This window comes from Moschus berezovskii, chromosome 14 (assembly GCF_049115385.1).
Source record: "Moschus berezovskii isolate FMDL1 chromosome 14, NW_MosBer_1.0, whole genome shotgun sequence".
In the NCBI taxonomy this organism is placed as follows: Eukaryota; Metazoa; Chordata; class Mammalia; order Artiodactyla; family Moschidae; genus Moschus; species Moschus berezovskii.
In genome coordinates, this window is record NC_142473.1 from 33425493 (window position 1) to 33567248 (window position 141756).

The following is a 141756-nucleotide window of genomic DNA, read 5'->3' on the forward strand; positions in this document are numbered from 1 at the left end:
CAAATGCTTTCAACAGGCTAAAATGGATTTCATACTTTTGCTTTCTGTAAGATTTTTTTAAGGAAGCATGATGGTTTTTTTAAAAAACTCAAACTATAAGCAAATGTATTCATTACCTAGAAGGAAAAAGGTTCACCCACACCACAGCCTCAAGAAAATGACTATCACACCTGGCTAAGCTTTCTAGTACAGCATTTTCCTTCCTTCAGTTCAGTTCAGTCGCTCAGTCGTGTCCAACTCTTAGCGACCCCATGAAACACAGCACACCAGGCCTCCCTGTCCATCACCAACTCCCGGAGTTCACTCAAACTCATGTCCATCGAGTCGGTGATGCCATCCAGCCACCTCATTCTCTGTCGTCCCCATCTCCTCCTACCCCCAATCGCTCCCAGCATCAGATTCTTTTCCAGTGAGTCAACTCATCGCATGAGGTGGCCAAAGTATTGGAGTTTCAGCTTTAGCATAAGTCCTTCCAATGAACACCCAGGATTGATCTCCTCTAGAATGGACTGGTTGTATCTCCTTGCAGTCCAAGGGACTCTCAAGAGTCTTCTCCAGCACCACAGTTCAAAAGCATCAATTCTTCGGTGCTCAGCTTTCTTCACAGTCCAACTCTCATATCCATACATGACCATGGGAAAAACCATAGCCTTGACTATACGGACCTTGGTTGGCAAAGTAATGTCTCTGCTTGTTAATATGCTATCTAGGCTGGTCATAACTTTCCTTCCAAGGAGTAAGCGTCTTTTAATTTCATGGCTGCAATCAGCATCCGCAGTGATTTTGGAGCCCAAAAAATTAAAGTCTGACACGGTTTCCACTGTTTCCCCATCTATTTCCCATGAAGTGATGGGACCAGATGCCATGATCTTCGTTTTCTGGATGTTGAGCTTCAAGCCAACCTTTTCACTCTCCTCTTTCACTTTCAGCAAGAGGCCTTTGAGTTCCTCTTCACTTTCTGCCATAAGGGTGGTGTCATCTGCATATCCGAGGTTATTGATATTTCTCCCAGCAATCTTGATTCCAGCTTGTGCTTCTTCTAGCCCAGCGTTCCTCATGATGTACTCTGCAAATAAGTTAAATAAACATGGTGACAATATACAACCTTGACATACTCCTTTTCCTATTTGGAACCAGTCTGTTGTTCCATGTCCAGTTCTAACTGTTGCTTCCTGACCTGCATACAGGTTTCTCAAGAGGCAGGTCAGGTGGTCTGGGATCCCCATCTCTTTCAGAATGTTCCACAGTTTATTGTGATCCACACAGTCAAAGGCTTTGGCATAGTCAATGAAGCAGAAATAGATGTTTTCCTGGAACTCTCTTGCTTTCTCCATGATCCAGCGGATGTTGGCAACTTGATCTCTGGTGCCTCTGCCTTTTCTAAAACCTGCTTGAACATCTGGAAGTTCACGGTTCACATATTGCTGAAGCCTGGCTTGGAGAATTTTGAGCATGACTTTACTAGCGTGTGAGATGAGTGCAATTGTGCGGTAGTTTGAGCATTCTTTGGCATTGCCTTTCTTTGGGATTGGAATGAAGACTGACCTTTTCCAGTCCTGTGGCCACTGCTGAGTTTTCCAAATTTGCTGGCATATTGAGTGTAGCACTTTCACAGCATCATCTTTCAGGATTTGAAACAGCTCAACTGGAATTCCATCACCTCCACTAGCTTTGTTCATAGTGATGCTTCCTAAGGCCCACTTGACTTCACATTCCAAGATGTCTGGTTCCAGGTGAGTGATCACGCCATCGTGATTATCTTTGTCGTGAAGATCTTTTTTGTACAGTTCTTTTGTGTATTCTTGCCACCTCTTCTTAGTATCTTCTGCTTCTGTTAGGTCCATACCATTTCTGTCCTTTATCGAGCCCATCTTTGCATGAAATGTTCCCTTGATATCTCTAATTTTCTTGAAAAGATCTCTTGTCTTTGCCATTCTGTTGTTTCCTCTATTTCTTTGCATTGATCGCTGAGGGATTGCTGAGGAAGGCTTTCTTATCTCTCCTAGCTATTCTTTGGAACTCTGCATTCAGATGCTTATATCTTTCCTTTTCTCCTTTGCTTTTCGCTTCTCTTCTTTTCACAGCTATTTGTAAGGCCTCCTCAGACAGCCATTTTGCTTTTTTGCATTTCTTTTCCATGGGGATGGTCTTGGTCCCTGTCTCCTGTACAATGTCACGAACCTCCGTCCAGAGTTCATCAGGCACTCTTATCTATCAGATCTAGTCCCTTAAATCTATTTCTTACTTCCACTGTATAATCATAAGGGATTTGATTTAGGTCATATCTGAATGGTCTAGTGGTTTGCCCTACTTTCTTCAATTTAAATCTGAATTTGGCAATAAGGAGTTCATGATCTGAGCCACAGTCAGCTCCCGGTCTTGTTTTTGCTAACTGTATACAGCTTCTCCATCTTTGGTTGCAAAGAATATAATCAATCTGATTTCAGTGTTGACCATCTGGTGATGTCCATGTGTAGAGTCTTCTCTTGTGTTGTTGGAAGAGAATCAAAGATGTTCCAGAGATACTTCATTAACTCTCCACCTCCCACAACAGACTTCTGTTGATTCTGTCTTGGAGGATAAAGTATCACATTTCCCATCTCTAGACTCTCTCAACTGTCACATCTTTGTTGTTTTCGCTATTTAGTTGCTCAGTTGCATCCTACTCTCTTGCGACCCCAGGGACTGTAGCCCACCAGGCTCCTCTGTCCATGGGATTCCCCAGGCAAGAATACTGGAGTGGGGTGCCATCTCCTCCTCTAGGGAATCTTCCTGATCCAGAGATTGAACCTGCCTCTCTTGCATTGTTAGGTGAGTTCTTTACCACTAAGTCACCAGGGACACCCCCGCCTTCACATCTATCCCTTTTAAAATAAAATATACCAATGGTAACCGCCTTCATTTTTTAAAAAAATTTATTTATTCACCTGCACTGTGTCTTAGTTGCAGCATGTGGGATCTAGTTCCCTGATCAGGGATCAAACCCAGGCGCCCTGCTTTGGGAGCACAATCTTAAGCTCTGGACCATGGTTCTTCTTCACTTGCACCTGAATTCCTGTCCAGGTTTTTCTTGATTCTAAACAACAAACAAAAATAGTCTTCCTTACTTCCATTGCCTGAGTGAGAGGAGGGAGGAGCTAGCATTTACCTCAGGACTGACACTGTGCTAGGTGACATCATCCAGTTATGAAAGCCAACCTTTTCTTGCTCTGGGTATCACTTCCATCTCTCTTCTTCCATTATTACTGCCACTGTCCCAGTCCAGGAGTTTTTCCTCTTGCTTGGTTTATTTCGATAGCTACCTGGCTTTCTTGCTTTAACCTCTCTCCCTTGCTAACCCACCTTCTACACTAGCACCAGGGTGATTTTCCAGTCATATCAGTGTTCTGTTCAAGTCTCTTTAATGATTCTCCATTACCTACAGAATAAAATTGAAATCCCCTCCTTTCTTTTCACACTAAGTAGGGAGCCTCTAGAACCTCCTCACTCTAAACCTCATGAATGTGAGGCTGGTCCTACTGACCTTCAGATCACTGCTGAGGTTGGACTCTACTTGAGATTTTTTTTTTTTCTTTCAGTTTCTCGATTCGTCTCATCATTCAAGTTTCAGCTTAAATGTTATTGCCTCTGAGATGTGTTCCCACTGAACATGACTCTTTTTTTGGTCTGTGCCATGAGGCTTAGAGGATTTTAGTTTCCTGCCCAGGGTTAGAACCCAGGCCCTTGGCAATGCAAGCACAGAGCCCTAAGCACTGGAACGACAGGAAATTCCACTGACCGTGCTTTTTTAAGTAGTCTGCTTCCCCACCCTGGCTTTCCTGGTGACTCAGTGGTAAAGAATCTGCCTGCCAATGCAAGAGACACGGGTTCGATCCCTGGGCCAAGAAGATGCCCTGGAGAAGGAAATGGCAACCCATTCTAGGATTCTTGCCTGGGAAATCCCAAGGACAGAGGAGCTTGGTGGGCTACAGTCCATGGGGTCACAAAAGAGTCGAGCACGACTCAGTGACTAAGCAACAACTTACCCCCTCACTCTTTACCACATTAAGCTGCCTAAAATTATTTTGTTTGCCTGTTTATTGCCTATGCCCTCCCAAGCAGCAAGCCCAACTGAGCCCATTTCTGGTTTCATTGATTCATCCCAATTGCTCTTTTGTGCTGGCCACCACTTCAAGCTCTTTCCCTGCTGTGATAATACAACCTGGATTGTTCAGAGTAGTCTGTGTTTAATGCCTGGATTGCTCCATAGTAACTATTAATAGTGTTTCTGTTTCTTCTCAAAAGTATTCAGATTTGGACAATAAATTATACAACCACTGTTATTTGTAGCCTGGTATCATAGCCATTTGTGCGTGTGTGCTGTCACTTCAGTTGCGTCTGGCTCTTTGTGATGCTACGGACTGTAGCCCACCAGTCTCCTCTGTCCATGGGATTCTCCAGGCTAGAATATTGGAGTAGGTTGCCGTGCCCTCCAGGGCATCTTCCCAACCCAGGAATAGAACCTGTAGCTCCTGCATTGCAGGTGGATTCTTTACAGCTGAGCCACAGGGAAAGCCTTCATAGCCATTTGTACATATGTCTTATTTCTAAGCTCACTGAGGACAGGAAGCAAGTCATGTTCCTATGTCTTTCATCAATAGTACATAGTATTTTGTATAAATATAGTAGAAAGCTCAGAAACTGTTAAATAAGACTGGCTGATACATTAAAATATCACATATTTGGAGAGTCTAACAAAATATCTAACACATGCTAAGCGTGTTAGGTTAAAAAAAAAAAAAGATCAATATATGTTGCTTTCCTTTGTCTCAGTTGCCTCCAAATGTCATGTCTCCCAAGCTCTTTGTTGATAGGCTGTGCCACATAATTTAGTATCCAATTACACACTAGCTAGTGGAACATTCTGAAAGAGATGGGAATCCCAGACCACCTGACCTGCCTCTTGAGAAACCTGTATGCAGGTCAGGAAGCAACAGTTAGAACTGGACATGGAACAACAGACTGGTTCCAAATAGGAAAGGGTGTACATCAAGGTTGTATATTGTCACCTTGCTTATTTAACTTATATGCAGAGTACATCATGAGGAACGCTGGGCTGGAAGAAGCACGAGCTGGAATCAAGATTGCTGGGAGAGATATCAATAACCTCAGATATGCAGATGACACCACCCTTATGGCAGAAAGTGAAGAAGAACTAAAAAGCCTCTTGCTGAAAGTGAAAGAGGAGAGTGAAAAGGTTGGCTTGAAGCTCAACATTCAGAAAACAAAGATCATGGCATCTGGTCCCATCACTTCATGGGAAATAGATGGAAAAACAGTGGAAACAGTGTCAGACTTTATTTTTTGGGGCTCCAAAATCACTGCGGATGCTGATTGCAGCCATGAAATTAAAAGACGCTTGCTCCTTGGAAGGAAAGTTATGACCAACCTTGATAGTATATTAAAAAGCAGGGACATTACTTTGCCAACCAAGGTCCGTCTAGTCAAGGCAATGGTTTTTCCCGTGGTCATGTATGGATGTGAGAGCTGGACTGTGAAGAAAGCTGATCGCCGAAGAATCGATGCTTTTGAACTGTGGTGTGGGAGAAGACTCTTGAGAGTCCCTTATACTGCAAGGAGATCCAACCAGTCCATTCTAAAGGAGATCAATCCTGGATGTTCATTGAAGGGACTGATGCTAAAGCTGAAACTGCAATACTTTGGCCACCTCATGCGACGAGTTGACTCACTGGAAAAGACTCTGATGCTGGGAAAGGTTGGGGGCGGGAGGAGAAGGGGACGACAGAGAATGAGATGGCTGGATGGCATCACCGACTCGATGGACATGAGTTTGAGTGAACTCTGGGAGTTGGTGATGGACAGGGAGGCCTGGCGTGCTGTGATTCATGGGGTCACGGAGAGTCGGACACGACTGAGCGACTGAACTGAACTGAACTGAGTTTGCTTTTATTGCGTTTTTTTTGTGTGTGTGATCCTATTTCTTCTACTAGATTGGAAACTGTTTGAACGAAGCATCATTGTCTTATAATTCTCTATTCCACATAGCAAAACTAGTTCATGTTTATAAACCTGTTGATCACTGACGTTCTCCACACTCATTGGCTGGTAATTTGTAGGAAAGAGTGAAGTGATGACCATGGTAGGAGGTATCAGTTTAGGTGCCCACGATCAGAGGCACCAGGGTTGAAGCTCACCTTCCCTCTTTGTAGATGATGCCTCTTGTGTTCTTCCAACCAAAAAAAGTAGGAGCTTAGGAGTAGGAAATCCTACTCCTAAGGATTTCAGTAACATTTTCAGAGTATGGGTTCAAAAGATCAGGTAATAGTTATGAAAAAGCATAGTTGTCTTTTGGAAGTAGGGGAAGAATGAAAACTATGCATAGTGTTGAGGCCTGACTTCAGAGTAAGAGCTGGGCTTGAATTCCTCAGCTATTTAACCTCCCTAAACCTGTTTCTCATCTGGAAAATCAGGATGATACCTCTGCCTCTGGGGTGGTTGTGAGAAGAATACATGAGAAATAACACATAGAATGCTTAGTGGAGGGCCTAACGTATTGCAAGCCTCAGTAAACAATAGCTATTTTTATAGTGGGTGATCTAGGTAGCTAAAGGTTTCGATGCTAAAGGTGGGGTAGCTAAAAATATAATTGCTATCGAATTTTTAGTTAAATCTTGTTTCTAGTGTCAGTGACAGCTGTAATTCTTTACCTGTTTATTCACTCCACCATTTATTCTTTTGTTCATTTATTCATTGTTCATTCATTTATTCTATGCCAGATACACAATAAATGTTTATTAAATATTGTTGAATAACGGTGATGGGAAGAAAGAAATAGGTGAGGAAGATTAAGAGGTACAAACTTCCAGTTACAAAATAAAAGAGTTGTGGGTGTGAAACGTTCAGTGTGGGGAATATAATCAATAACTATGTTCTTTGTAAGGTGACATATGGTAACTAAACTTTTTGTGATCATTTTGAAATGTGTAGAAATACCAAATAACTATGCTCTGTAATAGAATGAACATAGTCTTGTAGATCAATTAACAGACAAACAATTAGGATTGACATATGTACACTACTATCTATAAAACAGATAACTAATGAGAACCTTTTATATAGCACAAACAACTTTACTTGGTACTTTGTAGTGACCTAAATGGGAAAGAACTCCAAAATAGAGGGGATATATGTATACATGGAGCTGATTCACTTTGCTCTCCAGCAGAAATTGACACAGTGATGCAAAGCAACTATAGTCGAATAAAAAACAAATAAACCCATAGTGAAAAAAGATCAGATTTGTGGTTACCAGAGAGGCAAGTTGGGGCAGGAGGAAAATTTGATGAAGGCAATCAAAAGGTATAGACTTCCATGCATAACATAAATAATTACTAGGAATGTAGTGTACAATATGATCAACACAGCTGTATAGTGTATAAGAAAATGGTTAAGAGAGAAAAGCCTAAGAGTTCTCATCAAAAGAAAAAATTTTGTTTCCATTTCTTTTATTTTATATCTGTATGCAATGATGGATGGTCACTAAACATTTCATGATGTATGTAAGTCAAATCATTATTCGGTATCCCTCAAACCTATTCAGTGCTGGATGTCAATTATAAATAATTATAAATAAAGCTGGAAGGAAAACATTCAGTTACAGTTTAAAATGTTGACTTACTTGTTGCCTTACAAATAGCTGAGAAAAGAAGAGAAGCTAACAACAAAGGCGAAAAGGAAAGATATACCCATCTGCAGACAGAGTTCTAAAGAATAGCAAGGAGAAATAAGAAAGCCTTGTTAATCAAACAATGCAAAAAAAAAAGAAGAAGAAGAAAATAACAGAATGGGAAAGACTAGAGATCTCTTCAAGAAAATTAGAGATACCAAGGGAACATTTCATGCAAAGATGGGCTCGATAAAGGACAGAAATGGTATGAACCTAACAGAAGCAGAAGATATTAAGAAGAGGTGGCAAGAATACACAGAAGAACTGTACAAAAAAGATCTTCATGACCCAGATAACCACGATGGTGTAATCACTCACCTAGAGCCAGACATCCTGGAGTGCAAAGTCAAGCGGGCCTTAGGACACATCACTACGAACAAAGCTAGTTCAAATCCTAAAAGATGATGCTGTTAAAGTGCTGCACTCTATATGCCAGCATATTTTGCAAAACACAGCAGAGGCCAGAAGACTGAGAAAGGTCAGATTTCATTCCAATTCCAAAGAAAGGCAATGTCAAAGAATGTTCCAACTACCACACAATTGTACTCATCTAACATGCTTAGCAAGGTCATGCTCAAAATTCTCCAAACTAGGTTTCAACTGTACATGAACCAAGAACTTCCAGATGTTCAAGCTGGATTTAGAAAAGTCAGAAGAACCAGAGATCAAATTGCTAACATTCATTGGATCATAGAAAAAGAATTCCAGAAAAACGTCTGCTTCATTGACTAGGCTAAAGCCTTTGACTGTATGGATCCCAACAAACTGTGGAAACTTCTTAAAGAGATGGGAATACCAGATCACTTTACCTTCTTCTTGAGAAATCTGTATGCAGGTCAAGGAGTAACAGTTAGAACTGGACATTGAACAACAAACTGGTTCAAAATTAGGAAAGGAGTATGTCAAGGCTATATATTGTCACTCTACTATTTAACTTATATGCAAAGTACATCATGCAAAATCCCAGACTGGATCAAGCACAGACTGGAATCAAGATTGCCAAGAGAAATATCAATAACCTCAGATACGCAGATGACACCACCCTTATGGTAGTAAGCAAAGAGGAACAAAAGAGCCCCTTGATGAAAGTGAAAGAGGAGCGTGAAAAAGCTGGCTTAAAACTCAACATTCAGAAAACTAAGATCATGGCATCTGGTCCCATCACTTCATGGCAAATAGATGGGGAAACAGTGGAAACAGTGATAGTCTTTATTTTTTTGGGCTCCAAAATCACTGCAGATGGTGACTGCAGCCTTGAAGACCCAGGTTCGAGGAAGATCCCCTGGAGAAGGAAAGGGCAACCCACTCCAGTACTCTTGCCTAGAAAATTCCATGGATGGAGGAACCTGGTGGTCTACAGTCCATGGGGTCTCAAAGAATCAGACACGACTGAGCGACTTCACTTTCACTTTCTCCTCCTACCTTCAATCTTTTCCAGCATCAGACTCTTTTCTAATGAGTCAGCTCTTCACATCAGGTGGCCAAAATACTGGAGCTTCAGCTTCATCATCAGTCCTTCCAATAAATATTCAGGGTTGGTTTCCTTTAGGATTAACTGGTTTGATCTCCTTGCAGTCCAAGGGACTCTCAAGAGTCTTCTCCAACACCACAGTTCGAAAGCATCAATTCTTCAGCATTCAGCCTTCTTAATGGTCCAACTCTCACATCCAGACACGACTACAGGAAAAACCATAGCTTTGACTATACAGAATTTTTTCAGCAAAGTAATATCTCTGCTTTTTAATACGTTGTCTAGGTTGGTCATAGCTTTTCTTCCAAGGAGCAAGCATCTTTTAATTTCAAGGCTGCAGTCTGAGCTACCAAGGAGCTGACTAGGAAGAGAAGGGGACGGCAGAGGATGGTTGGATGGCATCACTGACTCAATTGATATGAGTTTAAGCTAGCTCTGGGAGATAATGAAGGACAGGGAAGCCTGGCATGTTGCAGTCCGTGGGGTCACAAAGAGTTGGACACGACTGAGCAACTGAACAACGACAACAACAAATGTTGAAAAATAATAGAGTAATAAGTAACGTGAGGAGATGATGACATTTTTGGAGATATGCTCTCAGTGTTATCTCTCAGGTTGCTGGTTGCTGAAAGTGCAAAACCAGTGACTTCACCTACAGAGAACACAAACAAAATATGTAACATTCCTTCAAGTCTTCTAACCCATTACTGACTGGCAGCAGATCACTGCTTCCTGTGTGCGTGCCTGCTCAGTGGCTTCAGTTTTGTCCTTTGTGACCCTGTGGAGTGTAACCTACAAGGTTCCTCTGTCCATAGGATTCTCCAGCAAGAATACTGGAGTGGGTTGCCATGCCTTTCTCCAGAGGATCTTCCCAACCCAGGTTTCAAACTTGGATTTTGTACATTGCAGGTGGATTCTTTACTGCTGGGCCACTGGAGCAGCCTGACTGCTTGCTACCTTGCGCAAAAACTCAAGATTGCAGAGCTCAGTCCTCAATTTCCCTTCTCTACCCCTAGACTCATCTTCCACAGACTCTAGCCTTACAGCTTCCCTGACATCCCTTCCTTCTAATGCTCCAGGCAGAGTGAAGCACTCCCACTTTGGTGCCACCATTGTGCAAATTTCTATTACTGTGCACATCTCTTGGTATCAGAGATAACTCGGTTGTAGGATCTATCTATGCCTCATTCTTTGTATGTCCAACACCTGACATAAGGCCTGACATTTGATAGGTGCTCAGTAAATGTTTACTGAATGGGCTCTTGAGCAAACTAAACTGTACATTCCCTTCAGTCTCCTTTTCAAAAATAATCCTTCCAAAGGAATTGCATATTATCTCAATTTCTACTTCCTCATTCTAGATCTTTTCCTGATGTCTTATATCCAATGCATTGCCAAGTCCTATTAGTTCAATCTCTAAAATATTTCCTGAATCTGTCTGCTCCTTATTAATCCATTGCCTCCAGTATCAACCAGACAGAATTGTTTTCCGCTGGCCTGTTTCCTGCTGTTGTGTCCTAAACTGGGCTCCCTACTTGCCCCTTCTTGTCTTATTCCAGTCGATTCTCCACACAGCCTCAGTGATATTTTTCATGTAAATGACAGCATCAGCACCTTGCATTGTCAATAGCTTCCCAACATGCTGAGAATATGCTCCCATTTCCCTTCCCTGGTCTGCAAGGGCCTGTATTATCCAAGTCCTACCTATCCTTCCTATTTCAGCTCCTGTGACTCTTCTTGTTGCTCATTCCGCTCCAGCCACAGTGGCCCTTGGAAGTTCTTAACGTCAGCAAACTCTTTCCCACCTCAAGACCTACTGTTTTCTCTAACAGAAGCACTTCTCCTCTCTCCTTACAGAGCTGGCTTCTTGTTGTTCTTCAAGCAAATGTCATTCCTCAAAGACCCTCCTGAATACACATACACCCTGTCCTCTATTACAGGATCTTGTTTATTTTCTTCGTAATTCTTATCAGAGTTCTCATTATTGTATGTCTTCATGATGACTTGGTTTGGGGAGGTGTTTGTTTGTTTGTTTCTGGCTGCATGGCATGTGAGATCTTACTTTCCTGACCGTGGATCGAACCCTTGCCCCCAGCAGTGGAAACACAAAGTCTTAACCAATGGACTGCCAGGGAAGTCCACCATGATTACTTGTTTACTGTTTGTCTTCCCTATTAGAATATAGGTAAGCAGGGAACACAATGTATATTTTATTCCCCGCTGTATCCCAAGTGCTTAGTACAGTCCCTGGAGCAAAGAATATACCAAACATGTACAAGTGAATACATGAATGAGTGCCCTCACTATTTTAAGTGCAAACTGTCTAGCTTTTCTTTTAACTTGCAAATAGGTATAAGACTGCTCAGACTAAAGGCTAAAGATTTACCCTTGACTTTCTCTTCCCCTTGCAGCTGCAGCCCTGTTGCTTCTTCCCTTACTTGACCAAAGAGTGGATTGTCTGTCTAGACCTCATCCACTCCCACTCTGTGAAACAGTGCTCACTAGTAACATGAATGACCTCTTTGTTTTTAAATCCACGGACATATGCTCCACTTCTCAGCCTACTTGACCTTTCTACAGCCACACTTCCTCAATTTGGTTCCACAGAACACTGGTCCCTTGAGTGGCTCTAATGAAAAAGTGTGTTCCTCTTCCTCCTATTAAACACCTTTACAGCATCCTGTGCTTCAGCTCTGTAGCATTTAGCTCACTTGCAGTTAATTTGTTTAATTAGTTAATATCTGACTTTTCTGAGAAATGCATGTTCTTGAGGGCAGGGACCCTTATCTGATTTTTACTGAATAGTCCCATATTCTAGCATGTAAAAGATGTCTGTGGAATAAAATGAACGAGTGAATATGTTGCCCTCGGGGGAAATCACAATGTGAATATATTAAATGTAAAATCCTACACAGAAGAAATTTGTTCAGGTTTATTTAGATCAGGATTTTCCAAACTCAATTGCCCATAGCTCTCTTTGTTCTCTCACGCTCCCAGCAGAATGCCAGCAAACATCCTGGGGGAATTTATAAAACACACATGGGAACATGTTCCTCTCCAGTGTACATATTGTTGAATAATCACTGTTTCTCCATATCTTCCTCACCTGACTCCTAAGGACTCCACTTTTCCTGATTCTCTTTTTTCCCTTCGCAGATGATCTCACCCATCATGAGGTCACCAGGCATTTAGTGTGTTGTTAACCACCAATTGTATAACCCCCAGGCTTGTGTCCCATCGAGTGACTAGATACATCTATCCTGGCTGCCTCACTAGCCTTTCCTCCTGTGTCTAACCCCTGCAGCCTCCCTGGCCTTCTTGTATTGTATATCTTGGTTAATGGTATCTTCATTCATCTAAGGCAGAAACCTAGAGGTCTAAGTTAAATTAATCAACTTTATTTCAAAAATACTGTTTATAACTTGGGCTTCTCTGGTGGCTCAGGTGGTAAAGAATCTGCCTGCAATGCAGGAGATCCAGGTTCGATCACTGGGTAGGGAAGATCCTGTGGAGAAGGAAATGGCAACCCACTCCAATATTCTTGCTGGGAAACCCCATGGACAGAGGAGCCTGTTGAGCTACAGTACAAGGGATCTCGAAGAGTCGGAGGCAACTGAGCAATTGAGCACACATGCCTGGTAGCTCAGCTGGTAAAGATTCTGCTCACAATGTGGGAGACCTGGGTTTGATCCCTGGGTTGGAAAGATCCCCTGGAGGAGGAAACAGCAACCCACTCCAGTATTCTTGCCTGGAGAATCCCCAAGGACAGAGGAGCCTGGCAGACTACAGTCCATGGGGTCCCAAAGAGTTGGACATGACTGAGTGACTAAGCACAGAACAGCCTATGTGGAAATACTGAGACACATTCTGGGGAAAGAACAATAAAACAATAAATAGGTAATTATAGTTATGTGTGATAAGTGCTATTATAGAGGAAGTAGACAGAGTTCCCTGCAAGAGTCAGCAGGAGGGGGCACATAACTGGCAGGGTTTTCCAAAAGAAATTAAGTCTAAACTGAGACAGAGGTATGAGTCAGAATTAGCCAGATGAATGTGGAGGGGAGAATGAGAAGTGCACACACAAAGCCTGGAGTCAAGACGCAGTTTGGCACATTTGAAATAATAGTTCCAGTTGGCAAGAGAGCAGAGCTATGGGGAAAGATGAGGCTGGAGAGAGGTGGGCAGGGCCAGATCATGCAGGTCTTGTAGGTCAGATAGAGTTTGTAGTTTACCTGAGGACAATGGAGAAATCATTTAAGCAGGGAATCAGAAGCTCAAATGCCTTCAGGGGAAGGCAGGTGGCCTAAATCAATGTCCTAGAGGAAGCAACGGGGCCCACAAAGACTGCCAGAGTGCACACTCCCCTGAAAGCATTCAACTTTGAATTTTAAAACTGTGACCTGGGCAAGAGCCACAGTCACACTTTTTTAATTATTTATTTGGTTGTGCCAAGTTTTAGTTGTGGCATGTGGGATCTGTAGTTGCAGTATATGGGCTCTTAGTTGTGACATGTGAAATCTACTTCCCTGACCAGGGATAGAATCTGAGTCCCCCGCATTGGGAGGGCGGAGTCTTAGCCAGTGGACCACCAGGGAAGTCCCCGCATTTGTCTTTTACAAAAAGAAATTAGATGCATGGAATGAAGCTAAGCAAGAGGCAGGAGGATCAGAAGGCAGTCCAGGTGAAAATGAAGGTTTGAGTGGGAATCAAGTGTGGAGGGAGAGAAGTGGTAAATTCTAGAGATATTTAGGAAGAAGAATCACCAGGCCTTGGGGATAAATTTGATCTGTGGCTAAGAGATGATGAATTTTATAATTTTATGTCATGACAAGAAAAATTTAACCAAAATTTTTGTTTGCCCATTTGAGCTTCCTCCTTTCCCTTTGGTGTGTATTGTGTATCTGCATTAACTAGCTCTCCTTGCTGCTGCTGCTAAGTCGCTTCAGTTGTGTTCGACTCTGTGTGACCCCATAGACAGCAGCCCACCAGGTTCTGCCATCCCTGGGATTCTCCAGGCAAGAACACTGGAATGGGTTGCTATTTCTTTCTTCAATGCATGAAAATGAAAAGTGAAAGGGAAATCACCCAGTTGTGTCCGACTCTTTGCGACCCCATGGACTGCAGCCTACCAGGCTCCTCCGTCCGTGGGATTTTCCAGGCAAGAGAACTAGAGTGGGTTGCCATTGCCTTCTCCAAGATCTCCTTAGGAAATAACATCTTTCTTGATCTCATCAAGGGTCACAATTCCTCAGGAGATATCCTTCCTTCTTACTTAAATATTATAGCCACAATGACCCATAATCTGGATTGTGTAAACTGCCAATAATACATCACTTAATATAATAGAGCCCTCTGTCTCAAAAACTGATATAACTGTGTTTTGACCTTTAATGGGCTGAACTGTTCTCAGCACTTTCCAAGAGGCTGTTCCCAAGTTATACTCTTCAGTTTGACTCAATTAATTATTCATCAACCGGGAGAAATCGAGATTTGTTTATTACTGTTATTGTTGCTATTTCAATGAGGATTCTATAGGACAGTGAAAGAGATGCAACAGGACAATGGTAAGAATAGCCAAATGGAAAGAAATACAAAGAACTAAAAAGATGAGGGGTTAAAAGAAGATGCAATTTAAAAAAACTGTATTTGGGCTTTTGACCTCGATACTGAGTCATGAAGGCAAATTAAAAGCCTGAAAGTTCAAACTGGAGTTCCAGTAAGCAACGCCAGATTAAGCACGCATTTAATTCCACTTCCTTTCGAAACCCTACTAAAATGACAGAAAGCGACTGAAAAAAACAAAACAAAACACTGCTTAAGAACAAAGAGAGCAAGAGAGGAGAGGAACGGTGACCGAGTTAGCAGGACCAGGGAAGTGGCTTCCTACACTGACAGAGAAAGCCAAGGGGCAACTTGGATTTCCACCCCACAACTTGCAAAGGCTCAGGAACCGATGACATTGGTACCTCTTGACGTTGTGGAGAGGAGGGACTATGAGCAGGAGATGAACTGAGAGTCTGGTTAAAATGCTGTTAGACATCCAGAATCGCTCACTGACCCCAAGTGGCTGGGCAACTTCTCCTCTCTCTTCCCTCATTCCAACAGAGAGCTGGAGGTCTAGTTTCTGGAGCAGGTAAAAGAGACAAAAACCTAAAGATACAGTCTTTAGCTGTTCCTCAAAGAAATAGACCTGCAAGGTCAGTAAAGTACCCAGATGGTAAGCAAACACTCCCCTCCCCCCACCCACCCCCACATAGGCAACCAGGAATCACTAGGTATCTGAGAATGTCCTCTTATATGAAGATGAGACCAGAACAAACAGAAAAAAAACTACTTACCGAAAACAGACCAGGTAAAAACCTGCCTCCTGTCTTCCTCTCTTCTATTCCCCTTCACTAATTTAGTCCCAAAGCCATGGGTATGAGCAGATAGATATCTATGAGGGGTTGGGAGAGGTGATATTAAAGCAGGGTGAGCAGGACTTCTGTGCGGTGGAGACAGTGGTGGTAACACTGACAGCCAGATATAGGCTGTTGAAGTCTAAGTAGAGTAACAAGGAATCCACTTAGGTATTGAGCCCAAGTCGGGTAAAGAGTATTTGCAGAGGGAGTGGAAGTGGCAGCAGCAGCCGCCTGCCAGGGTATTAGAGGCCAGATGAGTCAGGCCATGAAGCATTGAGGCTGCTGCTGCTGCTGCTAAGTCATGTCCAACTCTTTGAGACCCCAGAGACTGCAGCCCGCCAGGTTCTTCCTCTGTCCATGGGATTTCCTAGGGAAGAATACTGGAGTGGGTTGCCATTTCCTCCTCCAGGGGATCTTCCCGACCTAGGGATCAAACCCAAGTCTCTTGTATCTCCTGTACTGGCCGGCAGATTCTTTACCAACTGCACCAGTTGGGAAGCCCAAAGCATTGAGGAGTAGGAGGCAATAGCCCCAAGCTTGGTGTCAGAGCCTGGACAGGGCAAGGAGAGTATTTGTCCGGGGGAGGTAGGGGCAGCCATACAGTTTGGCAGATCAGAGTTTGAGCACAGTAAGGAGCTATGTCCATAGCCAGTGTGATATGTTAGCGCCAAAAGGGAGGGAAGATAGCATCTGAATGGTGTGGGGGCTGGATGTGACAGTGGCCCCAAACAGGTTATGGGTATCTAAGCAGAATAAGAATGACTAAGATCCGGGGAAGGCAAGTGTCTGCAAGTGGAGTTCTGGATACGCATATTTTCTATCTTTATCAACTGAGAGCTTGGAAACAACAATGCATGTGTGCGTGCATGCTAAATCACTTCAGTAGTGTCCGACTCTTTGGCTGGCAACCCTATGGACTGTAGCCCATCAGGCTCCTCTGTCCATAGGATTCTCCAGGCAAGAATACTGGAGGGAGTTGCCGTGCCCTCCTCCAGGGGATCTTCCTGACCCAGGGATCGAACCCGTGGTTCTTATGTCTGCAGCACTGGCAGGCAGGTTCTTTACCACTAGCACCACCTGGGAAGCCCGGAAACAACAATACTCTAATGGCAATTAACACCTCTACTGCCCAAATCCTGGTGTTTAAATACCATCCTCCACTAAAAGAAACCTGGGGCCCTTGGGGAAATGATTGATTCCGGAGTTGAGATAGGGAAAGTACAAGATAAACCTGGACTGTCTTTCTGTGTCAGAAATAAAGAGATGCTTAAAGAATAATGCAGACAAAGCAAAAGAACACAAAAGGTGCTTAATGGGGACTCTCATTAACAAAATCTGAGCATCAAATAAATAATGACAGTCAAAGGTTATACTACATTGAATAAAATAGGAATCTATATGTCCAAACTGATATAAAAATGAATAAATAAGTGAATGGGTAGAAGAGAAAAATTTTCCTTACTTTTAGAATGACAACTAATAAATTAAAATGAATAATAAATTGAAAAATCACCGTTTGGAACCATCATAGTAAAAATTCATTAAGCCAAAGAAATTAACAAGTAAAAGTTTGAAGCGGAACAGGATATGTACACAGTCTCAAAGTACCTCTGCACAAAATTTTTACTGAATTACACGGGCAAAAGAGTAACTTCACATGGAGAAACCTAGCAGATACCACTTTAATCAGATGATCAAAACAATCTCAATAATGGGACACATTGAAACCAGTTATTACCTGGGTCTTAACTGATATGTGTATGTGTATGTGGTTATTTGTGTCCAATTCTTTGAGACCCCATGGCCTGCAGCCTGCCAGGCTCCTCTGTCCATGAGATTTTTCCCAGCAAGAATACTGGACAGGGTTGCCATTTCCTCCTCCAGTATTGGTCTACAGGAGAAGGAAATGGCAACCCACTCCAGTATCCTAACCTGGAAAAATCCCACGGACAGAGGAGCCTGGCAGGCTGCAGTCCATGGGGTCTCAAAGAATTGGACACAACTAAGCACATATGTGCAGGTGCAGGCCTCCAGTATTACCTGATAAGAGGCAATAAGGACACATCATCACTTCATGATGTTCTCGCTCCCAAAAAGCATAACTTGAATTCAGTCATGAGGAAACTCCAGCTGACGGACATTCTACAAAATAAGTGACCTGTAAAAAAATTGTCGAGATCATGAAAGCAAAAGAAACAGTGAAATAATTGTTTTAGACTGAAAGAAACTAAAGAGACATGACAATAAACACAGTGTATGGTCCTGGATTGGATCCTCTGTTATTAAAGGCAGCGTTAGGACAACTGGAGAAATTTAACTGGGGTCTGTGGATTAGATGGCAGTCATGTATCAGTATTAATGTGTTCATTCTAATGATATTATTAGGTAGATGTTGTTTGAGGAAATACTCTTAAGTACTGGGAATGAAGCACTCTCAAATGATTTAAGAAAAATTTTCTTTAAACTATTCTTGAGGGGACTTCCCTCGTGGTCCAGTTGTTAGGACACCATGCTTCCACTTAGGGGTCATGGATGGGTTTGATTCCTGGTTGGGGAACTAAGATTCCACATGCTGCATGACACAACCAAAAAGCAAAACAAAACAACCCTTTCTTGTCTTTTTTTTTTTGAAAATTTAGACTTCTCTTACAATAAAAAGAGAAATTAAATTAAAAATACGTCACCAATATTCTCAGAGAAATGAGTAGCTATCAAGTTAATGAAACAAGAACAGATGCTATGAAAAGAAACACTCAAACAAGAAAGAACTCTTGCAAATTAAAAATATGGGTGCCCCGGCACACTTCCGGGCGCCAAGACTCTGTCATTGGGCCCAGCCCGGGGTCTTTAATCGTGAGTGAGGCGGCATGTTGAGGTGCAGCTTGGAAAACCAGAACGCTCAAACCTGACAACTGCAAGATGCTGTCACACAAGTGGGGAAACATTTTGGAGAGCTGTGCCAAATCTTTGCTGCTTATGTGCAGAAAACTGCCAGACTGCGAGAGAAAGCGGACCTCCTGGTGAATGAAATCAACGTATATGCCTCTACTGAGACCCCGCGTTTAAAGCAGGGCCTGAAAAACCTTGCTGACGAGTTTGCCAAACTTCAGGATTATTGACAAACTAAGGTTGAAAGACTTGAAGCCGAAGTAACTGAACCTTTGAAAGCTTATGTAACCATTGTAAAAATGAAGTGAGATGATCTCAAAGCAACATTAACAGCAAGGAATCGAGAAGTTAAACTGTTAACTCAGTTAGAAAGAACACGTCAGAGAAACCCATCTGATCGACATGTTATTTCACAGGCAGAAACTGAATTACGAAGAGCTACAATGGGTGTGACCCGAACAACTGCCATCTGGAGGAAATTACTGACAATTTTGAAAAGCAGAAAATAAAGCATATAAAGACTGTATTTTCAGAATTTATCACTATCGAAATGTTACTTCACAGAAAAGCTTTAAAGGTCTACACTGCTGCTTACCAAAATATACAAAAGATTATTGAAGAAGATTTAGAGGCTTCCTGACATTCTCTATTATCTACATTATTCATCCCATTTAGACATTGTAAGAGCAAATTCAAAGTTACCTCTTCGGAGATCATTGTCAGCTAAGTGTGTATCTGGAACAGGACAGGTATTGACCTGTCCACTAAGAAAGGATCAACAAACAGAAGATGATGAAGAGGATGAAGATTTAGATGTTATAGAAGATGAAAATTAAATTTCTTAAGTAAACTTTGCATTTCTATTTTCATCTTAAATGACCTGGAATTCAGAATTACTAAAATTGTAAAGCATAATACTGGCTTAATACGTTAAACCTCAAAATTAAATCCTATTGGAAATTTCGAAATTATTAAAGGAAATTTATGCCAACCAAAAAAAAAGAATATGATGGCAGAACTTTTTTGTCTACTTACAAACTGTCACGATAGTAAGATATTGCACATTTATTGACTACATTCCCCACACTGCACATGTCATGACTGTGACTCATTTGTTTTACAACTGGAAGTTTGTACCTTCTAATCTCCCTCAGCAATTTCTTTCCTCCCCCCAACCCTCTTCAACTCTGGCAACTACCTGTTTATTCTGTGATTGTTTCTAGTTTGTTATGTTTATCCATTTGTTTTGCTTTTTAGATTCCACATATAAGTAAAATCATACAGTATTTGTCTTTGTCTGATAACAGAAATTTAAAAAAAAAATACATGACAGAAAGCTTGCAAGAAAAATTTGAGGAAATCTTACAGAAGAAATTATAAAGATAGATAATAAAGGGGCTAAAAAGCAAAAACAAAACAAGGACCATAATAATTGGGTTAGACTAGGGGAAACAACATCTGAATGATAGGTACTCAATAAAGAGAACAGAGAAATCAGAGAGGAGGAAGTTATCAGATGAACAGTTAAAGAATTGAAAGACATTACTTTCCACATTGAAATGTCCCACCTAGAGCCAGCACAGTGAGTGAAAACAGACCCACAATGAGAAACATTACGTCTTCAAGGTACATCAGAAAATCTGGCATGAAGAGAAGAACAGATCTGAGAAAGTAAACAAAACTAATTAAAAATAGAGACAGACTTAGGAATCCAAATGATTTGAGACCTATTAGCAGCCACATTAGAACTAGAAGGCAGTGAAGAGACATCTTTAAGATTCTGGGGGAAAATTACTTACAGCCTGCCGCTGCTGCTGCTGCTAAGTCGCTTCAGTCGTGTCCAACTCTGTGCGACCCCATAGATGGCAGCCGAGCAGGCTCCGCCGTCCCTGGGATTCTCCAGGCAAGAACACTGGAGTGTGTTGCCATTTCCTTCTCCAATGTGTGAAAGTAAAAGTGAAAGTGAAGTCGCTCAGTCGTGTCCGACTAGTAGCGACCCCATGGACTGCAGCCCACCAGGCTCCTCCGTCCATGCGATTTTCTAGGCAAGAGTACTGGAGTGGCTTGCCATTGCCTTCTCCAACTTAGAGCCTAGAACCTCCCAATATAGCCCAGCTATCCATGATGTAGGAAAGCAAAGACATTTTCAAGCGTGCAAAGTCTTCAAAAATTAATTTCCCAACTACAGGAAATGGTGGCTGTATTCAGGAAGTTATTGAGGGATGTACTTCACCAAAATGAAGAAATAAACCAAGCAGGAAAACATGGACTGAAAAGACACAGCTCAGAGAAAAGTGAAGGGAATCTGAGGATGATAGTGAAAAGAAGTCCTGGGCAGACACTGTGCACTTGAGGCCACAACAACCAGTCCAGACTGGAGTGGGTCCAGTGACTCCCAGAGAGACGTTGCCAAAACGAAAGCACTAGAACATCCAGAGCACTTAATGCATTGAGTGAGGATTGCTTAGTTGGGGGGATGTTTGGGGGTTGAATTAATATGTACCTAGAAAACTAAGCATTCGAACAAATAAAGTAAAAATATAATTATTAACTTCCAGGAAGCAAAAAGTTTTGCAAGAAAGGAACACTAATATGACATTATATGACTCATTTATGAGCAGTATTTACAAAGCCTTAATGACTTAATAAGGCTTCCCATGTGACTCAGTGGTAAAGAATCCGCCTGCAATGCTGGAGAGGTGCGTTCAATCCCTGGGCCAGGAAGATCACCTGGAGAAGGAAATTTGACAACACATTTCAGTATTCTTGCCTGGAAAATCCCATGGACAGAGGAGCCTGGTAGGCTGCAGTCCATGGGGTCGCACGACTTAGCAACTAAACAGCAATGACAATGACTTCATAATCTTCAGTTCAGTCGCTCAGTCGTGTCCGACTCTTTGAGACTCCGTGAACCGCAGCACGCCAGGCCTCCCTGTCCATCACCAACTCCCGGAGTTCACTCAAACTCATGTCCACAGAGTCGGTGATGCCATCCAGCTGTCTCATTCTCTGTCGTCCCCTTCTCCTCCTGCCCCCAATTCCTCCCAGCATCAGAGTCTTTTCCAGTGAGTCAACTCTTAGACTATTGGAGTTTCAGCTTCAGCATCAGTCCTTCCAATGAACACCCAGGACTGATCTCCTTTAGGATGGACTGGTTGGATCTCCTTGCAGTCCAAGGGACTCTCAAGAGTCTTCTCCAGCACCACAGTTCAAAAGCATCAATTCTTCAGCGATCAGCTTTCTTCACAGTCCAACTCTCACATCCATACATGACCACTGGAAAAACCATAGCCTTGACTAGACGGACCTTGGTTGGCAAAGTAATGTCTCTGCTTTTTAATATGCTATCTAGGTTGGTCATAACTTATAAAGTCTAAATAACCAAAATTATGATATAATTATATTAGGGAATGAGGAATGGGACATATAAACCAGTGGTAATGGTGGTGGTATGTAAGTGTAAAAGAGAGATAAATCTTCATTTTTCATAAAAAGGAAGCCAGTAGAAAACATGTAGAACAGAAAAATCAGTAAGTAGCAGCATAACCATGTTATTAAAAATATGCTGGAAATACAAAGGAGTCAGTTAAAAGAGTAAAAAGTGAGGCAAGAAAATGGGTTGGAGGCAGCAAGAGAATGCTATGTTTGTTTCTTGTAATAAATCTTGCAAAATTTTTAAACATAGAAAGAAAACCAAAAAAATAGAAAGGGAAATGTCTGGCAGTCTGGTGTTTCGGACTCGGTGCTTTCATTGCTGTGGGCCCAGGTTTGAGCCCTAGTGGGGAACTAAGATCCCACAAGTGTGCATGGCTGGGAAGAAAATAAAGAAGGAAGGAAGGGATAGAGAGAGAGAAAGAGGAGGGAGAAAGAAAGGAAAAAGAGGGAAGGAAAGAAAGAAAGGGAAGGGAAGGAAGGGAGGGAGGAAGTAAAAAGAGACTATCCACTGGGGGAAAATGCTCAAAGTGAAACTATTGAAAACTTGTTTTGAGAGTCTTAATTTGTTTTGTTTTGTTTTGTTTTGGGCTTTATTTTTATTTTTTTATTTTTGGTTGTGCTGGGTCTGTGTTGCTGCTCTCAGCCTTTCTCTAGTTGGGAAGCGTGGGGGGCCACTTTCTAGTTGTGGCCCACAGACTTAATTGTCCCTCAGCATGTGGGATCTTCCCAGACAAGGGGTTGAACCTGTGTCCCCTGCATTGACGAGCAGATTCTTAACCACTGGACAGCCAGGGAAGTCCTTGAGAGTCTTTGCTTTTGAAAATCTGTCCCCCAGGCAGTCCTGGAGCTCCTACTGACTGGATTCTTTCACTGAATGGTGGAAGTTTCTGAGCTGTGAGTTGCAGAGGATGGAGTCAGGCCACAGCAAATCTGCCCAGAAGCATCGAATGATGTCTTACCTGAGGGCTCTGTCTCAGAGCATACTTGCCCTTGTTTTATATGCAATTTTAACACATTTGGTTACTAGGAATTTAATATAACCAAAAAAAATAAAGAACTCTAGATTAAGAAATGTGACACCTGGTTTGAAGTTCTCTTTCTAGTTACGATGACGTGTATTCATTTGTGAGTTAAATCATTAGTTTATCAATCTGTAAAACCAATGATAATATTCCTATTATCTCAAAGTGTTGATGGGGAGTTTGTATTTGTCAGAACTCTTTTGGTTACAAATGACAGAAACTCAGAAGTCCAACTCAAGCCAGTCTAAACACAACAAAGATAAATGAAAAATGGATATGTATGGTGGAGTGAGCTCATGCAAGCTCAAAAGTCTAGGATTCAGATGTTCAGACGATATTGTTGTCAGGTCTATGTCCCTCCATCTCCCAGCTATTTTTCTGTATGTTAGGATCTTGGCAGTAAGATAGATGGGCAGCTCCAGGTTTACCCGATTTTATAGCATTAAGATAATCTTCAGAAATACTGTTTCCCTGACCAATCTGACAAAAATCCTAGGACAGATTCGATAGGCTCAGTTTGAGTCATGTGTTCATCCTTGAACCAGTCTTTGGTGAGGGAGATGGAATATTCTGATTGGTCAGGCCCGACCCTAGCGCTATTGACAGACAATGATGTCAGCTGCAAAGGTCCCATAAGCATTTTGCAACTGCTAAGGTGTAGGGCAAATGTAAGTAGCATTTATCATCTGCTGATAGTAGATTAGAAACTGTATTAGAAGGGAAGATAGTCTGTCTTAAATAAACTGTACCCTAAGAGCAAAAAGAAGTGGGAGCCAATAGTAGGGAAACCGATAAGAAAAACGATTAAAATCCTACATGAAAACTTAAGACATGCAGCATTCTGAGACATTTGGTGTAAAAATTGCTTTATAATCTTTACCCTATTGTTATCAATTTAGCAAATTTTTGTGTATGTTGAAAAATTAGTGCTTGCCTATGTGTTTAACTTGTCCATCTACAGTGACTTTTCTTGAAGTTTCCAGATAGTTGGTGATTGTTTAACAGGGACTCTGTCCTAGAGAAAAGTTAATCTCATGGGGACGATTGTATAGATTTATTACATGGCAGTGCAGAATGAGAACTAAATCAGTCTTTTACACAATAAACTCTACACAAAAATGAAATTTTCACTTCCACTCTCAAAGACAGAATATCGAATTGGGTGGGTCTATTGAAATAGGACAATACTCATATTTTCACGTTAAGCTTGCTTGGCCAGATCTGCTGAGCTAAAAATATACCCACTTTACCTACGTATAGTATGTAAATACATCTCTCTCTGGAGATCTGGGTTTAATCTTTTGAGTTCTCTTTTGCAGTTTCCTTTTTAGCAGAGTGTATGTTGGTGGGACCTGCCCCTGGCAGCACAAAGCACAAGAAGGTTTTTCTTGGATTTTCATATCAACAGTGCTTTGACGTTTCACCCTTTCTCCCATATCACACACAGCTCTGACATTAGATTCACCTACAGGACATTAGATTGCTACAGGACACGCTAGGAGCTTCTGTTCAGTCGGATCTCCTCCCCATCTGATCTATATCTCAACCCATTAGGAATATCAGTATGCATCATGTAATGTCTGTGATCACAGCTTGTCCCAAGTTATGACTTTATTAGGAAGAAGAAGAAGGAGAATGAGGAGAAGGAAGGAGAAAGAATGGTTAATACATTGTTCATTTATGAACTTTCCAGATTTTCATCGCTCCCCTCAATCCATTTCCTCTAATTCTTTTTTTAAAATTGGAGTATAGTTGCTTTACAATGTTGTGTTGGTTTCTGCTGTAGAGCAAAGTGAATCAGCCACATGTATACATATATCCCCTCTTCCTTGGATTTCCTTCCCGTTTAGGTTAACACAGGGCAATGAGTAGAGTTCCCTGTGCTGTAGTCTGTTCTCATTAGTTACCTATTTTATACATAGTAGTGTATATACATCAATCCCAATCTGCCAATGCATCCCTCTCACCCACCCCATTTCCTCTAATTCTTAATTTTATCTAGGTCATTCATTGTTTTGGATCACTATTTCATACCAATTTGTATGTGCCGTGCCATGCTCAGTAGCTCAGTTATGTCCTACTCTTTGCAGCCCCATGAACTGTAGCCCACCAGGCTCCTCTGCCTGTGGAAGTTTCCGGGTAAGAATAATGGAGTGGGTTGCCATTTCCTACTCCAGTGGATCTTCCCAACTCAGAGATCAAACCAGCATCTCCCGCATTGGCAGGCAGATTCTTTACCACTGGGAAGCCCACCAATTTGTATACATATCACTAATTCCTTGAAGCTCTGTGCTATTCATCTTATAAAAACAGATTACTATTTACTTACACAGCTTCAATAGAAAGCAAAGTGTATTCATAATTCTAATCTATTTAGCGCCACAAAAAAATGGAAGTCTTTGCAGGAGGCAATCCCATTGGTAAGAGGTTAGTTTCCACAAAGAATGTATAACTTGGGAGGCAAATAGTTATCACACACTCAAGAGTGCTATCACACCAGGAGAGGGAGATTAGGAGAGAAATTTAAGGGGGCAAAGAGAAGGGGGATAGGTTGGTTGGCAGAAAAAGGTGATGGTTAATTGCAGAGTTATGGGAAGTGGCCATGAGGGAGAAAGCAGAGGGACAGAGCTCAGGGTGGAATTCAGCAGTCCAACTAGGGGAAAATACTTATGTTTGTTTATGTTTCCATAGCAACCAAAGTACCTTAGAAACAGGAAATAGGCCAGGTGGAGAAATAAAGAGAAGTGCAAATCCCCAAATCACAACATCCTTAATTGGTTGCAGATTTTCTTTGTGTTAGCTTTATAGAGATCACTTGTTTTTAGATTACATATTTAATTTTTTTCCTGCAAGATACCTATTTGTTTGGGGGAAGTTAAGAACTACCTCTGAAGAAAGGGGCCTGTATACTGATTTCATTTCCATTCAGTCCTGGAATTTTAAAAAATAGATATTATTCAAAATGGAGATGACCGGAACACTCTTCTTCATATTTTTAGCTTCCTTCTTGTAACAGGTCAGGAAAAGTCCTCTAAAAAGTCTCTCCAGATCAGAGAAAAGTTGGTCATGGACATGTGACTGCTGACATGTTAACATAAATATTTCTTGTCAATTCAGAGTTAAACTGTAATCTCCTAGTGCTGCGATCAGTAGCTCAGTCATGGCCAACTCTTGGAAACCCCCTGGAATGTATAGCCCAACAGTCTCCTCTGTCCATGGAATTTTCCAGGCAAGAATGATGGATTGGGTTGCCATTTCCTTCTCCAGGGGATCTTCCTGACCCAGGGATCAAAACTGCATCTCCTGCACTGTGCCACCTGGGAACCCCTATCTCCTAGTAAGGGACTATATATTTACAGGTGGCCTACACTCTTTCCATGCTAATTCGTCCTTCATACTGACACTGGAATTATCTTACATATACTGTTTAATGGCCTTCCTTTGCCTGCAGAATATAGGACTAAACTCTTTAAATGCATTCGAAATCCTTCTCAATCTCCTTGATAATCTCATCTCGGATTATCTTCTTCATCCTTCTTCTCCATCAACTTATTTTCCAAGTCTCAGTTCAAAGCCACTACCTCCATGAAGGGGCTTCCCTCGTAGGTCAGTCGGTAAAAATCCTCTTGCCATGCAGGAGATCTGGGTATGATTCCTGAGTTGGGAAGACTCCCTGGAGAAGGAAATGGCAACCCACTTCAGTATTATTGCCTGGAGAATTCCATGGACAGAGGAACCTGACAGGCTACAGTCCATGGGGTCATAAGAGTCAGACAGGACTTAGCAACTATACCACCACTAAAAATAAATGTTTCATTATTTTCATGTCTGTTTCTTCCTTTAGCATGGAAGTTCCCTGAAGGCTGCTTCCAATCTTTTTTTTTTTTTAATAAATCCTTATTTATTTATTTTTGGTTGCACTGGGTCTTCGTTGCTGCATGTGAGCTTTCTTTAATTGTGGCAAGGTGGGGCTACTCTTTGTTGCAGTGTGTGGGCTTCTCATTGCAGTAGCTTCTCTTTTGTGGAGCATAAGCTCTAGGGCTTGTGGTTTTAGTAGTTGTGGCCCACGGATCTAGTTGCCTTGAGATATGTGGGATCTTCCTAGAGTAGGGATCGAACCTGTGTCCTCTGGATTGGCAGGCAGGTTCTTTACCACAGGGAAGCCCACAATTTTAGAATCTATTAATATCATTCTTCAATCTTTTCTCCATACCTATCATTCATTTATTTAATCAACAAATATTTATTGATCACCTAATCTGTGCCAAAGAGTGTGAATGAGTAGTTCTCCTTTTATAATAATAATGGCAATAGTTAAGAAAAGAATGATGGTTAATGCTCACCAAGCACTTACGATTGTATCATGTGCTGTGAGAAGTTTTACACTTGGTATTTTGAAATAATTATAGACTCACAGAAAGCTGAAGCAGCAGAATATAGAGTACTATTTGCTCTTCGTTCAGCTTCCCCTGTGGTAATATCTCATAGAATTGTAGCACAATATGAAAACCAGGAAATTGACATGGAACAATATTTTTAACTAGACTCTGGATCTTATTCAGCTTTTGCCATTTTTTAGTACGCATCCTTTCACATGTTTGTAGTTCTATGCAATTTTTAAACCACGTAGATTCATGGAACCACCACCGCAGTCCAGATAAAGAACAGTTCTATCGCCACAACAGACGCGCTCTTACTTCATACTTGTGAGCAGCACACATATCATCCCTGCCCCAACAACCATCAATCATCTCTCGTTCTCTACAGTTTTGTCATTTCGAGAATGTCATTATCAATGGAATCATATAGTGATGGACTTTTTTCATATTTTATATTTTTTAATTGTTTAATGAAATATAGTTGATTTGCAATGCTGTGTTAGCTTCAGGTGTACAGCAAAATGATTCAGATGGGTAGATAGATTTCTTTTTTTAATTTAACTTTTTAAATTAATTTATTTATTTTAATTGGAGGATAATTACTTTACAATATTGTGGTGGTTTTTGCCATACATCGACATGAATCAGTCACAGGTGCATTGTGTTCCCCCATCCCGAACTCCCCTCCCACCTCCCTACCCACCCCATCCCTCTGGGTTGTCCCAGCCCACCAGCTTTGAGTGCCCTGCTTCATGCATCGAACTTGGCACTGGTCACCTATTTTACATATGGTAATATACATGTTTCAATACTCTTCTCTATAATTATCCCACCCTCGCCTTCTCCCACATAGTCCAAAAGTCTGTTCTTTATATCTGTGTCTCTTTTGCTGCCTTGTGTATAGGGTTGTCATTACCATCTTTCTAAATTTCGTATATATGTGTTAATATACTGTATTAGCGTTTCTCTTTCTGACTTATTTCGCTCTGTATAATAGTCTCCGGTTTCATCCACCTCATTAGAACTGACTCAAATGTGTTATTTTTTATAGCTGAGTGATATTACATTGTATATATGTACCACAACTTCCTTATCCATTTGCCTGCTGATGGACATCTAGGTTGCTTCAATGTCCTAGCTATTGTAAATGGTGCTGCAATGTACATTGGGGTGCATGTGCCTCTTTCAATTCTGGTTTCCTCAGTGTGTATGCCCAGCAGTGGGATTGCTGGGCCCTAATGCTGTAGATAGATTCCTGTGCTGCACAGGGTCCTTGTTGGTATCCACTTTATACATTGTCGTGTTCTGCTCAGCCAGTGAATCAGGTCTGACTCTTTGTGACCCCATGGACTGTAGCCCATCAGGCTCCTCTGTCCATGGAATTTCCCAGGCAAGAATATTGGAGTATGTTGCCATTTCCTTCTCCAGGGGATCTTCCTGACTCAGGAGTCAAACCTGCATCTCCTGCATTGACAGGCAGATTCTTTTCCACTGAGCCACCTAGGAAGCCCATCAGTTCAGTTCAGTTCTGTCGCTCAGTCGTGTCTGACTCTTTGCAACCCCATGAATCACAGCACGCCAGGCCTCCCTGTCCGTCACCAACTCCCGGAGTTCACTCAGACTCATGTCCATTGAGCTGGTGATGCCATCCAGCCATCTCATTTTCTGTCGTCCCCGTCTCCTCCCGCCCCCAATCCCTCCCAGCATCAGAGTCTTTTCCAGTGAGTCAACTCGTCGCATATATCTGTTAATCCCAAACTCCTAATTTTTCCCTCCTCCCCTCCACTTTCCCCTTTGGTAAATGTAAGTTCACTTGCTAAGTCTTTGAATCTGTTTCTGTTTGTAAATAAGTTCATTTCCATCATTTTTTAAAGAATCCATATGTAAGTGATACATTTGTCTTTGTCTGACTTAGCATCATAATCTCTAGGGCCATCCATGCTGTTGCAAATGGCATGATTTCATTCTTTTTTATGGCTGAGTAGCACATTCCTGTATATTTCACATCGTCTTTATCCACTTGTTTGTTGATGGACACTTAGGTTACTTGCATGTCTTGGCTATTGTAAACTGTGCTGCTATGAACTTTGGGGTACTTGTATCTTTCTTCTTTTTTTGGCTGCTGCTGGCTCTAGTTGCAGCATGTGAACTTTTAGTTGTGGTATGTGGGATCTAGTTCCCTGGCCAGGGATCCATCCCACGTCCCCTGCACTGAGAGTTCAGAGTCTTAGCTGCTGGGCCATCAGGGAAGTCCCCATGTATCTTTTCTAATTAGTGTTTTTTTCTTTTCCAGATATCATATTTACACTTAAATTCATGATCAATTTTGAATTAACTTTTGCATAAGATATGACATTTAGGTCAAGGTTCTTCTTTTTCTTTCTTTTTCCTATGGATATTCAATTTCTCCAGCACCACTTATTGAAGAGGGTATTCTTTCTCTATTGAATTGTTTTGTCCCTTTGTGAAAATTCAGTTGGGCATAGTTGTGTGGGTCTATTCCTGGGTCTTCTGGTCTGTTCCATTTATCTATGTGTCCATAAGCCTTAACATAAAATGGTGATTCCTCCCACTTTACTCTTTCAAAATTGTTTTAACTATTCTAGCTTCTTGGACTCCTCATATAAATTTTATTTTATTTATTTGTTTTAGAGAAACATTGTGTTTAATGTTAAAGTTTACCTCTCTCCAGCACCAGGCATGGAGTTGTAGAAGCAGGGGTGGGTAGATAATCTCCATGGAGCCTCACATGTCAAAGAGGATGAGGAGGGTTTTTCAAACAGAAAAACCCCATAACCTCAGTCAGGGCAAAGCCCAGAATGGCATAACAGAAGAGCTGCTGCTTCAGAAACAAGTTTCTGGCATAGCCAATGATCAAGCTGCCAAACACTGTTCCAAAGCTGGCCCCTGAACCAGCTGCACCAATTATGGCAGCCACACCACCAGTAAACTTGGCTGCTGTGTCAATGTCTTGTCTAGCCAACTTCCACTTGTCCACCTGGGTTGGGACACTGCTGTAGGAAGGCTGTTCAAATGGGACCTCTGGCCTCCTCAGGAAGAAGTCAGACACAGGACTAATTAGACCTGGTACAAGAGCGGATCAGAGCAGGAGGAATAAGTTGTGCCCTGGTGGTCTGCATTTTTTCAGTCTCTTAGCTTTAACTCTGGCTTTCTTGGTGGCTCAGATGATAAAGAGTCTGCCTGCATCGCGGGAGACCTGGGTTCAGTCCCTGGGTTGGGAAGATTCCCTGGAGAAGGAAATGGCAGCCCACTCCAGTATTCTTGCCTGGGGAATTCCATGGACAGAGGAGCCTGGTGGGCTACAGTTCATGGAGTCGCAAAGTCAGACACAACTGAGCAACTTCAGCTTTAGCTCTAGGACTCCATATAAATTTTAGGTTAAACTTGTCTGTAACTACGAAAAAAATATTGCTTGGATCTTGAATTTTAACATTTTTAAGTGATTTCTTCATTTTTTTTTAATTAACTTTCTTTTTATTACTTATTCTATTGTATGCCACACAGATGGTCAGAATACTTCAATTTTCTTGCATTTTTAAGAGATAGGACAAGCCCACTTTTGGCATAGTGGTCACCAAACTGTTTCTATACATGATATTTACATGTGTTCTTTAAACTTCATAGTAACTCTAAGAAAAAGATATACTAGTACTTCCTCCATTTGACAGATGAGAAAAATGAAGCATGAATAGAATAAATAATTTGTCCAATATCTCATAGCTGGCTAGTGGTGGAACTAAGATCTGAACCTGAACAGTCTAATTCTAGAACACACACTCATCCTCTGTGTATGTTTCTTTTCTTTGAAAATAATTATTTCATTCAAAACATTTAAAAACATTTCTTTTTATTTATTTATCTGGCTGTGCCAGGTCTTAGTTGCAGCATGCAGGATCTTTTTAGTTGTAGCAAGTAAACTCTTAGTTGCAGCATGTGGGATCTAGTTCCCTGAGGAAGGATTGAACCAGGCCCCCAGTACTGGGAGTCTCAGGCACTGGATCACCAAGGAAATCCCAAAACAGTTTAATTGAGTGTCTATTATGTGCCAGGGACTATTCTGTGTGCTAGGGCTATAACAGCCATGAGTATAATAAAATAAAGCAGTGAATAAAACAAATTTCCTGCCCTCATAAAGCTTCTTTCCTAAAGAAGGGGAGAAATTATGGCATGAGTGCAATAATTATTTTATTACAAGATTACTTTATTATTGTGTCTATAGTAGGGGCATGAAAAAGTGAAAGTTAGTCACATAGTCATTTCTGACTCTTTTCGACCACTGCCCTGATCCTCTGTCCGTGGAATTCCTTAGGCAAGAGTACTGGAGTGGGTTGCCATTTCCTTCTCCAGGGGATCTTCCCAACCCAGGGATCGAACCTGGGTCTCCTGCATTGCAGGCAGATTCCTTACCAACTGAGCCACTAGGGAAGCCCATATTAGGGGCATAGCCATGCTTAGGTACAGGGGCTGGGATCTCACAAAAAAGATACACCTATTCATTGAATCAGGCTTCCCTGATGGCTCAATGGATAAAGAATCCATCTGCAATGCAGGAGACACAGGAGATGCAGATTCGGTTCTGGGTGGGAACAATCCCCTGGAGAAGGAAATGGCAACCACTCCATTTTTCTTGCCTGAAAAATCCCATGGAAGTGAAGCCTGGTGGGCTACAGTCCAAAGGGTCACAAAGAGTCAGACACAGCTGAGTGACTGAACACACACACACGTTCGTTGAATCATTCACCGTAGTCCTAGCAATTTTCTGGGGTTGGGAAAATCCCTCATTTGGGAAACAGAAACTGACTAGAAGACCCAGGGGGATAGTAAGCTAAGCCACCAAGGTGACACAACTGTCTAGACGTTAGCTCTTGTGTGGTGGGAAAGAAGAGCACACCTGCTCCCAGCGAGTGTTCAGGGGACAGAGGAAACAGGAACATATGCAAAGCGCTTGGGTATTTGCCCATTCTGGGTTACAGACCATTCAGACCAAGCTCATGAGTTAGCTAGAAAATGGTCAGGAAATCAGACTCTTCTATACTATTTTCTAAAAATCCTTTTATTGAGATATACTGTATATCTAGAAAAGTGCAGAAGTAATAAATGAATGAATGAATTCACCTCAATGAATTTCCACCCCTGTAACCAGAACCTAAATCAGTGAAAGAGAACATTACTAGCCCTCCAGGACTAGTAACCTGTGCCCTCTGTAGTCACTAGTTCCAGTGACAATCACTTGATTGCAAACACCCCAGATTTCTCTGTTTGGGAAATTTAGATAAACAGAACCACACAGCAGATCCTCTTTTGTGCCTGGTTTAACCCTCAACATTGTGTTGGTGAGATTCACGCATTTTTTTACCTAGAGTTGTAGTTTGTTGTGCTGTGTAGCATTCCACGGTGTAAAGATACCCTAATTATCTATTCTGCTTCACATGGACATTTAGGTTGTTTCCAATATTTGGCTATTACACATAATACTGCTATTATCGTCCTAGTACATGGTTTTAGTGAACAAATATACACAAAAAATGCACATTGGGTACATTCCTAGGAACGAACCTGCTGAGACTTTGCATGTATATGATTGTGATCAGCTTTAGTAAATAACACCAATTGTCCGAAGTCATAACGATGTTTCATATTGTTTTCAAGAAAGTCCTTTTGTTTCTTATTTGTTTTTCTTTTTCAATCCATTTATTTATTTTTGGCAGCACTGGGTCTTCATTGCTGTGTGCCGGCTTTCTGTCGTTGTGGCCAGCAGGAGCTACTCTGGTTTCACTGTATGGCTTCTCATTGCAGTAGCTTCTCTTGTTGTGGAGCATGGGCTCTAGGGCAAGCAGGCTGCAGTAGCTGCAAATCCCTGGCTCTAGAGCACAGGCTCAATAGTTGTGGCACATAGGCTCAGTTGCACCCCAGCACATGGGTTCTTCCCGGACCAGGGATTGAACCTGTTTCCTGTATTGGCAGGTGGATTCTTAAATACTGAGCCATCAGGAAGCCCCTCCCATACTTTTTTTTAATAGAGTATTTTGTTGACTACTTCAGCTGATTTCATCAATACACAACAGATTCATAACCTATGCTTGGGCCAGAGGGTTAGAAAGGGAACAGCAGAGACACAGGAAACCTGATAGACAACAACGTCCAACTGTTAGCACAGAAACGAACATGACATTGTAAATCAACTATAGTTCAATTTAAAAAAAAAAAAAGACAAAGGAAACTTGAAGGAGGGGGAACCAGGGACAGAGTCAAGACCCTGGTCAGCCAGTTATTCTATCTAGATATTTTCTCTCAAGAGCTAAGCTTCAAAGGTTCTGGTTTATTTTAATAAACCACAATGTTCCCCTACATAGTTGAAATGCTTGCCAATGAATATTAGTTACATTGCCCCATTATTTCTTTAGGTTAAATAATGAAACTCTAAGCTTAGGTGGAAACGTTTTCCAACATAACAGATGTTCAGTAACCATGTGGGTGAATAGTCAAATAATTAAACAATTAAGTTTCCTAAAACTTCACAACTATGTATCATGGCCTGACGTAGTATGCTTGGTTCATTATGCAGATATTAATCCTGTGTCTCAAAATCAATGGTCCAGGGCTTTCTACTGTGTAGTCCTGTCCAACTCTTTGCAACTCCACGGATTATTGCCATTTCCTCCTTCAGGGGATCTTCCCAACCCATGGATCAAACCTGTGTCTCTGGCATCTCCTGCATTGCAGACAGATTTTTTACCATTAGCGCCACCTGGGAAGGTACCCCAAGTACCATGAGACTGTATCTCAGCTTTCTTGGCATGATGCATGTAGGATCAATCAGCTGGACAACCACCAACTCAGATGGTAGATCCTGGCACCACCCTCATAGAGATCATGGTCACAAAGCAGAGGTGTACAGAGAGAAAGTATGAAATAACATGTACACGTAGTAATGCAGCTGTTGCTTAACTGTTCACAAGTGTGAACAAGAGGCTCCTGTACATAATCCTCTGAAAAGCCTTATGAGGCATGATATTAGGATCTTCATCTGATAAGCGGTTCAAAGAAGTGAAATGAATTGTCCAAGGTCACATCCTCTGTCCATGGAATTCTCCAGGCAAGAATACTGGACTGGATTGCCATCTCCTTCTCCAGGGGATCTTCCTGACCCAGGGATCAAACCCAGGTCTCCTACATTGCAGGCAGATTCTTTACCATCTGAGCTACCCGGAAGCCCAGGACACAACTGGGCTAAGTGGTAAAGCCTAGAGTTAAACTTAAGTCGGTCTAAATAAAGATCCTGGGATTTCAATAATGATGTGTGCATAGATAATATAAAAATTAAAACTGCCTTGGCTCTCAAGTACATGTGTGTGCTAAGTCGCTTCAGCCATGTCTGACTCTTTGTGACCCTATGGCCTGTAGCTCACCTGTGGACTGTAGCCTGCCTGTGGACCCTATGGACTGACTGTAGGCTCCTCTGCCCATGGATTTTCCAGGCAAGAACACTGGAGTGGATTGCCATGCCCTCCTCCAGGGGAGCTTCCTGACCCAGGGATTGAACCTGAGTCTCTTATGTCTCCTGTATTGGCAGGTGGGTTCTTTACCACTAGCACCACCTGGGAAGCCCTATGATATTATCAATTAAATACATTTGGTGCTTACTATGTATTGTTTTTCAGTTGATAAGTCGTGTCATACTTTTTGCAACTCTGTGGACTTTGGCACACCAGGCTCCTCTGTCCTCCGTTATGTCCTGGAGTTTGCGCAAATTCATGTCCATTGAATCCAACCATCTCATTCTCTCATCCTCTGCACCCCCACCCTTCTCCTTTTGCCTTCAGTCTTTCCCAGCTTACTATATACTGAAGACATATGTGTTAACTTAAGCTAATAGTAAAACCCATTTATTTTCTCTAAACACTCTTTCAGCTTCCCTGGTTAGGAGGTAACTTGACCTTGAATGAAAACTTTTTTTTGATGGTCAGAGGAGAGATGAACAGGAACCTGAGCGAGCAGGTCTTAGCTACAGTTAAGGAAGGCTTTCCATCAGGGGAGACATGCAGGAGGAAGGGAAGAAAACGACTTAGCAGAAAAAGGCAGAAAAAGTAATTCAAGAAGGCAGCCTGAACCTTTTCCCCATCAGAGCTTCCCTTGCTTTGTTTTCATGACAGCTCTTCACTTCTTGAAGGCTCAAGAAAGCAGAATAAATATGAGGACTGTTGACAGATCCTCATATTTGCGTCACTGGACTGCAGGGAACATAAACACTCTAGGTTGCAGATGACTGACGTGGCTGGCCACCTCAGCCACTGGTCTGCCCTCTGGATCTGGATGATGCCAGCTCCTTGGCAACCCCGCAGGCTGCTGTGACTCTGGGCTGGGCAGGGGGAGGGGCAGAGTGCCAGGTGACGTGGCAACACTGCAGTGCACGGCCAAGCAGTACTCAGAGACCTGCCGTCCTTCAGTCCTGCGGCAGATCCGGGGCGCAACTGCAGGAATCCCGGGAAAGAGGAGACAGAGAGAATACCACTGGTGCACGGTTCTAGCCAGAAAGGAAATGCTATACAATTCTGCTTCCTGGCCCAGCTCCCAGGGTGCTAATGCTTGGAACTGTCCAGTCAATTTTTTTTATCACGTGCAGCTCCTGCCTTGGTGTTCGGCTTTCTTTTGCTCCTCAGTTTCACATGACCCACTGAGGCCCCTACTCATGATTCAGACTGAAATAGCGGCCTGCTTTGCATGCCAGTTCAAGCTACATTTCAGTTCTTGTTTCTTTGAAAAGGTCCTGCCAGGGAAGCAGAATGAAATGTCAGGTTCCGGTCTGGTATTCCCCCTTAACCTTCACGTTGTAGTGTGACTTCTGTGGGATTCCCACTCAGGCCCAGAATTCCTGCATGTTAATAGATTGGTCTAATTTAGACATGGGTGGATGGCGTGATGATGTCACGGCCCTCTGAGATCATACTCTTTTGCCTTCCACGGGCCAGCTGAAATACAGATTAATTAACCCATCCCAATCTCCCAGAGGACAAGCTTATTATATCCAAAAAGTTATCAAGGAATTCTCAATTTCTTCCTACAAAATAACCAGGCTTTCTCGATGATCTGAGCCAGAAACTCACTCAGCTGACATTTGGCTCATCCTTATTGATATTTAAACCGTACCTGTCCTAAGACAGTTTGTGTTTAGTTTTTCTTTTCCTGCCTTGGGCATAAGTAGATAATGACTCTGCATCACTTTTGCAGGGCCCCCCATACCAAATCTTTTCCAAATACAAGACCATTTGGATCTTTCTGTGTGTGTTAGTCACTCAGTCATGCCCGACCCTTTGCAACCAGGCTCTTTTGTCCATGGAATTTTCCAAGCAAGAATAGTGGAGTGGGTTGCCATTTCCTTCTCCAGGAGATCTTCCTGATTCATGGATCAAACCTGGGTCTCGTGCACTGCAGGCAGATTCTTTGTCTGAACTAGCAGGGAAGCACTTTTAGATCTTTACCACAGTCTTAAGGCACTTAAATTTAAGGTTGTATGTAAGACAATGGGAACTTAAATTTGGAGATTTTTAAGAATGGAAATTCTCAAGACCATGGTGTTTTGCCCAAGGCTACATTTGTCAGCTTTTCAGACTGTTGAATCTGGTCAGAAAGTGCTAATAGCCCTTTCAGAAATGGATATTTGTACTCTGACCCCACTTTTTCAATCTCACCACTTTACAAAGAAAAGCCCACTTCTAGATATCTATGTGTTTAATATCCTCTTTATTTAGAAAGCCGCTTTCTATATAGTCTGAGCAAATGACCCAGGTGTGTTAAGAGGGTGGTTAGGAACAGGAAAGCTAGGATCCAAAGTAATTGGTCAGAATTGGTCAAGGACCCCACCTGAAAAGTAAATGAACTTGAACAGTTCACACAAGAGGAAACATGCATGGCTAAAAGACACGTGGGAAAATGTACAACTTCACTAATAACAAAAGAGATGCAAATTTTTGAAACCAGGTACCATTTTTTATCTATCAAAACTTGCAAAAGTTAAAAAAAGAAAAGAAAAAAATAAGACTATCCAGTGCTGGCAAGCATGCAATGCAAAGGCTATTCTTATGTCCTGCTGATGGGAAGGCAAATTGATACTGCTTTTAGAGAAATAATCTGGTGATGCATATCAAGTATTTTCCTGTTAAATTATCCTAAAAAATTATCTAAAATATACACAAAGAGTTATTTACAAATATTCAGTGTTATATACAAGGCTGAAAAAAACAGAAACATCTTAGGTACCAAAAAATGAAACTGGTTAAATACATTTCAGCTTATTCCCACAGTAGAACATTAATGCAATCATTAGAAAAGATGCTTTGCATAGTTTCTAGTAAATTGGGGAAATGCTTTGATTTCTTTTTTTAATTTTTGATTTTTTTTGAAAAATTTTCAATTGAAGTATTTTGATTTATAATGTATTAGTTTCAGGTGTACAGCAAAATGATTCAGACAGACAGGTAGAGATTCTTTTTCAGTTTCTTTTTCCTTATATGTTATTACAAAACACTGAGTGTAGTTCTCTGTGCTATGCAGTAGGTCCTTGGCTATCTATTTTATATATAGTAGTGTGTATCTGTTAATCCCATCCTCCTAATTAATCCCCTCCCCCTTCCCCTTTGATAACCGTAAGTTTGTTTTCTATGTCTGTGGGTCTATTTCTGTTTTGTAAATAAGTTCATGTGTATCTTTTTTTTTTTTCGAATTCCACATTAAGCGATATCATATGATATTTGTGTTTCCCTGTCTGGTTTACTTTCCTTAGTATGATAATCTATAGGTCCATCCATGTTGCTATAAATGACAGTATTTCATTCTTTTTATGGCTGAATAATATTTTATTATATATATATATATATATAGGCACACACACACACACACACTACATCTTCTTTATCCATTCTTCTGTTGATGGACATTTAGGTTGTTTCCAGGTCTTGGCTATAGTGTATAGTGCTGCTATGAAAATAGGAATACATGTATCCTTTTTGAATTATAGTTTTCTCTGGATATATGCCCAAGAGTGGGATCCCTGGATCATATGGTAACTCTATTTTTAGTTTTTTAAGGAACCTCCATACTGTTCTCCATAGTGGCTGTACCAATTTACATTCCCACTAACAGTGTAGGAGGGTTCCTTTTTCTCCACACCCTCTCCACATTTATTACTCCAGCATTAATTATTTGTAGACTTTTCTTTTTGCATAGAGAAAGAGTGAATGCATGTGGTTTTTTTTTTTTTTTGGACTGGGCTGTGTAGCTTGAGGGATCTCAGTTCCTCTGACCAGGGATTGAACTCAGACCATGGCAGTGAAAGCCTGGAATCCTAACCACTAGGCATCCAGGGAACCCCCCATTTGTAGACTTTCTGATGATGGACATTCTGACAGGAGAGAAATAATACCTCATTGTAGTTTTGGTGAGCATTTCTTTAATAATTAGCAAAATGGAACATCTTTTCATGTTCCTGTTGGCCATCTGCATATCTGCTTTGGAGAACTGCCTATTTAGATCTTCTACCCATTTTCTGATTGCATTGTTTGAGGTTTTTTTACATGGAGCTGTAAAAACCGTATATTTGGAAATTACTCTCTTGTCGGTAGTATCATTTGCAAATATTTTCTCCCATTTGGTAGGTTGGTTTTCATTTTATGATTTCCTTTGCTGTGCAAAAAGTTTTTAAGTTTAATTAGGTCCTCCCCAAGAAACCCTCCAAGACCAGCCTGGCCTAGGCTCCTATGAGGTCAGTGCTTTTGCCCTGGGTTTCTGTGCATGCAAGATTTTATATGCACCCTCCATGAGCGGAATCTCTGTTTCCCCTAGGCTTGAGGATCTCCTGCAATCAAGCCCTGCTGGCCTTCAAAGCCACATGCCCTGGGGACTCTTCCTCCTGGTGCCAGACCCCAAGGCTAGGAAGCCTAACGTGGGGCTCATAACTCTAATTTCCATGGGAGAAGTTCTGCAATATAACTGTTTTCCAGTTGGGCTTCCCTCGTAGCTCATTCAATAAAGGATCTGCCTGCAATACTAGAGACCTGGGTTCAATCCCTGGGTCAGAAAAATCCCCTGGAGAAGGAAATGGCAACCCACTCCAGTATTCTTGCCTGGAGAATCCCACGGACAGAGGAGCCTGGTGGACTACAGTCCATGGGGTCGCAACAGTTGGACACAACTGAAGCGACTAAACCACTGCGAGTTTATGGGTTGCCCACCTTGGGAACATGGGTTTTATTAGATCACAAGTATGCCCCTCCTACCATCTTGTTGTGACTTCTTCTTTATATCTTTGGATGTAGAATATCTTTTTTGATTGGCTCCAGTCTGGTTGAGAAACTAAGATCTCATGTGCCATGGGGCAACTAAGCCCAAGTGCCACAACTATGAGTCTACCTGCTCTGGAGCTCGACAAATGATCCCACATAACACAACGAAGGTCCTGCATGAAGCATCTGAGATTTCACACAGCCAAATTACTTAATTTAAAAAAATTTTAAAAGACTGGGTAATACTGATATAAGGAGAGCCATATAAGTGGAACAGATTTGAGAGTCCAGAAACAGACTCTTCCTATTGTGGCCAATCAATTTTCAACAAGGTGCTAAGACAACTCAGTTGGGGGAAGAATAGTCTTATCAATGAAAAATGCTGGGATAACTGGATATCTATATGGAAAAGAATGCAGTTGGACCCCTTTTTTACACCACACATAAAATTTAACTGGATCATAGACCTAAATGTAAGAGCTAAAATTATAAAATCTTAAGAGAAAACATAGAAGTAAATCTTCATGACTTTAGGTTAGACAAAATCTTCTTAAATATGACACCAAAAGCACAGACAATAAAAGAAAAATAGATAAATTGGATTTTATCAAAATTAAATATTTTGCGGATCAGAGAACGTGACCAAGAATGTGAAAAGACAACTTACAGAATGTGAGAAAATATTTACAAATTATTTATTTGATAAGGGACTTGTACCCAGAATATATAAAGAACTCTTATAAAATGTTAGTCGCTCAGTTGTGTCTAACTCTTTGTGACCCCATGCAATGTAGCCCAGGCACCACTGTCCATGGGATTTCCCAGCAAGAATACTGGAGTGGGTTGCCATTTCCTTCTCCAGGGGATCTTCCTGACCCAGGGATTGAACTTAGGTCTCCCATGTTGCAGGCAGATTCTTTATCATCTGAGCCGCCAGGGAAGCCAGGAACTCATAACTCAACAATAAAAAGATAAATAATCCAGTTGAAAAATGAGCAAAGACTGGAATAGACATTTCTCTAGAGAAGAATTACAAGTGTCATTCTTTCTAATTTGCTTATTCATTTTCTATTACTGTCATTTATTATCTTGTAGCTGTGGAAGTCAGAAGTCCACCACAGGTAGAAGTGGAGAGTGGCTGGTACTGCGTACAGGGTTTCTGTTAAAAGTGATGAACGTATTCTAATATTCATTCTGGTCATGGTCACACAACTTTGTGGTTATACTAAAAACCATCCATCTGTGTATACACATTAAATGGATGGATCATATGTACATAAATTGTATCTTAAAAAATTCTATCTCAATAAAGCTGTTAAAAATTAATGTGAATAAGTAGGATTCCATAATCAGTTTTATTTAAAAAAACCCACTCAAACTGACTTAATAAAGGAAATTTATTGACTCATGTAACTGAAAAGTACAGAGGAAGTAAAGATTTTAAGTGCAGGTTAGTCAGAATCTCTCTTCACCAGGAGCGGGAACTCCAACGTATGCTTGCTGCTGCATAAGTGGGGGAGGTGGGCTGGATATTGTGAAGAAAATATCCACTATGATCCGAAGAGAGGAAAATAGAAGGGCAAGTGCAAATATACATATGAGAGAATGTGTGCACCAGTTACGGTTGCAGTTCTAGAGAGACTGAAGCTGGGGAGGAAGACCACCCCTAGAATGAGGCCTGAGAAAACCAGCTAAAGATAGTCATGAATCACTCAGGACTGATTACTAACAGGTATGGGATTTCTTTAAGGGGAGAGGAAAACATTCTCAAATTAGATCACTGTGAATATACTAAGAAATACTGAGTTATATACTTTAAATAGAAAAACTCTTTGAATTGTATATGAATCATATTTCAATAAAGCTGTTTTTTAAAAGTATTTAGAACAAGAGGATCATTAACTAGTGCTCAGGCATAAGATTCCAGATTTGCAAGTGGCAGACAGAAAAACATGCATCTCCTATTTAGAGCTCCACTAAAGAGAATGGAGTTAAATGTGAATTGAAGTCCAAGACATGGGAAAGATAATAAGTGAACCTTTGTGTGTTTTAAAGACTCCAAACCCCAATAAATTACTCCTAGGGCACTGAAAGAAATTGTAGGACTAGTCACTATTTAGCCCAAGCATGTGTGCATACTAAGCCGCTTCAGTCGCCTCCAACTCTTTGCGACCCCATGGAATGTAACTCACCAGGCTCCTCTGTCCATAGCATTCTCCAAGCAAGAACACTGCAGTGGGTTGCCATGCCTTTCTCCGGGGATCTTCCCAACCAAGGGATCAAACCCGAGTCTCTTACGTCTCCTGCATTGACAGGTGGGCTCTTTACCACTAGTGCCACCTGGAAAGCCCATTTACCCCATATTCTGGAGAACTGGGGAGGGAAGAGAAGTTGTTTTTTTTTTTTAATATGGTTTTTATTTATGTTATCATGGGGCTCTTTGAGGGGATTGTTTCTGTTTTGTTTCATTTTTTGGCCACACAACATGTGGGATTTTAGTTCTCTGGCCAGGGATGAAAACTTCACCCACTGCTTTGGAAGCAAGGAGTGTGAAGCACTGAACCACCAGGGCAGTCCCATGGAATGAGAAGTTTTGAAGACAGGCACAGATCTGATTTTTTCAGAAGTGGTTTGGGTAGGGTGAAAGGAAAGAGAATTCTCCTAGAACCTTTAATAAAATCAAACCTATTTCCAAACTCTTTAAGGCAGGGACTTCTTCTGCTGGTTGGGTCACATCTGTATCCTCGGCTCCTAGAACATAACTGACCCATTACAGGCACTCAAATGTTGCAAGAGAATGGGGCACAAGAGGATGGTGGTCATGTCCCAGGTCTTGGGTGAGTTCCTGGGGCAGGCCGCCAAGTAAGGGTCCTCATCTTCACACAGGAAAGAATTCAAGAGCGAGCCATACCAACATGAAAGCAAGTTTATTAAGGGATACACACACTCACAGACAGGGTGTCAGCAGACTCAGAAGACGTGAGGCCTCTGGGTGCCAGAGTGGTTAGTTTTTCTGGGCTGGGTAATTTCATAGGCTAAAAAGTGGAAAGATTATTTTAACTATTTGGGGGAATGATTGGGAATTTCCAGGAACTGGGCCACTGCCCACTTTTTGGCTTTTTATGTTTAGCCTTGGAACTGTCACAGCACCTATGGGTGGCATTTTAGCATGTGGTAATGTATTACAATGAATGTATAATGAGGCTCAAGGGAACTGGAAGTCAAGTCTTTGGCCATCTTGGGCCTCATTGGTTCTAACCAGTTTAAACTGTATCCTCAACGGCTCTGTCATTCTTTTAAAAGTCACACCTTGTCCCTTTCTCTCCTGTCTCACAAATATTTGTTCAAGGTTGTGTGTTGACTCCCTCAGGATTGGCTGTAGAGGGAGACTCAGTGCACAGTGAAACCACATGGAAGTTAGGCCACATACACAGTCAATCTTGGACCAAAAAAACAAACAAACAACACAAAACTTGGTGAGTGTTTTGTAGCTATTGTTACAAATTAATTTTGAATTTGTTCAAATGCTTTTTTCTGCCTCTATTGTGATAGCCACATGGGTTTTCTCCTTTGTTCTATTAACACAGTAAGTTATGTTAATTGATTTCAAACCAATCTTGATTTCAAACCAAACTTGGGAACGCTGTATTATCCTCTCTACTTGCTGAATTCTATTTGCTAATATTCTGTTAACAAAGAAGCTATCTGGGCCTAAGGGAAGATTTTTTTCACTCCAAATTCAATTATTTGATTGATATAGGACAATTCAAGTACTTTATTTCTTCCTGAGTCAGTTGTTATAATTTGTCTCCATCTCATCTAAGGTGCCAAATTTTTATTGGAATAAGGTTTTTCATATTTCCATTGCTGTCTTTTAAAAATCTGTAAGATCTATAGTAAAATCATCTTTATTACTTGCACCCCAAACTAAATCTTGGGACAAGAGTCAGACTTCAAATTGTAGGCAAACAAGGTCCACACATTACAGCTGGTTGCTGTGTCTCTTAGGTCTCCTATGCTTATTTTCTTTTCTCAGTCAACCTCGAAGGATCCGTTTTAGGCTTAATTAAAGCTGTTAGGAAGAAAGGCAGACTCCAGAAACAACAAAAAGCAAGCTCATTGTTGATCTTGGGTGAGATTCTAGAACATGTTTGTGAGCAATACAAAAAACTTGGTGATCACTGAGAGCTGTTGTATATTCAATAAGAACAATTTTACTTTATTTTCTAAATGTTATGTATCTACCTCCCTTGCACAGTTGGGATTGTTTAAACTCATATTTTCTGTAGGCCTATTTTGTACCAAGCATTATGCTAGATGCAGGCAAAACAGGGGTGAGAAAAACAGACATACTGTCTCTTCTTACTATGTACTGAGGGAGATGGTCATTTAAACAATAAGTAATGAATAGACATATTCAACACAAACTGTGTTGAGTGCTATGAAGAAATTGTGTAAGATTATCACAGGGTGACCTCATTTAGATTTGGTGGTGCAAGGTAGGGGAGGTTGCTCCAAGCAAAGCTTCCAAGAGATTTTATTTATTCATTTATTTATTTTCTTTTGGTTGTGCTGGGTCTTCGTTGCTGTGCGGGCTTTTCTCTAGTTGTGGCAAGCAGGGGATACTCTCTAGTTATGGTGCCTGGGCTTCTCGTTATGGTGGCTTCCCTTGTGGCAGAGCATGGGCTCTAGGGCATGTGGACATCAGTAATTGTGGCTCCCAGGTTCTAGAGCACAGGCTCAGCCGTTGTGGTACAAGGGCTCAACTGCCCCATGTCATGGATCAGGTCTCCTCCATTGACAGGCAGATTCTTTACCACTGAGCCACCAGGGAAGCCCAGGAGCTCATATTTAAAGATAAGTAGGAGTTAACCAGGGAAATAGGGCCAGGAAGAGTGTTCTAAGCCGAGTGAACAGAATGGACAAAGATCTTGAGTCAGGAAAATATTTGGTAAGTTTGAGGAACTGAACGAAGGCTACCGTTGCTGGAAAGTGGTGGGGGAATGAGATGAGTTGGGGCCAGAGAGCTGAAAGGGTCAAATTTGTGCGAGCTTTAAACGCTTTCAGCTTTTGTCCTAAAGGCGCTAGAAAGCCCTTGAAGTTTAGGCAGGAATGTAGCATGATCCAGTTTTTACAGAAAAATTTAAACACATATGGCAACATATAGCAGTATTATGAACCCCTTCACGATATGAACAGCTTCAAAAATTATCACCTTACAACCTTCTGGATCTGGGAATAAGAAATAAAAATCCCTGGGAATTCTTGATATTATAAGCCGTTCTGTATTTTTAATAACACTTTATTTACATGCTTTAAATAATAGTGAGTGATCTTAATAATAATCAATTCTCTGTAATGAGGTTATACTAAACATTTCAGAGGCTTACTACAAAAAAGCAATGTAATAAATGCACATTTATTATTATTACGACCCAACATATTGTGACAAGATTATGTATTTCAATAACATGTTAACATGATCTCTATCTGACACAGACATTTGATAATGGAAAACACTGAATGACACTCTAAAAAGTTAACACAAAATAAATGCCAAAAAAAATCATCTTAAAAATTGAGAGATAATGCCACCAATATTTAGTATTTAAAAGTCAGCATTCTTGGGACTTCCCTGATGGTCCAAGGGCTAACACTCTGAGCTCCCAATGGAAGGGCCTGGATTTGATCCCTGGTCAGGGAACTGATCCCACAAACCACAACTAAAAAAAGAAAAGATCCCGAATGTCACAATGAAGATCAAAGATCCTGAGTGCCACAACTAAGACCCAGCTCAGCAAAATAAATAAACATTAAAAAAAATTTTTTTTTATTGAATGAAATTCAGCATTCTTGCTGGAGAGAATGTGAATACCTGCCATTAGCAGCAGAAAGAACCCCAAATACACACTTTTGAGATGGCAGTGAAGGTAAATTGATGTGAATGGGATCATGCTGTGCTTTGGTTTAGGTCAACACCACCAAGATGGTACAACAAATTTTAACAGTCTCAGTGCATTCCAGCTTCTTTTTGTTGACACTATAACAGTCTAAGTGGAACACAAGGTGGGCATTAGAAATTTACAGGGAGATAAGATTGGGTAGTTTGGAGAAGGCAACAGCACTCCACTCCAGTACTCTTGCCTGGAGAATCCCAGGGACAGAGACTGGTGGGCTGCTGTCTGTGGGGTTGCACAGAGTCGGACATGACTGAAGCGACTTAGCAGCAGCAGCAGCCAGATTGGATAGTTAGGGAGCATGAGGACCCTTAAAGAGGAGGGCGAACTACAGGACAAAGCAAGCTTGTTTTTGTGCATGAGGAACAAGTAGGGAAAGCGAAAGCGGTGGAGGGGGCCTAATTGATGAGATCAGAAAGGCCCACGAAACAAACTTCTGGAAGGATTTCATCAACACTTGTTTGGGTAACTTTCTGTTGTCACTGGGAAACCTGGGGGACTTTCTCCTCCAAGATGAACCAGGCCCATACACTGGCCACTTTCACTAGTTCCCTAGTGGCTGTGCTCAGTCTGCAAAGGACTGCGTTAATTTACTGGGAAGGTGTTGGGGGATGCAGATTAGCAGCTTACATGGTCACATATTTGTCAGCTGGCTCAGTTCAGTTTCACACTCTGATCATTATCATCTTGCTCTCTCTTTTATTCCTTGAAAAGCCCAAGTCTTTCTGTAAGCTGAGACTCTGGTAAAGTCCCTTCCTAGCCAGTTTACCCAGTCTCTGAACCCATAGTTCAACATTGAGCTATTCTTACACTCCTTTGATTACTGGAGTTACCAAATCCCTTTTTGTAGGGCTGCTGCTGCTAAGTCACTTCAGTCGTGTCCGACTCTGTGTGACCCCATAGATGGAAGCCCACCAGGCTCCCCCGTCCCTGGGATTCTCCAGGTAAGAACACTGGAGTGGGTTGCCATTTCCTTCTCCAATGTGTGAAAGTGAAAAGTGAAAGTGAAGTTGCTCAGTCGTGTCCGACCCTTAGCGACCCCACGGACTGCAGCCTACCAGGCTCCTCCATCCATGGGATTTTCTAGGCAAGAGTACTGGAGTGGCTTGCCATTTTTGTAGGGCAGCCACCCACAGACTTTTTGGCACTAGGGACCGGTTTCATGGAAGACAGTTTTTCCAGGAACCAGGGAAAGGGGGTTGGTTTTGGGATGATTCAAGGACATAACATTTATTGTGCATTTTATTCCTATTATTATTACCTCAGCTCCACCTCAGATCATCAGGCAGTAGATCCTGGAGTTTAGGGACCCCTGGTCAGCCGTACTGGTTTCATGCAGAAACTGCTCCTCTGTCTACATGCTCATTTAAATGTGGTTGTTATATAAGTAAGTGCATATGAATGCAATGAATTACAATGTAGCCTGTGTAGAGAATGATGTCCTATCTATACAAGGACGTGGATCATCAAGTTAAAGAAAAAAGTAAGTTACCAAACAACGTTTCAGGGTGGTGGTGTTTATAATTTCATAGAAATAGTTCTGGAAGGATACATTTTAAGCTCTTGACTCCTGGGTTGGAGTATATGTATAAAACAGGAATGAAACAATAATTTCATTTTCACTTTACTACTCTATTTTTTTATTTGCATGTATTACTTTTGTAATTTGAAACAAAAAATCTTAAGCTCAAAACCTTGCTTTCCTTAGATTCACTTGAACCCTAATTTGATGGTATCTCTGAAGGAATTCCTCAATTAGACTTTCTTCTGTTCTTGACTGAATAAAGATTAAGGGAGTACCTACTCTGTGTCAGAAGCAGGAAGAAACATTAGAAGAGTTAAAGACCAGAGACAGCTGTGTCCTTTCTTTTTTAAAATATTTATTTATTTGGCTGCACCAGGTCTTAGCTGTGGCGTGTAGGATCTAGTTCCCTGACCAGGGATGGAACCCAGGCCCCCTGCATTGGGAGCGCGGAATCTTAGCCACTGGACCACCGGGGAAGTCCCACCTGTGTCTTTTAAAGACTTCAAAGTTTAGATGGGGAGAGAGGTGAGAAAACAAGAAATTGAAGTACAATGTTATAAATGCTTCAATGCTACATCTGAGGTACTTGCAGTGTAAAAGAAACAACATAACCACCTTGGAGGAGAAGAGGGGAGATGGGCAGGAAAGGTTTCCAGAGGAAGTAATGACCACAGCAGTCTTTTCCTTAATATTTTAATTATTAAAAATTTCAAACACAGAAAAGTTGAAACATCTGCAGATCCACCACCTAGATTCAGCAATGATTAACAACCTACCATAGTCACGTAATAAGTAATAAAAATAAATAAATGCTAAACCATTGGAAACTTTACCCCTAAATATTTAAGCACCTAGCTCCTAATAATAACATTCTCTTGCAAAACCACAGTGCCATGATCAAGCATAAAACTTAACATAATCTCTTTCATGGGAGTTCCCTGGTGGTCTAGTGGTTAGAATTCTGGACTTTCACTGCCACAACTCCAGGTTCAATTCCTGGTCGGGCAACTAAAATCCCCACAAATTGCACATCAGGGCCAGAAAAACACCCATTAGTCCCTTTTAATCATCTAATAGCTACTCTATATAGAAACCATTCCAATATCCCCAAAATGTCTTTTTTATTTTAGTTTTGGCTGCTCTGGGTCTTTGCTGCTACACTTGAACTTTCTCTAGTTGCAGCAAGCAGGGGCTACTGTCTAGTTGCAGGGCCTGGGCTTCTCATTGCAGCAGCTTCTCCTGTTGCGGGGCATGGGCTCTAACGTGTGCAGGCTTCAGTAGTTGTAGCAAGCGGGCTTAGTTCCCCCAAGGCATGTGGAATCTTCCTGGATTTGGACCAAGGATCCAGTCCATGTCCCCTGCATTGGCAAGCAGATTCTTAACCGCTGGACCACCAGGGGAGTCCCCCAAAATGTCTGTTACAGGTTGTTTTTCTCCAGTCCAGGCTCACACGTTGCACAGTACTACAGTGATTTGTACCGTGAGAACTTGGTTTAGCTGGAGCTATGTTTGCCAGAATCCTGTTCCCTGGATGGTTTCAGGTTAGAATTAGTCAAATGAGGGATGGGCACAAGATTCGGAGGGGCAGAAATGAAGCAGCAAGTATGATTCTCTGAAGGTCATTGTGGTTAGATGTGGTGACTGATAGAAACAAGTGTTAAAAATGAGCTCAAGCCTGTTCTTGCTTTGTTCTCCTTTGTGGTTGTTCAGTTGCTACCTCATGTCTGATGCTTTGCAGCCCCATGGACGGCAGCGCGCCAGGCTTGTCCTTCACCGTCTCCTGGAGTTCGCTCAAACTCATGTCCATTGAGTCAGTGATGCCATCCAACCATCTCATCCTCTGTTGTCCCCTTCTGCACTTCTTAGAGTCCTGCAATGCTTCCCAATTGTTGACCCTCCTGACCAACAGTGGCCCTGGGCCCACCTCCAGACACTTGCTAATAGACCTGCAGAGGTGGCAGTTTTCATAAGCTTTCCCATCAGTGTCCTGTGTCTGCTGGATGTGCTGGGTTTCCCATATTTGTGACTCCTTTCCTGATCCTTTGACTTCTCTGTTGGCCCTTCACTTCTCCAGGTCTTTCCAAAACTGTGTAAGCTCTAATTCCCATAGAAAACTATACTTTTATTAATGGTCTTGCACTGTGATTGGCTGAGGTTCCTTTTGTTTATTTAATATTTGGCCATTCTGGGTCTTTGTTGCAGCATATGGAATCTATGATCTTTGTTGTAGCATGCAGGTTCTGACTTGTGGCGCTCAAGTAGTTGCAACATGTGGGATCTAGTTTCCAACCAGGGATCAAACCCAGGACCCCCCATATTGGGACCACAGAATATTAGCCACTGACTCAACAGGGAAGTCCCTCCCATAGTAAACTTCTTATTTCATAATTCACAGCGATTAAGCTTTCCTGACTGATACACTTACTGGTTCTGACTGTGGTCTCAGGGAAATAGATTCTTAAGGGTGGGAATCTGGAATTGGTTTTCTAATCTAATGAAATTTAAACACATTAATGATTATTGCCAGTGGGAAAGGGGCCATCAGTGTTCCAAGGCATTCACTGGCAAAGCAGTCACTTAATTCCCACTTGTAGATAACGCTCACTGTGATAAATGCCTATGGAAGGCAAACCTTAAAGTAACCAAATATTTGCAGTCCTAGAACATTTTAGTACAAATGGTGAGTTTTGTTGGTTGCTTCTAAGTGTGCTGGAGAATTCAGAGGAAGAAAATAATGAACCTAGGCCTTTAAATTCCCAGCCCAAAATCTGGGAAAGGGACCAAAAATTTTCTCTAACTGCCATGGAGGAAACTTTTATCTCTTCTGGCCTCAGGGTCAAGATTTCTGATAACCAATCCCTCAATTTTTACTTGTCAGGGAATTGAATTTCCATACAAATTGAATTCATGACCAAGCAGGGTCTCATGTAAAATAAGACACTGACTGGGAAGGAATGAGATCCTGAATCTTAGGATGGGGACACATGGACAGATTCTGACGAAACTAAGAAGTCCTTAACCTCTAAGTTCTGCTGACCCTCCCTGGGCAGTAAAAATGAAGTTCCTCTTCTTTTACCTGAAGAACCTGTAATGATCTCCCCGGAAGTCATTGCCTCACAGGCAACTCATCCTCCTAGAAACCTAACCCCACCACCTCTATTAGATCTGTGACCTGATTCAAGTGACAGCAGGCCCCAGCGTAACCCATGAGGAAGCACCAAACACACCAAAAGAATATTGAAAGTTTGTCAGTTCATATATTGTTTCGCTTTTTGTTTTGACAGAATTTCACCCTTACTGAAAGTTACAAGAATAGTACAAACGATACTCCTTACCTTTCATCCAGACCCCCTCTGATGCCAGTGTATATGGACAGAAACCCAGAGAAAATGTGTGAGGATGGATCCTAAGGGTGTTGGGTCAGGATGGAAGGAATATTTATCGTGATTGGGCTGAATGTGTTAGCATGAGTACACTAAACAGAGATTCTGGATTTAATGTATTTGCTCATGTTGGCTGGGAATAGCTCTAATAGTTCGATTAAATCCAAAAAGGGCTTTCACTGAAGGAAGCTGAGATGTCAGAAATTCCAATATTGAGGAGGAAAGTATTCTGAACACTAGAGTAGGCTGATAACATAAAACCAATGTACAGTCTTCCTGGGTAGGATCCAGAAGATACTCCCTTCACCAGGGTTTTGAGACAGACATTGGTTAGAACACCGGCATTCTTGAAGAGCGCTACAGTGGCTTTTCTCTAAAGGCAGGCATGGTGGTGGGGAACACAGTCATCAAAGCGGGCTTCCTGAATTAACTCAATGGGAATGACAGGCTATCAGGTGTCAGAAGCAAAATGGAGGCATTTAGTAACCTAGACAAGTTAGTGTAGTTACTTTAATGGGCAGGAGAGCCCAAAGAGGCATCAAAGTGGTTTGGCCTACAGAGCCTTGACAGTGGCTAACTGATCAGAGTGTCCCTGGGGCAGAAGTTTTACTTGGTTAGTGTGAGTGAAACACTCTAGTTTGGTGATCAGATATCTGACTTCTAACAATAGAGCAAGAGCCCTTCAACCAGTTCTTAGATTGGAGTCGGTTCCACCTTCCTAGAATGAAGGGAAGACTGGGGCCACTTGAGGAAGGACCCTGCTCTAGTGCCAAACAGTCACTCTGTAAATCTTCTACCAGCACTTTCTCCTGAGGGAACCTGCAGCCATCTGCCATGGCGACTGAGCATTAGGAAGGGGGGATAACCAGATTTTTAGGGGATTACTGAACATTGGCTCTGAACTGATGCTAATCCCTGGAGACTCAAAATGCCACTGTGATTCACTGTCAAAGTAGGGGTTTAGGAAAGTCAGATGATCTTGAGTTTTGGCTTAGCTTCATATCACAAGCCCAGTGGTTCCCAGAAACCATCCCATTATTTTTCCTCAGTTCCATAATACATAGATGGATATATACTGCAGCTTAGATATACTCAGCAGGTATCTGAGAAGATAAAATCAGCAACTGGTAGACATTCCCCTGACCCAGGAAGTAAAAGCTATCATGACAGGAAAAGTCAAGTGGGCTTCCCTGGTAGTCCAGTGGCTAAGACTCCCTGCTGGCAGTTCAAGGGGCCTAGGTTCCATCCCTGCTCAGGGAACTAGATCCTACATGCTGCACCTGAAGATCCCATGTGCCACAACTGAGACCTAGCTCAGCCAAATAAATACATATTGTTTAGAAAGAAAAGAAAAGGCTTAGTGGAGTCACTCGAACTGTGTCCACTTCCTAAAACAGGATACCAAAAGCAGTATTGCATTCCTGGAAGGACTGTAGAGATCAGTGTCACCAACAAGGTCTTGACGGATACAGAGGTAGTGATTCCTACCATATGCCCCATTCAGATCACCTATTTGTCTCTCCGAAGACTGATGGAACTTGGAGAATGACAATGGATTATCTAAACTTGATGACTCGATCACAACTGCTATTCTAGGTATGATTTCTTCACTGAAGCAAATCAACATATCCCATGGTACTTAGTTTGCTATTGATTTGACGAGTATTTTTTACTCCATACCTTTTAGAAGAGACCACCCAACGCAGTTTTTTTTTAGCTGGCAGGTCCAGCAGTATAACATCACCGCTCTATCCTAGGGCTCGACCTGCTTCTCAGCCTTTGTCATTTTCTAGTCTGCAAAGACCTCTGACCTCCTTTGCATTCCACATGAATGCAAGTTGGTGCTGCTTGTTGGCGGGATGACTCAGTTCTTCATCACATGTGACTCTCCACAGGGATGCTTATGTGTCCTCAAAACACTGGGGTTGGCTTTCCCTAGAGCAATCTTAGATATCCCTAGAGCAATCTAAGAAAGAGCAAGGTAGAAGCTGCAATGTCTTTTATGACACACCCTATTGCTTCAGTTTACTGGCCAATATTCTGTTGGTCACACGGGTCAGCACTATTGAATGTTTCTGGAGATGCCCAAGTCCACAAATACCAGAAGAAAGGATTATTGCAGGCCACCTCAGAGGCTGGCTCCCATAGTCACGAAAATTATGAAGTTCTTTCTGTCTAACTTTTAGAAATTTGGAGTTGTTTCAGAATATGAATTTATTTTTAATGCTATATACATGCAAATACTATTATTATTAATATTACCAATTGAATGCATCAAGTCTTAGCCTAGAAGACAAGGATGCCAACTTCAATCCTGAATCTGATACCAGCTCAAGACATGTCCTTGAGCATTTCTTTCTCATTAACATCTTTGACCTTAACTTCCTTATTGGTAAAATGAAGAATAAATACCTGTCCCTTCCCCCTGAAGTGCTTTAGTTTTCAAAAAATTGACCCTAAAGGTCAATCCTATAAAAATCCTCATTTTACAAATGTGGAAACAGTTCTCTAGAGAAATGAGGGGTTTTACCCAGGATCATGGGCTTCCCAGGTGGCTCAGATGGTAAAGAATCCGCCTGCAATGCAGGAGACCTGAGTTTGATCCCTGGGTTGGGAAGATCCAAGATCCCCTGGGGGAGGGCAACCCACTCCAGTATTCTTGCCTGGAGACTCCCCATGGACAGAGAAGCCTGGTGGGCTACAGTCCATGGGTTTGCAAAGAGTTGGACACGACTGAGTGACTAAGCACAGCACCCAGGATCACACAGCTGGTTAGTGACACAGCCAGAATTAGAGCTCCAATCTCTTCAGTCTTCAGTATCTGCCTGACTATACTGCCTCTGCCTTAGAAGAAAAGTGCTAGGGAAATTCTGCAAATCTTCACATTATTTATGACAACTCATAGAGTAGGGGTTTGCTATCAGCCTGGAGGGATATCTCTAACATTGTGACTCTTGAGCTTTGTAGTCTTGAAGATTTTAAATTGACACTTAAAATTTTTGAGGACTCTCAGAACCTCCATTTATGTGGATTTTATCTCTTAATAGAAAATTATGGTACTGGAAATTAAAATTAATAAAATACATTAAATGTTTTATTAATTACTTTTAAAATAATAATCTATTGTATGTTACGTAACCTTTAAACAATTTTTTTAGACTTTTTTTGGCTGTGCTGGGTCTTCATTGTTATACATAGACTTTCTTTAGTTGTGGTGTGAGGGCTTCTCATTTGTGGTGGCTTTTCTCGTTGCAGAGGACAGGCTCTACAAGACGATTATTTTTATTGAAGTATAGTTGATTTACAATGTTGTGTTAGTTTCAGATGTACAGCAAAGTGACTCAGATTTATATATATATATACACACACATATAAACACACACATATATATATACACATCAGTTCCATTCAGTTCAGCCGCTCAGTTGTATCCGACTCTTTGCGACCCCATGAACTGCAGTACCTATTATTTTATATACATATTTATATATGTATATACATATTATTTTTCAGGTTCTTTTCCATTACAGGTTGTTACAAAATATTGAATATAGTTCTCTGTGCTATGCAGTAGGTCCTTGTTTCTCCATTTTATATTATATAAACTTTTAATTTAAAATGGTTATATCTTCCAAAAAGAAAAAAAGTGAAAAAAGAGTGGTTTTGTTCTACAGTTTTGCAAGTCTCTTTAACATCTGGATCATGGAAGACAGCTGGATTCTCATAACTACTTCTGCATAGTCTAGAACAATCACATGTCATGTAGCCTCTGGAAAATTCAAGGTTTGTTCATGATAGAATGAGAGGAATAAAGACATTTAAGCATTATTACGAAAATAGTTTCGATCTCACAGATCCTCTGAAAGGGTCCCAGGGAACTCCAGGATTTGCGGACCACACTATGAGAACACCTGATGTCATGCTATGCCACAAGGCTCTGTTTTGCCCTATTTTTCATTTTTATTATTAATGATGTTTTGTAATTAATTTTCACTAACTACAAAGTAATTGATGCTCATCAGTTTTGCAGATGATACAAAGCTGCAAAGGGATTATTATAAAATGTGACAGAGTAAAATATTTACAGTAGTTCAGCAGACCAGAATCAAATAAAATTAAAAAGTGAAATGCCCTGCATTTACATTTTACTTTATTTTTGATCAGTTGCACATGTACTAGAAGATTAGGCTGGGAAAAACTGGCCTCACGGCAGTTTGTATGAAAAAGATCTGGTGGTTTAGGTCAACCACAAGCTAAATATGAACCAACAGCTTACAACATAATGTTAAGAAGTATCGATAAAAGTGCAACTGTTGAGCTGCAACAAATAGGCAGGGTTCTTTTCTTGGAGGAGGGGTGGGAGAGGATGGAGTTATTACAATATCTTTGCTCAACCTCCGACCTGGATTCCCCAAAAATGCAAATAGAGTGGATAGGAGGCAGGTGGCATTTGTGCTCTGCTAACAATGTGGTTTGGAAAGCTTCAAGTAAAAAATGCTAAATCTACAAACAAAAGTTCTCTTGAGTATTACAGGCCTCCATACCCAAAAGGATAAGGACATCCATCCCTCTACTTTGGACCCACAGGTCTCCAGTATAGTGCCCAGTCCCCAGTCTGCATCAAGGGTGCAGCTCTGTCCAGGAGGTGGCTTCAGGCTGCTTGTGGGAAGTGCTTTCATATTTCCTTCGACTTGCTGAAATGGATCACCCCAGCAGTCACTGTGGCCACTTGCCCCTGTCCAGTGGGCCCTCTGCTTCTGGGAGACGCTCTAGGTCTATCAACATCACCCTGAAGCTGTCCTCAACATCACTCTTCTGAACTTGATCACCTGGGTGTTGCTCAGTTCTTACTGGCCTGCCCCAGAGTGGGAAAAGGCCTTGGTTCCTTCCTGCCTGTTGCATCTTTGTGCCCTTGTTGTAAAGTGGTTTCATCCTCTCCATCTTGGGTCAAGAAACAAGTTTAGAAGTCAGAAGGATGACTCTAGTTGGCATTCACCTCATAGAAAATGATGGCTTCTCTTGCTCTGCTTGTCTGAGTCAGTCTTGAGAACACCCTTCTAGTCTGGGCACTCCACAGTAGAGGATTATTAACAATTCCTGAGGTTGATAGAGGTGGTTCTGTCTCTGGAGTCAGAGGAAGGTTCAAATCCCAGCTTTGCACTTGCTAACTACATGACCTCTGCACTAGTTACTCAAACTAGTAACCTCAGCTTCCCTATTTATAGAATGAAGATGATAATATTGGATATCATGAAAACTGAATGAGATAATCCATGTAAAGTGCTTATCATAATATCTGACACATGATTATTCATTTAATATTATTGTATTCATTACACTTTATATAAAAAATTATTTTTGGAAATAGAATCTGAAGAGATGCCTTTCTGCCTACAACAAAGGCCATTGCCGTTATCTGACCAGAAGTGGTGCTCCTGGACCATTGGACCATTGGGCCCCTGGGCCAGAGGCATCTCCTTTTCAGAGGGGTAGTTCTGCTCTATATTTGCATAACTAAAAGTACCCTTAAGTGGTTTCCCTAGAGTGAAAATGGATTAACATCAGCTTTGAAACGACAGTTTTTCATTTCCTCCCCTCCTATCAAGGCATCAGAGATTTGAGAGTCACGTTTCAATGGAGCTCCAACTCTGAGTCTGTGTGTGTCCCCACTGCCTATCCACAGGAAGGAGAGCTCAGCCCCAAGAAGTTGCTGTCCATTCATTCAGCCATGCCTGTGCTTGACCCAGCCAGGCCCAGGGCAAGAGTGCAAATGGACATCCATAGACCATATATCTAATATTTAAAAGTTATAAGTCAATACAGGGAACTGAATTAAGTTATCAGTCAATAGAGGGAAATGAACTGCATTCAATGTTGTGCATTAATCTATAATGGAAAAGAATCTGAAAAAGAATAATACATATTCTTTTTTTAACATATATTCTTATATATATAGGTATATATGTATGGTTATTAATATATATATATATATAGTTTTATATATAGGGCTTCCCTGGTGGCTCAGACAGCAAAGAATCTGCCTGCAATGTGGGAGATCTGGGTTTGATCTTTGGGTTGGGAAGATCCCCTGGAGAAGGGAATGGCTACACACTCCAGTATACTTTCCTGGAGAATCTCATGGACAGAGGAGCCTGGCAGGCTACAGTCCATGGGGTAGCAAAGAGTCAGACACAACTGAGTGACTAACACTTTTCACTTTTCTATATAATATAAAACTGTTTATATATATATATATATATATATATATATATATATACACTTATTTAATATATAATACTTATATATATTATATAATATATATCTATACTTATTTTTCTTTTCAAATTATTCCTATGATAATTTTATTTTTATTTTTAATTGAAGTATAGTTGATTTATAATGTTTTATTGAGTGATGGTTTGGAAGTTTGAGGTTAGTAGATGCAAACTATTATATATAGAATGAATAAACAACAAGGTCCTAGTGTATAGCACAGGGAGCTATATTCAATATCCCATGATAAACCATAATGGAAAAGAACGTGAAAAAGAATATGTGCACCTATGGCAGATTCATACTGATGTTTGGCAGAAACCAACACAATACTGTAAAGCAATTATCCTTCAATTAAAAATAAATACATAAACAAATGAAAGTATATATATATATTTATATCTGTGTGTATATGTGTGGATCACTTTGCTACATAGCAGAAACAACATTGTAAATGAACTATACTTCAATAAAACACATTTAAATATGTATGTCCATCAGTTCAGTTCAGTTCAATTCAGTTCAGTCGCTCAGTCGTATCCGACTCTTTGTGACCCCATGAATCACAGCACGCCAGGCCTCCCTGTCCATCACCAGCTCCCGGAGTTCACTCACACTCATGTCCATTGAGTCAGTGATGCCATCCAGCCATCTCATTCTCTGTCATCCCCGTCTCCTCCTGCCCCCAATCCCTCCCAGCATCAGAGTCTTTTCCAGTGAGTCAACTCTTCGCATGAGGTGGCCAAAGTATTGCAGTTTTAGCTTTAGCATCAGTCCTTCCAATGAACACCCAGGATTGATCTCCTTTAGAATGGACTGGTTGGATCTCCTGCAGTCCAAGGGACTCTCAAGAGTCTTCTCCAACACCATACATATAGTCTATCCTCCTACCTTGAGAAATATACCTTCAGAACAACCAGTAGGTCCTGGCTCTAATTTAGAATCCTGGACTCCTTAGATTTTCTCTCCAGAATGTGGAGGTGGAGGCAGGGCTGGACTCTCCCTCTCCTAACCCCACAGCTCCATCCCATCCCACACAGGGTCTCGGGGGCCTGCTTGTGACCACCTCAACCAGCACATCTAGGTTCCACTACACACCCAAACTTCGATCACTATTGGCCACTTTTCAGGCCTAGGGATGCATACATAGATGAGCCAACCTGTCCTTGGGATGATAGATCCAGGAAAGAGGTCCTTGAAGGCTGTGGAAGAGGGCGAGGGGCACTGCAAAAGGAATTCTAGGATCCCAGGTACATGGACTTGAGGGGAGAAGCCTGGTGGACCCGTATTCTCTGCCTCCTATAGGGAAGGGCAGAGTATGGGAGGGCCGCAGCAGGGGCCTCTAAAGTGCAGGCCCAGACTTCCCCAGTGGTCCAGTGGTTAAGATTCTGCCCTTCCACTACCAAGGGCACAGGTTCAATCCCTGGTCAGGGAACTAAGATCTTGCAAGCTGCATGGCGTGATCAAATAAATAAATAAAGTGCAGGCCCAAAGTTGGAGCCCCCTTGCTCTTGTCTTAGCATGCATTACACTGAGTGACCGTTTTTTGGCTGTTTACTACAGGCCAGACACTGCTGCGTATCAGAGCTGCTGTAGACAAGAAGACTGAGTGGTCCCTGCTCTCAAGGAACTTAGACTATTCAGGGGAGTTGAGCAGTAAAGAAAGGAGAAAACAAATAGCAAATGTTTATAGATTCGGGGGGGAAAACACTATGAGAGAGGGAGCTGCTTGGGTTTGGGTGCAGGTGACCCAGGCTGAGGAACAGGGGATGAGAAATCAGGGAAGAAGGGAGTAGTGGGAAGGGTGCTGAGTCCAGATGGAACCGAGGCCAGGCCAGAGTTGAGAGGGGAGTGTGGAGGGAGGAGAGTGGGGAGCGTCTGAGGGTGAGGCGGGAGGTGGGCAGCGGCCAGGCCACATCCAGGAGTTTGGATTGTACATTAAGAGTATTAAGAAGGGCGAGACTTCGCTTATACTTTAAAAGTCTCACTCTCGCTGCTGTGAGAGAAAGGATTGTGGGGTGCAGAGTGGAAGTGGGGAGACCAGTTAGGAGGTGGAGGCGGCAGCTCAGGTGAGAGAGAATGCTGGCGGGAGTAAGATGAGGCCACAGACGGAGGCCGAATCCAAACGCCTTGGTGATGCTCAGAGGCAGGAGAGTTTGAGGAAGAAGGAAGCGTCAAGATTGAGTGTCCTCTTTCTCTCCGGTCACAGACATGTCCTGTTTCAGTCACAGCTGCCTCTTCCCCACGAAATCCCTCTGACAGATGTTTTAAAAGGCTTAAATAGTCAAACCTCTTAACATTTGCCTCTGTGACATTTTCCCCATCGTTTTCTTTTTTTAAAAAAAAAAGTTTACAGTGAGAGAAGGAGAAATATATTATGACATCCCTTATGTGTGAAATCTAAAACGAAATGATACAAATGAACTTACTGACAAAACAGAAAGAGATTCAAAGACTTAGAGAACAAATTTATGGTTGCCCAGGGCGAGGGGAGGGATAGTTAGGGAGTTTGGGATTGTCATGCACACACTGCTATATTTAAAACGGATAACCAACAAAGGGCCTACTGTAAGTTCATTATATCGTTTTTTCTTTTTTTAAACAATTTTTTTATTTTTGGCCTTGCTGGGTCTTCATTGCTACTTGGGCTTTTCTGTAGTTGCAGCGAGCAGGGGCTACTTCATCAGAGCATGCAAGCTTCTCTTTGCGGTGACTTCTCTTGTTGCAGAGCATGGGCTCCAGAGCACAGGCTCAGTAGTTGAGGTACATGGGCTTAGTTGCTCCGAGACATGTGGGGTCTTTCTGACCCAGGGGTTGAACCCATGTCTCCTGCATTGGCAGGTGGATTCTTTCCCCCTGAGCCACTAGGGAAGCCCTTGTTATATCTTTTTCTTTTAAATATTTATGTTTATATATTTGGCTCTGTTGGGTCTTAGCTGTGTCATGTGCAATCTAGCTCCCTGACCAAGGATCCAACCTGGGCCACCTGCATTGGGAGATTGGATTCTTAGCTTCTGGACCACCAGGGAAGTCCCTATTACATCATTGTTTAATTCTCAAATCCTTTCTTACTTCAAAACTTTACATTATTTAGCTATAATTTATTTTCCTTTTTCAAATTGGAAATTAATCTTATAAGGTAGTATTCTTCTAAGGTAGTATTCTTCTAATAGGATAGACTAGGAGTAGAATTGGATAGGGGAGAACAGATCAGAGCCCATCTGACATAATAAGGATAAATATTGCTTTATGACCTGTTGTTTTAATTATGAATTTATATTTATGAGTGTATTTGCTTGGCTGAGATGTCTCACATATTTCTTACTGTGGGTCATGGTTTGAAAGCTTCTTTATAAACTGTAATGATATGATCTATCATTCAATTTTCTTTTACCATTAATATTAATATGAGTCCTCCTTTAGTATGTGCTAAATTCTAGTTCAGGCAGTCAACAAATATTTTAGCACCTAGTATGTGCCATACCTATACTGCATGGGGGAATGAAACAACGGTGAATACAAATATAGTCCTTCTTCTCACTCCCAGAGCTTATATGAATACTGAGGCATGTGTTTAGTTGTCTGTTCTGTTCCATTGGTCTGTCTCTGAATTCTTGCTCCAGTGGCACAGTTGTTATCATTGTACTTGTTCATTGAACAGCTGTTAAGGGCTAAGCATTGTGCTAAGTGCTTTGCATCCAGTTGATACTCAATATTATAAGTTTGTGGAGAATGGATACCTGTATTGTGTATGGCTGAGTCCCTTTGCTGTCCACCTGAAACTATCACAACATTGTTAATTGGCTATTTGTGTGCTCAGTCATGCCAAACTCTTTGCAACCACATGGACTGTAGCTCTCCAGGCTCCTCTGCCCATGGAATTTCCCAGGCAAGAATACTGGAGTGGGTTGCCATTTCCTCCTCCAGGGGATCTTTCAGATCCAGGGATCACACCCATGTCTCTTGCGTCTCCTGCATTGGCAGGCGAATTCTTTACCATTGTGACACCTGGGAAGCTCCAATATAAAATAAAAAGTTAAAAAAACAAAAACAATACTCTAAATGGTATTCTTCTCCCCGTTCTCCTGGATAAGGACATTGAGGCTACAAGATGTTAGAAATCTTTCCAAAGGTGACTATATTAGTCCATTCAGGCTGCTATAACAAAGCACTGCAGCTTGAGCGGCTTAAGCAACAGAAATTAATTTCCTCACAGTTCTCGAATCTGAAGAGTCTAAGATCCAGGTTCTGATGGAGTTTGGTTTCTGGTGAGGCTTGCTGATGACCTGCTTCTTGCTGTGTTCTCTCATGACCTCTCCTTTGTTCTCAGGCATGGAGAGATCCAGGCAGATCTCTTTCTGGGTGCAGGCACGCTGGGGGTTAAGGCTTTGACATGTGAATTTCGGCAGGACACCATGCCACAACAGGGACAGGTCCAGGAAGTGGTAGCAGTTGTTGCTGTTCAGTTGCTAAGTTGTATCTGACCTTTGCAACCTCATGGACTGCAGCATGCCAGGCTTCTCTGTCCTCCACTATCTCTTGAAGTTTGCTCAAGAGAGGAAACTCAAGGAAGTGGTAGAGCCAGATTCAATGCCTGGTCTGCTTCCTCCAGAACCTGAATTCTTACTTATCACCCATTTCTCTCTGACAGGGGAAATCTCATTATTTTTATTTTCTTTAAAAAGAAAAAAAAAGTTATTCTTGGCCCTTTATTCTTTCAGATGAACTTCACAAATCACTTTGACACATTCTGTGGTGGTAAAAACAGACGTCTTCACACCACTGAGTCGCCCCATCCAGGAATGTGCTACGTGCAGTCTGTCAGGGAAGTCACGTGCTTGTCTTCATGCTGGTCTCACATACATTTCTTGTCAGGGGGTTTTCTGAGCCGATTTTATTTTTAGTTTAGTGCTTCTCAAACGCTGATGTACATACCATCACCTGGGAATCTTGAAAAGCAGACTCTGAGTCAGCAGGCCCGGGGCAGAGCCTAGGATTCTGCATTTCTAGCAAGTTCTGGGGTGATGCTTCTATGGTGCTGGGGCCTGCATGCTGATCACTGAGATTGCGGTTGTGCTATTTGGAATGGGATTATTTAATATTTTAGAACCTGTTACTGTGATTCTCTAGAAAAGCTAATGATTTTTTATTTGGCCAGTTTTGCATATTCTTCCCTCTCAGAGTCCGGCAGGCTTGCTTGTTGCTGTGGAGACCAACTGGAGCTGCCAGGGTCAGGAAGAGGATCTAGGGAGAGGGACCATCACACTTATGCTAAAAAAGGATGTATGGAATCCATGCCTGGAAGTCTAGGTAACTGGGACCAGTTGCCTGGCAGCAGCCACCCTCCCACCCACACCTCTTGTGATATTACCCTTCCATGTGACTTAGACTCAGACCCAGAAAATTGTAGTGCTTGGTAGAGAGTCCAGTAGTTGCTCAATGAACACTTGCTAGGTGAATGACTCTGAGGTAATCCTATGCCCTGCCCTCAATAAACTATTCTTGCTGTTGGGGAAACTTAGGTCCAGAGGAAGGTCCTGTTTGAGCTGAATTATGGGCCTGATGAGCATAAGAACTCAAGTTCTTGACCTCTACTCAGAGATCCACCTTGCTGTTGACCTGAGAGACATCAGAGAAGCTCAATCCAAGATCAGCACATAGAGCTGAGAAGAGGCCTTCAAGATCATCTTACCCAGGGCATCCTAACCAGAGATGTGTCAGAACCATCAAGTTCCTAGCTGGGCCTCACCCCAGCAGAGTCTGATTCAATAGGTCTGTTGTGGGCAATACAGACTCTGAACAGTCCCCAGGTGGGTGAATCAGGTATGGAGCCAGCTTGGGAACCACTGTCCTGACCCAATCTTTTTGTTTTACTGAAGAGGAAACTGAGAAAACTTGTTAATAGCCACACAAAACCATTCTGTAGGAATCACCTTAAGACCTGAGCTTCAGGAAGTTGGAACTATATCCAACCATGGGCTTCCTGATCGGGAGAGAGAGGAGGGGAAGGGTCTCAGGGTCCAAGGCTGCCTTGGCAGCTAGAGCTGGCATCCCACTTTTCCAAACACAGTAACAAGTCAAAAAATGTTTGTGTGAGAGGAGGAAAGCCTGTTGTTTAAGGGCTCTAACTTGAGAGATGTTGGGGCTTGCCTTGTAGCTCGATCAGTGAAGAATCTGCCTGCAATGCAGGAGACCCTGGTTCGATTCCTGGGTTGGGAAGATTCCCTGGGGGAGGAAATGACAACCCATTCCAGTATTCCTGCCTAGGAAATCCCATGGACAGAGGAGCCTGGTGGGTTACGGTCCATGGAGTTGCAAGAATCAGACACGATTTAGTGACTAAACCACCACCATGGCAGAATGATTTAAAAAAAAGCAGAGATCTCTCAAAGCAGAGAGTCAGTGAGAGATTTCCTATCCCAGCTCTGTCACCAATTAGCAAATTATTTAGCCCAAAGCTCAATTTCTCCACCCATGCTCCTGACTAGAACCCACCCACATAACCTAGAAGTGCATGGTACTTAGAACCAGACTGGTGGGTTCAAATCCCAGTACTGCTGCTTATTGGCTATGTGACTTTTGCCAAGTTGTTTCATCTCTTTATGACTGAATTTCATCACTTGTAAAATGATGACAGGGCTTCCTTAGTGGCTCAGTGGTAAAGAATCTGCCTGCAATGCGGGAGACACAGGAATTGCGGGTTCAGTCCCCGGGTCAGGAAGATCCCCTGAAGAAGGAAATGGCAACCCACTCCAGTATTCTTGCCTAGGAAATCCCATGAACGCAGAAGCCAGGTGGGCTACAGTCCACGGGGCCACAAAAGTTTCGGACAGAACTGAGAGACTAAACAACAACAACAAAATAGTGACAATCATAGTAATTTCCTCAGAGGGTTTTGTTGTGAAGGTTAAATGAATGAATGCATTTCCCTGACCTCTGAACCTTGTGCCTTAGGCCAGAACATTCATCTCTTCTGGCTACACTCACTACTTCTGCTTTAAATACCACTGGATTCCTTCCAAATTTATATCTTGAGCTCCTTCCTCTCCTCTGATCTCTACATTTCAGTACTCAGCTGCCTGATGGACTACTCCTCTTGGACATCTAATAGATATCTTAAGCCTCACATGACCCACACTGAACTCTTCATCTCCCTCCCTAAACCTGCTTTTTCCCAGGTTTTCTCTGTCTCAGGTAATGGCAACTCCACACTGCTACCTGCTCAGGCCAAAGCCCTTGGAGTTACCCATTAGCAAATTGCATCAGCCCTTCCTTCAAAATACACCTGAAATCAACCACTTCTCACCACCTTCACCATAACCATACTGGTTCATGTCACTGTCACCTCTTACCTTGGACTAATGAAATAGCTCCTTGGTGTCCCTGCTTTCATTTTTATTCTCTTCAAGCCTATTCTTTTTTGTTTTTTTTATCCCCAAGTCTACTTTAAAAATTTTTTTTTAATTTTATTTTTGCTGTGCTAGGTCCTCATTGCTGCACACGGGCTTCCTCTAGGTGTGGTGTGCTGGCTTCTTACTGCAGTAGCTTCTCTTGTTGCGGAGCATAGGCTCTAGGCACGTGGGCTCGGTAGTTGCCGCTTGTGGGTTCTAAAGCTCGGGCTCAGTGGTTGTGGTGCAGGGGCTTAGTTGCTCCGCAGCATGTGGGATCTTCCTTGACCAGGGATAGAACCCATGTCCCCTGCATTGGCAGGTAGATTCTTATCCACTACGCCACCAGGGAAGTCCCTCCAAGTCTATTCTTAATATAGCACCCAGGTAAACCTATTTTAACTAAGTTATAAAGGTCATATTATGATATTCTTCTGCCCCAAACCCTCCAGTACTTCGCAGTTCAGTGAAAAGTGAGTGTTAGTTGCTCAGTCGTGTCAGATTCTTTGAGACCCCATGGACTGTAGCCTGCTTTTGTCCGTGGAATTCTCCAGGCAAAAGCACTGGAGTCGGTAACTATTCCCTTCTCCAGAGGATCTTCCTGACCCAGGGATCGAACCCAGGTCTCCTGCACTGCAGGCAGATTCTTTACTGTCTGAGCTGCTAGGGAAGCCTCCGAAAGTACTAACCAGGTGCCACCCCTGCTTAGCTTCTGAGGCCAGACGAGATTGGGTGCGTTCAGGGTGGTATGGCTGTAGACTCCCTGTTTAGAGTCAGACTCAAAGTCCTTGAAGGACCTATGAAGTTGTATACAATCTGGTCCCACCACCTCTGCTGTCATCTTTACACTTCGCTCACTTCACTGCAGTCAGACCAGCCTTTTGCATGTTCCCACACCTCCAAATCTCTGTGTTTGCCAGCAGAGGCCTGGAACATTTTTACCCCGAGTTCTCCTCTTGGCTCACTCACGTAACCTTCAAATCTTCACCCAAAGGTCCCCTTCTAAATGTTACGCATTTCCTGGCAGCTCCAGCCGCCGCCCCCACCATCTTCCTTTCCAGCTTTACCTTTTTTAATAGCACACGTGTCCTTCTCACCAACTATTTACCTAATGCACTATATAATTTTCTTATTTATTTTGCCTATTTTCTGTCTTTCACTTTTAGAAAGTAAGCTCTGTGAAGACTGGCATCCTTGTCTATTTTGTTCACTGCTATATCCTAAAACAAAACCTGGCATACAGTACTGAATACATTCATGATAATAATTGTGAATACATTTAGTTAATATCTAGTCACTCTAGTTATTCTTTTATCATTTTGGAAACAGTAAGAGTCTGGAAAAGAACAATTTTAAGCATTGACATTTGCTAAAAATCTACAAACAATGGTTATGAGAAGGTGCTAAATGAAAGGCTACAAAATCACACAGATACTATGATTACAAATTTGCAAGATATGTAGAAGAAAAAGATGGGGCACAAAAGTTACATTAGTTTTCATTGTAACATTACAAAGAATTTCTTGCTATTTTCCAATTTCATTTAAAATTGTCTCTAAAACAAAAGTTTGACTTACTGAAATAGGAACAACATGACATCCTTTACAGAAAAATGAAGCAAAGCTTATCTTTTCGGCAGTACCTGGAACAGGTCTGGAGAGAAGGGAAAGCTCACTGTTGGTCTTGATCATAGGGCTTTTTCTGTAAATCATTTCTAAAAATAACTGTAAAATAATTGTATATACAGTGTTCATATACTGTCTGATTAGATTTTAAAAATAAGTCTGGAAGAAGCCTCTTTAGGAAAAAAAAAAAAAGTCTGGTTCATAGGAGAGCCCAGAAGTTCAAGTCCCAGTCTGAGTTCTGGCTGGGTTCAAGTCCCATCTGAGGTGTGATTGGGTTTGAGTCCCAGTGTGAGCTGTACGGTTTCACAAGGGTCCTCTGACCAGCAGCTCAGCGACCTCTGGACAGCAGCAAGGCAGGTTTCGCTCCAGGGCGCACCCACACATGCCACATCCCGGTGCACCAGTCTCAGATTATAGGAAGGAGACCCTCCTCAGCCTTCTGTGCCGCTGGTCCGAGAACCTTCTGTGATGTCTTCCAAACTCGGCCCATCTCACAGGAGGAACTGGGCGCATGTGAAACCACGGAACCCAGACTGGGACTTGAACCCATGATCTTTTAATTACAATCACTCACCTGGTCTCAGGACTTAACAAAGCTCAGGTTCTTGATGTCTCATCACAGAAAGAATGCAGTGAGAGACTAAGTGATAGATAAGAAGTAGATTTGTTTAGAGAGAAAGACTCCACAGAGTGTGGGCGAGAGGTCCCAGGGTATGGGGTTGTCCGTTTTTATAAAGGTAGGTAATTTCATAGGCTAATGAGTGGGAGGAGTAGTCCAGCTATTTTGGGGGAAGGGGTGGGGATTTGCAGAACTGGGCCACCACCCACTTTTTGGCCTTTTATGGTTAGCTCAGGACTGTCACCTGTGGGTGGGTTATTCAGATGTTAATGTATTACAATGAGGATATAAACAGGCTCAAGATCATGGATGTGAGAGCTGGACCATAAAGAAGGCTGAGTGCTTTCTTTGACGAATTGATGCTTTTGAGTTGTGATACTGGAGAAAACTCTTGAGAGTCCCTTGGACAGCATGGAGATCAAACCAGTCAATCCTAAAGGAAATCAACCCTGAATATTCATTGGAAGGACTGATGCTGAAGCTGAAGCTCTAATACTTTGGCCACCTGATGTGAAGAGCTGACTCATTGGAAAAGACCCTGATGCTGGGAAAGATTGAGGGCAGGGGGAAAAGGGATGAGATGGGTGGATAGCATCACTGACTCAATGGACAAGAATTTGAGCAAATTCTAGGATACAGTGAAGGAGAGGGAAGCCTGGTGTGCTGCAGCTTCTGGGGTCGCAAAGAGTCAGACAGAACTTAGTGACTAAACAACAACAAGGTCCACTGGAAGTCAAATCTTCCGCCGTCTTGGACCCAGTTGATTCTAACCAGTTTTTGTCATGTCCTATGGCTAGGATATTCTTTTAAAGGTTGCGCTCTGCCCGCTTCTCTCCTGTTTCACATGGAAGTCGTCAAGGCCAGTTTGGGCTCCTTCCGCCCTATCCCCAGGCACCTCCCCAGCCATTGTCTTTCCTCACTGCTCAGCCTGAGGAGCCCTCTCTTTGCTGCTGACCAGGGCTCAGCCTCCCTGGCCAGTCTCCAGGACAGAGAATTCTACAGCTGTGCAGCCTTGGCCAATGTCCATTTTCTGGGCACTGCACTGATTCATAAGACTCAGTGACTTGTGGCTTTCTCTTCCCCACCCTAGACCTGATAAGGACAAAAAGCATTGTTTCTTTTCTGGCTCAGCCGTCAAGCACAGGGTGACTGCCCTTTTGCACAAGCTGAGCCTCTCTTCCACTGCTGCCTCCACAGCCTCCCCTCGGCATCTAGCCAGAAGCCCTGGAGGATCACAGGGCTGGACCAACCGCTTAGAGGAAAAGAATTTCTCTGCCTGAAGCTGAACAACCGTAACAGCAACAGCTTACATTCCTTTCGTTTCTACAAATAGAATTTTAGATTCCAGAAGCCATTGACTCAATTATCATGCATGTGTTCATCCATCATTCATCAAACCTCTGTGGACTGCAGACTCCACTGCCCTGTGTGCCTGGCACTGTGCTAGGTCATAATCTAGCAGTACCCTTGTGCGGATGTCTCTGCTACAAAGAGGAGTAAGGCAAATGCCCCACCCACCCCACCTAAATGAAGCAGTTAAAAAAAAAGTCACTCTCACTTGGCTAAGTGGTCAATGACTTTATTGAACATTACTGTTTTTCTGTATTGATCATATATTTATCCTCACAATAAAATTTTGAGGTAGGTATTAGATCACTTGGGCTCAGCGGGTAAAGAATTCACCTGCAATGTGGGAGACACAGAAGACATGGGCTTGATCCCTGGGTCGGGAAGATGCCCTGGAGAAGGACATGGCAACACACTCCAATATTCTGACCTGAACAGAGGCCAGAACCCCATGGATAGAGGAACGTGGCAGGCTACAGTCCATGGGGTTGCAGAGTCCACGACTGAGTGACTACGCACGTATGATCACTTGCACAAGAGGACGAAGGCAGAGACTTCCCTAAAGTCACACAGCTACTGAGCCTGTGTTCTTTCTCCTGACCTTGCTGGCAGTCCCAGGATAAGCACTGCAGGCTCACACAGAAACTCAGGGAAAGCCAACCCCCTGTGGCCCTACCCTGACTCCCCACCTCTCCTCCACTGGCCCCACTCTCATTCCTTCTTCATTCAGTCAGTCAATCAAAGACAATTATTGAGCGCCTACTAGGTGCAAGGCTCTTTGGGGCAGTGGGGAAATGGCTCATAAAAGACTTGGTCACCGAAAACTCTCAGAGCCTAATAGAAGAGCATACATAGATAATTATGATGCCAGGTGAAAAGTAAGAAACGTAGATAAAGTGCTAGATCGAGTTCAAGGAGGAAAAAATTACTCTGATTTAGGAGAATCTTTGCGGAGATGGGCCTTGAGGATATTCAGTTTTGGGTCCAGCAGAGATATAGGGGAAGGACTGCTGAGATGAAACACATTCAATAAAAGGTGGAGGCAGGAAGGGGCGGAGAAAGGAAGGGAAAAAAACTATAGGAGTCTGTGTGGTTGGAAGATGATGTGCCTAAAGGGGAATAGCAGGCTCGAGTTTTAGAAATAGGCAGTGGAGGGACTTTCCTGGTCGTCCAATGGTTAAGAATCTGTACTTTTACTTCCAATGCAGAGGGTGTGGATTTGATCTCCGGTAGGAAACCAGATCCCATATGCCATGTGGCATACGCCCCACCTCTAGAAAAAAAGAAATAGACTGTGGACATTCTCTAAATATTTACTACCTGAAAAACAGTACATTTGGGCCAGATTACAGAGACCAAAAATGCCAAATTAGAATCTGGTGCTTGTTTTCTTGCTAACAGGGAGCCATTACGGGATTTTCCCAGCATCCCCCTTTGATGGGTAAGGCCAGGTGTCTGCCCCGTCTTGGCCTCTCCCAGCCTCCTCCTCAGCAGCTGGAACCACAGTGTCAGCAGCCCTGTCCCCCGCTGCTGTGTCATCGTTTACTCTCTTTTAAGTGCCTGGCCCACACCCAGCAGCCCCCACACAGCAGCCCAGAAGGCTTCCTTCCTGGGGCAGCAGGGCCGAGTCATTTGGAAACCTCTCTCTGATGAGCTCCGTGATCAAGGTGCTGATACGGCAGGTGGGCCTGCCTCACCATGTCCCCAGTCTCGGAGGTGAATGCGGCGGTGAGTTTCGTTGGCCCATCACCTCCGCCTCGGCCCGGTTCACTTTCACTGCCGGAGACGGAGACGGAGAAGTGTGATGTGGATGCCTTTGACGATGCCCGCGCACGGTCCTGCCTCTCGTTTCCTGCCTTTGCCTTTCAAGGCTGCTCTGTCCTGCCTGCCCTATTCTGGGCCATCCCAGGGCAGGGCCCTCATCTGCCCCCTCACTGACCACAGTTCCTTGCCCTAGCCTTACTGTAGAGGCTCTGAGGACATGCAGGCGGGGAAAATGAACTTTTTGCCACTTTTCATCCCCTCTAGAACAAGCAGGCTAACTGCTCCCCTGGAGGCCAGTTCGTCTCTTGCTCCCTGGAGGGCAGAGCACTGGGTCTGGAGTCAGAAGAACTGACTGGGCTTCCTTTCCTACTGGATAGACTCAAGCAACTCATGAGACTGGCTGAGCCTTGGTTTTCTCAGGACGTAAATATACTGTTGACACTATGTATAATGAGATAACTAATGAGAACCTACCGTATGGCTCAGGGAACTCCACTCAGTGCTCTGTGGTGACTTAAATGCAAAGGAGATCCAAAAAAGAGAGGAGATACGTATAGGTATAGCTGATTCACTTGGTCTTTCCTGGTGGCTCAGGGGTAAAAGAATGTGCCTGCAATGCAGGAGACACTGGTTCAATCCTTGAGTCAGGAAGATCCCCTGGAGGGGGAAATGGCAACACACTCCAGTATTCTTCGCTGGGAAATCCCATGGATAGAGGAGCCTGGCAGGCTACAGTCCATGGAGGGTCACAAGAGTCAGACATGACTTAGCAACTAAATCCACCACCACTACCATAGCTGATTTACTTTACCATACAGTAAATACTAACACAACATTGTAAAGAAACTATACTCATGTAAAAATTAACTTAAAAATAAAAGTAAAATAAAGAATTAAAAAGTAATTGAGAAAAAAAATAAAAGAGTTGAAGAACTCCTGGCTGGTTTTCTCCACAGGCTTGAGATGAGGTCCTTCTGAGACAAAGCATGGGAAAGGACTTCATAAACTGTAAATTAATCTGGGAGTATTCTGATTGCCATTATTAGTTTGTGAAGATTGAGTTCACATTATTGTTCTCTTGCTGGGAATCTTGTTCCTTTCCTTAGAGCACTTACAGACTTTTATAAGATACCATAACCACTGAGCAAATTGTTGGCTTGTTGACTACTGACCTCCTCTCCAGAGTGTAAGTTACGTGTGCAATGGGCAGAAATCACGTTTAGGGTTGTTTCTTTTTATTTTCCCGTGCAGTGCAAGCCTAAAGAATAATGATTTGAGGACCCATACCCATCCTCCCAGGAGACATCTGGGAGGCTGATCTGTCTTGTTCACTGCTTCACCGTGGCATGTAGTAGACGACTAAGTGTTTTTTGGAAGTTGAAATAAACAAACCTCCTTAAATTCCATCTTCATTGTGAAGTTCTGCTGCTGAAGAAGCTATCACGTTTCCCAGTTTCTCCATCTGTGATCCAAATGCCCAAAGAGGAGGTTCCCTGTGCCCCCTCAGAACCTACCTTCCCGGCCTCTTGTCCTTCTCACACGTCTTCCTCAGCTCCAGTCCAGACAAGCTGCCCACCATCGTCTCCCCAAGATATGCTTGTACTCACCTGCAGACCTCTGCTGGGGCTCAGGCATTCCCCATTCCCTTCCCTCAAAGTCCTGCCTAAACTTCCTTCCTTTCCAAACCCCTTTGACAAGTGTGTGTATGTGTGTGTGTGTGTTTTGGCTGTGCCAGGTCTTAATTGCAGCATGTGAGATCTTGTTCCCTGACTAGGGATCAAAGACAGCCCCATCTGCTTTGGGAGCGCAGAGTCTTAGGCACTGGACCACCAAGGAAGTCAGAGTGTGTGTGTTTAATAGCAGTTTGTACCTATGCAGGATTTCTATTTGGAAAAAAAAGACATTTTACATATATGATATCATTCAAGATAAATAGTAGCAAGATTGACAGTGTAGGCACTTTATAAGCGTACAGATTAGGAAGTTAGGCTCAGAGAAATTTTATTTGTAATTTCTATACCCAGGGATTGTACTTAACTTGTGGATCCATTAAAGAGTGAGTTCCACTGAAGAAAAAAAGGAACAAGGAGAGATAGACTAACAGGCTGAGAGAGAAGCAGAGACAGAGGCAAGAGACCCAGAGGGAGGTGGGGAGGAAGAGAGGAAGGGTAGAAAATATGAGTATGTCACACGAGGAGTAAGTAAAGAATAAGTGTTGTTGGGAAAACGTGTGTGTGTGTGTACACAAGCCAACAAGTCTGCGATAAAGACATATTTCATACAATGGGCCACGGTCAAAGTGACTGGGTTACACATGTGCTGAAGGGTTAACCAGAAGGACTTAAGCTTCACAAGTTCTTGTGGAGGCCGAGATGGACAAGAGAGAGGCCAGAGATGGGAGCCATGACCTAAATTTCAGCAGTGCCAGCCTGGGGCCCAGGGAAGCCAGTGCTCTGGGGGAAACCATCTGTGGGTTGTGGTTCCTATTGTGTGAGGTGAGTTGTTCTAGAGAAGCCTCAGCCACGGCAGTGTTTGTGTGGAGAGGCTGAGAGCTGTGCTGGGTGGGTTGGGCTGTGTCAGGGCAGCCATCTCCAGGTACCAATGCCGTGTAGCCTAGGGCAGCGGTTCTCAAAGTGTGGTTCCCAGGCCAGCAACATCAATATCACCTGGTCACTTGTTAAGAATTCGTATTCCCAGGTCCCATCCCAGACTTCGGGAATCAGAAAACCTGAGGGAGGGCCCAGCCATCTTTTTAACAAGCCTTCCCGGTGACTCTGAGGCAGAATGTTTGAGAACCACTTTCCTAAGGATGCCCTGTTTGGCATTCTGTATTTTATGTGTCTTGGAATATCTAGGCAGGTCTGGTCTAAAGGCAGCCTTGTTGGAAAATAGAAATGCTGGGCCACCAGTCCAGGCCTTTTGCTACAAACCCTGGCTTTCTTTCCACAGTTTACACGGCACATTCACATATAGGACGTGTAAAGGAATGCTGGGTATATGCTTCCTACACCGTGTACCTTCCACGCTGCTGGGCGTGGCCTGCACTGGGCTCAAATGCATGCGTGTATGTTGCTGGGAAAGGTTGGGGGCGGGAAGAGAAGGGGACGATGGAGAATGAGATGGCTGGATGGCATCACCGACTCTGTGGACATGAGTTTGAGTGAACTCCGGGAGTTGGTGATGGACAGGGAGGCCTGGCGTGCTGTGATTCATGGGGTCGCGGAGAGTCGGACACGACTGAGCGACTGAGCTGAGCTGAGCTGAGCTGATGTTGCTTTGAAAATGTTTTCAAGTTACACATGTAGATGAGTGTGTAGACTTGGGTGCATGCTGGACAAGGTGCTCCCAGCACAGAGCCTGAATCCTTCCTCCCTCCATCTTCACGTCACCCCTCTGAATGGGGCTCAGCCGTGCTCAACATGCAAGCACCTGATCCAGGCACCTGACTCCCACTCTAACCCTGGCCACAGAGCCTGCCCCAGACCAAAGTTTCCCAGACATACTCAAGGCCCCTATAACCTTGAGGCAACCTTGATGTACCTCCCCAGCACCTGCAGCTCATTTCCTCCCCGCAGGACTCCTACCTGTTACCTAATGAGAGAGGAGCTATGCGTGGGTGCTGGCTCCAGCACTGAGAACCTTCACCACCCCACTTCCTGTGTTGATTTTTATTGTGCTTGTGGGTCACTGGTGACTGAGTGAGCTGTTAACACTCACAACTACTTCCCACTACTGCCTGAAGCTCAGTTTCCACATGTGTGATAACGTGATAAAAATACCTAACACATAAAGACTGTTTAGAGGACCATAGGAAATGATGTGTGTGCGAAGAGCTTAGCAGTTCATGGCACACAGTAAGCACCTGATAAACAGCCCATAAATTTAGGCAGAATTTTCCCCTCAGATGGCCAGGTAAGTGCCTGTCCTATACAAAACTGAATCTCTGAGAGACGGTCATGTGGTCTGGTGGAGAGGTCCCCAGGTTTGGTTTCAGACCCTGCCTCTGTCCATTACTCTTCCTATACTCATGAGGGAGGAACTGAGGCTGTTTCCTCATACCTCCCCCACCATAAAATATGGCCACAGGTGAATACCTGCACAATGAGTTCTGAGGATTAAATAGAGTTAAATGTGAAAGTAAGGATAAAGATGATTAAAATTGTGCAACTTTGTAGATTGGTTAATACTGGACAAAAGTTACTGTCCTATCCTAGACAGATACCCAACACTTCCTTGGGCTGATTCGCTAGGTGGGGACCTGTGGAGCTTTGTTCTGAACAGCTGGGGGAGACCCAGAGAACAAGATCTCAGTCCAGGTCAGAGAGAGCCAGCATCCCAGGGTAGTGAAAGAATAGGGGAAAACCCCAACCCATTCCTTGCCCCCATACACTCTGCTGCACAGCTTAACATTTCTGTGGAATATAGGAAAGGAACTCCAAGACAAGTGATGGAGTCTAATATCTGAAATAAAGAGAAGCAATTAATTCCTGAAGTGTGAAGCAAAAATCACTGAGAAAAACCCACCTGAGCTTATATTAAGCCACCATCTTGCCTAAGGTAGACATAAGTCTACTCTGGTCAGAACCATCAGTGGTTGTTTTGTTGAGAAGCCTGGAAAACAACATTGCCTTGGGTAGGTTACCCATGGGTAGAGACTGGAATCCCACATGGAACAAATACAAGCAAGTTACATGCTGAAATAGTTTGGACTGCCTTATCTGGAAATGTCACCCTCACACACCGGTGGAACTCTTGCCATCTCCTCTTTAAAATCATGGGGTCACAGTACGCACTGTTATCTCTATTCTAGGGGGCTTAGTCTGACTTTATCTGTTTGAAGATCATCTTTTCTCCTAGAGGCAGTTACTCTCTGAACCTTCCAAGGTAACATTAGAACTCATAGTCAGCAGGTATTTATTCATTTAGGGCAAACCATCAAAGGTCAGTGACTGGGACAAGTGGGCCCTGGGCACCTGCAGTATCTCCCACCATCTGGAGAGATGGGAAGGGCCATCTGAATGGCCCAAGATGCACAGTAAGTTAAGGGACTGGAGAGGCGTTCAGGAAACAGGCACAGGTTTCTCTTCTCCATAAAACCCAGGTCAGTCACTGAGAAGTTAGATGTGTTGCTGCCCACAGCATCATGGGGCAACCACAGCCATAGCCTGCCACCACATCTGAGGAGTCATCCTGAACCTCTTACCAAACCTCTCTTCTGAGCCTGCCACGCATCATAGTGAATGGAAAACCATGAGAAGAATACGCGAGGAGAAGGCCACAAGAGCAATTCCTCCCTTGTCCAGTATACACTCCAACCTCCTCCATCTTCTTGCTGCTGCCGCCCCCCCCCACCATACCATCATCATCATCACCACCTCCATAACCACACCCATTGCATCTTGAGTAATTATTTCCACACACTTCTTCATGCAGTCCTCATCTTCTCCCACGCCCCCTACCTTGCACCCTCCCCTCCAGGCATACCAGGTCACTCTACCCAACCCTCCAGAGTCTAGCTCATGTCCTTCTTCATCCATGAAATCTTCCCTGACTTTTGAGCATGGTAGGTCTCTAATGGCATGAAGCAGGGTTCTGTTTTTGGCATTGTTCTGTCAATATTTCCCATCAGGACTTGGATAGACCCAAGGAAAGCAGGCTTATTTAAATTAGCATCACATCAACAAAGGACTGAAGCAAGATTTCAAGTTTCCCTTTGTAAGTTGAGATGATGGACTGCGTGTGTGTGCTAAGTTGCTTCAGTCGTGTCCAACTCTTTGTGATCCTGTGGATTGGGGCCCACCAGGCTCCTCGTCCATGAGATTCTTCAGGCAATAATGCTGGAGTGGGTTGTCATGCCCTTCTCCAGGGATCTTCCTGACCTAGGGATCGAAACCGCATCTCCTGCAACTCCTGCTTTGCAGGTGGGTTCTTTAGTGCTGAGCCAACAGGGAAGTCCAAGACGATGGACTGAAACCATTGAAAGGAAATTCGTTAGGCATTTTGTCAAGGGGAATGGGAGCCCCCTGGAAAGACCATTTTAATGGCAGTTATGTAAGTATGGCACAAGGACGCTTATCTTCCTGTATGTTGTCCTAGTGAGAGTGTATCAAGACCATTACCCAGAAATCACACAGAGGTCAAAGAACAGATTGATTATGTCATCCTGTATTAAAACACGATCTCTTGAAAGGACCAAACTTCTCACCCTTGTTGATGTTTGACTAATACTGGGTGACCATCTGATGAGGATGTAGTGACAGGAAACGTGAATTTGCTGGGGGTGGGGGAGCAGAGAATGAGAATGGAATGGTTGCTCTTCCAAATTCCCTTCCTATTCCGACATGATTCTGCACACATGTGTGTGTTAGTCGCTCAGTCATGTCTGACTCTTTGCAACCCCATGGACTGTAGCCCACCAGGCTCCTGTGACGATGGGATTCTCCAAGCAAGAATACTGGAGTAGGTTGCCAATTCCTTCTGCAGGGGATCTTCCCTGGCCCAGGGATTGAAACGGGTCTCCCACATTGCAGGCAGATTCTTTACCAACTGAGCCACCAGGGAGATTCTGATCAGTTTCCTTAGAGTAGCAGAAGCTAAATGGAATATATCAATGGACTGGAGGGACAGAGATATTGGGATCGGGGGAGGCTGGAAGAATAAGTACACAGAGAACACTGGAGCAACCTCCTCCTAATGGTTTCAGGAACGGAAATGCAGAAGAGGAACTCTGGCCCCTTGTCCTGAAATTCTTCCTCTTTCAAAAGCTGTTACTGGAGGCACTGAATGGAGATTGAGGAAAGAAAGACCTCAACATTAAATAGAGAGGCTGAAAATCCCTCAGGTTGTTGAATTCCAAGAAAGATGTATCTGTTGGGGATGATGTGGGGAAAAGAAAAGGGGAAGATGAACATGGAAGAAAAAGAGAAGGAGGACACTGGAACAAGTAGAATTACAGCAAATGGCAACTTGGCTGGAAGGGCAGAATGAAGCGGGGCCAGAAAGAGCACCTCATCTGTAGGTGCCTCTGTGTGTGTTCTCACTGATTCTGTATCATTGTGGACCTTTCCTGGAAGAAAAAGCACAAAGGTGAGCCTTGGAGGAGAAGTTGATCCATGTCTACAAAGGAACTTCTTAAAGGTAGGGGTCCACAGAACCCTTCAACTGCTCTTCAACTCAGGGCAGAGTTGAAGGAAAGGAAAAGGGTTCTGACAAGCCTGTAAGAGCAGCAGCCTGGTGCATTAGAGAGAATACTGAATATGGAGGCAAGAAGCCTGGGTTTCAAGTCCTAGCTCTGCCACTGGTTACCTGGAGGTCCTAAGGAAGTCACTCTGCCTCTCCGAGCATCAGGGTCCTCCCGTGTAAAGCTCTACTCTAGCTAGGAAGTCTATGACATTTATCATTTATGTGCCAACCAAGTTCATTTATAGCTGGAACGTCATTATTTTTGAGTCAGAAAATGACTCTTCTGTGGCTGTTTTTGTGCTTGGTGATTCGGGTAATTTCATTTTTGTCTGCCAGTAATATTTTAGTGTTGTTCCCTTTGAAAATTTCTAACCTCTCTCTTTTGAACTTGAATTGGAAAGGGAAGGGTTTTTGTCCCTGCCTGGACAAAAGGATCATGGCCAATAAGGTGTCCCAGTCTGCTTTGGACTGAGGGGTTTCCCAGGACCAGGGACTTTCAGTCCCAGGCACACTTGGAGGCTGGGTTGCTATAGTGGTGAGAAAGATTAGGGCTGGGAGGCAGCTTGGAGGAAGGGGCCTGCAAGAGTTCACCTCCTGTTCCCTTTCTACGTGGAGTTTCCCACGAAGCACCCCCGACCAACCGGTGTGGTGGTTTTCATTACAAGGCGTAACTAACCCCCCATCGGGAGCCTGGTGGAGATACACGGTGGAGAAGTGAGGGGCAGCCTTCAAACCAGTCATAAGCCCCACCTGAGATAACTATTGCCAGGAAAGAAGCTGAAATGCTTGACTAGCACTGATGCTTTGGGGATTTTCCCTTTTTCTTCAAAAAAACAGAAAAGACCCAGTGGAAAAAAAAAAGTGATGAGTTGTGAGACAGGCCTTGGGCCCTACACAGCCCCAGGAGACAGCACGCAGTTCATTTGTTTAAATTTGCAGCTGACGGCTGCCACCTCTCTATAGGCACCAAGCGGAGAAGCTCTCAAAATCAGATAGTAGCCAGTCTGCTGACATACTGCTACAATCATGAACTACCCCCTCACTCTGGATATGGACCTCATGAACTACAACCTGGAGGACCTGGTGAGTACAGACAGGTTGCCCAGGAATTCTAAATATCCTGGGCCCGGGGCCCAAGGGAAGACGGGATAGTCCCCTCCCACAGCGGATCGGCAGACTCTAGACAGGTTCCCTGGCCCCTGCCTTTTAAGGTTTGATTTCTCATTCCATGGATGCAGCAGATAAATAGAACTGATGCCTTACATAGACATCCTTTATTTAGAGGGGACTAGAAAGATGGGTTTAGATCCTGCATCCTCCTTGGTGTGTTCTGGGACCTAGAACAAGTCACTTTGCCTCTCAACTCTTCAATAGGATCTCCTCTCCTCATCTCTTAGGACTGGAATAAGGGGTACGTGGGAAAGTACATTGGCACTTTTCTTCATGTTCAGAGGCTGGCACTGCTAGCTGACCGATCAGTGTATATTTAGTCATCTCTTGCTATATGATTGTCATTGGGGCACGACACTCTCTCTTGGGTAGAGAAGTTGAGAACCTGGTGTTGGCCCTTAAATAGCTTACGGGCTAGCCAAGAAGTAAAAACAACTCACTAGAAGCTTGTAGACAAGGATTATGTGCTTAAATTGAGGAGATGGTTGGCAAGGGAGAGGACCCCAGTGGGCTGGGGCAGATGGTGCTGAGTTGGTGTCAAGTGCAGGGAAGAATCTTGTATTAATCCTAGAAATGTCTTAGAGTATGTTGTGGTCTCCCTTTGAAGACTGGGCTCTCTAGAGACAAGGTATTCTTGGGTGGGCTGAACAATACAGTCCCCAGCATCACTCTCTGCCACCCACCCACGCCTGTCCCATGAAGCAGAGGAGCCCAGTTGGCTTGGTCATCACTGGGTCCCCGAAAGATGTATGTAGGGGACCACTCAACCAGAGACCGGAGGCGCCTATGTGAGGGCAGTAGAGGATAGTTTGTAAGGATCTTTTGGAAACTTCCTTGCGGCCTTCTCTCCCTTTCCCCCATGGCCAAGGACACTTCTAGGGGGAGAATTTCTCACTCAGTCTGGATTGGATCATGAATGGTCCAAACCCTTTCTCCTCTACCCACCAGCTCTCCTGGCCCTACACTCCCCCTGAGATGATCCCTGACTCCCTCTCGCTCCCCTGACTGGAGTACATACTGTAACTCCATCAACCGTGTACCCACACTTGCTTGGAAAATTCTGCCTCTCACTCACCTAGACTCCAAGACTTGGAAGGATATGTAGAACGTGGGGAGGTGGGGGAAGGGCTAATTACCCAAAGTCTAGCTTCTCGATCCTAACCCCAGATAAGAGCAGTCAGAACCGTCAGTCTGATCAGACCTGCTGCTTAATTTGTGGGACCCGATGCAACCCGAACATATAGGTCTCCTATTGAGAGACCTGATGCAACCTAAATGTGTAGGGATCCTATTCAGAATTTCAAGACAGTGACAAGAGAGCACCAAGCCAAGCACGGGGCTCTTCTAAGTGCTGGGTGCTGCGTGACTGTCCTCGTAGCACGCCCATAAAGCTGGTCCTGGGTCCAATCAGGCTAAAACCCCACAGCCCTGACAAGGCAACGCACTCTCGCCCTGGCCCCCAGCCCTGGCCCCCAGCCTTCCCTGATTAGGTTACAGGGCATCTTCCTTTGCCCACAGCTTCAAGCTGACCACGAGCCCTGACCCAGTTGGATATCACAGTAACCAACTCGAGACCTGGCTCGTTCTGGCTTCTGAGAAACCTCAAGAGTTCCCCTAACAGCACGCCTCACTCCACTGCATGACCTACTAGAGACAGGTGGTGGCAGGGGGCAGGGGGACAGTGGGGCGCGTCCCACATACCAAAGAAAACCCACAGGCCAGGGAGAGAAACCGGTGACTCACTTCATGTCATATCTCAATTGGGTGGTCTCGGGCCAGGGAACCCAGTGGGCCTGAACCACCCCATCCCTCTCAGAGTCAGGCCAGGAGCCAGGAATCCCAGGGCCGGCTGGGCCCTGGACTTGTCTTTAGCCAGCTCCTAGTGCTTCATCCCACCTACACTCACCTCCTATATATTCTCTCTTAGGGCTGTTGTCTCCTCAGAAGCACAGACCCTCTCTACCCCCACTCCCTCACAGCAGGACCTTGAGCAGTTTTGGCAACCTCCCCCACAACGTCTCCCCGCACAGGGCCCTGGGATGGCAGGGCAGCAGAAGAGTCTTGTATGCACCTGCTTCTCACCAAGTGTGTGCTGATTCGTGCTATTCTACTGGGGGTCTCAGCTCCCCATCTCTCTGGAGCTAGTCTGGCTTCTATTGTTTTTGTTTCCCATTCCCTTCCTTCTCCTTGTCCAAATCAAGTATCAGTTCAGCTTCCCAGAACACTGAGTTCTAGACTCCAATGCTGGGTTAAGATCGGTGTGGGGATGGGGGACTCTTGGCCATAAACCAAGTGTTGGCCATCCTGTCTTCCCTCCCTCTTCTTGCACCTATTTTAAATGTCCATTTTCTTGAGATGGATTGCTAACTGCCATGAATGGAGGATCCAAACGGAAGACATCTGGCTAGGTACCAGAAACAAGTAGCCAGGTCCCTGAGGTGGGCATGCCAGGGACCCATTCTTCTGGGAAGGTAGATCTAGGCAGATCCGGGAAAAGCCTCTGTCCACAGGAAGCTGGACCTGAAAGCATGAAGCCTCCTCTAGACAGAACTAGGACCTGAGGGGCCTCCAGGGGCCAGTCATAAGCTGCATCTCCAGCCCCACCCTGCACACCAGCCATCGATTAGGGGGAGCCTGGCCCAGCCCCAGGGCCTGGATTCCCCGACCCCTCCCCAGGGATGACCCCCACAAACTATGACTTCAGCGTGATCAGAGCATCACAGGATGCAAAGGCCGTTCACACGCACTGTCCCATTTCATCAAGGAGGTGTCAAGAAGAGGAACCAAAACCAGCTCAGGCTGTTTCTGGGGTTTACCTTGGGGGAGGGAAGGCTCACCCTCCTCCCAAACCAATCAGAAATTCCCAGAGGAACCCCAGTGAGAAGGGTCACACCTGGGGGTGATTGGTAGGGTCCGATAAGGGGGAGACCCAGGCAGGGCCAGCCTGGGGAGGGGTCGGCACGGGAGCAAATCTGGACTCAGGCACACAGACCGCAGTCTCCAGCAGAAATTCTCGCCTTCAGTGACGAAGCAGACTGTGGCTGATCCACTCCTCTGGCAGATTGGCTGAAAAAGTGGCCCTGAACTCGCGCTGACAATCAGAACATAAGAATGAGTCTTCTTTCAGGAGTGATGGGACAAAATACTTCCAATCAGTACTAACTCGGGATGTGGTATCATACACACCCAAGTGACATGTCCATCTGTCCCTTGGACAGTGTGGTTCTGTCCCCAAAGTGTAAATTGATTTGGGGTACCAAGGGGGACCCACTGAAGCCTGGAGACTCAGTGCAGAGGAAGGGGTAGCTTAGAGTCTCCACCCAGAACCACACCCAGAGTAGTGTCTTGTTCCTCATGGCCAAAGCCCTCTGGTGGAGATGGAAGAGTAGCCTGGCAGGTCACTCTTGAAGGCTGGGGGTGGGGAAGGGGGGGAGATGTGACAAATGGCCTTCAGGGAGTGTGGGCCCTCTAAAGGAAGAGGGGATACCGACCTCCGCCCTTGCCCTTCAGCCCAGCCTCCTTCCTCAGAACACCCCCCTGCCCCCGGCATCCCTCAAGCCACCGAAAACCAGAATAGGAGACACTCTGACTGCCCTGATCACAGCTCCCGACTCTGAACTGGGAATGTCCAGCCAAGGACATAAAAGGAGATGGAGTCTGTGTGTGCTCCCCGAGCCTCTTGCAGTCTGTATGACTCAGGCCCCTGGAGCCCTGGGCTTGGGCCTGGACGAGCCAAGCCCTCAGCAGCCCTGCCCCCCTCCTGTGGGCTGAGAAGCAAAGTTAGGCTGAGCCATTCCCTCCCTGCAGGCCAGACAACCTGGAGAAGCAACAGCACCCAAGCAACTGAAGATAAGGCTGAGAACCAGCTCAGGGCAGGGCATGACAGCCCGAGACGTGGAGCGTCTGGGAGCTGTGAGCAAGGCGCATCTGAGAGCAGCTCCCAGCCTCTTTTCCAGGGCAGGAATGCCTTCCACACACTTGGCCTCAAATATTCCTCTTCCTCCCAAGGGCCCCAACCCATTGTTAAATAGCTAGAACCTGTTAGAAGGTTCTTTCTCCTTTGACTGAAACACCCCTCACCCCAATCTCGGCCCGTTCTTCCTGGTCTACCCTCTAGAACCTCACACAGTAAGTCCATCCTACCCTCTCGCCATGGGGGCTCTTTACAGTCCTTGAAGGCGCTGGCTATCTTTGAGTCAAGTCTTCTCTTCCCTGGATGCCACCGCCACTGACCTGGGAGCTTCCTCCAAGGGCAGGCATTTCCGGACCCCTTAACCTCTGGTCACCCTGGTCCAGCCCAAAGGAACTGGGTTGGTGGAAGCTGCCCACCGACAGGTTTCTGTTCACCTACATAAGGTAACGGAGCCCTCCTGGCAGCCACGTCACTCTGTTGACTCATCTGAAGCTTGCTGTCAACAAACTCTCGGGACTTTTTTCTCACAAACAGTTAAGTCAGGTCTTCCCTCATCGGTCCCTGAAGAGTTAAAGTTTGAAACCCCATCTCAGTTTCTACATTTTTCCTGATCAATTCCATCTGGTCAGTTTGGGCCTGTAGTTCTTGTTTATAGAGAAGTCTGCATCATTTGAAAATGTCCCCCAGCTGTGTCACCCAGGACAGGGCTGAGAGTGAAAACAAGGAAAGGATCTAGGGCAGACCCCTGGGGAGGGTCCGAGACACCCCCCTGCCCACTTGCTGACACAGAGACCCATCAGCAAATGCTTGTGAGCTTCACACAGTTCAGGGCAGGGCAGCATGGTAGCCTCATTATTTAAAGAAGTCAGATGGGACCTGGGGGCCTTAATTATCCAGGGAGAGGCCTGGGTCCTACAGGGGATCCAGAGGAAGGAAAGAAGTGGGGAGCAGGGGAAGAAGAATAACATTTGCAATCCCAAGCATTTAAAAAAAAATTGTGTTGATTCATCTTTTATTGTGCTGGGTCTTTGTTGCTGCATGGGCTTTCTCTGGTTGCAGTGAGTGGGGGCTACTCTATAGTTGAGGTGCGAGGACTTATTGTGGTGGCTTCTCTTATTGCAGAGCATGGGCTCTAGTACCCTTGAGCTTCAGTAGTTGCGGCTCGTGGGCTCAGTAGTTGTGGCCCACGGGTTTAATTGCCCTGCAGCCTGTGGGATCTTCTGGGACCAGAGATTGAAGCCGTGTCCCCTGCACTGGCAGGTGGATGCTTAACCACTGGACCACCAGGCAAGTCTGCAACCCCAAGCACTGCAATCCCATCCTCCCTTCTCCTGGCACCTCAATACCAGGACACAGAATGTTCTAGCCCCCACTCCTCCTAGTGGTCACAGCAATTTTCTACCTAGATTCCTGGCTCTTTGCTCAGCTTCATCCCAGTTACTGTGTTTTCTTGCCTCTTTTGAGGCCTGGTCCCTAGCCTTTGTTAGGCTACTATCCACTGGGTACCTGCTCACACTACATGCTGTCATGGCCCCACCTGGCACATGTCTGAAGCTATACAGGGTACACACTGCTGTCAGAGGGTGTGTGTGCCTGAGGGCCGTGGGTTCCTGAAACTTGTCATAGCAAAGAATGAGGTCATGTCACCCACAATGAACTCCCTCTGGATGTGAGTCTTGGGGGGCCCTTCCATGCCCCATTCCCATGACATTCAGGATTCCCAGTTTCCCACTGGGCCAGAGTCAGCCTTGTGCGATTACCTCTCTCCATGATTTGGGGAAGGGTGAGGGTGCCGGATCCCCTGGCTGTGGGAAATGGTTTAACACGTGCCACTCCCGGGCCCCAACAACCGTCTGTTTGACACCTCCTGCTGAGCGGTATCGCAGCCTCTCAGCGCTCCTCAAACCAGCTTCCTCCATCTTCTCCTCTCTACCTGAGCGTTCTGCTGAACAACCACCTCTCGGCAAGAAGGAAGAGACAGTCCCCACTCCCCTAACTCCCTTACTCCCGTGTGTGAGTGCTAAGTCACTTCAGTCGTGTCCGACTCTGTGTGACCCCATGGGCTGAAGCCCACCAGGCTCCTCTGTCCATGGGATTCTCCAGACAAGATTACTGAAGTGGGTTTCCATGCCGTCCTCCAGGGGATCAAATCCAGGTCTCTTATGTCTCCTGCATTGGTAGGTGGATTCTTTACCACTAGCGCCTCCTGGGAAGCCCCCCCCAACTCCCCCACCCCAGCCATCCTTCTCTAAACCTGGATCAGGAGATGGGGGCTCTGGGGTCCAAAGGACACGTCTCTTTGTGTTGACTTTAACCCATCAACCTAGATGCTTTAGCCAGCAGGTCTTGAGTGGCCAGGTAGGCTGGCTGCACTGAAGCCCCCTGCTGGGTGGTGGGACCGCCAGGCTCCCACCACGAGGTAGACGGAGTCCAGCCCAGCCCCACTGACTGCCAAACCCTACACCTCTGCTTCTGTCTCCATTGCTTTGTTCTGCATGAAGACAGCTCATCTCACTTCTTTCTCCTTAACTCCTGCTGAGTTCCAGGTTGTATTCAATGAGGATGTTGGAAATAGCTCCCAGTATGGATAGAGAACTCGATAGGCTTGAGGCTGTCAAGAACTTTGGGAGGAGACAAGACTGAAGTAGGGTAAGGAGCAGTGTCTGAGTCTCTGCTGGGGCACAGAGAGGAGCTGCCTTGAAGTCCTGGAATATGAGGGTCTCTGGTCTTCTTTCGAAACTGCTCTCTGAAGCCCATCCGGCACGTGCAAAATACATGGCCTTGTAAGGGGGACACAGAGGGCCTGCCTCCAGGAGCTCACCCTGTACTGAGGCCATGGGCATCCCAGGTCCTGAGTGATGTAATAAAGGCACTTGTGACAGAAGAAGAGAGAACGTACTGGGATGGCCCAAAAGTTTGTTCAGCTCTTCCCATAAGATAGTACAGAAAAACCTGAACAAACTTTTAAGCCAACCCAATAATTCCAAACAGAAGAGTTAGGAAGGACATAGGAAGGTGGGATTGAGTGGGGCATTAAGAAAAGCATAGGAACAGGTAAGCTTTTGCAAGAAAGGACTGCTCAGCAAAAGGAAGAATTTTAGAGACAGGACTATATTGGAGTGATGGGGGCAGGCAGGCAGGAGGATGATGAACCTGAAGGAGAGGAATAAAGCTATGAAGAGGAAGAGATAAGGTTTAAAAGGTCAGGGAAATATACATTTTGCAACAATGTAAATGCCCTGTAGGGGAGTTTAGACCTTACCCTACTTCCCACGTGCCACTAGAGGTAAAGAATCCGCCTGCCAATGCAGAAGACAGGAGACGTGGGTTCGATCCCTGGGTCAAGAAGATCCCTTGGAGAAGGGCATGGCAATCCACTCCAGTATTCTTGTCTGGAGAATCCCAGGGACAGAGAAGCCTGGCGGGCTACTGTCCAGAGGATCACAAAGAGTCAGACATGACTAAAGTGACTTGGCACACTGGCACTACAAGTTTATGGCTTTTGAATGAAAGCAGAAGCATATTCTTAAACAAAATCTAGTATGTGAAACCCTACATGAGACAAGGGTGTCCTGGTTTCAAGGAGACTCTCTCCTTGCCCTCCACCCACTCCCTGCTAAAACCTGCAGAGAAAGTCATGGACTCATCCTCTACGGGATGCCCTCCAATTAGTTCTGAAATTGAGTGATGTAAGGTAAACATCTCTCCCTAAGAGAACATGCAGATAAACCTCATCTGGTTTTGAGCGCTGTGTTGTAGTCTGCTGTGTGAATGCATGGAGGTTGGCGTCTTCCAAACTTCTATTGATGAACTTGATCCAAAACATGACTTTTTCTTATAATTGGCTTTGCTATTAAATAAGACTAACACATTTTAAATCAACTATACTCCAATAAATTTTTTTAAGTATGAAATTGGAAAAAAAAGAAAATCACTGCTTAGAGGTAACAGGGAACAGTAAAAGATTTTAAGCAGGACACTTATGTAATGAGGTTCGTGGGTTGGAAAATTCATCCTGCCCTCTGTGTAGGAGCTAGACAAGAGTGGAGAAGTTGGTGGGAATGGGACCGCGGGGAGACAATAGACCTGCGCATGAGTGTGAAGAAGGGCTAGAGCTTTGGTAGAGGATGCTGAGGTCGGGGCAAGCCTGTGGCTCTGCCACTAAACTTATGTATCCCCCCAACCCCTTCTTCCAGAACCACCTGCCCCAGGAACCAGAAGGAAAGACCCAGCTGGGGTCCTGGTTAGCAGTGCAGCCACCCCCACTTGTGGGGGGACCCTCACTCTCCAGGAAGGATGGCACCCAGAGCCTGGGTGCCGAGTCCCTGCTCCCATCCTCTCTCTCCCAGGGGTTCATCGTTTCTGGAAGTGTCTTTCTGAGCCCACAGAAGTTGGTTATAAGTGGTTTTGAAATGCCGTGAAGGAGGGTCTGGTTAGGGGAGGGGTGGGAAGAACAGAGCTGGGAAGTGAGGAGGAGCAGGTGCAGGGGGACAGCTGTGAGTGAAAGGTATGAAAACAGGCACCCTGCCTTCCTTTGCGGTTTGCTCGGTAAACAACCTGAGTGCTGGGGGTGTGTGGGGGGGTGGGGGGTGGGGGGAGTGAGCTTCCGGAAACTGAGTGGGCACATGCCCTTCACTTGGAGCCCTCCCCAGCCCCCCACCACCATCACCCCTGCCACAGGTATCCACCCCCACACCCCACCCCCACCCTCGTGCCTCCCTTACTTCCTCCTATTGCCCTCCTCTGCCTCTGGGCCCTCTGCTTCTGAAATGGGAAGGGCGCAGAGCAAGGAGTGTGCAGGTGATGGGGAGTAGCAGGCAGGGCAGCCCAGGCGGTGCCGTGTGTTGGTGGAAGTTACGTCAACATGGGTTCAAGCAGACCTGCTCTCTAGCAAGACATTGGTGAAACAGAGATATTACATACCTGAGCTTATTGTGCAAGTTATACAAAACAAGAGGCTCTCACAACAATTTCAGTTATAAAGAAGGCACTCAGGAAGAAGGGGACAAAACGAGAGGAAGCCAACAGCCCATATCAGCAAACAGCCCTTCAGCAGGATCCTGGGCTTTAGTAGGGCTTCCCAGGTGACTCAGTGTAAAGAACCTACCTGCCAATGCAGGAGCCACAGGAGATGCAGGTTCCATGCCTGAGTCAGGAAGATCCCCTGGAGAAGGAAATGGCAACCCACTCCAGCATTCTTGCCAGGGAAATCCCATGGACAGAGGAGCCTGACAGGTTACAGTCCATGGGGCCACAAAGAGTCAGATACAATTGAGCAACTGAGCACACACGCACGCAGGCATGAGTGCCCTCTGTCCTGTCCAGAATTGGAACTCCTTATCCCAACCAGATTCATTCCCCAAATGGAAGTCCTGATCCCAGCCCCCGAGCCTGCAGCCTTCCACACCTGAGGACTCAGAGATGAGAAATGACTTACAGGGGCACAGCCCTCCAGAGTCCATATTCTCATGCCACGTTCTCTCCTTTAGTCTTTGTCACTACCCAGTGAGGGATCTTTACAGACGAAAACCGAAGTTGGAAAAGGCAAAGTGATTTGTTGGAGGAACATGAAGGGAAACTGGGATTTGATCTGTGGGCGGCCTGGGGGCGCAGGGACGAAAGCAGTTAGCTTGCGGGGTGTGGGGGGAGGGGAACAGGCTAACTCTACCAGGGCGTCAGGATCCCTCTCCGAGAGGAAAGACTGGTTCTCAGTTTCTGCTCTCCTGTCTCCTTGTCCTTGAAGTACAAGGAATTAGGGAGCTACAATGACAGTACGGAGACCCCCATAAAGGAAAACCACCTCTGCCTCACTGCTGAGGGGCCTCTGCTGACCTCCTTCAAGGCCGTGTTCATGCCCGTGGCCTATGGCCTCATCTTCCTCCTCGGCATGATGGGCAACATTCTGGTCCTGGTGATCCTGGAGCGCCACCGGCAGACGCGCAGCTCCACTGAGACCTTCCTGTTCCACCTGGCGGTGGCAGACCTCCTCCTGGTCTTCATCCTGCCTTTCGCTGTGGCCGAGAGCTCCGTGGGCTGGGTGCTGGGCACCTTCCTCTGCAAAACCGTGATTTCTCTGCACAAGATCAACTTCTACTGCAGCAGCCTGCTCCTGGCCTGCATCGCCGTGGACCGCTACCTGGCCATCGTCCACGCCGTCCACGCCTACCGCCATCGCCGCCTCCTGTCCATCCACGTCACCTGTGCGACCATCTGGCTGGCGGGCTTCTTCTTCGCCTTGCCAGAGATCCTCTTTGCCAAGGTCAGCGAACCCCATTACAACGACTCCCTGCCGCACTGCACCTTCTCCCAGGAGAACCAAGCCGAAACCAACGCCTGGTTCACTTCTCGCTTTCTCTACCACATCGGAGGATTCCTGCTGCCGATGCTGGTGATGGCTTGGTGCTACGTTGGGGTGGTGCACAGGCTGTGCCAGGCCCAGCGGCGCCCTCAGCGGCAGAAGGCGGTCAGGGTGGCCATCCTGGTGACAAGTGTCTTCTTTCTCTGCTGGTCACCCTACCAAATCGTTATCTTCCTGGACACCCTAGCGAGGCTGAAGATGCTAGGCAGCAGCTGTGAGCTGGACAGCTATCTCTCCATGGCCATCACCATGAGCGAGTTTCTGGGCCTAGCCCACTGCTGCCTCAACCCCATGCTCTACACCTTCGCCGGTGTGAAATTCCGCAGTGACCTGTCACGGCTCCTGACCAAGCTGGGCTGCACCGGCCCTGCCTCCCTTTGCCAGTTTTTCCCCAGCTGGCGCAAGAGCAGCCTCTCAGAGTCAGAGAACGCCACCTCCCTCACCACCTTCTAGGTCCCAGCCCCCTCCCCTTTGTTTCAGCTTTCCTTGGGGCAGGCAGTGATGCTGGGATCGCAGGAGCTGGGTTCCTAAGAGCTTGCCTTGGCCAGTATCCTCATATGGGGCAGCTGGAGGAATCAACCCCTCCTCCCAGGACATCCTTGCTGGGTCTTCTCCCAGCCCCACATCTAGGCTGAGGTCCAGGGAGGGGACAGCATCCGAAAGGCAGAGCCAAGGATACCTTTGCCCTTGGGCTGAGAGGACCACGCTTGCCTTCTCTCATCCTAACCATCCAGAGCTCAAAGAACAACTTTTACTTCTGCCCCTGCCAACAGGGAAAGTCACTCCCCTTCCAGAACATGGTCTGTCATCTTATGGACCACATACCTCTACAACCACCCACATCTCCTCCCACCTCACCTGCCAAAAGAAACTAGAAGCTAAGCACCAGGGGTTGGATGGAGGCTAAAGCTAAAGAAAGGTCAGTTGGCAACAGAGTGTGTGTGGCCTCAACACGTCTCAGTGACCAAGAAGCCCAGACATTCTTTCGGGTCACCAGACCTGCGGTGTTCTGACCAGGCGGGAAGCTCAGGCTGACCCGGTCCATGTGGCTGCCTGGCTCTGTTCAAAATGGCGCTGGGCCAGTCCCACGTCACTGGGCCCTGGGAGGTCTACCGACTTAGGGCAGACTCCAGGCACCCTCGGAGACAAGTCAGCGTCCTAGAGAAGACGTAAGGGCAGCCGAGAGGAACCCAACCAAGGAAAGGAAAGATTCTCCTTCCCCAGCTCCAAGGAGGCACAAGTATTCACCAAAGCCAGTTGTCTTCTCTGCCCAGGGCAGAGAGCTCCCAGTGTGGTTCAGGGCCCGGGTGGGTCTGAGAGCTGACGGGGAAGGAGATAGATGCGTTCCCCCCACCCCTCTCCCTGCAAACTACACTGCCAGGGAAACCCCTGGAGCCGCAGAGAGGATCCAACCACAGCAGAGGGGGCACTTAGCCAAGTCAGTGGAGAGAGAGACCTCCTGAGGAGAGAGACAGATCTAAAGGGTCCCCGGGGGTCATCTCATCCAGTCCCCTGCCTGCAGGCTGGGCCATCTTTCTGGGCCTCAGTGAGAGCCGAGGAGCATCCCCTTGGGCTGGGCAGTGTGACAAGCAGGCCTGGGCAAGGAAGTCCCCAGGCTCCAGGAAGCTGAGCCCTGCCCCGAGAAGGTACTACTCAAATGGAACCAGAGGAAGCTGCTCCACGCCAGTCCTGCCCCTGCCCCCTTGCCTGCCAGCCTGGCCCCTGGTCTGACCAGAATGGGATATCAGGGACTCCTGCACTTGTCGAGGGCACACGTTGGTTACTCAGGCCCACTCAAGTCCATCAGCGGAAGTCCTTAAGAAGTCTCTCTGTAGGGAATATTAGATGTATGACCCAGGGGACTCGTCTTCACCATGGAACGCTGGAGAACCCTGGGGTCCCCTGTTCCTCTCAGCCTCCAGTAGTAAGCTGGGCAGTGGAGGAGCCAGACATGAAAGAAGACAGCAAGAAACTAGATGTTTAATTTTGTCTTTTTAATAAAAAGGCACCTATAAAACAGGTCAATACAGTACAGGCAGCACAGAGAGCCCCGGAACAAGCCTAAAAATTGTCTCAAAATAAAAACGAAGAAGATGTCTTCACATATTGTATTTATATATTTATATTTATATATATATATTTATATAATGGTACAAAATGGCTGGGGGTGTGGCCACGAATGGAGGGAAGCTGGCCTGTGGACTTCACCTTGGAAAGCTAGTCTGGTGGCAGAGGTGGGAGGAGAGGGGCAGGGGGAGGGCGTCAGGCCCTTTTCAGTTTGACCCGTCTCTCCTCTGGGCAGGAAACACTTAAGAGTCGGCTTGGGGAGTCTTGGGTCAGAGGTGGGAGGCTAAAGGGCATGGAGCCCAGACACAGGGCGGGAACATGTCTGGCGGGGTGGAGGGCAGGTGGCCCCTGAACCCAGAGCCCCAGGCCCTGCCACAGCCAGCCCTGGAGGAAGCGCTTGACCTGGCCGACGGGGGACTTAGGACAGCACCAGCCTGGGAGAAGCAAGGACAAAGTCCCTTTGTATCACAGCTGCCAATGGGAGACCAGGCCCCCTCAGGTCGGGAAGGCCAGGGACGGGCCATGGCAGAAGACACCTCGCCGAGAAACGGCCCTGGGTCCTGGAGGTGGGCACGGAAGGCCTCAGCCAGAGAGCTGCCCTGCCACCTCACAAGGCAGGAAAGGAAGTGAGAAAAGGAGAAGTGTTTTACTCCTGGGGCCAAGGGGGGGCAAAACACCCAACCGTGTATGGCTTCAGCTCTGACCAGAGGAGGAGGAGAGCTCTTCTGGGAAAGGGCCGGGGGCTGACTGGAAGGCAGTGGCTGTGCCTGGGTGGGCAGGGAGCCCCGAGCTCTGGGCAGAGGGACCGTGCCAGTGAACCGGGGAGGCAGAGACGCAGAGGACGCTGCCCTGCTCCGAGCCGAACACTTTCTCTCTTCTGTCCTCAGCAGGTGCAGGGAGACAGACTGACTGGGCCTAACCCTTTTCCTTCCTCCTTTGGTGACAGGAAGTAGGTGGCAGCCTGGGGAAAGAGTCAGGGCCCTGGGGGCTACCTGGCCTGCAGCCACTGCAGCAGGCAGAGGACCCTCGCAGCCCACAGGCTACTCCTCCACGGCTCCACACCCAAGGGCCACCCGCTTGGCCTCTGCCTCATCCCTCTTTCCTTCAGCCCAGACTGGGGACCAAGGACTTCAAGTTCTGGCTTAAGATGTAGCAGCAGGGGACACCAGCCATCCACAGCTGGGAAGCCAGGGCCCCCGTGTCACCTGTGTGGGGCAAAGATGCGTGCACCTACACACGCTCGCCTGAATCACTCAGCAGCAGACAGGCTGCCGCCCTGGGAGGTCTCAGCCCTGCTGGGGCCCACCAGGTGGAAGCCTAAGGTGGTCTGACCTCAGTTTAGGTGTGGGGTAGTAGCTCGGTCATTTCACCGCTGGAGGAGGGCACGGGAATGGTATCCTTTCTGGACCTGTGTGTCGGACTGCATGCCCCTGGGTCCAGGGGAAATGAAAGGGGCAATCATTTGAAGGGGCCGGTGGGGGGGGCGTGGGGAGGGCTTCTTTTATCCTTTTTTTTTTTTCTGAGTGACTTCTATCAAAACACAGAAATACAGCACACGCACAAACCAGCACAAAAGCGCAGCGCTCTATTTACAGCTACAGCTGGCGCCTGCCCACCTGGCCAGCCGCCTGCAGGTTGGGGTGGGAGAGGGGTCAGCCACAGCAGGGAGAGGACAGAAGGAAAAAAACGGGGTGGAGGGGGACAGAGAAACCAAGAGGAGGAGAGTGAAGCTCCAAGAGGAGAGAGCAGTGGGATCCGGAGAGGACAGGGGCGGGGACTTCCCTCCTTCCAAACCGGCCAAGGGTTCGAGACAGGGATACAGGACTCAGGACGCAAAGCTGAAGAGGGTGGGTGCAGAGAAACAGGAGAGGCTCTGTAGGACTCGGGAGGAGAAGGGGAGCGGCGGTCCTGGCGGCCACAATGGAACCAAACCCACCCCCCAGGTCCCCCACCCCACTCTGCCACTTCTCCCTAAGCTCCCAGCACACCTGGTTTCCACAAATGCCGCTCCCCACACAAGCCCCCGCCACCCCACCCCTTGACCCAGGCCATCCCAACACTGGAGGAGAAGCAACTTTTTTTAAGGTTATCATATTTGCAACATGGCCCCAGCTCCAGCCCCTCGCCGGGCCCGCTAGAAGGGCAGGTTGGCCATGCCGCCCGGGGCTGGGAGGTAGCCCATCTGGTTGTCCAGAGACACACTGCGCTGCCGCAGGGGGTGGGACACCATGAGGTTCTGCTGGGGCGGGGGGCCCAGGAGGGAGCCCTGCGGGGAGAGCATGTGGGGTGGCTGGCTGTAGACCTCACCCCCCACACCCCGCTGCTTCATCAGCATGAAATTCTGCTGGGCCATGAGGCCCTGTGGGGGGGACATGACCCCCTGGTGCAGGCCGTGTGGCACCATGCCCTGCTGCGGGGGCACACCTGTCCTGCCCAGCAAGGACATCTGTCCGGGATGGCACATGGACATGTTGAGCCCCCGCTGGACGCCCTGCTGGCCCGGGAGGTTGGGGGGCCGGGAGGGGGTCTGCTCCGCCATCATGTTCTGCAGGTTCATGAGATGCAGATTGGGGGGTTGGGCCTTGGGGGGGTGGCTCTCGCTCTTGGGGAAGTACTGGAGGGTGCTGCTTGGCTTCTCCGAGGGGATGATCCTGGACAAGTCGAACTCGGGGATCCCCGTCGGGGTGGGCCGGATCACCTCGCTCAGCTCAGGGTCATTCAGCACTGATGCCACCCCGGGGAGCACGCCCGGGGGGTATGCGTCGCCCATGCGGCCGGCCATGCTTTTGCCCATCAGGTGCTGCTGAGGGGGCATGGGCCCTGGCGGCTGGCTGGGCAGGTCCTCTGGGGGCAGAGCCATGCCTGAGGGGTAGTGCTGCTGCAGGCCAGGGCCCCCGCCCCCGCCCCCACCAGGGGCCATGGCACCGTGAGGCTGCTGCAGCCGAGGGGGGAAGGGCATCATCTGGGAGGAGCTGGGCACCGGCCCGCAGGGGGCACTCAGGGAGTCTGGGCCCCCTGGAGCCATCATCATCGAGTTCTGAGGGGGCCCTCCTGTCCCCTGTGCGTTGGGGTGCAGTGGAATGTTGGAGCCCAGAGGGGTGGGGGAGGGCAGCATGGCAGGTGGGGGCTCATGGGACAGGGGCTGCTGGCCTGGCAGGTTCATGCCCATGGGGCTCTGGGCAGCAGCTGAGTTCAGGTGCATCTGGTTGGGCTGGTTATTGCTGATCCCTGCGGGGAAAGAGAAACGGGGGTCACGAACCGTGTGCACCCAGATGGGGCAGGTTACAGAACTCAGTCCTTTCTCCATGCCCCAGCCAGGCTGGTGCCAGGGGTGACGGCTTTCACCACTGGCCTGCCCTAGCTGTGAGGGCAGGGACTCGGGGGATTTAGGTGAGAAGCCAAGAGACCCAAGCTCTGGCCCAGTTACCCAGGGACACATCAGTAGATGTTGGAAGGACCACTCCAGTGAGCCAGGCTTGGTTTCATTGAATGACCAGTGGGAACTGTGTCCCAGAACATCACAACCCCCGACACCCAGGGCCCCTTGGAAGCACAAAAAAGCCAGCGGGACCACAGGGGCGATCACTGGCCACGGCCACTCTTCGCCCTCCCAGAGCCCGTGTGGGCTCTTCTTCCTGAGACCCCCTCCCTGTCCTCGCACCTGGCCCAGAGCCCTGCGGCGGTGCCGGCGGGGGTAGCAGGGGCCGGTCGGGCAGCAGCTCGTCATCTGAGGTGGCGATGGTCTTGATGGCATTGTGGTAGAGCGGGGTGGAGCTGGGCATGGCGTACTTGGACATCTGGGACATCATCAGAGACAGGGGGTTCTGGGAGGGCGTGGGGTCTGGGGAGGAAGTGAACGGCAGGCTGGGGTTCACGATGCCGCCCGGGGGGTTGGCAGGAGGCGCTGAGGAGCTGCTCCGGGGGCCACTGGGCGGGAGGGCACCTACAGAAGTGGGGAGACAGAGAGAGCAGCGGGGGTGACTGGGGAGGCCGGGATGAATTTGGCTGCTCACACTGGGGCTTTAGGAAGAGGTCAGTTCCCAGACTTCCACCTGACTCTCAGGCACAGGTAGCCCATCAATTCGGGTTCCCCCATGATCACTACAGCCCACCCATCTCCAGGCAGTTCCTGTAGCCTCAGGGCCCTGAACAGAAAGGAGATCCTAAATATGACACCCCCGCCTCGAAATCCCTGCTGGATGAACATGGTGCTCCCTGTGGAAGCTCACACACGGGGGCCAGTGGCTGCTCCTCCAGCAGAGCCGTCCCACCTCTGGGCCCTGGCACAGACCCCTTGACTCACTCACACTCACACACACACACACCCCCGCCAGACAAGAACACACCCACCTGGGAGGCGAGTCCAGGGCCCACCTGCCCAGCCCCATGGACTCACCCTGTTCCATGTTGCCCAGGGTGGTGGAAGAGCTCATGTTCAGAGGCGGCTGCTTGTTCTGGGGGACTCCGGGGCTGGGCATGGCTGTCTTGGGTGAGGCGACCCAGCCTGGAGAAGGCACCGCCATGGAGGGAGACTTGAGCCTGCTGGGTGAGCCGGTGGGCGAACGGACGCTGAGGGAGGAACCGAGGACCTGGGGCGACTTGAGAGGTCCTGGCGGGTTGGCTGAAGGCAAGGGCACCATCTGTGAGGGTGTCTGGGGTGACTTGAGGTTGGCAGAGGGCGAGGTGACCATGGGTGAGTGTACCTGGCTGAGGGTGGGCGACTTCAGGTGCCCCATGCCCGGCGAGCCCATCTGATTAATACTGATGGTGAGGTCTGAAGGCCGTCTGCCCAGTCCCCGGTTCGGGGCTGAATGCACAGAGCCTGGAGGATTGGATGCAGGAGGCAGGGGCATGTGGCTGAGCCGGGTGGTACCCACGTTGCCCATGGGCATTGAGCTCTGGTCAGGGCTGAACATGTCTTGAGTGTTGCCCATGTCCTGGGGCATGGCTTGGTAGGGTCCCTGGCCCCCAGAGAATCCCTGCTGGCCTTGGCTAGGAAACTGCGAGGGCATAAGCATCTTCTGTGGGCCTCCCATCATTCCACCACTGTTCTGGGCCCGCACCCGGGCCATCTCCTCAGGACTGAGGCCCTGCGGCCCCATCATGTCCCCAGGGCCCCGCATCTTCTGCGACATCAGCATCTGCTGCTGCGGGGTCATCTGCACGTTCAGGTTCATATTCATGTTCATGTTCACGTTCATGTTCATGTTGAGGTTGCCGGGCCCCATGGGTGGGTCCACCTCCCTTAGCCCAGACTGCCCCATGGGGGGGCTCAGGAGGCCCCGACCTCCGGCAAACTCCATGCCCATGGGAGTGCCTGCCAGGCCCTCGCCGCCAGCCATTTGCCCAGGGAACATGGCCGGATCCATCTGCCGGTGTGCCTGCATCATCCGCTCCACCTCCATGCCCTGCCCCATGCCGCTGCCAGCCATGCCCAGGGGCCGCTGCATGCCCATCGACCGCTTCTCCAGCAGCTGGTGCCGCAGCAGCTCCTCACGAACCCGAGGGGTCATAAATCGCTCCGCTTCACCCTGCCCACCTGGGTAGGGCACAGCGTTCTGGGCAAAATTGCCAGGCCCCGCCATAGGGGGCAAGTCTTCGGTCCAACCCATGCCTGGCCTCACAGGCCTCTGCATGGCATTCATGGGCACCTCCATGGGCATACCCTGCATGCCCCCAAACCCCGGCACCCGCTGCATCTGGTTGCCTGGGAAACGGGGGCCGGGGAAGGGGGGTCCGGCCCGGACCTGCATGGGATCTTGGACGTCCATGGGCCCCCGCAGCTGGGCGCCCATCCCAGGGGGCCACTGATCCCCTGGCTTGCTGTGGTAGGGGGGCGGCGGCCCCCTCACCATCATGCCCCCCATGCCCATCATGTCCTGCAGCGCGCGGCCCCCGTGCAGCCCGATCTGCTCTTCCTTCCTCCGCTTCTCCTCGTAGTACTCTTCCTGCAGCTTGCGCCAGGCCACCTGCTCGGGGGTCAAGCTGTCCTGGCCCAGCCTCTGCATCATCACGTTCATCTGCCCCACGTCCCCACCCGGGGGGTGCCCCGGCACTTCATGCTCCAGCGGGGGGCCCCCGAGGCTCTGAGTCTGGGAAATCATGGACTGCAAGGGCTCCTCGTATTTCTTCAGCCCACTGGTTGGGGCCGTGGGTGGCTGCTGGGGTGCGGGAGGGGCTGGTGCTGGTGGTCCTCCCTCGCCCGCTCCTCCAGGGGGCCCCTTGAGGAAGGGCTCAGTCTCCCCGCTGCGGAGCAGCAGCCGCTCAATGTCTCGAAGCGTCTGGAGGGAGCGCTCCCGGTGCTCCAGCTGCTCCTTGGACAGGCCCTCTGAGCCCACCAGGCTCCGCTGCCCATTTCCGGTGGGGGCCTCCCCGAGCAGGGTGGGGCCGGGAGCGCTGCTGGGGTCTCCTCCAGGAGGCAGCGGGTTGTTGGCGGTGGAAGCTGTAGGGGTGTTGGGGTGGGTCCCCCCAGCTCCACCGCCCGTGCTGGCAGCTCCCACCGAGTTGGGTGTCAGGTCCTGACTGGTGTCCTCAGGAGGCCCCTCAGAAGGCAGGGCAGGGGGGGCGCTGCCCGGAGCTGGGGGTGGCGGTGGCGGCAGAGGAGGAGGCTGGGACTGAGGGGTGCCTGCTGACGGCGTGCTCAGGGGTAGCGGTTCCGGGGTGGGTGGCACTTTGGGGGCCTGCGAGAGGATAAAGGCAAACCCATGAGATGGGTCAGGAGAGGCAGTAGTGGGTCCACTGCTCATAGAGCCCCGTGCCTGGACCCGGCGACACACTCACCTGGTCCAGCTTGGCCCGCGGCACGTTCTGCTGGTGGTAGGCAAGGATGGAGTCGGCCCGGCCCTGTAGCACAGCCTCCGCAGCCCTGCACAGGAGGGTCGGGCACAAGCAGCTCAGAGCGACGGGCAGGAGGGAGCCCTCCACCTCACCCATCCCAGCCCCAGCCAGCCCCGGCCCCCGCAGGCAGTCAGGACCCCAGGCTGAGGGCTGCTAGGCAAACGATGGCTGGGGGCACTTACGTGTTGGCCAGGTGGGTGGTGAAGACATACACAAACTGGGAGGGGGGCTTTCCAGGGACACCCCCGCCTCCGCCCCCGGGGGCATCAGGCCGAAGGCCGGGCGGGGGCCCATGCGGAGGACCTGGTGCGCTGCTGTCACTGAGGGGCAGTTGGGGGGCTTGGCCGGGACCCAGCTGTGGGGCCGCCATGGCTGGGTCTGCTACATTACAATCTGCACAAGAGAGGAAAGGGAAAGAGGCCCAGGTTTAGAGAGGAGAGCCAGAGGGGAGTGTCCGCCCTGCTGTCCCATCCCAGAGATGCCCAGGGACAGAGCGGCTCGTGCCCACAGGGTCATCTGGTGCCACAACCTGGCATTTTCTCTAGTCCCGCTCCCAGACGCTTGCCGGAGCCCAGTCTTTGCCAAGGATGGCGACTGCGCGGAGCCCAGGAGAGGAGACGGACACCGACAGGCCCCCACGCGCCTGGCGCCCTGACTGCGCCTTGGAAGTGACTCTACCTTACCGTCGTCACAGCCTGGGAGGAGGGCGTGCACTCCACTGAGAGAGGAGGGAACCACCTCAGAAGGCTGACACCACTCCCCCAAGGTGGCAGACAGGTAGTGCAGAGCCCGGCGCGTGGCCTGGCCCCGACCCCGCACTGTGGTCTGTGCAGCGGGTGTGCATATGCGTGCACGCTGGCCAGGTGAGGGAAGCGGGCAATGAGCTTGTACAACTGATGGAAAAGCTGAAGGTGTTCATTCTGGCCTTACCACTAACTGACCGGCAACCTTATCAACAAGATACTTCCTCAAGGCATCATTCCTTCATGTTTAGTGGAAACACTAAACTCTAGTTCGGCAGGAGTCGGGAGGGGCTGGTCAAAGAAATCTATTTTTGCGGCAAATTCACAACTGTGTCACAAACTAAAAAAACTGGAGAACAGAGAGTTACAAACGCCTGACACACTGGGTTCATTCCCCAGGGTAGACTGGCCACCCACAGCACTGAGGGAGGCTTTCGTCCACCGTCACCAACTTGACACTAAGTCCTAGCCTAGACAAGACATCAGCCCTTGGTCACTACTGCTTCCCTTGTGGCTCAGCTGGTAAAGAATCCTCCTGCAATGTGGGAGACCTGGGTTCAATCCTTGGGTTAGGAAGATCCCCTGGAGAAGGGAAAGGCTACCCACTCCAGTATTCTGGCCTGGAGAATTCAAGAGTCGGACACAACTGAGAGATTTTCACTTCAATTGGTCATTACTGGGTCTAGTGCATGAGTGGGCCCTTTGCCACCAGTCCACGTGTGGCCCACAGACAGCGCCAGGACTTACTATTCCAAGTGGACTCCCTTGATCCGGGGAAGTAGCCGCTTTCCCACGCTTAGGGGCAGGCTCCTCTCCTTGCAGAAATCTGCTCTGACTCTCCTACCTCATAAAGGCCCTGATCTGGATGTGTCCCTCCAATTTTACACAGAGCCAAGAGTTTGGGGGTTGGGGGGCTTGAGAGCCAACCTCAATGTGTGAGGATTGCCCTGGAGAAGAGGAAGGAGCATATTGAACACATAGAACTAGGACTCCTGGGGAAAAGCTACAGGGAGAAAGGCAGGCTTTGTTTTATTCTCTTTGTTTTTTCGGCTGCACCACATAGCATGTGGGATCTTAGTTCCCCGACCAGGGCTCAAACCTGTACCTTCTGCGTTGGAAGTGCAGAGTCCTAACCACTGGCAATCACTGGACCAGCAGGGAAGTCCCGGGGCTTTATTTCAATATGAAAACTTCTAATACAATGATAACAACAAAAAAGCTAACACTGTTCTAAGTGTGTTGCAACTATCAACTCACTGACTCCTCATAACAACCCTAAGAGGGAAATACAAATTTTATAGATGAGGAAACTGAGGCCCTTTCCCAAACTTATATAAATGGTAAGCAGAAGATCCAGGATATAAACCAAGGGGGGTCTGACTGCAGAGTCTGTGCTCTTAACTTCTACTTTATACTGCCCTGCCATTAAGAACTCTTCAAGAACCTAAGGTCAGTATAACTAAAACCATAACTGATTGCCTTGGTACTCGGTATGGGGTATTAGCAACTTCTTTGACTTCCCTGTGTCTTCGTGCTTCTACGACGGTACAGCCTAGTTGTTGTAAAAGTGAACTGAGGAGGGTCTGTCCTGGGAAGCAGTGTCTAGCCCCATCTACACTGAAGGGTTTGGCCAGGGTTTGTGAACCACCAGTCAGTCCCCTAGGGGGTCGGGGATGCTGGGACCAGGTGATGTTTAAAGTGCCAGCCAGCTGCACAGGCTGTCTGATCCCAAACACCATCTCCACAGACATGATCTGCTCCTTCTAAAAACAACTGCTGAGTCTGTCTCCTCTTTTGCTTCCTAATAACACCTACCTCACAGCACTGTTATCAGAATTCAATAAAACAAAGTAGCAAAGTGTCCCGCATAATTTCTCTTCTTCCTTTCTACAGTCCTAGCCTTGGAAAAGTTCAGTGTAACGTTCTCTGACTAGTTTCTTATGCACTGAGTTGTTTCTCCCCACACACAGATGCAAGCTTGGAGGAAAAGCATCAGATCAACATGTACAGGCTTCCCAAGGGCAGGAGTATGTCTGGTTCTCCCCCATTACTTGTGCAAGGCCCAAATATATGCTGATCAGTGCAAGAAGGAGAGAGGTGGGCGCCCACTGACATTCACTCCTCGTCTTGGTGATGCGCTCCAGAAGTCAATTAGAGGTTAGGGAAGGGCGCCAGAGACACAGTCAATGTCAGCTCACACCCAGGCTTCTTTAGCACAGTTTTGCAGGGGCCAGCCGGCTGTCCAGCTCCCAGGGATGCTGAACCCTCACTGCCCTCCCTCTAGTGACCAGTAGGTGGCAGCAGAGGCCAGGAATTCATGGGAGGAGGTGTAGCCAGTGTGACTGGAGAGGCCACCTAAGGTTCCACCTACCCCACCCAGGTCCCTAAGGACAGGGGGCTAGAGAGCACCTGGAAGGCGGGGATTGAGCTGTCAGTGCCAGGAGGGACTGAGTCAGAGACAGGAGATGGGAGAGGAGGAGCCGGGCTCCTGATCCCTTGCTCCTTTTGGCCCAGCCCGGGTCCTCGAAAGCCCTAGGTGAAGAGAGGAGGCTCCCTCAGGGCAACTGTTCCCTGGGGACACCATGGGCCACAACATCCCGGCAGCGATGGGCACTCACTGTGGGCGGCCCCAAGGGGCTTGTCGTCCTCCTCGCTGTCCGGGCCTGAGCACCATTCGTCCCCGCTGTATGGCTGCTTCCGCTCCAGCACACAGCGCCGCTTACTCCGGGGTGCCACCTCTGCCCAGGCAGGCAGGCGGGGGTCAGAGTGAGTGAATACCCGGGAGGGCCCGTCCTCCCACCTCTGGGGGCCTCCCCAAGCCCATTCCCCCAGATGCCCCGGATGCCCCAGTGCCCAGAGCCCAGGGGGCACTGCCCAGGCCACGGTGGGCACTTTGCCAGCCCTTGGCCCCCACCACAACACCATTTGTTTCTGATTTCTCTCTACAGCCCTGCTGCCTGTCTCCCCTCCCCCACCCAGCACCAAGCCCAACGTAATCCCCAACCACAACTGGTTCTAATTAGGGCTGGGGGGGAGGGGGAAGCTGCTGCTACTCTTCCAGGCCCCAGTGCCTGCTCCCACCAGCTGGAACACCAGGAGGTTCCTGGGAGGTGTGTGGGTCTGCGCCTCACCCCAGAGCACCTCCTGTCCCCCCTCTGGGGGCTCCGGTGGGAAAGCAGGAGAGGCCTGAGCCTGACAGACACTGACCCCATCACTCTGTGTGGCCCTAAGGATGAGACGTCTCCACCTAGTCCTGAGAGAATGAGCAGATGGGTGGGCACAATGGGGGTGGGCGGCGGGGGGGGGGAGGTTAGAGAAAGAGGCTGCCCCTGCATAAATGCTGGAGAGGAATGGCAAGTGAGGATTAGACCAGGGATGCAGAAAGATGCTCTCCCAGCCCCTGTGTGTCTAGAACAGTGGACGATGTTGGGATCTTAGGGATCAGGAAATGGGGTACCTTTGGCCTCTGAATCCAGGGATGGGGTCCCAGCCTCCCGCTGCTCTCCGGAGTCCACAGACACGCTCCGCTCCCTCTTCACCTTGCCCTTGAGCGAGCTGAAAGGGGGTACCCCTGCCTGGGGGTTCTTCAGACTTGAGTTGCTAGGTGAGATCTGGTTGGCCTTGGCCCCATGGTTCCCCGCCCCCACGCCCTTCGAGCCCAGGTTGCAGGTGGGTCCTTGGTTCACATTCTGGTGCTGAGATTGGGCCCCGCCATTCCCTGTCTTGCCATGATTGGTCAACTTATTTTCTGGGTGCATTGGCTTGGCTGGGGCAGGGGGGCAGTGGCCGCGGGGGGACAGCGGCGGGCTCCCTGGAGCTTCTCTCCTCCTGGGGTGGGGTAACCTGGGAGGTGGAAGAGACATGAAAAGTTAATCGCAGTGCCAGGGGTGTAGCAGGCCTGGATTTTCATCACCCCATCCTGCCTCACCTAATGGTTGGGGAGGTGGGAGCCGAGTGGCATCTTAAGACCACCAGCTATCCCCTATCTCCCATGGCACCTCAGTCAAGGGCTGATGCCCTTCTCCACTTGGGAAATGAAGATGGGGCAACCCCCTCCACCCTCTAGTCCCCAGATGAAAACCTGAGCCTTACGTTGGCAGAATCCAACCGGGCCCCTAAGCCCCAGCATCCATCAGACTGCAAGCCTCCATGGCAACCCCCTCCACTAGCACCTGGCCAACTCTTAAGCATTCTCTCTTGCTGTCTGCACACTCATTCCTAGGCCCCCCAACCTCAACTTCCATGTGTCCCAACACCAGCAGGGAAGGAACCCAGGACCTGGGAATCACTGCTCCTGGCCCAGCCCCATTTCCCCTTGGGGAAGTGGGAGAAAGCACACCAGATTGCGGTGCCCACTGATCCAGACAGCTCCCCAGGGCAGGAGGGGAATGCCTTTAGAAGGTGCACCAGCAGGTATGGCCGGCAGGCAGGAGCAAGAGGAAAGGGGGAGGGGACTGGTGTATGGAGCAGACTGAAACCAAGGATTCCTGCAGCCTAGGCTGCGGGCCCTTTAAGCTCCAGCCCGCTCCCCCCACCGCCTCCCCCTCCCCGGAGACCTATTAATAGCCGCTGGAAAGATCACATCACGGGAGAGGATATTTATCCCCCCTCATTCCACACCAGCTCAGATTTATTTCAGCTCTGCTGTCCTGCTGCTGCCGCCTGGCCCTGTCTGCCGGCTTCTCCCGGGGAAGGGGAGGGAACCAGGCACCGCCCCTCCAGTTCCCATCCCCAGCTAGACCGAGGCCAGAGGGCGCCAGCGGACCCGACAGCGGGGCCGGCGGGGGTCTGCTCAAACCGTTTTTAAGAGGAAAGGACTGGAAGGGACTAGAACAGCAGGCTTAGCCGCTTGCCATTCCCTTCTGTTCCTTGGGCTCAGGCGCTAAAGGTGTGGGCTCCTGCCTGGGGGCAGGCCTTCCAATTCTGACCCCTTCTTTAGCCCACCGGTGGCCGGGAAGCCAGGTACCCCGGGGGGGCTTGCTCTCCAAGCCTGCACGGTTCAGCCCCATCAACACTGGGCCCATCCCTTCCCCTCACTCCACACACACATCCCGCCCTCCACGACACCCACACACCTTGTCTTGTTAGCCAGGATCCTCATGGCTCCCACACACAGTGGGGCTACGGCCCCTGTGCGTGCCCAGGGCCCAGCCAGGTACTCGGTACTGGAGCAGGGACTGCAGCAACAAGCCCCAAAGAGAAAACTTGTGACTAGGGGAGGGGGTGCGAGGAGGGGAGGGGAGACGGGAGGACCCAACAGCCCTGGGACTAGGGTACTGGACAGGGTAGGGTGGGAACGGCCAGGAAGGATTCCAGGTCGGGGTCTGAATCCATCCCTCCCGCACCTTACCCTCAGGGAGCTTGCAGTTTCTAGCAAGGCCCCCGGGGCCGCAGGGGCAGAATTCACTAAAAAGATAGGTTGCCAAGGTGCCCGCGTGGGGCGGCTGAGAGGTCTGTCAGGCCCCCGGGGAGGGGGGGACTCCCGCCCCCAGGCACGCCCCTCACCCGGGGGAGGGGTGCGGGGGAACCCCCGGCGCCCCGCCCCAGCGCTGCGCCCTGCCCCCGGGCGCTGGGGCTGGAAGGGGGCCGGGGGTGGGGGCGATGCCCCGCCCCCAGCTCGAGGCCTAGCCTGTGCCCATCCCAGCAGGCCCGGGCGGGCAGCGAGAGGCCTGGCGGGGCCTCGGGGCTGCAGCTGGGCTCTTCTGGAGACCAGTAACGCTGGCTCAGATTCCTCCCCGACCGCAAGAATGCAGGAGCCTCCCCTCCCCCCGCCCCGGCACCCCACCCCGCCCCCTCCGGCAGAGCCCGAGCGCAGAGGCAGAGCGAGCGAGCGACAGAGCCAGCGAGCCGGGGAGCGGGCCACGGGCAGGGCTGCAGCGTGCCTCTCCCAGCCCCGCACGCGCCGCCCCGACAGACCCACGGCCAAGTGCGGCGAGGGGCCGGGCGCGCGCCGCGGCGGGGGCCCATGTTCAGCTCCGCGCCGGGCGCGGCCAGGCAGGAGCCCCGGGGACCCACCGGCACCCGAACTCTGGACTCACTCACACACACACACACACACACACTCGCAGCTCACACGTGGACGGGGAGACAAAGACACGCACGGAGCCCAGGATACTAGAGGCGCGCTCAAACGCCGGCCCGCGGAGGTGTGCGGGACCGCTAAGGAGGCGCTGGCCGAAGCAGGAGCGCAGAAATAGCCGGGGGCGCACGTTTCCAGAGGCGGCCAGAAGGCAGCGAGGGGGCGCGTCGACTCATTGAACAGACGAAAAGACTGAGGCCCGACAACAAGGGAGCCATAGAGAGCTGAGCCCGGTAGTGACAAAGGAACACACACGGGGCCAGAGATACACCAACCAACAGACTTACACAAACACGGAAGCCTCACCCGACGGCCCCCGGTCCTGTCCCCCCCGCCCCTCCCGCAGATCCCAGGAAGGGGTGGGGGAGGGGAGGAGCCTTGGGCCGGGAGCTGCGTCCCGGCGACTGGCCCAGCCAGACACCGGGGCACATTTCCCGGCGGGCTGCTGCAGGCCGGGCTGGGACCTGGGGAGCGGGGAGGGGGCCACACCAGGGACCCTGTGGGAGTCTCACCCTAGCTTAACCCCAGGGTACATTGGCCTTCTCAGCAGAAGGTTCCTCCGGTTCCAGGCCAGGCTGAACAGCAGCCGGCGGTCAGTCCCCAGGCTTGCCTCACGTCGGGGGAGAGGTGAGGTGGGGAGAGCCGGAGGGCACCTGGGCTTAGGGGCAGGCCCATGACTGACATGTGTCCCAGGCTTCCCCTTTCCCCACCTCGCTGATCCGCAAAACTACCAGCCACCCGCCACGGCAGTATTCCTATCCCCATTTCACAATGAGGAAACAGATCTAGAAGGAAGTCAGAGGCCCCTGGGTCGCATGACGATTCCATGGGCCTACCGAGACCCTGTCCCCCCGGTGCTTCCCCTGCACTGCAGTGTCCTCCCCTCCAGTCATGACGCCTTGTCTGTGCTTGCATCAGACAGATGGGCTTCCAGCAAGGCAAAGGCTACCCACTTTCCTCTGTTTACAGCTTCAAATATTGGGGCATTTAGTAATTTGGGAAGGGGCTGTTAGAAAATTCATCCTCTCCAGGGTACCCAGTGGGGCCAAGGCTCCTCTCCAGAAGAATCTTCGAGTTGCCCTCCCCTCTAGGACTCCACCCCCTCGCTCCCACCCAGCAGGACGAGCTGAGTCAAGTACAGATGAGTCAGGACTTTCCCATCTCACACCTCCCCCTTTTGCCCCTCAGCAGCCCGCCCCAGATCAGAGACCCTCCTTCTCTCTGTACTTAAGAGTCCCCGGAAGAGACCTGGAAAGCCCTGAGGATGGAGGCAGGAACAAACAAACAATGAGAGGGGGGCTTCTTGGCACCAGGCCAGGGGCCCCTGAGACGGGTGAAAGGGATGCAGCTCTGGGAACACAGACCTGCGCTCCTCTCAGGGAATGTGGTGGGGTGGGGAGCAGTGACATGCTCACAAACAGGGAGCAGGTGCCAGTCACCTGAGTGAAAGGCCAGGAGCAGACCCATGAGAATGGAGCCCAGGAGGCTGCTGAGACAAACCCTGCCTGAGATCTTGCCCTCCTGGTGCAATATTGGGGGCAGGCGGTGGGGGTGGGGTGGGGAAGCAGTGACCTAAGGGTCAAAGTGGACCTGACCTCTGCTGGGGGAGGGAGACCAGGAAGGCTTTGATGGATGCCCAAGGCCTCCAGGTGGGACAGGCCAGCTCCCTGCTCAACACAGAGCTGCCACAGGCATAGTACACGGGCAGCGGCCACTTGCGTCCGTTCAGTGGCTCCCACCTTGGGAGCCTCTGCTTGATTTGCCTGCCAGCACACCAGTCTCAAAGCCAGCCCAAAGAGGCACTGAGAACACTGCTTGGAGGGTCCACACTTCCATAGGCAGTGGGCAGACACCTCTAGAGAGGAAATGGGCAGCTAGACCCTGTGTGGCTGAAAGAACAGAGACCTGCTGGGAGTATTAGGGGCGGGATCCTTGGCCACTGACCTAGGGAGAGGCAGCCCCCAAGACAACGAGGTCCTGAGTCCCCTTTCTCCAGGGTCCCTAGACGCTGTCCTCCCATCACCCAGGTCACTTCCTCTTCCTGAGGTGGTGACTCAGAGGGGTGGGGAGGTCAAGGATTCCTAGCCCAGCAGGAAATCTGCTCAAGAACCAAGGTGTTGCTGGGGACCCTCTGTGTGGGGACTTCCAGGGTTGGGGGGGCCTTCCCCTCACCCTGGTTCCTAGCAGCTCTCCCCACTTCCCCCCACCTCCTGCCAAAGGAGACCATGCAAATCAACCATTTTTGTCTGGGAGTTTCCAGCCCCACCCCACCTGCAGCCCCAGGGTGATGTCTGACAACCCCAGCCCTGCTGGGACATGGAAATTCCTGGCCCCAGACCCTTCAGTCTGGGGTCTTTGAAGGGTGCTTCAGGGGTGAGGGGTGGATTCTGCCCTTGTGGGGACCACAAGGCTAAGAAGCATTGCCTAGACAAGCTGGAGGTCACCTCACTTGGCTCCCATGGCCAGGGCCCCTGTGGCCAGGCCTCAAGAAGCAGTCATAGCCTGGCAGTGGGGTGCCCCCAAAGGCTACTGTCCAATCCCTGGCTGCTCCCTCCCCCCAGGGGGGAGGCGAGGGAGGAGGTGGGGGGCACAAGGAAACAAGACAGGGCAGGAAGCCCAGGCAGGCGGCATGCACTCTGGGCCAGGCACAAACAGCCAACACAGGAAACCACAGCCCACCCCCGCCCACCCCACCCGCTCAAAGCTCTGGGAGAAAGGAGTGCCAAAAGCCTGGTACCCCAGCGGGGGCAAGGGCCAGGGGTTAGCCCAGGGCAAGGGAGGGGCAGAGGCTCTCTAGCCTTCTCTCGGCCCCAGACCCCACCTGGGGAGGGGGAGAGGAAGCCAGGCTGCCAGAGAGGGTGCTGCCTCTTTAAATCCACCGAAATCCTGAGCTAGGCCCAACCCAGCTCTGGTTTCACAGGAAGGAAAGGCGCTCAGGAGCCAGTAGGGCAGGAGGTGGTGGCTGGAATTAGCCCCACCGGCCCAAATATATCTGGTCTCCGCCTGCCACCCCTCTGGCACTTCCTGCCCCCTGGCACCTGCACCACCATGGGGGTGAGAGAGGGTCTAGGGGCTACTCCCTCCCCTGTGGGGGACCCCGGGCTCTCCAGGTGCCCTGTTGCTGCAGACACGTGGTAGGAGGTGGCGTCCCCAGCCCGCATCCCTGGAAGAGAGGAATGGACAGGGTAGCTCCCTGGGGACCCTCACCTGGCCTCTATCCTCCAAGGGGTTAATCGGACCCTTTTTTGGGGGGGGATTAGGGGTGGCCCAGGAACCTCCTCCAAACTGCCTGGCGGCTGGGAACAATGGGGCCATTGTGGGAGTTGCAGAGTGCGGGCAGACTGCTGGCACAGGCAGCGCACCAGGGGCGGGACCTCACCCAGAGCCCGCCTGCCCGCCGGGCTCTCTCCCCCAGGTGCTGCCAGCGACAGAGACATCCTCCCAGCCCTCACCTCACCGGCTGGGCCCAGACTCCTGGCACCAGCAGCACCTAGAGAGCCCTCCAGCTCTGCCCACGTTGCCATCCAGACTGCCATGACCCTACAGGAAGCAGGGGCATGTGGGCCAGGACGGGGTGGGGGTGGGGGCTGACAAGACAGGATGTATGCCTGTGATCCTCCTGCAGGGAAGACAGGAAGGCCAAATGGGGTTTCTGGTGTCAGTCCTGGCACCCTCAGGCCAGAAGGGCTTAGGGGATTGTGAGAGTGGTGACAGGCAGGGTCCCCTGCCCCCAGGCCTCAGTTCCTACGCTCATTTCAGACCTGCTCCCCGAGGAGGCCCAGCCCTGGCAGCCTAGCCGCCCTCTGGGGCCAGGACATGGCAGGCAGTATGAGTGATGCAGTGGAATGAGAGATGGGTTTGCAGTCAGGCTGACAAGGTTGCCAATCACATCCCACCCCCTCTGAACGACAGGACTTTATCCGTCCCTTCAGCCCTTAGAGCCTCAGTTTCCTCATCTGCAAAATGAGGATCAATATGTCAAGTGAGATGCTAATAACGAAACTAGCCAACAGAATGCCTGTGACATAGCCCTCAACAAACCACCTCAGGCCATGATGCCCCCTTATTTACCCCCTATATAGCACCCAAATCCAAGGGCATTTGATAAAGACAGGCACTGTCGAGAGATTTGCTCTTGATGGCTTAGCTGATAAAGGATCTGCCTGCAATGTAGGAAACCTGGGTTCAATCCTTGGGTTAGGATGATCCCCTGCAGAAGGGAATGATTACCCACTCCAGTATTCTTGCTTGGAGAACTCCATGAACAAGGAGACTGGCTATAGTCGATAGGGTCACAAAGAGTGGGACATGACTGAGTGACTTTCAAGACATCGGGCCCAAAGGTATCATCTCAGTGGTATCAAGTACAAAAACTTGGCTCCTCCTCTGTCCTCACAGAGGCCAGGTCCCTCGGCAAGGACTCCTCTGGGCCTCACTGGGTTTATCAACATTCAAACCCGGAGCGTGAATCCAGAGAGTAGTTATCCACTCTCTTAGCCTCAGGGCTGTCTCAGGAGACAGCAGGAGAAAAGCAAAGGGGAGTTTCCTTTCAACAGTGGCCACATCCCCTCCACCAGTCACCCCCAGCCCTTGGCAGTCTCCCTGCAGGGTCTAGGCTGGGAGGAAGCAGGAGCCTACTTTGTTGCCATGGGCCTCTTTAAAGAGTGGAGGGTCTGAGAAGGTAAGAAGAGCAACTGGGACACGCAGTTCTGAAAGTAGAGGTCCAGAGAGAAGACCTATCCTCTTCTCAGCTAGAGAGGGCTGTCCCTCTTGGGGTGGCTCCATAGCCCCCAAAGGGTTAACAGGGCCCTAAAAATAACCTGCTCCCAGCAGGACCCACTGATTGGAACCCTCTAGCCATCTGTTCCCATTTTCTCCTGTTCACATTGGAACATCTGAAACCAGCCCCAGAGCCCCAGCCCGATCCCAAAAATAGCCCCAGCCTGCCCAAGGAACAGGCTCCAGGGGCTGGGCAAAGGCGGCAAGGCCGGCCCAGCAGTCAGGCATGGCTCAGGCCAACACTGATGCCTCACTCCCAGGCCCATGGAAGGGAGGAAATCCCTCTGTTCCCAGAAAGAAAGAAGTGGTGTGTAGAGCCAGTGGCTCCAGCCCACCCGCCTTGGTACCAGGCCAGAGAAGGTCCCCAGGAGTCCTGGAATCCCAGGCACTCTGCCACATCTGATCACTTTTACTCCCAAGAAGACCAAACCACATGTCTGCAGAGTTTCCCTCCTGGTGGGCATGCCTGCTACCCTGTCCTGGGATCCTCACCCAGAAGTTCCCAAGCCTTAGCCCTTCCATCAACCCACTGTCATCCCAGGGCCTTTGGGAGCCTTGCTCACCCAGAGTCACTCAGCATTCTCCCCTGGCCTGCCCCAGGGCACACAGGGTTGAAACAGAATGTTTCCCAGCCCTGCCCACATGTACCCATGCAGCAGAGGAAAGGGTTCCAGGGGTGTCCTCTGGATGACAGTATGACCCCACCCCTCCTCTGGGATTCAGGATGGACTTCCTGTCCATCTGTGTGCGGCAGGTGCTGGGCCTGCCCATCTGGGCTTCGACACATATCACAGGCCTTGGCATTGCCCTGCCACACTCAGGGAAAATGCCCAGGCAGGGTACAGGGAATCCAGTGGACCCTGGGCCCCAAGGCAGGCCTGACGGCTGCCATCCATGTCACAGCTTCTCACTGCTACTCTTCTTCCCAAGGAAGGTCCCAGACCCCTTAGGCCAGGAAGGAGAGGAGGCAGCCATTTAAGCCACTGAAGGACAGAGCATCTTAATGGCTGTTCAGCCTGGTAAGGGAACAGAGCAGCAGGAGATGGGATGGTGGGAGCGGTGTTGAAGCTGATTTGAGCTAATAGCCTCAGGGAGGGGCTCAGCCCTGAGAAGTGCTGGGCGATGGGGAGGCAGGCAGGTCCTAAGCCCTCAGACCCTTCCCTTCTCCAGGCCCACAGCTATTTCCCAAACTTGCAATCATGACGCCTGCTAGCACCAGCAGTGGGGAAACTGAGGCAGCAAGAAGGTGAGTCTAGAAGGGTATTAGAATCTAGGAGTCTCAAGCATTGGAAAGACTGTTTCTTCCCCACCCCCATCTCCCCCTGCTAAAGCCTCTGGGAGGATCAGGAGTTCCTATGACTAATAATAATTAGGAAAATCTCTACTATTTATTGAGCATTTACTCTGTAACATCAAGCTGCTAATCACAGGCATTATCTAATTTAATTCTCTAATTTAGTACTCTATAAGAAAAGTCTCTTATCCCCACCTTACAGATAAGAAAACCGAGGTACAGGGACATTGAATAACTTGCCTAAGGCAGACAGTCCAAACTTAGAAGATTCAGGATTTGAACCCAGATACTCCAGCCATTTGCTCGTAACCATTTCACAATACAGGTTCACCCTGGTAGCAGCCCTCTGTGCTGTGACGAAAGAATGGTGCCTCACTCCCTCATTCCAGGCTCCCTCCAAACCTGGTGTGCACCAGGTCCTAGCCAGAGGCCACAGTTCCTACCCAGGGACGAGATCAAAGAGAGGCCACAACTCCCCGCCCCCTCAACACAGGTGCCTGGCCCGCTGGGGCTCTGAGAGTAAAGTTCTTGGGCCACCCCAGCCCCGCCCACCCCCAACCTGTCACCCATCCTGGTCCCTAAGAGTCTGGGGAGGGAGCCCGGCAAGTTACCATGACAATAGCACAGGCCCCTGCTGAGAGGCCCAGAGGCAGGAGGAGTCTGTGGCCCCTCCCACTTCGCAGGTGGGGGTCAAAGGTCAAGTGGGACTCCACTAGTGATGGGTGGAGTCTCAGCCCTGCCCCCCACCTGCTCGGCCACACCTGGCCAGTCCCCCAGTATTTTCATTGCCTGATTGGAAGCAGGACCACTTTCCTCCCAGTCCCTGGGGGGTGGTTGCCTCCAACAGAGAGGGTGGGGGGATTCGAAGCCCTTTCCTCCTGAGGACAGTCTAGAAGTGCCTCCTCCCAGTCCTGTACTTTCTCCAGCTTTCCCTAGTCTGGGATCCTACAGGAGTGTTTGTTGTGAATTCAGGGAGTTGTTGCTAAGTAAGGAAGGAGGGGAGGGAGGCGGGGAGGAGGGAAGGAGGGGGTGGGGTGGCAGTAGGGAGAAAGTGTGCGTGTGTCTGCATGCGTGTGCGTGTGCGTGTGTGTTTGTGTGTCTAGGGGCTAGGGCAGCAGAAACCACATTACTGTGGCTGGTGGCCACCCTGGCTTTGACTCAGCCAGCTCAGGTCAAAGCCAGCAGGCAGGGGGTAGCAGGCACTTGGGATGACCAGGAAGGAAACCATACCTTGCCCTCCAGGGGTGACTGGGCTGGGGCTCCCCACCACCCACCCCGGATGGGACTTTCACTGGAGCTGCGGCTTCGGCGCTTTAACCCTTCCTGCCCGGGCCCCGCCCCCATCCCCACTGGGTCCCAGGTTGTAAGCTGTCAGCACCCCCTCCTCTGGGGGAGGAGAATGAAAGGAGAAGTAGGGGCAGAGAGCCAGGAGGAGGGCGCCCAAGACAAAAAGCCAAGCAGGAGGCTCCGGCAGAGGCAGGCAGAGCTGAGCGCAGAGGGTGTGAGGACACACACAAGCACACAGACCTCTCACCTCAGGATAACGCGTGTCGGGCTCGGGCTCAAGGGTGTGATCGGGGCTGGGGCTCCCTGTGGAGAGAGGGTCACAGCTCGAAGCCCCGGGCCAGCAATCTCTACCCCTGCTCCTCCCAGAACCCCAGCCCCACCCCCAGCACGCACACCACTAAGCATGTACACAGACAGGCTTGTAGCTCCAGGAAGTCCCTGAGCTACTCGGACACCACCCCCCCCCCAACGACTTCTGTGGATTGGCCAGAAGCCAGGCCTGACCCAGCCGCCCCACCGCAGGGCTCCCCCTCCCTCCCCTGGAAGCAGGAAAGGAGAAGGCCCTGGAGATGCCTTAGGGCTCAGCCCCAGGGTCGGGGGTGGGGTGGGCAGGACTCCCACGTCCTGGCCGGAGCACTCGGGTGGAGGGATGGATGAGAGGAGGCCTGAGGACCCCAGCTTCCGGCACCCACCACCCCGGGGTTATCGTGTGTCAGGGAAAAGAATGGCGTGGGTCCTCTGTCCCTGTGTGGTCTCCCTTGTCCCCGGAAGACTCGAGTCCTGGGGACCAGGCCTAGCTGGGAGGGCCTGGAGGGAGAGAATCGGGCTTAGCAGTTCAGTAGGAGGGGGCTGGGTGAAGCTCCCACAGGCAGGCAGGCGGGAGGGAGGCTGGTGGCTCGGCTCAGTTTGTACTGGGGGTCAAAGGGGAGTTCTTTTCCGAAGAATTCTGGGAGAGAAGCCAACTAGAGCAAGCTGCTAACTACCCCTCCCTCTCTCTCTCACTGCACGGGGTTGGGGGGGGGCACTGTCCCTGCCAACCAGACTTAACCCTCTCCAGCCTGTGGTGTGCCCAGGCCCAGGACAGGGGAATTGGGGAGGGGACCTCCTGCTGGGCCCAACTTCCCATTCTAGGGGGCAAGCATAGCATGCCTGCCAGAACATGATATCACCTGTCCCCATGTGCGTGCACAGGTCGCAGAGACAGAGGCTGAGAAACAAACTGAAGATTCCTTGCCAAGGCCCTCCCCCGGGCCACTGAGCACTGGACCAACCTGTGCCTTCACCCCTTGCCTCCTCCCACCGCGCCCTGGGACCAGAGGCCATGGGAAGGGGGGTTAGAAGGAGACAGCTTCTCTCTCTGCCCACCCGTGCTGCTGTCTCCATAGGCCCTAGACTCCGACAACCAGCCCCTGCCCCAGCCCTCTTCTTCTTCACTGACTTGCTACAAGTGCTTCTAGAAGAAAGTAGTCAATTATAGCCTGAGGTCCCAGGATGGGAAACTGAGTCATAGTGAGGCATCAGGGTTCCAAGTGCCTGTATCCCGTGCAAACATGACCATCACAATTTTAGCTCTGGCAAAAGAAAAAAAAAAAGGAAAGAAAGCTCCCTGTTCCTGTAGAACATGATAAAGGACTGTAGAACAAGAAGGACTTCTCAGGGTCAAGGCTACAATGGCAGCTGGCCCCACAGCCAATGCTTCATATTTTGGGGGTGGTATAACCCCCCAAGAGACCAGGCCCCTCTGTCTTCTGCTCAGGCTGGAAACATGAGTGTCTTGTTTTGTTTTGCTGTCTGCCCCTAACTAGCAAAGTCAACTTTTCTGAAAGCTCCCAGGTCTGGTGAGGCTGGCTGTTTCTTGTCTCCAATGAAGCAAGCCACCCCAAGGGCGGGGGGTTAAGTCCCTTCCCCCATTCCTTTCTGGAGAGCACTGGGCCTCCCTGTCACAGCCCCCATGACAGCAGCAGGACAAGAAGAGGATGGACTGGGAGCATCAGACCCCTTGAGATGCCGGGTGTCTGGGGAGGGCAGAGGAGGAGAGTCCAGCCCTGGGGACAGTTTATCCCAAAGTCTCCCCACTGCACACTTTCTCTCCAAGGACCACAGAACTGCCAGAAGCCTTGGCCTCTCTCCAGGAAACCTCCCTTTCAAAGGACAGAGGACTTCATGTCCCAGGGAGCTGTGGGGAGACCTGTGGCTACACCCCCAGATGTGTTCCAAGGGAGGAGGATAGAGGCGGGAGCAGAGTGCACTGAGTGTGCGCACATGCACACACATGCATCAAAGACACAACCCCGGGCACACACACTCCTCAGATACTCTCAGATGCATGTACCTGAGAGAGGAACAGGCACAGCTCCCAAACACACACATCCAAGATACCTCTTCAAAATAACACAGACTCTCCAAAACTGACTCCTCCAGACCCTCAGAGGTGCCCACACTCATAGAGAAAGCCCAAGGGGGCCCAGGAAACACAAATGATGTCGGCCGGTCACTCAGAACTGCTGACAGAAGGTAGAGCCACATCGGGATATACACGCACACACAGACACGCTGAGTAGTATGCACATGGCCATGTACTAGCACAAACTCTCTCTCTCTCTCTCTCTCTCTCACACACACACACACACACACACACACACACACACAGGCAATGCACAGCATGAAGCCAGATTAGAGCACTAAATTCTGGGCTAGTGGGGAGGAGGGGAGTCAGAGGAGGGTGGAGAAGTGCTCAGGGATTTCAAAACAATCCTGGTTTCGAAATGCTGGAAATGCTGGATTCAGGGCCATTCTCAGTTGAGGCTGGGGGTGGGGGGAGGGGAGGGAGAGGGGAAGACAGGCCAGCACAGGGCCACCAGCCTGTGGGAGGAGGGACTTGGACAGAGGGCATCCCGGCCCCCAGGGATGGGGACTCGGCCAGACACCAGGGTTAGGAGGGGCAGGTGGCCAGGGCCCGGGGTGGAATGGAGGCAGAGAAGGGGAGGCCTCAGCTCCAGCCACTGACGGGGAAGTCGGAAGGCGGCGGGGGAAACTGCCTGGCCCCTCCCCCTACCTGGGGGCGGTGGTGGCCACCTTCTCCCCGGCAGAGTGGCAGCTGGTTCCCCTTGGCTACTTGGCTAGCAGAGCCCCGAGGCAGGCCTCAAGCTACGGGGCAGAGGGTGTGGGAGGACAGCAAGGGCCTACGGCGGGTCAGGGACCCTCCCTGGGATCCAGGACCCCACACACACACACAGGGACATCTCCAAGGGAACCCGGAGCTTCCGCCCTCTCCATGGGGAGGGCCAGCCCTTACTTAGGAGGCTGACTGCAGTACTACAGACCCCCACACCCAGGAAGTCAACCCTCTCCTCCCAGGGCACCAGAATGTCCTTACTGCCCCTCCCCCAACCCCCAGGGAAAGTCTCTCCCAGGGAGGGGAGGTCAGGCCAGGCTGGGGGTGGGGCTTTGGAGGCCCGGCCCTGGCACCCAGCGGAGGAAATTCCAGGCGGTAACGCCAGGCTGCCTTCAGGGCGGCCGAGTGACCGGCAGCGGGTCCAGCACTGTGGCTTTCTTCACCTTACCCCTTCGCTCCTAGCTCTGGCTACCTGGCCCTCCAACTGGCTTCAGCCCTGGCTCTGGGAGTTAGAGGACAGGACCTGGGGAAACTCGGCACACCCTGTAAGAGCCTCTGGAGGAGCCTCGACTGACCCTTTGGCCTGTCAGAGCCTTCTGGACCCAGATCCTTGGGGGCAGCCACCACAGTGTGACTGCGGGTGGGCAGTCAGTGGGGCTGGCAGGCAGGGACACAGATGCCAGGTTAGAGCAGCCAGGCGCTCAACAGGTTGAGCCAGTCCCTGGAACAACCAGCCCCACCCCAGGGAGAGCAGGCCTGGCAGAGGCTCCCTGCCCGCGGCACCCAGCCTGTACCCGCTTGGCTCCCACGGCTGCCCACTTTCCCACGGTGTCATCCCCTCTGCCCCCTCCCCCCCAAGTCAGCAACCTAGCAGAGCCCAGGACTCCTGGCACCGGCAAAGGGTGTTGTTTTCCAGCACCCCTGGGTGCCCAGGCTCTTGGGATGCCTCACTACCAGCAACCCAGGAGCCCCCAAAAGAGTCAACGTGGCATCAGGCCAAGGAGAACCCCAAAACACCCCCCATCTCCTTGGAGGCCTCTTCCAGTCCTGGGCAGACTGGACACCCAGACACCCTGGCTCCCCACAGCTGCCCCCACAGGGCACTGGGACAGAGCAGCAGCCTGGGGCGCCAGAGGCCCTGTGGAGGGCCCCCAGTTCCCGCCTTGGACTCCCTGGAGGTGGGGCTGGTGTTCTGAGTGGCTCCCTCCACTTCTGCCAGAGCTGCCTGCAACCCTGGTCCTTTCCTTCCACCCCACTCCTGGGCTCCACGGAGCTCCATCCCAGCCCCTCCCCCTGCAGGCAGGCAGCCCCCTTTGCAGGCATCTCCCTTAATCTAAAGCAGGTGCCAGGCATTCCAGCCCTTGCTGAGTCGACACTGCCACCCACTAGGCCTGTGCCCAGAAGGCTATCGCTCTGCCTGTTCATGGAAGTTGAGTCCCCAGCCCAGGACTCTTGTTTAACTCACGTACCCAGAAGTTGGGAGGCAGAAACTATCCAAAGAAAGCCCAACACAGACTCAAAAAGCAAGTTCACTAGGTCCCACATCATCACTGTTGTGATCACAAACACTAGTCCCTCTCTGGGACTCTGTCATCTCTTCCCACCTGGACCGTCAACCTCAGTACCTGGAGACTCACTGTGAGTCTCCTTATGGCCCTCCAGAAGCCATGTCCAGCATGAGGGCCCTGCTAGCCCAAGCACAGGAGTTACTCTGGATCCAAGACTATATATATTCTCCCCTTCAAGAGAGAATTCTCCCCAACATTAACCTCTACCCCATCCCAATTTGAAGCAACACAGGTTAGCAGAGAGGCTCCAGAAGGAAGTGGCCAGAAGGCTGATCTTCCAGGCCTGGTGCTCTAAGGCCAAGGAGCCTGATCAGCTGAGGGAGGGCAGCACCTTCCATCCTGATACCAGAGCTCCCCGCCCCTTACCTTTCTCTCCCATTCTCACTCTGTCCTGAGGCTGCTATCAGCAGGCGCCTCAGAGCTGATACCAGAAAGACAGGGCCTGAACATGCTCTTCCCCTGGGGCCATGAAATCACGGTCCTGACCTAGAGAAGGCAGCCACGCCAGTGCTGGGGGGCAGCAGACAAGCCAGGCAGCTCCAGCCCAGAAGAAGTGGCTGATCCTTGGAGAGGCTGAGGAGGGTAGAAAGCAAGGGGAGCGGAAGCCCACCCACCCTGCAGGTCTCATTCAGAGAGCTGCCCTCCTCCAGAGGCATCAGCAGGGTTACAGCAGACACTGTGTGAAGACAGCTTTCCTAGGTAAAACAGGAAACCAAGGCCAAAGATCAAGGGGGCCTCCAAGCCCCTTTCCCAGGGCTCAATCACATGCCCAGCTCACCTCTCCCAGAATAACACTTTTCCTCCCTGCAGCAGAGGGCCCCCCAGACACAGACCCACACCCCAAGCAGCAGACAGACATAAGGAGGAGGGAGGAGGGGGTGTCAGAAAAACCCGGAAGGAAGGAAGCTGGACAGACAGATAGAAGCTGATCCTGGCTTCCCTGCTCCAGAGAGACACCCTCCGAATTCTCTGACCATCAGGGACACCCTCCCTCTCAGCTCCTAAGAGGACCTCAGTGTCCCCTGAAACCAAATTTCAACAGCCCTGGGACAGGGCATACTCCAGCCAAGCAAGAAGCCCTAAGCCTCCCTTCTCTTTCTCACGTTACTCTCCCAAGAGCTCTCAGGACCAAGGCAGGGGCCATCTCCTCTGAGCCTGTGCAGAGACACCTCCAAGGAACTGTGTGACTGCCCCACCCCGCAACCAAGCCCACACCACTCAGAGTCTTCGTGGAGACTTCTCTAGTCACAGCCCCTGCTGCTCCTAGACAGTGCTTGAGGGCAGAGGGGGACCCCCAGCAGTCTCCAATCCCAATGCACCTCCTTCCGGAGGCTCCTATCAGCCAGGAAAGGAGTGCTGGGGGCTGAGACCCAAGGGGGTTGGTGAGCCTGGGAGGGAGACTACATCTCCCAGAAGCCCCCAGGGCAGGGTTGCTGCTCCAGCTGGCCCAAGGCCGGCCTTGTTCTCTGCGCTAGGGTGGCAGGGTCCCCTGGCTGCCCCTAATCCCTCCCCGCTGTGCTCTGGGGCTGCCAACCTGATTGGGGGCCCAAAAGTAGCCTTCGCTAACCCTGGGGGCGTCTCCCACCCCTTATACAGCTCGAGAGTGCGTGCCAGAGGGCCAGAGACAATCAAACTGTGTCCCCCCTCCCCAGTTCGAACTGGATCTCCCTCCTCGCGCCTCAGCTGGCCTGGCATGACTTTTCGTCCTCGGTCCCAGCCCACCCCTCACCTCGCGCGGGTCGGGGGTCCTCACGCCAGGCCGGAGTTGGACGCCATGACCAGGTCAGTGTCGGTGGGTGGATTGGGGTCCTCCGGCTCGCCAGTTGGAGGTGCGGAGGAAGGCGGGCAGGTGGTGATCTTTTGATCCTGGACGCCTTGATCTCAATACCAGCCCGGCCCGGGAGTGGGTATCCGGGGGTCGCTGGGAGCCTGGGTTCCTGCCTTCCAACCGCGGAGCATGGTCATGGGCGCCGGGCAGCGGCGGGAGAGCGCGCACACCCGCCCGGCTCGGGGCTCGGGGCTGGGGTCTCGGCCCCAACCTCACGGCTCCGGCTCCTGCTCCTCCTCCCTTCCTTCCTTCCTTCCTTCCTTCGCCTCCTCCTTTCACTTTCCCCGAGGCCCGCGGGGAAGGCGGGCGCGGGGCGGGGAGGGGTCTGTCTGGGCGCTTATTGTTGGTCGGACGCGGAGGGTCCGGGTCGCAGCCCCCGGGCGGCGCGGCGCCGGGGGACCCAGGCGTGCGGGTGTCCGGCCGGCTGGCTCCGGGCGGCGGCGGTGGTGCAGCGGCCCCGAGTCCGGGGCATGTCCGGCCACTGGCTCCGCTCGCCGCCGCCTCCCCGGGCTCCCCTGCGCTGCCGGAGCCTCGCTCGCCCCTCCACTCGGCTCCGCTCCCCAGCCTGAATAAGCATCGGGGCTCTCTGGCTGCCTCCTTCTGCCTTCATACCAGAGCCCGGAGAGGCCCCTGTCAAAATAAGAGCTCCCCCATCTCGCTCGCCTCCTCGCCCAACCCGGCTCCCCCAGCCTCCCAGTGGTCTGACTCGGTAAGGCGCCCGGCCGGCTAGCGGGAGGCTGGTTGGCCGGGGGGCCGGGTGGGGGCTTCTATCCCTCCCTCCACCCCATTCCCAAGAACTGGGGAGGAGACGTGCTAACGACATCTCAGGCTGGGGAGAGGTTTGACAAGCCTACCTGCCTATCTACACTGATTGGAAGCAGTGGGAGTTGCCTAGACCTCCCCACCCCACAACACACACACACACACACACACACACACACACACTCGCGCGCGCGCGCACTTCACTAGGTCCCCTCTTCGTCGTACCCACCCACATTCATTATGCGCTGAACATCTCTTTATTCACTTTGTTCATCGCTCTTTCCAAGTAGACCAGGAGGTCCTTGAATATGTGGACTGAATTTTTTCATCTCAATCCTCAGCAGAGTGCAATGTGGATACTAATAAAGTGTTTGTGAAAATGAAACCTTTGTTTTCCCAAAAGAATTCTATCCCAGTCTCAAAGTGCTAAGCAAAAACACCCAAGACCCTACAGGAGAATAGATCCAATGAAAAGGAAGTAAAGGGCTTTATAAAAGCATTTCACATATTTATATCAATGTTTGCCACAAACCTGTGAGAAATGTTATGGCCCCAAGACACTGATGAGGACACCAAGGCTTGCGTTAGTTAAGGACTTCCTCAGGGCTACACTGATAGAAAGTGGCAAGCCAAGGACTAGAGTGTGGGTCTCTTTATCCCAGGGCACCTTCTCTGGATCCCACTGTCCCCAAGCACCCAGAATTAATACCAAGAAGGAATAAACATGGACACTTCAGAAAGGAAGGACACTAGCAAGCCTTGCTCATGCTATTTGATTCTGAGCTCTCCCCTGCCCCTGACCTCCTACTCTTTTGATGATCTATTACATCTATGTCACCCAACTGAGTACCTACTTGCATGTTATCTTGACTCTCCTGTGTGCAGGTCTAGTTGCCCCAAAAGATTCTTGAGGGCCCAGACCATGCCTTCTATGTCTCTACATAAACCCACAGCACTCAAGTGCTGGGTTCATAATAGGGATCCAGTAAATACTCACTTGATGGGTTGATGGTACCTGGAGTTGACCACTGAGGAAGGTCTAGGGAGGCCCAGGTAGAAAAGGGGGAGAAACCCTGAGAGAAGATAACACTCCCTGTGGGTGCCTAACATTGACATTTACAAAGCATTTTCATACACATTATTTCTTGATCCTGCTTTGAGCCAATCAACAAAACTTTGACAAGAGTCTATTATCTGCTAAGCTAAGATCAAGCTGGGTCAGGGATTGAATCATCACAGCTCTATGAGGTAGGTCTTATTCTCACTGAAACGAAAAGAAAACTAAAGCCCAGAGAGGCTCAGCTCTGGTATAAAAGATCTCAGAGCCTAGGATGGTACCTGACCCACAGAAGCAGGGTTTCATCTCCTCTCCCCTCTCTAGGTCCTGAGGGTATAAGATGAGCCACAAGACAAGAGGGTTATTTCTCAAAGAGGATTTGCTAGTTGGAAGGGTCCATTCAGTTACTTGGGTCAGTTTCCCATTTACATAGGTGACAAGACACACGGGCTTGTGATTATCTATTTGGCACCATGAAGGTTCATAGCAGGTCCAGAAAATAATGTCTGTAGCAGGGAGTGATGGCCATGTTTCAAGGGGTCAGTTAATTGTGGCACACTGTAAGTTCCAGTGTATTCGGCATGTCCCGTGGAGGTGCCATGTAGAGCACTCCCTTGGGTGGGGCTGTGACTCATTGCCCCAGCGTAGGTTCCAGGTTGGGATACGGAGCCCCAGCTCTGGGCAGCCACGAGTTCTGGGTGGGGAACCCTGGAGTAAGCGAGGAGAGGAGAGAGGCCCATTGCTGGAATAGAGTGGCTCCCTCTACTGGCGAGTTAGGGGAATCACCGTGTGTTTTCCCGTACTCTGTGTCACTATGTCACGAGGGGTGTCACAGGTGTGTCAGCGAGTGTCGGTGGAAGTTCGGGCAAGGGTATCGTTGTGTGAGAGTGCCTGTTCGTGGTGCAGTGTGGGTGAGCCAGCGTTACGCGGGTCTGTTTCTGGAACCACAACGTGTACACACAACCACATTTTGTAATGCAGTTAACTTTTGGGGTGGGGGCAGGGGGTGGGCGGTGTTAGGGCTATTGATTTTCTGAGATTTCCACCTGGGATGACGAGGACGAAAGGACCCTCCAGTTGGTACTCATCGCCGATCTCGGGCAGGTGGGAGGAATTCTGAACTAGGGAACAGTTCCTGGAAAAGGACTCTGTCCCCTAAGCTACGAAAAACCCAAGAAAGGGTTAACTTTGAACCCCCCCCCCCCACAGTGACTTCAATCATTGGCTCAGGGCACTGTCAGTCAGTTTCTGGGGCGGGGCTTGTGGGGGCCGCCTTCAGACTGCCCAGCGCCCCTCACTTGCCCCTAGACCCCCAACTTGGTTTCACCTCTGGGCTGCAGCCACACCCCCCACCTTGATGAAGACACCTTCCTGAGCCCTGGAGAAGGAGCGGATCTGGGCATCCTGGCTTCTCCACTCACTCCAGCTGCCTGGCTTCCTGATAGATGGTGATTATTATATAATAGACCTGCTGGACAGAGCCGTGCCAGAGCTCGGAACACTTTGCCCCTCCTCGAAGCCCGCCCCAGGGCCTGGCACCAGCAGCACAGGGCCTGCCGTCCAGCTCGACCGGCGCCCCCGGCACCGCCTCCACTCCGGGGCGGGAGACCCCTGGGCCACCCTCCCCGGTGGCCTTTAGGGCCACGTCCTGGGATGGGGGGGGCGCCAGGCAGGGAGTCCGGCGGGCGCCCAGCGGGTCTCAGGGTTGGCCTGAGGAGTACGGTGTTACCAGCGCCTCTCCAGAATTGTGGGACCCACTTGGCCCCTTCCAACCTGAACTTGGAACTTGGGAGCCAATAGAGGTGGGGTTTGGGGGCGCAGGGGCCAGGGTCGGATTGGGGAAGGAGTTTGGAAAGCGTGCGGGGGCAGGGAGAGGGAGGCTGGGAAAAGGGGCCGGCAGGGGCAGTGGGGGAGGGACTCTTATCCTGACAGGGCTCCCGCCTTCCCCGACTGGAGGGTTTGGAAAAACTGAGCAGGCAGCCAAGGCTTGGCTGGAAATTCTGCAGCCCACCCTCCTGGGGACACAAAGCTGGAGGGCGGAGGCAGGGCAGCAGGGGAGAGAGCACGACCCCGGGGAGGGCAGGGCCTCTTTTGGGGCTGGGGGCCCAGGGGCCAGGTCCCTGGAGAGGGGGTTCCTGGCGCTGTCTCCCTGCAGTCTGCTTCCCCTAGTCCTCTACCCCCTCCTTCCCCCCTTTCTCCCCCTCCTCGGGTCCAGTCTTTGCAGATTGCGGGCAGACTTAACTCCTTGAGCGCCAGCCCGGTGGACTCCTAGGTGGTGACGCTTGTGAGGGAGGGCAAGAGGGAGGGACTCCAGACCCCACTCCCACCCACGGCTTAACACCTTGTGGCCCAGAACGCAGTCTCTGGAACTCGGTCTTGTCAGAGCCCTGGAAAGCTGCCTAGTCCTCGAAAAGCGACCCACAAAAACCGGCACCTGAGAGCTGCGTAACCCAGCCCGCTCTCCTGCCAAATCTTAACTGTCTTACCCTCCCCCGCCACCCTAACCCGCGGTGCCTCTTCCTCCTCCCTTTGGCCGCCCTCCCGCCGCCACCCCCACTAATTGCTGCAAAGAGCCCTGACAGATCGAAGGCTGCAGGGAACCCGGAAGTCTGGGTGCCGCGGCGGCCCCGGCGTTCTCCTCCTCCCGCCCGCGAGGCCCCGCGCAGGTGACCGCAGCCCGGGGCCTCTTTGGATTCCAGAGGGCGCCTTCACCCATCGGCGGGAGTAGCTACCCAGCCGAGGCGGGAATACTAACCTCCCCCAGCCCCAGCTAGGACAAGAGCCCGAGGAGCCGGAAACCCTGACTTCACTTCCACCCTAGCCCCTCTCCTAAGCAGCACTTCCTCCGCCGTCAGATTTGCGCGCCCAGTTTGGCCACGGAAGACTCTGCCTGAAGGCAGTGCCTCAGTCTAGGCAGGAAGGGGTTAACGGAGCTCCCAGGCGCCCTGTGAGAGCCAGGTGAGGCACCGCCCATCTTGGCCTTCAGGTGTGCGTGCGGGGAAGCGGAGGGACGCTGACCTCAGGGCTGCTCTTTTGCCCCCTGGTGGCTAGACCTGGCTTAGCAGCCTTGGCAAAAGATGCGCTCAGGTGGGGATTGGTGGAAGGAAAACTTTGGAGACTACTTCTGCAGGAACAGCACCTTCGGAGAGACAGAGGATCCTCTGGGGAGGCTGGTGGAGCTTCCACAATCTGCCATGCCATCCCCTCTTATCAGGCTGCCTCAGTCACTTCCAGATGTTTGCCCCAGGGACTCTACTTGTGGGTCCCAGGTGCCCAGACACCTGGAGGAGAATAGGAAAAAATAGAAGACACCCTATCCTGACAGAGTCTCAACCTAATGAAGAGGGGCAGTGGAGGGAAACTGTCCCTCATCTTCTTTTCTATGCCCCAGGCCTTCCCAGAACTCCTGCAGTCTGCTTCCCTGCAGACCCCAGCAGCAAAAGCAGACCTTTAGCCAGGCTTCAACACTCCTATCAGCTACATGATCCCCCATCAGTGTCCCTCCCCTCAAGCTCAGTTGCCTTCAGATTTCTCCCCCATAAAGGAGGCCTCTTGATGGATTCAAGGTGCTCACAACCATTTCCTCCTATCGCAGGCAGGGCTAACACCCTTCCTCCCCTCTACCCAGAAACGCTCCCAGGTTAGCAGAAGGCTGTGACCTTCAAAGGTTCCTTTCTCCTTTTTTCCCCCTAATTGCCCCACTTTCTTCCCTCACCCATTTCCCATTATCTGCTATCTAAGACTTCCTTTCCCGTAAGCAGTTCACCCAACCAAGGACAATCCTGTCCTACTTGGAGGCTATGATACCTGACTCCTCCAGGAATCCTTCTCTGACATCTACTTATTTGTTCAAAAAGTATCTATTGAGGACTTCCCTGGTGGTCCAGGGGTTAAGAATCTGAAGGCCAAGGCAGGGCACATGGGTTTTATTGCTTGTCAATCCCTGGTCTGGGAAGATACTACATGCAGCGGAACACCTAAGCCCATGCACCACAACTACTCAGCCAGTGCTCTAGAGCCCTTGCTCTGAAACAAGGGAAGCCACAGAAATGAGAAGTCTGCCCATCACAACTAGAGTAGCCCCTGCTCACCAGCCAACATGCGCAGTGGCAAAGACCCAGGCCAGATAAAAATAAAAATGAATTTTAAAAATAAATTTTTTTTAAAAGAGATCGCCAAAGCTGCATTCCCCAGCAATCCATTTCTATTAAGTTCTCCAAGTTCCAAAAGAAAGGAGACTGGCCTGAAAGCCAAGAGCATATGACCTTGGACTAGTCAGCCTCATCTCTGGACCTTAGTTTCTTCAAAAAACAAGGGAGTTGGATGAGCTTATCTCCAGGCTCTTTTTTATCAGGAAGATAGCAGTTAAATAGCAGGCTTAGTTTGTTCAGAGAAAAACAATCACATGGCTCTGGCCAGCTTGGGAATAGAAGGCAGAGTTCATAAGCCTAGGAGAGGCTGGCAGAGGCAGGGCCCAGAGAAAGCCACTTGAGTCACCTCCTACTCTTCACTTCCCAGGTTGCCTGGCAGTTGTGAGTCCTGGGAACATTTAATTCTTGTCATCAACTCAAAGCAAGAGCCTTTCTTAGGTTGTGCTAGGAGGGGTGAGCCCTGGGGGACAGCACCCCCTAAATATCAGTATAATGCAGCTGCATTAATTTGCTCTTCCCTCACTCAGCCATGTCCAACTCTTTGTGATCCCATGGACTGCAGGCTCCTCTGTCCACAGGGATTTTCCAGGCAAGAATACTGGAGTGGGTTGCCATTCTCTTCTCCAGGGGATCTTCTTGACCCAGGGATGGAACCTGCATCTCCTGTGTCTCCTGCATTGCAGGCAGATTTTTACCATCTGGGCTACCAGGGAAGCCCATGTAGCACCATAGAGCTTTTATTTTGAAGAGATAGGATGTTCAGAGGTAAGGAAACTGAGGCAGAAGGTGGTAAAAGGACAGGCCTAAAATCACATGGCTGGTGAGTGACAGCTGGAAGGGGTGCCCGGGTCTTCTCATTCCCAGTTCAGACTATTTCCACGACACCACTGCAGCACTTGCTTCCAACTTTCCATTGGACTTCTTCCTGCATCTGGCTCATTTCCCTGTGAGGCCATAAGATTTGGGAAGGCAGGCTTGGCCTCCTTATCTGGACGTCCCCCAGAGCCTGGTACATGGCTCTGAACAGAGGAAGGGGTGCTCAGAACTCCCAGTCTCCCAGCCGCCCCTTTCTCTCATTATGACCCTATTTACATGCACGTAGGTCTCTGACTCAGTCTAAAGAGGCATCCCAGGACTGTGGACAGAGCCTTGGGTCAGGCATATTCCCAGGCCTCAAACCTGCTCTGTGACCCTGAGCAAGTTGATTAACTTCCCTAGGCCTCATTTTCACCATCTGTCAAGACCTACAGCAAATTCTAACTCCTGGAGCATTTGTAACTTGAAATCTCAGATTAGGATGTGTTTTTAAAAGCTATAACTCTGAAGTAGGGTAAAAACTTAACCTTTCTGCCTTTTTGGGCTTCCCCAGTGGCTCAGACAGTAAAGAGTCTGCCTGCAATGCAGGAGACTGGGGTTGAATCCCTGGGTCAGGAAGATCCCCTGGAGAAGGAAATGGCAATCCACTCCAGTATTCTTGCCTGGAAGAATCCCATGGACGGAGGAGCCTGGCAGGCTACAGTCCATGGGGTCTCAAAGAGTCAGACATAACTGAGCAACTAACACTTTCACTTCACTTTCTGCCTTTTTGCAGGACCCCATAACCCCAGGACTATGTCTGCTCTAGCTGCAGGAACTGGTGCTGCTTGATGCAGGCATCGATACCTTGGTACCATGCCAGGTTGTATGAAAGTGACAAATGTGTCGCCTGAGTATATTCTGGGGTCCCAAATAACAAGAAAAATTTCGAAAAGGAATCACAATTTTTACTTGTATCTCTCTTTTTTAAATTTTTATTGGACTATAGTTGCTTTACAATGTTATTTTAGTTTCTACTGTGGCACTACTGGTAAAGAATCCACTCCAGTGTTCTTGCCTGGAGAATCCCATGGACAGAGAAGCCTGGCGGACTACAGTCCATGGTGGTCACAAAGAGTCGTCCAGGACTGAAGCAACTTAACACAGCACTGAACAGCAAACTGAATCAGCTATATGTATACATAAAGCACCTCCCTTTTGGACTTCCTTCCCATTCAGGTAACCACAGAGCAGTATTTATTTTTATCTCTTGAAGGTGATCCAGTTCTTAACCTACAGCACATCTTGTTCAAATTCCCTTTCCTCTTCTATTTTGCTAAACCTTGCAACAGTTAAATTGCTCTCTGCAAACCCTAAATCAGCCCCCTTCTCTGCCTCTCTCTGTTCTTTGTATTCAAAAAGGTTTTCTGTCTCTTTTGCCAGTCACCTTCCTTTTACTTTTTTGTAGAGTAGCTTAGCCTCTCAGGTTTCATTATTTTCTTTTCTCCTTCACCCATTACCCAGATTCTCCCTAACACACAAGAAAGTTACCTGTCTCCTGTCTCTCTAGTCTTATCTGTCACCTCCTATTCTCCCAGCTCTATGTTACAAAAGCCCTGAGCAGGCCATGACAAGATTTCCAACAAGTGAGGAAAAAAATTATCTCGGGGGTGAGGGGCTGCAGGGCAGAGGGAGTCTGAGAACAGTCATTGGTTAATAAGTTTTTATCCTGTAACAGATAATAAAGGCACCTGCCCTAAAGGAGCTTATAAAATGGGGACAACTAAAGAACAACAAAAGATGCTAAATCATTAAAAGATGTGGGGTTGATGCAACCAGTGCAAGTTGCATCCTTTGGTAGACATGGAAGAGAAACAGGAAACTGACTTCAGGTACAAGGGAGCACAGAGGAGTACAGGGGAGCCCCTCGGTGAGGGGAGAGATGGAGCCGAAGCAGGAGGAATCACAGATCCTGGTGGGAAGGGGTCTCAAAGACCAACTACCTAGCTCTAATTCTTTCTGATTCTCAACTCTTTGTTAACAGCCCAAGCAAGCACTATATCAGCATCTTGATTAATATCTCCAGTAATGGGACAGTCCATTCCACTTATGAACATATGTTTTTCCTTCTTTTGAGCTGAATTCTATCTCCTAGTGGTCTCTATTCATTAGTCCATGAATTAACTCCTGGTCCTTCATATATCTAAGCTTTAATGATTTCAGACTCTTCTTTTCTCTGGCCTAAACATTCCCAGTTCACTAATGTTATGCCCACAATGACACCTGGCCAATTTAAAGTAAAACAGGACTATCAATCCTCTCCTTTATTCCAAAAACTATACCTCTATTAATATGGCTTAAATTTGGATTCACTTTTGGTGACCATGTAACGCTGATGACTCGGACTGAATTTACTAACCGCCCCGCCCCCAGCCCCGATTCTGTTTTATCTGAACTGCCTCTAAGACATGTGTAGACTGTGTGTGTTGCTGAGATCTTACACAGATCTCTGATCACTTCATCTTGTTAGGTTTTCCTACCATTCTACGCATGGAGATGATATTTGGATCCTTACCTTGTCTTTCAAAGTGTTTACTATACCTCAAGGTTTATCTCTGTGAAATGTGATACTATATTTTCATATACACTATCTAAAAATATTTAATAGGACAGAGATGAAGGCAAGTCCTAAAGCAAACAAATGTTCCTGGTTGATACCAGTCCATGTCATACTGAGAAGTAGCAAGATCCAGGGTCTTGTAGGTGGAATGGGTCAGATCATAATGAACCTCACAAGCCTAACAGAAGATTAAGAAAGTCAGAAGGCTCAGAACCAGAACAGAGTTTTTGAGTGGAAGAGTCACATGGAAGCAGACTATAGGTATAGCCACAGAATAAAACACTAACTGTGGAACTCCACAGATCTGGACTTGAGTCCTAGCCTTACTGCTTACTAGCTGTAGAACTTGGACAAATTAACCACTCTGAGCATCAATTCCTTCTTCTGTAAAATGATACCTACTTTATAGATTAGGGTGAAGATGAGATTAAATGAGATACATGAAGAGCCTAATACATAATGGGTGTTCAATAAATCAGGCTTCCCGGATGGCTCAGTGGTAAAGAATTCACTCGCCAATGTAGGAGACGTCAGTTTGATCCCTGGGTAGGGAAGATCCCCTAGAAGAGGAAATGGCAATCCATTCCAGTATTCTTGCTGGGAAATCCTATGGACAGAGGAGCCTGGCAGGCTACAGTCCACGAGGTCGCAAAGAATCAGACATAACTGAGCACGCACACTCAATAAGTCAGGTAGAAAAAAAAAAGAGAGAAGAAAGTCATGTTTCAGATGGGTTTGGTTTCTAAGAGGAGACTATCTTTCTAGGAAGCCCAGGAAAAAATGAAGCTACAGGGAGAGCCCCAAATGACTCACTGGGCACTTGGGTCTCAGGTCATCTAGATGAAAGAGTACAGGGATAGAAGGAGATTCTCCTCTTACAAAGAAGAACTGATATCTCTTGAACTCTACATATGGAGGATGACAGAGAGAGAGAGGACTCACAGGTAGCACCAATGTTTTTACACTGGATGGTGATGGGGAAGTCCTGTAAGGAGGGCTGATGGTATTCAGAAGACAGGTTCATGGTTAGAGTTGTTGAATCAAGCATGATGAGAAGTATACCCTGGTTCTGACCCCGAGGAAGTAAGAGACTTGAGTAAAGCCTGGAGAGAAATCAGGGCCAAATTCATGTATTTGGGACACACCCCATGCCAGTGGGTGTTGTAGGCATGGCGTGAGGTCTCTGAGGGTGAGTTGGGAAGTGAACCAAGGACTGTGCCATGCAGGACCTCCCAGAGCCACACTGATTCTGTTTGGGACTGAAGAAACTGTCTGATCCGGTTCCCTCACTCCCATTTCCTGCCCCCTGGTCAGAACTAGATAGAGAGGAGACGGTCCATCCACCTTGGCATCACTGACCTCTGTCCAGAGCTCACTGGAACCCAAACTGTGTCCCTCCACACCTCCGCTTTTCTACCCTGATGTCAGAAGGAATTCAAGCTCTTGTCCAGCCGATAGACTCTAGCTTGTTGCTACAATCCTGGACTTGAGAAGGAAAAGACAAGGAGAAGCTGTAGAGACAGGGGTAGGCAGAGACAAAGTGAGCTTCAAGAAATAGAAAAGCTGAAGGGGTGGCGGAGGGGCGGGCAGCATAGGTACAGAAAAAGGCAGACTGATAGAAGAGAAAATGAGACTCACGGAGGGGGCAGAAAAAAAGATTTGCCGAGAAACTGATGAAGTGCAACTGAGAAAACTGTTGCCATGGTGACGGGTCCAGAGGAGGGAGTAGGAATATAAATCGGATTATGAGTTGGGGGGAGTGGAGAGAGGGGGTTGCTCAAGACCCAGGGGCAGTGTCCCCACCTCAGGCCCTCCCCGCCCGACCTCCTTAACCCATAGGAATGCCTTTCTCAGAGGTCTTGCCAGGCCAGTGGGGAGGCCAGTGGGGAATGAGGAGCGAAGGAGGGCCCCAGGCACCCCCCTACCCCAGGCCTCCTCGGCTCTTGGAGAGTTCTCTCCATAGACCCTAGTTTCTGTCATTCTACCTCTTCATCAGAGCCCCAGAGTGAAGAGAGGGGAGGGAACGTGTTTTAAGCACCTATGATGTGCCAAACACTGTGTTGGGCACCTCAGACGTTGTTTCGTTCCGTCTGCAGCACAGCCCTTGGAGGTAGGTTTGACCGCCGCCACTGGCAGGCAGGAAACTTCGAACAAGGCCCCAAGCTGGCAAGCAGCAGCCAGAGTGGGGCGCAGCGGGGCCCATCTCCTCCAAAGCCATTTCCTCCCTTCCTAGCCCTCTGCCTACCTTGCAGAACCTGTTCGCAGTCCCTGGCTTTTCCTGCACCCACTTGGGGCTGGAAGGGGCAGGATGGGCGCTGTTGGGGGTGGGGAGGGGAGGCGTAGATGAGTTAGGGGCTCTCATTCCGCTCTGAGAGACAGAGTTGGGGAAGCCGGAGGCAAATAGACCACAGCAGCCAGACTCTGGGCTCAGTGGGAGGCGCCGGGGTGCTCTGAGCTCAGGGCTGGGGGAGTGGGGAGGAAGGGCTGAGGTGGGGAGGACCGTGGGAGTGGGGGAAGCGCAGAGGCCAGACCATTTCCGGCAGTGCTGCGGCGGAGCGCCAGCGCGGCCACGTGGGGAGCGGGGGAGCCGGGGAGCCGGGGAACCGGCGGTCTCGGTTTGCAAGTCTCTGAGCTAGTGAGCCAGAGGGACCCGGGGCTGGTATTTGACTGCAGGTCCCTGCAAGTGAAGTGCCTGGAGGGGGCGAAGCGGGGCGCGGCTTCCCTCCCCCTCCCTCTGGCTTCTGTACAAATAACAGTTTTGCAAAGGGCACCGTAGCTGATGCGCATATTAAACAGGGCCTGGGGAGGTGGGAGAAGGCCGAGTCTGGGGCTGTGGCCTGAGCAGTTCTGCCAAGGCCACCCCTCCCCCTCAGGAGGGTGCCCTGGGATTCCAGGGGATTTTGGCCCTCTGGCCCACCTGGCTACCTTGAAACAACTCTCTCTGGGGGCTGGCATGTGTGTGTGTGTGTGTGTGTGTGTGTGTGTGTGTGTGTGTTGGCCCTCTGGCCCACCTGGCTACCTTGAAACAACTCTCTCTGGGGGCTGGCATGTGTGTGTGTGTGTGTGTGTGTGTGTGTGTGTGTGTGTGTGTGTGTTGGCCCTCTGGCCCACCTGGCTACCTTGAAACAACTCTCTCTGGGGGCTGGCATGTGTGTGTGTGTGTGTGTGTGTGTGTGTGTGTGTGTGTTGGCCCTCTGGCCCACCTGGCTACCTTGAAACAACTCTCTCTGGGGGCTGGCATGTGTGTGTGTGTGTGTGTGTGTGTGTGTGTGTTGGCCCTCTGGCCCACCTGGCTACCTTGAAACAACTCTCTCTGGGGGCTGGCGTGTGTGTGTGTGTGTGTGTGTGTGTGTGTGTGTGGTGTGTGTGTCTGTGTGTGTGTAATGTGTGTGTGCCTGTAATGGTGTGTGTGTGTAATGTGTGTGTGCCTGTAATGGGGTGTGTGTGTGTGTGTGTGTGTGTGTAATGTGTGTGTGCCTGTAATGGTGTGTGTGTGTAATGTGTGTGTGCCTGTAATGGTGTGTGTGTGTGTGTGTGTGTAATGTGTGTGTGCCTGTAATGGCTCCAGCTTGTCTCTGAGCTGGAGATCCCAGGTCCTGCCCCCAACCCCTGTAGAGAAGGTTAAGGAGGAGGTTGGGGGCGGGGTGTGTGTGTTGTGGGGGACGGAGGTAAAGCTCCTTCCTCCTGAGGCCTGAAGGGAAGGCTGATCCAGATCAACCCACTTCTGTTGCTTCAGTTCACCCCATCTCTTCCACAAGCCACCAACATCCAGGATGGCCCTCTTGACCCTCCTTCCCTGTTCCCATCATAGGTTCCAGACCCAAAAGGGTTTGGACTGCAGGAGGGTGAGGGGTGAGAAAAAGAGCCTCTTCTGTGTCCTTCTTCACACCTGCCCTCCCTAGACTGTCTGGTCAACCAGCCCCTTGCTGAGCCTCAGACCCAACTCCTCCAGACCTGCCAGCCTTCCAACACCCTTGTGCCCAGCCCACTCCCCCTCACTCAAGAGTCCCCCTAGTCTGAAGCAGTCCCCATGACTCCTACTTGCCACATGCAAAGGGCGCACGTCGTGGCTCTTTATTTGCTGAGCGCCAGCTAGGTGGGGAACATGCCTCCTAGAAGTGTTCTCCTTTCTGTACCTGGGATACTTCTCCTGGCCCTTCTCTTTTCCTTTTGGGAAGCTTCTCAGTCTCCTCAGTTGGCGCTGAAGGTAAAGAATCCGTCCGCCAGTGCAGGAGACAAAAGAGATCCAGGTTCAGTCCCTGGGTCAGGAAGATTCCCCCGAGAAGGAAATGGCAACCCACTCCAGTATTCTTGCCTGGACAACCCCATGGACAGAGGAGCCTGGGGGTCGACAGTCCATGGGGTCGCAGAGTCGGACACGATTGAAGCCAGGGAGCACGCATGCATGCCATCTCCTTTGCAGGCTCCTGTGTTCCTCTGCCCATGGTATTGGTGTTCCCTAGGTTCTCTCCTTGACCTTGTCCTCTTACTTGGCACATCCTTCTCGCCAAGGCTGCAGCTGCCACACCTGAGCCGACAACCCTTGGGGCTCCAGAAAATGCACCTGCCCACCTTCCATACACCTCCACCTGGGTGTCCTCCAGCACCTCAACTCAGCAAGTTCCATGATCTCCACCCCCTTCCCACAAGTCTGCCCCTCCCACCCCGACGCATGCCCAGCTAGTGACACTGCCATCCTCCACCCAGCTGCCCCAGCCAGGACCTGGGAGGCATCATTAACTCTGCTCTTCACCCCTCTCCACAGCCTTTCCAGCCCAACCATCACCCCAAATCTCCTCTTCTATCATCTTTTGCCTGGAATCTTATCTCCACAGCATGTCAGAGATGTCCAAAATATCTCCCAGCTGTTCACCCAACAAAATCTCTGCATTGCAGCAAAAGCCATCTTTATAAGATACAAATCTGATCATGACACTCTCCAGTTTAAAACCTTTCAAGGGCTTCCTTTTAGCCTTAGGATAAAAACTAAAATTGCTTAGAACTTTCCTGGTGGTCCAGCTGTTGACAGTCCAGCTGCAATGCAGAGGACACTGGTTCAATCTCTGGTCCAGGAAGATTTCTCATACTTTGGAGCAACTAAGCCCACACACCATGAGTACTGAAGCCCAAGCACCCTAGGGCCAGAGTTCCACAAGAGAAACCCCCGCAATGAGAAGCCCATGCACCGCAACTAGAGTAGCCCCCCATTCACCGCAACTAGAGAGAGCCCATGTGCAACAGTGAAGACCCAGCACGGCCAAAAATAAATCATATTTTCAAAAACTAAAATTGCTTAACGGGGCTTACAAAACTTTTCATCTGGTCCCAGTTACTTCTCCAGTGACTCTCTCAAAATCCACTCTAACACGCCCCCACCTTGCCCCTCACCGATGGGCCCATTCCCTAACCTTGGTCCCTAACAGCCTAGAACCATCTCGCCTCTCCACTCCTCCCCCACTGCCTTCACACTGCTAATTCCTACTCAACCTTCAGGTCTCCACTCAATCACCACTTCCTCTGGGAAGCCCTTTGGAACTACCCAGGCCCCTTCTGTGAGGTGTCTCTCTGGCAAGTCACTTAAGTTCTCTGACCTTAGATTCCCCATTAATAAAATAAGGAGAGAGCCTTCCTTGGTGGTCCAGTGGTTAAGACTTCCCACTCCCAGTGCAGGCAGCTCTGGTTCGATCCCTGGTTGGGGAACTGGATTTCATATGCCATGGCTAAGAGTTTGCATGCCACAAATAAAAGATACCTCATGATGCAACTAAGATAAGGCACAGCCATATCAATAAATATTTTTTAACTATTATACAAAATAAAATAAGGACAATAATAATAGAGGTTGTCATGAGGATTAAACAAGAAAATAAACATAGAGGATTTAGCACAGTGCCTGGCATGTTGTAAGCACTCAGTAAATAGTAACTGTTATTATTACATCTTCCACTAAAACCCTGATACAGTTAGTGGCCTCTTCAGTATCTCCCACTGGACTATAATTTAAGGGAGAACAATGTCTCATTCACTTCTGAATGTCCAGCACTTAGCACAGTGACTGATGCAAAGGCATTTAATAAACATTTATTGAATAAATTAATTCAGGCCATCATTATTTCTTGTATGGGTTAGCTCTCCTTCAGCCTAAGGAGAAGCTTAATTACCCCACAATCAAGCCTGCACCTACTCTTTCAGTAATTTTTCTACAACTAGAATGAATTATGCGACTTCCCTGCTCAAACCCTGTCGGAGGCTCCTGCTGTCTGTGGAAATGGCAGGGCAGTTGCTCCTTCACCTCTGCACCCACTCCTTCCACTGCAAACGCTCCTGCCCAGGATCCTACCCACTGGCTGCACTGAACCCCTAGTTGCTTCCACACCCTCCAGCCTTTCTGCCCCAGCCTCAAATACCTTTCCGACATCCTATGTCCCAGATGACACAATCTGGGGACCCCAGGGCAAAGCTGGCCTCGGAGGTGTATATTGTTTGGCTCACAAAGTGCATTTTCCTAATATATATTTAGTTTAAAATTTGAAAATATGATCATTTTACCAAAAAATTCAGATTTATGGCTTCTCCTGAAAAACGGCGAAGGCATGACCATACGATGTTCCCCCTTCCCCAGAGCAACTCTTTCAGTAGATGGAGTTCATATTGCTACACTGTCGCCGGTTGGCCCCAGTCTCACCCACCTGGTTTTACTACTTCTGTTATCTGCCTGGACCCTGGAGACACTGGGTCTGCAGCCCCTGCCAGCCTCACAACGCTTTGATCCCATCCAGCTGCAGTGAAGACCTTGGCTCTGCCTCCTCAGCTGCCACCTAGCCCCACTCAGCCCCACGTCACCTCCTGCCACATCCACGAACCCCTGCTCCTTCGCCTCTCTCACGCCTTGTTCTGCCTTGACCTCACTGAACACCCTCTCCTTCCATCCTCTTTCCTGTCCTATCTATTGCTCCTTCTCGAAACCAGCCTAGATCTTTTCTTCATCCCTTCACTCTTGCCAGTACCCTCAACTTTCCATGCCTTGAAAACCCTAACCCTGAGTCACTACAACCAGACAGTTTTATCATTTCTACATTCCAGCTGTTGAGTAGTTTGAAAAGCTCCCAACATGTCAAGGTCCGTATGATGGTTAATCGTATGTGTCAACCAGGCTGGGCCATGTTGCCCAGATATTTGGTCAAACCATTATTCTGGATATTTCTGTGATGGTGTTTTTGGATGAGATCAACATTTAAATTAGTGGATTTTGAGTAAAGTAGATTCTCTCACAATATGGGTGAAGGTTGAAGGTTCTAATGTAGCAAAGGTGACCTCCACCCTCTCCCCACTAGGAGGAAGGAATTCTGCCAACAGACTGCCTTTGGACTCCAAAATTGCAACTCTTTTCCTGAGTCTCCAGCCTGCTGGCCTCTCCCATCAGATTTTGGACTTGCCAAGGCTCCACAACTTCATGAGCCAATTCCTTAAAATAAATCTGTCTATATATACACATCCTGTTGGTTCTGTTTCTCTGGAGAACCCTGACTAACACAGTCCGTGCCCCTGAAGACCAGTGGTCCCCGCTCTCAGCTGTCCATCTCTTCCAAACACAGTCTTCCTCAGGGTTCTTGGTAGCTGTGTCTTCCTCTCCCCCAACAGCTCTTCAGGCCCCAAACTTCCCTCCCCAATGAGCTTTCTACTTTCCAGGGAAAGCAGAGATATTCAGGAGGGAGCTCCCTTAACTTTCTTCTTTCATCTCCCAGCCTTTCCCAACCCATTTTTCTCCACACCTGCCCTCCACTAAAGGTATAAGATTTCTCTGCACCATTGCTCCTATTCTCTTCTCTGCTGGAAAGTGTCATTCCTACCGCCACAGGCTAATACCTCCACTTTTAAGTGCCATCTTCTCCCTCCTCTGGGAGCTTCCCCATAAATTATACCTTCTGTTCTCTTTATCTTTAGTTTATGTTTTAAACATGCTTTATTCTATTTTATTATTATTATTATTATTTTTTGCTGCATGGCAAGGCACGGCATGGCACATCATGTGAGATCTTATTTCCCCAACCAGGGATCAAACCTGTGCCCCTTGTATTGGAAGCATGAAGTCTTAACCACTGGGCCACCAGGGAATTCCCTCTTCAACTTTAAAAACAAAACAGATGAGATTGTTCTGTACCCACAATTCCCTCTGGTTATCTGTCTCCTTCCCTTTGCAGCCAAATTTCTTCAAAGAGGTCTACACAGTTCTAACTCCACCTACTCCCAGTTATCCCTGAACTCTTACTATCTGGCTGCTGCCCCACTCACCTGCAGGAACCTACTCTGAAGGACACACAACACCCCTCAAGATGCTAGGCCCAGGGGCATTTTTTTTTTTTAAATATTTAATTATTTGGGTCTGCTGGGTTTTAGATGTAGCACTCAGGATCTCTAGGTGCAGTATGTAGGATCTACTTCCCTGACCAGGGATGGAACCCAGGGCCCCTGCCTTGGGAGCATAGAGTCTTAGCCACTGGACCCCCAGGGAAGTTCCCCAGGGACATTTTTGAGTCCTGGACTCCAATTCTGACCTTCATACCATCTGACACTTCCTTTGCAAAACCATCCATCCACTTTCTCCTGGTTCTTCTCCTAAAGCTCGTTCCTCATTCATCAGCTCCTCTCACTCCGTCTGTCCTTTAGACACTGGGTTCCCTAGTAGTCTGTACTTGGCTTTCTTATCCTTCCCTTCCACCACTGTCTTCCAGGACTCTTCCACATTTCTGATTTTTAAAAATTTTTTATTTTTTATTGTGTGGAGCTGTTGTGGGCTTTCTCTAGTTGTGGCCAGTGAGGGCTCTTCTTTTTGCAGTGCAAGGGCGTCTCATTGCAGTGGCTTCTCTTGTTGTAGGGCACAGGCTCTCGGGCACGTCGGCTTCAGTAGTTGAGGCTCATGAGCTTAGTTGCCCCTTGGCATGGGGAATCTTCCTGGATCAGGGATCAAACTAGCGTCCCTTGCACTGCCAGGTGGATTCTTAACCATTGGACCACCAGGGAAGTCCTTACATTGATGATTTTAGCCACTGTTCACCTTCCCTTTCTTCATCCCAGACTTCTCTCCTGTCCTCCAGACTTACATGCTTTCACTTCACTTCACATGAAAATGTCGCTTTCATCTGACTTGCCCAAGATATTGGTGAAAAAAGTGAAAGCGTTAGTCGCTTAGTCATGTCTGACTCTTTGTGATCCCATGGACTGTAGCCTACCAGGCTCCTCTGTCCATGGAATTCTCCAGGAAAGAATGTTATCAATTCTTGCGTAGCCGCTAATCTGCAAATTTTGTGGCTTATAAAAGCAAACATTTACTCTAAGAATCAGGAATCTGAGTAAGGCTTAGCTGGTTGTATCATGAAGTTCCAGTGAAGGTATCATCCTGGGCCACAGTCACCTGAAGGACTGACTGGGTCCGGAGGCTCTGTCTCCACGCTCGCCCATTCACATGGCTGTCGGTTGGAGGCCTCAGTTCCTCCTTGGATCTTGGCTGCTGCTGCTAAGTCACTTCAGTCGTGTCTGACTCTATGCAACCCCATAGACATCAGCCCGCCATGCTCCGCCGTCCCTGAGATTCTCCAGACAAGAACACTGGAGTGGGCTGCCATTTCCTTCTCCAATGCATGAAAGTGAAAATTGAAAGTGAAGTCACTCAGTCACGTCCAACCCTTAAGGACCCCATGGACTTCAGACTACTAGGCTCCTCCATCCATGGGATTTTCCAGGCAAGAGTACTGGAGTGGCTTGCCATTGCCTTCTCCCTGGATCTTGGCAAGAGGCCTCAATTCCCTGCCACGTGGACCTCCCCAGATGCTCCCATATCCTCCAGGGTGAGCAATCCATGAGAGCAAGGGGGAAGGTGTGATTTAGGACGTAGCCTCAGAAGTGACCTACTATTCGATTGGCCACATAGACCAACCCTGACACAATGAACCAGTTTCTTACCTGCTGCCTATCCATTCCCCACACTGTTTCCAGAAAGATCTTTAAACAAGTAAAATTCCTCACAGGCTTCCTGTTTTCTTCAGCAAAAGAATCAAGCTCCTGGCTTCCTTGGTGGTCTAGTGGTTAAGAATCCGCCTGCCAATGCAGAGGACGCAGGTTCGATCCCCGGTCAGAGGTGATTCCATGGCACAGAGCAACTAAGCCTGTGCACCACAACTACTGAGCCACTGCAATGAGACGCCTGCGCGCTGCAACTAGAGAAAGCCTGCAAGCAGCAACGAAGATCCAGCACAGCCAAAAATAAATCTAAAAGAAAAGCCAGGCTCCTTAGCACATAGCACAGCTTACAAAGCCATTGGTGGCCTAACCAATGGCTAGAGCTCTCACCATGTTCATCCTTGAATACTTCTTTCTAGCCAAGATGTATTGTTCAGTGTTCCAGGAGGTGTCAGGATAATTCACATCTTTGAGTCTTTTCATGTGCTGTTCCGTTTTTTTGGAATATCCCTTTCCACTTAGCAAGGCTAACTCTGCAACTCTCCAAAAATCAGCAACTTGAGAGCAGAAGTTGTGTCTTGTCATCTCTGTATTTCATCACCTAGTGTAGTACCCACCGTAGATGCTGTTCAACAAATATTTATTTAATGAATAAGTGTGTGAGCAGACCGTTCCCTCGTGCCTGGTACCCCTTCGGTATGTGTGTTATAGGTGATCCACCACAGTCACTCACCCCCCTACCCTGATCCCAGACTACCTTTCCTGCCCAGCCATCTCCTTTGCATCAATGTGTGCATGCTCAGTCACTCAATCATGTCCAACTCTTCACAATCCCATGGACTGTAGCCTGCCAGGCTCCTCTGTCCATGGGATTTTCCAGGCAAGAATACTGGAGCAGGATGCCATTTCCTCCTCCAGGGAGTCTTCCTGACCCAGGAATTGAATCCACATCTCCTTCATTGGCAGGCAGATTCTTCACCACTGAGCCACCTGGGAAGCCCCTACATCAATGACATGGTTGGAAAAGCAAATTCTGAATTCTATCCCACCTCATTTTTTGCTCACTCTGAGACCTTCAGAATGTTATTTATTGCCTCTGAGCCTCTAGTCTTCTTCTGCACCAAGGGTTAATAAAAAAGAGAGAATAAATTACTTAAATTGATATTTATTGAACCAGATACAGTGCTAGGCACTCTTAAATAAATTACCTTGAGTGATAGTCATAGTATCCTGATGAGACAGATTTTATACCCTTTCTATGGAAGAGAAAACTGCATCTCAGAGTAGATAGGTAGTTAACTTGGTCAAGGTCAGAAAGCTGAAAGATTTGAGGGAAGTGGTTGTATCATGGGCAATATTAGAAAAAAAAATAAAGAAGCATCCAGTTGCATTCTATCACTGAACAACTGAGATTTTCTTACTCTCACAGCCTTTTTTGCAGCCTCATATCTCAAGGATAGGTGCTCTACCATTCATCATTGGACCAATATTTGGTGAGCACTGAATCTGATCTCTAGATCCAAGTGGCCAGGGTTTCTCCCAGTCTGCTACTATAGCTTCTGACAATGGTCTCTACATTCCTTTTGCACCTTTATTTTTAAAGCATTTTTACATCTGTCATATGTTGCTAGACAAATGGTAAGGAAAGAGTCTTTCCATTTTATAGGTGAGAAAACTGAGGTTCAAAGTGACTCACCCAAAGTTACATGGTAGTGCCCATCAGAGGTTGACATGCCCATGGAACCAAGTGGACATGTTCTTCTAAGTGACTAAGAATGGCATTGCCAAAGGAGAAACAAAAGTATAATATATCAGGCAGACCTGGGTTCTTATCCAAGCTCTTTTGGTGGCAAAACTACCATAGTTCAATTTTAAAAAAATGAAAGAAAGGAGGGAGGGAGGAAGGGAAGAAGGAAACAACGAAGGGAGAAAGAGAGGAAGAAAGAAAGAACCACAGTTTAGGAAGAGTAGGTCTGTTTCAGGAGCTAATCTTAGGAGCAGAATAGAATAGAACAATCAGAAACTCCTTGAGGGTAAAAATTTATCTTGCCTTCATATCCCTGGTGCCTAGCACAGTTCCAGGGACATAACTGGTGTTTAATAACTATTTGCTATTTGGAAGGAAGGAGGCAAGGGAGGAAACTTGATTGAGTTGAGAATCGAGAAACCAAGAGAGAGACAGCCTAGAAAGAGTGGGTCCAAGAGAGAGACCCCAGGCATTTGTGGCCCTGGCTCGATTTCTCCAAGCCATGAGGAAATCCTCCAGAGGAACAGAGTGCTGTGGCTTTAAATGACTTCAGCGTTGTCAATGAATCTGCTCTGCTAAAAGAGTTATCCTCTTGCTCCTGTGCTTGTCCTCCCCCTCCTCTCAGCTCCCCAAACCCTTCTCGGAGGCTGTGATGGGATAATTAGATGCGAGAGCTCAGCACAGATGATGCTCCAGTTGCTTAGCAACTAATGGTTTCCATGGAGACCCCAAAGCACAGCCTCCAGAGCAGCCAGTGAGCAGCTCGGCAGGGCAGGGAGAAGACGCAACTCTCAGCTCCTCCAGAAACCTGGGGAGGGCCAAGGGTGGGGAAGGGGGGAGGACTGAAGGCAGAAAGGAGGGTTTAAAGGCACAGGACCCTCTTATCCTTTTAAAATCTGGTCAGAGCTCTGTCCTCCCCTACCCCACTCTGTCCCACTCATAATTTCAGATGGGGATGGGAGCTTAGGAGTGGACACAACATGATGCCGTCTGCAATAAACCCAACCTCTCCTCCTTTCTGCTGCTGGTTTGTGACTGAGATGGGAAGTGATCTCTCCCAAGCCCAAGTGTAAACATCCTCCTGGCTGGGGATGGGATTTGAAGAGTACTAAGAAGATCCCTCACCCCTGGAATTCCACCATTTAGTCTGTTCCCTCTCTCCAAAGTTCTCAATGTGCCAAAGATCCTCTTTCATTTTGCAGAATGATGATCGGATCTTATCTAAAAGGGAACAAAAGCCAAGGCGCAGGGAAAACAGAATTCATTTCTTTAACCAAAGGCAGCCTGTCCTGGGAGACAGGGGAAGAACACCTGACCCTGATCCCCAACAGAGGATCCAGAGTGTGTGTTTGGGGGGAGGGGGAGGCCATACTGAGCATCTGGTGACTCAAGTGTGTGCCTCCCAGAACGAGCATCAATCAACCTTACCTGGAAGCTCGTTAGAAATGCAGACTTTCAGGCTTCACCTCAGACCCACTGAATCAGATACTGCGTCTCCACAAGATCCCTGGGGATTCACATGCACACTCAATTTGGAGAAGCGCTGGTCTGAGGCCCTCCCACTCTCCGCTTTGATCCAGGGGTCCTGTCTTTATTGTCACCCCTGCTCAAACCCCAGGACGGGAGCTGACCTTCTCACCATGGGGGTGTGGACACACCTTCACCAGCCCCTCACTTCCCTGGTGGGGCCTGACCCTCTTCCGGGACTGGGGGAGCCAGAGTGGCTCCACGAGCAGAAAGACACACATAAACGCTCTCTGCGGAGGTCTACGACCTCTCTTGACAAAGTATTCCATGTTCCACAAGTGGCTCTGAGTCTCAGTTTCCACATCCACGAAAGGAACCAATAAGGTCCACCGCCCGCGCTGGCGGTGAGGGTGAGCGTAGAGCAAGCAAAGCGCCTGCCTGCCCGGGCCGGGAGAGGTGCTTTCTCCTCCCATCTGCCGTCTCTGCTCACAACTCCTTCATGGCTCTCTAAACAGCACAGGGATGGGAGGGCCTTTGGAGAAGTTGTGTCTCTCTTTCATTTTCTCCCTCCGTCTCTCTCTCTCTCTCTCCCCTTTATTTTCAAACAGTTCAGCAAATGTTGTTGACCAAGCCTCCCCCACCCCCACTGGGCAGGTCAGTGCCCACCTCTCCGATCTCTGGAAGTCCTCCATGGCATCCTTGGCCCACTCTCCAGAGGAATGGGAAGCCCTGTGTGCTTACTGGCACCCATACCCCTCTGCCTCTCCCAGAGTTCAGTGCCTGGGCCTCAGTGGATGCCGAGAATTGGGGCCCTGGGCTCTGATGCCCCGACCCTGTCCTGCCGGTTTCTCTGTTTCTCTCCTGTTCCTGCCCAGCCAAGGCCCTTTCAGGAGCCCCTCAGGGTGACTCCCCTCTCCCCACACATCAGGGCAAACTCAGTACTTGCCACCCTCCTGGGAAGACCCCCACCACAAGGGGGGTGGTCCTCTACAGGCCGGGCTCTAGATGCTCGTGCAGGCAGGAACACTCATGCTCTTACACGTGGGTGCCCCAGAAGAAGGATTTTCCACCCCTACCTCAGTTCCCCTGCCCCTCTGTGGTGACTAAGCCACGGAGCTCCAGCCAGGCCCTCCCCCTCCTGGCCTGAGGGCTAGTTCCCCATCCTGAAAAACCTGTCTGGGGGCCTCCCCTGAGGCTGTTGGTGCCCAAGGGGCAGGTTGGGCAGGATTCCCCTCGAGCTCCTCCCACACCCCCAGGACAAAATCAGACAGCCTCCCGGGGCAGGGCTTCAGTTGCCTTAGGCAGTCACAGCCCACCAGCTTCCAGCCCAGCAATGGCATCTCCACGGCCTGTGCGGACCTTGTCTTGGATCCTGATTCTGCTGGCTGTCCTGGCCTCCCAGGCTGCAGGTCTCTGCCATCTCTGGCCGGGGTGGGGAGGGGCTTGGAAGAGGGGATCTGGAGAGGAGGCACTGTGC

The 141756-nt window shown here is 48.6% G+C and overlaps 3 protein-coding genes, 1 long non-coding RNA gene and 2 pseudogenes across 12 annotated transcripts in view; 3 read left to right on the forward strand and 3 right to left on the reverse strand.

Moving 5' to 3' along the window:
* Positions 1-6743: 6743 nt before the first annotated feature.
* LOC148775562 (uncharacterized) lies at positions 6744-15765 on the reverse strand. Of its 2 annotated transcripts, none has more exons than XR_016038985.1 (3): positions 15536-15765; positions 15164-15321; positions 6744-9849 (listed from the first exon to the last, which is right to left on the reverse strand). It is a non-coding gene; the product is annotated as an uncharacterized LOC148775562 (long non-coding RNA). The 2 variants fall into 2 exon arrangements; XR_016038984.1 differs by having other exon boundaries at positions 6744-9403; positions 15536-15755.
* Positions 15766-18465: 2700 nt separating this feature from the next.
* On the forward strand, positions 18466-19323 carry LOC129553782 (CBY1-interacting BAR domain-containing protein 1 pseudogene; annotated as a pseudogene).
* A 10745-nt stretch (positions 19324-30068) lies between these two features.
* LOC148775563 (ATP synthase F(0) complex subunit C1, mitochondrial pseudogene) lies at positions 30069-30463 on the reverse strand (annotated as a pseudogene).
* Positions 30464-43005: 12542 nt separating this feature from the next.
* CXCR5 (C-X-C motif chemokine receptor 5) lies at positions 43006-89960 on the forward strand. Of its 3 annotated transcripts, none has more exons than XM_055423154.2 (3): positions 43006-43098; positions 77649-77768; positions 87512-89960. In XM_055423154.2, the coding sequence occupies exons 2-3, from the start codon at positions 77712-77714 to the stop codon at positions 88577-88579; spliced, it is 1125 nt and encodes a 374-aa protein (XP_055279129.1). In that variant the 5' UTR covers positions 43006-43098; positions 77649-77711; the 3' UTR covers positions 88580-89960. The 3 variants fall into 3 exon arrangements, with proteins under 3 accessions (XP_055279129.1, XP_055279128.1, XP_055279125.1); XM_055423153.2 differs by lacking the exon at positions 43006-43098 and adding an exon at positions 46433-46523; XM_055423150.2 differs by lacking the exon at positions 43006-43098 and adding an exon at positions 75800-76640.
* A 299-nt stretch (positions 89961-90259) lies between these two features.
* On the reverse strand, positions 90260-118398 carry BCL9L (BCL9 like). Of its 5 annotated transcripts, XM_055423144.2 has the most exons (10): positions 117625-118397; positions 111460-111515; positions 102849-102950; positions 101231-101616; positions 100392-100511; positions 97213-97423; positions 96974-97058; positions 94590-96873; positions 93855-94136; positions 90260-93421 (listed from the first exon to the last, which is right to left on the reverse strand). In XM_055423144.2, exons 3-10 carry the CDS (start codon positions 102872-102874, stop codon positions 92328-92330), a joined length of 4488 nt encoding a protein of 1495 aa, XP_055279119.1. In that variant the 5' UTR covers positions 102875-102950; positions 111460-111515; positions 117625-118397; the 3' UTR covers positions 90260-92327. The 5 variants fall into 5 exon arrangements, with proteins under 5 accessions (XP_055279119.1, XP_055279120.1, XP_055279121.1 ...); XM_055423145.2 differs by lacking the exon at positions 111460-111515 and having other exon boundaries at positions 117625-118398; XM_055423146.2 differs by lacking the exon at positions 102849-102950 and having other exon boundaries at positions 117625-118396.
* A 23189-nt stretch (positions 118399-141587) lies between these two features.
* The window catches only part of UPK2 (uroplakin 2), a 2182-nt gene continuing 2013 nt past the window's right edge, over positions 141588-141756 (forward strand). For both annotated transcript variants that reach the window (XM_055422497.2, XM_055422498.2), the window contains exon 1: positions 141588-141688. In XM_055422497.2, coding sequence (XP_055278472.2) covers positions 141613-141688 — 76 coding nt within the window. In that variant the 5' untranslated portion in view covers positions 141588-141612. The remainder of the gene's footprint in view (positions 141689-141756) is intronic.

Coding starts and splice junctions, on each gene's coding strand:
- CXCR5 (XM_055423154.2), top strand. CDS start 77,712: ATGAACTACCCCCTCACTCTGGATATGGACCTCATGAACTACAACCTG. Junction 77,769..87,511: donor ACTACAACCTGGAGGACCTG/GTGAGTACAGAC, acceptor TTGTCCTTGAAG/TACAAGGAATTAGGGAGCTA.
- BCL9L (XM_055423145.2), bottom strand. CDS start 102,874: ATGAGGATCCTGGCTAACAAGACAAG. Junction 96,874..96,973: donor CGCGGGCCAAGCTGGACCAG/GTGAGTGTGTCG, acceptor ATCCTCTCGCAG/GCCCCCAAAGTGCCACCCAC. Junction 93,422..93,854: donor GCCGCAGGGCTCTGGGCCAG/GTGCGAGGACAG, acceptor CTTTCCCCGCAG/GGATCAGCAATAACCAGCCC.